At 38.7% G+C, this 141969-nt stretch overlaps 15 protein-coding genes and 3 pseudogenes across 17 annotated transcripts in view; 8 read left to right on the top strand and 10 right to left on the bottom strand.

Annotated features, from left to right (window-relative positions):
• Window positions 1–21645: 21645 nt before the first annotated feature.
• LOC143531822 (uncharacterized) lies at window positions 21646–23316 on the bottom strand. Its single transcript, XM_077027033.1, has one exon. It carries the CDS (start codon window positions 23314–23316, stop codon window positions 21646–21648), a length of 1671 nt encoding a protein of 556 aa, XP_076883148.1.
• A 1774-nt stretch (window positions 23317–25090) lies between these two features.
• On the top strand, window positions 25091–26715 carry LOC143531840 (uncharacterized). The gene is made up of 2 exons (XM_077027048.1): window positions 25091–25307; window positions 26356–26715. Exons 1-2 carry the CDS (start codon window positions 25106–25108, stop codon window positions 26667–26669), a joined length of 516 nt encoding a protein of 171 aa, XP_076883163.1. The 5' UTR covers window positions 25091–25105; the 3' UTR covers window positions 26670–26715.
• A 2478-nt stretch (window positions 26716–29193) lies between these two features.
• On the top strand, window positions 29194–30043 carry LOC143531839 (E3 ubiquitin-protein ligase RMA1H1-like). The gene has a single exon (XM_077027047.1). The coding sequence runs from the start codon at window positions 29348–29350 to the stop codon at window positions 30041–30043; it is 696 nt and encodes a 231-aa protein (XP_076883162.1). The 5' UTR covers window positions 29194–29347.
• A 21172-nt stretch (window positions 30044–51215) lies between these two features.
• On the bottom strand, window positions 51216–53882 carry LOC143531821 (uncharacterized). Its single transcript, XM_077027032.1, has one exon. It carries the CDS (start codon window positions 53880–53882, stop codon window positions 51216–51218), a length of 2667 nt encoding a protein of 888 aa, XP_076883147.1.
• A 778-nt stretch (window positions 53883–54660) lies between these two features.
• On the top strand, window positions 54661–56285 carry LOC143531838 (uncharacterized). The gene is made up of 2 exons (XM_077027046.1): window positions 54661–54877; window positions 55926–56285. The coding sequence occupies exons 1-2, from the start codon at window positions 54676–54678 to the stop codon at window positions 56237–56239; spliced, it is 516 nt and encodes a 171-aa protein (XP_076883161.1). The 5' UTR covers window positions 54661–54675; the 3' UTR covers window positions 56240–56285.
• A 2592-nt stretch (window positions 56286–58877) lies between these two features.
• LOC143531837 (E3 ubiquitin-protein ligase RMA1H1-like) lies at window positions 58878–59617 on the top strand. The gene has a single exon (XM_077027045.1). The coding sequence runs from the start codon at window positions 58918–58920 to the stop codon at window positions 59611–59613; it is 696 nt and encodes a 231-aa protein (XP_076883160.1). The 5' UTR covers window positions 58878–58917; the 3' UTR covers window positions 59614–59617.
• A 2832-nt stretch (window positions 59618–62449) lies between these two features.
• LOC143531820 (uncharacterized) lies at window positions 62450–64836 on the top strand. Its single transcript, XM_077027031.1, has 8 exons — window positions 62450–62895; window positions 63701–63746; window positions 63842–63891; window positions 63989–64030; window positions 64123–64236; window positions 64327–64405; window positions 64477–64548; window positions 64636–64836. Exons 1-8 carry the CDS (start codon window positions 62450–62452, stop codon window positions 64681–64683), a joined length of 897 nt encoding a protein of 298 aa, XP_076883146.1. The 3' UTR covers window positions 64684–64836.
• A 25-nt stretch (window positions 64837–64861) lies between these two features.
• LOC143531799 (MLO-like protein 11) lies at window positions 64862–68957 on the bottom strand (annotated as a pseudogene).
• A 384-nt stretch (window positions 68958–69341) lies between these two features.
• LOC143531798 (nuclear/nucleolar GTPase 2-like) lies at window positions 69342–72495 on the bottom strand. Its single transcript, XM_077027012.1, has 11 exons — window positions 72255–72495; window positions 71558–71691; window positions 71351–71480; window positions 71073–71230; window positions 70841–70942; window positions 70654–70758; window positions 70433–70561; window positions 70210–70350; window positions 70025–70125; window positions 69869–69926; window positions 69342–69767 (listed from the first exon to the last, which is right to left on the bottom strand). The coding sequence occupies exons 1-11, from the start codon at window positions 72493–72495 to the stop codon at window positions 69495–69497; spliced, it is 1572 nt and encodes a 523-aa protein (XP_076883127.1). The 3' UTR covers window positions 69342–69494.
• Window positions 72496–75348: 2853 nt separating this feature from the next.
• On the top strand, window positions 75349–78689 carry LOC143531819 (plant intracellular Ras-group-related LRR protein 6-like). Its single transcript, XM_077027030.1, has 20 exons — window positions 75349–75371; window positions 75415–75615; window positions 75708–75794; window positions 75883–75958; window positions 76052–76126; window positions 76198–76267; window positions 76337–76414; window positions 76508–76568; window positions 76655–76733; window positions 76816–76906; window positions 76998–77058; window positions 77144–77211; window positions 77279–77346; window positions 77427–77564; window positions 77629–77733; window positions 77817–77941; window positions 78020–78116; window positions 78194–78268; window positions 78458–78513; window positions 78617–78689. Exons 1-20 carry the CDS (start codon window positions 75349–75351, stop codon window positions 78687–78689), a joined length of 1707 nt encoding a protein of 568 aa, XP_076883145.1.
• Window positions 78690–82669: 3980 nt separating this feature from the next.
• LOC143531836 (phospholipase A1-IIdelta-like) lies at window positions 82670–84465 on the bottom strand. Its single transcript, XM_077027044.1, has 2 exons — window positions 83917–84465; window positions 82670–83573 (listed from the first exon to the last, which is right to left on the bottom strand). The coding sequence occupies exons 1-2, from the start codon at window positions 84413–84415 to the stop codon at window positions 82738–82740; spliced, it is 1335 nt and encodes a 444-aa protein (XP_076883159.1). The 5' UTR covers window positions 84416–84465; the 3' UTR covers window positions 82670–82737.
• A 1029-nt stretch (window positions 84466–85494) lies between these two features.
• Window positions 85495–86379, bottom strand: LOC143531797 (uncharacterized). Its single transcript, XM_077027011.1, has 4 exons — window positions 86236–86379; window positions 86076–86126; window positions 85943–85994; window positions 85495–85824 (listed from the first exon to the last, which is right to left on the bottom strand). Exons 1-4 carry the CDS (start codon window positions 86347–86349, stop codon window positions 85625–85627), a joined length of 417 nt encoding a protein of 138 aa, XP_076883126.1. The 5' UTR covers window positions 86350–86379; the 3' UTR covers window positions 85495–85624.
• Window positions 86380–88564: 2185 nt separating this feature from the next.
• On the top strand, window positions 88565–91930 carry LOC143531796 (anthocyanin synthase-like). Its single transcript, XM_077027010.1, has 2 exons — window positions 88565–89152; window positions 91250–91930. Exons 1-2 carry the CDS (start codon window positions 88650–88652, stop codon window positions 91812–91814), a joined length of 1068 nt encoding a protein of 355 aa, XP_076883125.1. The 5' UTR covers window positions 88565–88649; the 3' UTR covers window positions 91815–91930.
• Window positions 91931–92059: 129 nt separating this feature from the next.
• Window positions 92060–96191, bottom strand: LOC143531795 (COP1-interacting protein 7-like; annotated as a pseudogene). Its single transcript, XR_013135087.1, has 8 exons — window positions 96133–96191; window positions 95382–95555; window positions 95187–95300; window positions 94879–94930; window positions 94755–94798; window positions 94526–94681; window positions 93270–94461; window positions 92060–93199 (listed from the first exon to the last, which is right to left on the bottom strand). The product of XR_013135087.1 is annotated as a COP1-interacting protein 7-like (transcript).
• A 1713-nt stretch (window positions 96192–97904) lies between these two features.
• LOC143531835 (beta-glucosidase 18-like) lies at window positions 97905–100515 on the bottom strand. Its single transcript, XM_077027043.1, has 11 exons — window positions 100383–100515; window positions 100199–100324; window positions 99878–99953; window positions 99721–99795; window positions 99436–99523; window positions 99109–99361; window positions 98921–99030; window positions 98570–98822; window positions 98394–98496; window positions 98223–98328; window positions 97905–98111 (listed from the first exon to the last, which is right to left on the bottom strand). The coding sequence occupies exons 1-11, from the start codon at window positions 100509–100511 to the stop codon at window positions 97922–97924; spliced, it is 1509 nt and encodes a 502-aa protein (XP_076883158.1). The 5' UTR covers window positions 100512–100515; the 3' UTR covers window positions 97905–97921.
• Window positions 100516–101155: 640 nt separating this feature from the next.
• Window positions 101156–104976, bottom strand: LOC143531818 (beta-glucosidase 18-like; annotated as a pseudogene). The gene is made up of 13 exons (XR_013135088.1): window positions 104827–104976; window positions 104692–104758; window positions 103959–104017; window positions 103157–103232; window positions 103004–103078; window positions 102850–102937; window positions 102511–102763; window positions 102323–102438; window positions 101985–102237; window positions 101803–101905; window positions 101629–101734; window positions 101242–101550; window positions 101156–101177 (listed from the first exon to the last, which is right to left on the bottom strand). The product of XR_013135088.1 is annotated as a beta-glucosidase 18-like (transcript).
• Window positions 104977–135197: 30221 nt separating this feature from the next.
• On the top strand, window positions 135198–136175 carry LOC143531817 (uncharacterized). Its single transcript, XM_077027029.1, has 2 exons — window positions 135198–135528; window positions 135733–136175. The coding sequence occupies exons 1-2, from the start codon at window positions 135198–135200 to the stop codon at window positions 136173–136175; spliced, it is 774 nt and encodes a 257-aa protein (XP_076883144.1).
• Window positions 136176–138674: 2499 nt separating this feature from the next.
• Window positions 138675–141969, bottom strand: part of LOC143531834 (beta-glucosidase 18-like) — a 3353-nt gene continuing 58 nt past the window's right edge. Inside the window, exons 1-12 of the mRNA XM_077027042.1 lie at window positions 141845–141969; window positions 141685–141751; window positions 141188–141246; window positions 141029–141104; window positions 140856–140930; window positions 140252–140339; window positions 139912–140164; window positions 139710–139825; window positions 139381–139633; window positions 139177–139279; window positions 138988–139096; window positions 138675–138903 (exon numbers count right to left, since the gene is read on the bottom strand). The exon at window positions 141845–141969 is cut by the window's right edge and continues 58 nt beyond it. Of these exons, the coding sequence (XP_076883157.1) occupies window positions 138675–138903; window positions 138988–139096; window positions 139177–139279; window positions 139381–139633; window positions 139710–139825; window positions 139912–140164; window positions 140252–140339; window positions 140856–140930; window positions 141029–141104; window positions 141188–141246; window positions 141685–141751; window positions 141845–141969 (1553 nt within the window). The remainder of the gene's footprint in view (window positions 138904–138987; window positions 139097–139176; window positions 139280–139380; window positions 139634–139709; window positions 139826–139911; window positions 140165–140251; window positions 140340–140855; window positions 140931–141028; window positions 141105–141187; window positions 141247–141684; window positions 141752–141844) is intronic.

The raw sequence follows: 141969 nt of genomic DNA, 5'->3' as shown, positions 1-141969 counted from the left end.
CGTCCCTGTTTAAGGTGAGTCTTGCGGGTCCAACCGCGCAGACGTCCCTGTTCAAGGTGAGTCTTGAGGGTCCAACTGGGCTCTGCTGGGACCTACCTATAATATGATTCGCTCATGCATACTTTAGTTTAACTTAGCAATTTTCCAAGTGTTTTGAATAAGTTAACCGTTCGAGGCGCGGTAGTCAATAGGTTAGTGTTCAGTTTCCTCTATCATGATTGTGCGGGTAGGACCGTCACTTTCATTTAGTGGAATGACCAATCTTCACCTATAACTGACCAATGTGAAGGTTTGCCGTTTTGTGTTTATGCGGGTTTTGCCGCCGTCCACACGCAACGACTTCTTTTCACATTTATGCGGTGAAAACCGGCATCAGTGTTTTGAATAAGTTAAACCTTTCGACGCGCGGTTGTTAATAGGTTAATGTTCAGTTTCCTCTATCATGATTGTGCGGGTAGGACCGACACTTTCATTTAGTGGAACGACCGAACTTCACCTATAACTGACCTGGGTGAAGGTTGTCCTTATCTGTTAGAAATTTTTATCGTTTTTTGTGCTTATGCGGGTTTTGCCGCCGTCCACACGCAACGACTTACTTCCCCACTTATTTATGCGGTGAAAACCCATATAAGTGTTTTGAATAAGTTAACCGTTCGACGCGCGGTTGTCAATAGGTTAACGTTCAGTTTCCTCTATCATGATTGTGCGGGTAGGACCGTCACTTTCATTTAGTGGGATGACCAAACTTTACCCATAACTGACCTGCGTGAAGGTGTTTCTCATCTTAGATTTTTGCCGTTTTTGTGTTTATGCGGGTTTTGCCGCCGTCCACACGCAACGACCTCTTTTTACACTTATATATGCGGTGAATACCGGCATATCAGTGTGGAAAGTTCATAAGTATAAATGTAAGACCATCAGCGTCAATGTGATAAGGAGAATCATTTCCATTAGAAGTGGCTCTGGGCCTTTTCTTTACAAGTTTGGAATTGATCTACATGCAACCTGTGTAATTAAGCTCCCTACCCTGTTCTTGGGATGGGGGTGTCATCGAGCCTTTCGAGCCGACATGCACCTGGTTCGGAATATCGTTTTTTACGCAGTATGTAGTATCCAATATTGAAGCTGCAGTTTTATTCGTGTTTTCCCCAACTGGGGTTCTACCCGCATTAGCCTGCTCAGCGTTCATTACGCCACGAGGTGCGTGAGCGTCTGTGACACCCGGTAAATTCCCAATCCCTTAAACCAAGTAATCAACCTAAATATTAGGTAATTATGTTATGTGCGCCCTGCGCGAGCGCGCCATGTTAGTCAGCGCGTGCATTTGTTATGTGCGCCCTGCGCGAGCACGCCATGTTAGTCAGCGTGGGCATATTATGTGCGCCCTGCGCGAGCGCGCCATGTTAAGAACCTGCGTGGGCATATGTTATATGCGCCATGCGCGAGTGTATTGGTTTTATGTACCTTAACGTTATGTTGTCTAATGGGCTGACCATCCCGCATAATGCTAAGGCGGGTGCATCCTAAATCGTTTATGCGCGTGCGGGAGGGAACTAACCTCCCCGCATGGCGGGAACATTGAGAGCTAGTTTGTCTGAAGCTCCAAGATGGAATTGACTTCAACATAACTGATCACTATGTTGAAATACCAAGACCACCTGGAGAATCTACAAATGAAACTCAATGTCCCTAACTGCGAGAAGGTTACGTGCCTACCCGCAGCAAAGAAATGTCCTTCACGCAGAAAGCTATGCGCACCAAGTGATACGCGCAGAACACTTAGTCTATTCTCCAGACGTAAGGAGATTACTCCCGCCCAAAAGGAAACAGTAGCGTGTTTCAGAGATTTTCCACTTTTTACTGTACACTAACAAAAGTACCTGAAAAAGCACACTGTAACACGAAAAGTCAACTGTCAGCCACCCTATTCTCACCAACCCCAGACCTGCATGCCCTGACCAAATCAAATCAAAATCTTTTATCCACTACTCCACTTTTAAATAAATAATAATAATTTCCATACTTTATCATCATTACCCCTAGATATGAAAAGATTACAATCCCCTAAAGCAAGGGATTGTGTTCCCTTGAGTTTGCCTATAAATATGTAACCTAAATTATCACCCAAAACACACTTCAAAGAACTGCAAACTTGCACTAATCCTCTCCCAAGCATCCGTTGTTTTCATTTCCGATCCTGTTACTAGGTAAGCCGAGAATATAACCTTGAGATCTACTTTCCAAACCTTATATTCTCCTATTTCTTGATCTTAATATATATACTTCTTGTTATTTAATCGTATTCTAGACCTTCAATTCCGAGGCCAACACCAAGAAAACCCGAATCTCGATTTAATCCCTTAACAAGAACCACAGGTGAGTCTCACAGCCCCTATTCTCGCTGTTTTCACTGTTTTTAAACTGCTTTCGGGGCGAGGGACACGTACTTAAATAATGTTTTATCATGGTATACTTACAAGCTATGCAAGCGATTATGTGTTTAAATTATATTTCATGATGAGCAATGCGAACGGTTATCTAAGGTTTTCGATGTATGTGCGCTAGAACTCGAGTAAGTGATCACTTTACCATTGGAACTCTAAGGGTAGGGACTGCTGGTTTGATCCACCCACTCGTAGGGGTCGCACCTCTTTGCATAGACGAGTGCCTAGTATGGTCATGGGGCAGTACTATGGGTTTGAGCCCGCTCGTAGGGGTCGCGCCTCTTTGCATGGACGAGCGCCTTGTTTTCCGGCACAACGTCCGCGCGTAACCCGCGGGACGGAATTAATGATTAGCTCGTAGGGGCAGCGCCTCTTTGCATAGACGAGCACGGTTTTTCAGAAATGTCCACGCGTAAACCGCGGGACGGCATTATATTATTTAGCTCGTAGTGGCAGCGCCGCTTTGCATGGACGAGCACACTTCCAGTAATGATCGCGCGTAGCCCGCGGAACGACTTTTATCAGAAATATGTGTCAGATCTATGTTTTCATACGGATTAACAAGTATATGTTTAGACATGAAATCATAAATGTGTTTCAATATGATTTTATCAAGACTATGATGCAATGCGATTTATCAAGTTACTAAAACTTGTGAACTCACTCAGTTTATACTGATTCAAATGTTTTTACGTGTCTTTCAGGAGATAACTAGGTAGCGCATGGAGTCACACTTAGAGCACCTCACGCTGAACATCTAAAACTAGCTTTTTGGAAGATTTTAGTTCTATCCCTTCGATGCGCGTGGTCGTTCCCGCCGCGCAAGGGGATATGGCGTGGAAATCTTCAACAGTTTTTATACTTGGATGTTTTTATGTAATTTTTAAACAATGTAATGTATTTGTATTAAACTTTTCATGCGCAATGAAAATCTTTGAATGTTTGCAATGGCCCGTGCTTAATTATCAATCCCCACTCGCGCGCGCCCGGCTGTTTCCGCCGCTCAGGGCCGGGTGTGACAGATTGGTACCAGAGCCCTGGTTATAGCGAACTAGGAAAAGAAGTTTTAACCTAGACTATAACCGTTGGGGAATCACATGAAATATTTTTCAAAGAAAATATTTTCAAAAGAAACTATACACACGCTTAGGAACACGGGTCACACAGTGTCTAGTAAATAATGATAACATTATGTGCTCAGAGTACATGCGCTAAGTTTGATATATTTTCATTCTCTTTTAAAGCGAGAATGCCTCCAACTAAAGCCAAAGGAATTACCATGACACCCGAGGAACTCGCGGAAATAATCGCGCAAGCAATCGCAACACATGAGGCCAGCAAGGCCGAATCAAGTCAGGGTCGTCAGAATGAGACCCCAGAACCCGAATCAGGAGCCTTGGACAAAGGATGCTCCTACAAGACATTCATGGCCTGTAAGCCTTGGCCATTCAAGGGTACCGAAGGGGCCATTGGGCTCTACAACTGGATTGACAAGATGGAGACAGTTCTCTCCATTAGCGGATGTAGTGAGAACCAGAAGGTCCTTTACGCGACCTGCATGTTCCAAGAAGCAGCTTCGTCTTGGTGGAAGCTTCAAACGAAAACTTTGGGGCGAGAAGTTGCTCTCCACAAGACCTGGGAGGAACTGAAGGAAATGATGATGAGAAAGTTCTGCTCTCGCGCAGAAATCCAGAGTCTACAACAGGAATTCTGGAACCACACCATGGTAGGAACGGATATCGACGCCTAAAACAACCGGTTCAATGAGCTTTGCCAGTTGGTGCCAGACATGGCAAACACGGAGGAAAAGAAGATCGAGAGGTATATTTTTGGGTTACCTCCTGTTGTTAGGGTTCCGCTCAACGCCGCAGCGCCTCCAACTTTTGATGAGGCGGTAGCGCGGGCCATCACCCTTACAAGGGATACGGTCCGTGCGGGTATGTTAACTACGCGCGGAATCGAGCAGCGAACCTCTGATCCCAAGAGGAAATGGAACTCTCACCACCGAGGGTCCGACACCAAGCAGCCACCGTTCAAGAAGCAGGAGAGCGCAAGGACTTACGCGATTCAGGCCGCGGAGCCACCACGAAAAGGATACAGCGGGCCTCGCCCATGGTGCAACAAATGCAAGTATCACCACGAGGGTGAATGCGCAAGAATCGAATGCGCCAAATGTGGCAGACCAGGGCACAAGACGATGAATTGCCGTGTCAGAGAAGCTGGAGCAAGCGACAACTGCTACGCATGCGGGAAGCCAGGGCATTTTAGTCGGGATTGCCCGCAAAAGGGGAACCAAGCTCGCGGGAGAGCTTTTGTGATCGGCGCAGGCGAAGCTAAAGAAGAGCCGAATGTGGTAACCGGTACGTTTTTGCTTAACGGACATTTTGCATCTGTCTTATTTGATACTGGCGCTGACCTAAGTTTTATATCCGCTGAGTTTAAAAACTCCCTAGGCCTAGCAAGCAGTAGGCTAGACACGCCTTATACTATAGAACTAGCCAATGGTAGGCAGTTATGCGCGAATGAAAGAACTGAACAATGTATAATAGTCATGGGAGGTCACGGGTTCAATATTAATTTGTTGCCAATAGACTTGGGAAGTTTTGACATTGTGGTAGGTATGGATTGGTTAGTCGAGAACCACGCGGAAGTTATTTGCCATGAGAAGCAGGTTCGGATCCCACTGTTGAACGGAGAAACCTTGGTAATTCAAGGAGAAAGAAGGGGAGTTGCGACGAAACTGATTTCGTGCCTAAAGGCGCGTAAGTGCCTAAGGAAAGGGTGCTACGCCTTCCTGGCGCATGTCGTAGAGAAGAAAGGAGATGAGCGAAGAATTGAAGACTTACCAGTAGTGCGCGAATTTCCAGAAGTTTTTCCTGAAGATTTGCCCGGATTACCGCCGCCGCGACAAGTCGAGTTTCGTATTGATTTGGTCCCAGGAGCTGCGCCAGTAGCTCGAGCGCCTTATCGATTAGCTCCATCCGAGATGCAAGAGCTATCCAATCAGTTACAGGAACTATTGGATAAGGGTTTCATACGCCCAAGCTTTTCACCTTGGGGAGCTCCAGTACTGTTTGTTAAGAAGAAGGATGGTTCGTTCAGAATGTGTATTGACTACAGGGAACTGAACAAGCTGACAGTCAAAAATCGGTACCCCTTACCGAGGATTGACGACTTATTTGACCAGTTGCAGGGATCCAGTTATTATTCGAAGATAGATCTACGGTCAGGATACCACCAACTTAGGGTCCATGAGGAAGATGTGCCAAAAACAGCCTTCCGAACTAGATACGGCCATTATGAGTTCTTAGTGATGCCTTTCGGGCTAACTAATGCGCCGGCTGTATTCATGGATCTGATGAACCGCGTGTGCAGATCATACTTGGACAAGTTTGTGATTGTGTTTATAGATGATATTCTGATTTACTCACGGACCAAGGCCGAGCATGAGCAACACCTGAGATTGATTTTGGAATTGTTGAGGAAAGAAAAGTTGTATGCGAAGTTTTCCAAGTGCGAGTTTTGGCTTAGAGAAGTTCACTTTCTCGGTCACGTTGTAAACGAGAAAGGAATACACGTTGATCCTTCCAAAGTCAAGGCCATCGAAAACTGGGGAGCGCCAAAAACCCCAACTGAGGTGAGGCAATTCCTAGGACTAGCTGGCTACTATCGACGCTTCATTGAGAACTTCTCCAAGATAGCTCTACCTCTGACCGCGCTAACTCAGAAAGACAAGAAGTTTGTTTGGGGCGAAAATCAGGAAGCAGCGTTTCAAATGTTGAAACAAAAATTATGTAGTGCGCCAATTTTGTCCCTGCCCGAAGGGACGGACGACATCGTCGTTTACTGCGACGCTTCACATCAAGGACTCGGATGTGTCCTTATGCAGCGAGACAAAGTCATAGCATATGCCTCGCGCCAACTCAAGCCCAATGAAAAGAACTACACAACGCATGATCTGGAACTTGGAGCGGTTGTCTTCGCGCTAAAGATTTGGCGCCATTACCTCTATGGTACAAAGTGTATAATCTTTACGGATCACAAGAGCCTTCAACATATATTTGATCAAAAGGATTTAAACATGAGGCAACGAAGATGGGTGGAGTTGTTGAATGATTATGATTGTGAAATTAAGTACCACCCTGGAAAGGCGAATGTGGTAGCAGACGCGCTAAGTAGGAAGGAGCGAATAAAAACGCTACGAGTCAAGGCTCTAAGGTTGACCATTCACGCAGATCTCTCTACCCGCATCCGAAACGCTCAGCAAGAAGCCTTGAAACCAGAGTTCGTTAAAAACGAATGCCTTGGGGGTATGATTAAGAGTTTGGAACTTAAAGAGAACGGCAATCTATATTTTGCTAACCGCATATGGGTCCCTCTCAAGGGAGGACTGCGCGAGCAAGTATTAAACGAAGCTCACAAGACAAGGTACTCCGTACATCCTGGCGCAGACAAGATGAACCAAGATGTTAAAACGCTGTATTGGTGGCCCAATCTTAAAGGCGCCATCGCGACGTATGTCAGTAAATGCCTGACGTGTTCGAAGGTAAAGGCTGAATACCAGAAACCATCAGGGTTGCTTCAACAGCCAGAAATTCCCATGTGGAAGTGGGAACAAATCTCTATGGACTTCATCACCAAACTGCCAAGGACACCTGGGGGTTACGACACGATCTGGGTTATTGTGGATCGGCTAACTAAGTCAGCACACTTCCTGCCGATCAAGGAAACCGATAGGATGGAAAAGTTAGCCCGATTGTATATTCGAGAAGTAGTTTCAAAACATGGAGTCCCAGTGTCCATCATTTCTGATAGAGATAGTCGGTTCACATCAAGGTTTTGGAGATCGTTACAAGGGGCTTTAGGTACTCGTCTTGACATGAGTACGGCATATCATCCCCAAACGGATGGGCAAAGCGAGCGAACAATCCAGACATTGGAAGACATGCTACGCGCGTGCGCAATCGATTTCGGTGGTAGCTGGGATACTCATCTCCCATTGGTTGAATTTTCTTACAACAACAGTTATCACACAAGCATCAAGGCTGCGCCGTTCGAAGCTTTGTATGGGCGCAAGTGTAGATCCCCACTGTGCTGGGCTGAAGTGGGTGACAAGCAAATGACTGGTCCAGAATTGATCCAAGAAACAACAGACAAGATTTTTCAGATAAGGGATCGCCTTAAGACAGCGCGCGATAGACAGAAGAGCTACGCAGATGTGCGAAGGAAACCATTGGAGTTTCAGGTAGGGGATAGAGTACTTTTGAAAGTCTCTCCATGGAAAGGAGTCCCCCGTTTCGGCAAGCGAGGAAAGTTGAATCCGCGCTACATTGGACCATTTGAGATCCTGGAAAGGATCGGTCCGGTTGCTTATAAACTCCGTTTACCCGCCGAACTCAGTGGAGTTCATGATACGTTTCATGTGTCCAACCTCAAAAAGTGTTTATCTGACGAAACGTTGATTTTGCCGTTGGAAGAGATTCACATCGACAAACAGCTGCACTTCGTAGAAGAACCGATAGCAGTCACCGATTGGAAAGAACAAAAGTTACGCAGAAGCAGAATCAAGTTAGTAAAGGTTCAATGGAACTCGAGGCGTGGGCCTGAATTCACTTGGGAAAGAGAAGACCAGATGCGCCAGAAATACCCACACCTCTTTCAGAACATAGCTTCTGCCAGCAACGTCTCCTAAATTTCGGGACGAAATTCGCTTAACAGGGGGAGAATGTGACACCCGGTAAATTCCCAATCCCTTAAACCAAGTAATCAACCTAAATATTAGGTAATTATGTTATGTGCGCCCTGCGCGAGCGCGCCATGTTAGTCAGCGCGTGCATTTGTTATGTGCGCCCTGCGCGAGCACGCCATGTTAGTCAGCGCGGGCATATTATGTGCGCCCTGCGCGAGCGCGCCATGTTAAGAACCTGCGTGGGCATATGTTATATGCGCCATGCGCGAGTGTATTGGTTTTATGTACCTTAACGTTATGTTGTCTAATGGGCTGACCATCCCGCATGATGCTAAGGCGGGTGCATCCTAAATCGTTTATGCGCGTGCGGGAGGGAACTAACCTCCCCGCATGGCGGGAACATTGAGAGCTAGTTTGTCTGAAGCTCCAAGATGGAATTGACTTCAACATAACTGATCACTATGTTGAAATACCAAGACCACCTGGAGAATCTACAAATGAAACTCAATGTCCCTAACTGCGAGAAGGTTACGTGCCTACCCGCAGCAAAGAAATGTCCTTCACGCAGAAAGCTATGCGCACCAAGTGATACGCGCAGAACACTTAGTCTATTCTCCAGACGTAAGGAGATTACTCCCGCCCAAAAGGAAACAGTAGCGTGTTTCAGAGATTTTCCACTTTTTACTGTACACTAACAAAAGTACCTGAAAAAGCACACTGTAACACGAAAAGTCAACTGTCAGCCACCCTATTCTCACCAACCCCAGACCTGCATGCCCTGACCAAATCAAATCAAAATCTTTTATCCACTACTCCACTTTTAAATAAATAATAATAATTTCCATACTTTATCATCATTACCCCTAGATATGAAAAGATTACAATCCCCTAAAGCAAGGGATTGTGTTCCCTTGAGTTTGCCTATAAATATGTAACCTAAATTATCACCCAAAACACACTTCAAAGAACTGCAAACTTGCACTAATCCTCTCCCAAGCATCCGTTGTTTCATTTCCGATCCTGTTACTAGGTAAGCCGAGAATATAACCTTGAGATCTACTTTCCAACCCTTATATTCTCCTATTTCTTGATCTTAATATATATACTTCTTGTTATTTAATCGTATTCTAGACCTTCAATTCCGAGGCCAACACCAAGAAAACCCGAATCTCAATTTAATCCCTTAACAAGAACCACAGGTGAGTCTCACAGCCCCTATTCTCGCTGTTTTCACTGTTTTTAAACTGCTTTCGGGGCGAGGGACACGTACTTAAATAATGTTTTATCATGGTATACTTACAAGCTATGCAAGCGATTATGTGTTTAAATTATATTTCATGATGAGCAATGCGAACGGTTATCTAAGGTTTTCGATGTATGTGCGCTAGAACTCGAGTAAGTGATCACTTTACCATTGGAACTCTAAGGGTAGGGACTGCTGGTTTGATCCACCCACTCGTAGGGGTCGCACCTCTTTGCATAGACGAGTGCCTAGTATGGTCATGGGGCAGTACTATGGGTTTGAGCCCGCTCGTAGGGGTCGCGCCTCTTTGCATGGACGAGCGCCTTGTTTTCCGGCACAACGTCCGCGCGTAACCCGCGGGACGGAATTAATGATTAGCTCGTAGGGGCAGCGCCTCTTTGCATAGACGAGCACGGTTTTTCAGAAATGTCCACGCGTAAACCGCGGGACGGCATTATATTATTTAGCTCGTAGTGGCAGCGCCGCTTTGCATGGACGAGCACACTTCCAGTAATGATCGCGCGTAGCCCGCGGAACGACTTTTATCAGAAATATGTGTCAGATCTATGTTTTCATACGGATTAACAAGTATATGTTTAGACATGAAATCATAAATGTGTTTCAATATGATTTTATCAAGACTATGATGCAATGCGATTTATCAAGTTACTAAAACTTGTGAACTCACTCAGTTTATACTGATTCAAATGTTTTTACGTGTCTTTCAGGAGATAACTAGGTAGCGCATGGAGTCACACTTAGAGCACCTCACGCTGAACATCTAAAACTAGCTTTTTGGAAGATTTTAGTTCTATCCATTCGATGCGCGTGGTCGTTCCCGCCGCGCAAGGGGATATGGCGCGGAAATCTTCAACAGTTTTTATACTTGGATGTTTTTATGTAATTTTTAAACAATGTAATGTATTTGTATTAAACTTTTCATGCGCAATGAAAATCTTTGAATGTTTGCAATGGCCCGTGCTTAATTATCAATCCCCACTCGCGCGCGCCCGGCTGTTTCCGCCGCTCAGGGCCGGGTGTGACAGCGTCCCATCTCTGACAAATGCTTCGACGACGTCCTTCAAGTCTAAGCATTCCTCGGTGGTGTGGCCTCTTGTCCTGTGGAAGTCACAGAATTTGCTTTGATCAGCGTTTGGACGCTGTCGGATAATTGGAGCCTCTGGCCATGGGAGCCTCTCTGTGGCGAATATCTCGGTGACGCTTTTGGTGAGTGGCGTCCATCTAGAGTTCCGATTCGACGACTGCATATTATCCTTTCCGCCTAACCGAGGGTGCGAGCCGGATGAGGTGTCAAAGTTTATCCTTGACTGCCAAATACCTAGCTTCCTCTTTTTGTTCAGTCGGGTGGTAAGGACGTTGTTTTCTCTTGTTTTCTGGGTGTAGAGGTTTGTGCTCTGGGGAAGATCTCTTCCCAGTTGCTTTTCCATTTCCGCGAAGCGTTTAGCTGCTGTCATGATGGCATCCCATGTGGATGGCATGCCGTCTTTACCCGTTAAGGTGCGGATGAGCTCTGGATCTTTCGCGCCCTGGATGAAAGCAGCGCGAACAAGATCTTCGCTAATAGTGCCCAGACTCAGCTTCTTTGAGTTGAAGCGAGTGATGAAGTCTAGCAAAGATTCATCTTCCTCTCGGATGCAGTTGAGGATCGTCCATTGCTCTTCGGTGTACTTTCTTTGCTGACTGAAGTGTTGGCTGAACTTCTGCTGGAAGTCTGCCCAATCGTAGATGTGGTGGACCGGTAGACGGTCGAACCACGCTCTGGCTGCCTCAACCAGCGTCATTTGGAACATGTAACACCACGTGGGTTCCGTCCAATTGCTGACGGTTGCCCCCGCTATGAATCTGTTCAAATGATCGTCTGGGTCAGATATACCATCATAAGTGCCGATGTTGGACATCTGTTTGGCACTTCTCGGGGCGATTGCTTCCGCAATGTCCCTTGCAAACTTGGACGTTCCCGCATTTGCAGCAGTTGGTCTAAAGGTTTTGGAGAAGTCACGTTGGTTTCCCCCCGCGCTCCTTGGTTTGAAGGTTTCTCCGAAATTCCTTCTCGGTTGGAAGTCCGTTTCCTTACGCTTCCCTTTTGCCCTATGGCGAGGGTTTGCGTCGGTGTCGGATTCCTCCCGATCGTCATCCGAGTACTCGCACTCACTGCTCATATTGAGCTGTTGAGTGCTTCCGAATTCGTCAGCCTGTCGGAGTGAACGCAAGCGTTCATCCAACTCAGATTGGAATTCCTTCTGACGTGATTCGGCCCACGCTTTAACTTGATCGAGTGTTTGGCGGGGGAGCCTCGCCTGTTGTCTCTCCAACTGGGTATCGGTGAATCCCAGTGAAGGATTGTTTACTGCACTTGCCCCGGCTCGGGTAACCGGGGTAGTGTTCGTAAAATTTACTGCACTTGCCCCGGCTTGAGTAACCGGGGTAGTGTTCGTAAAATTTGTGTACTCACCGGTGTTCCTCCCAGTAGCTGGGGTTGTGATTACCGGGGTTTTTTGGTCACTCGCTGGCTTTGGGACCGGAGTAACGTTAACCATCTTTCCAGAAGTTTTGAAAAAACTGAAAAAGAATAAGTTCTAGCTTTTATGCACAGATGGCGCCAATGAAGAAACACTAATTGACCCCGGGCAGATTACGGATAATCTGGGGGTTAAATAGATGTTTCCCACGAGGGTTAGTTCCGGCAAAGATGGTTGTTCTTCTAATGACCTGCAAAACAGACACCGTGAGCTCGTCACTGAGAAGGGGGGGGGGTACCTCCTTGTGACCACCCTCCGGTGTGAGAATCAGACTAGATTGTTATTGAATATAAGTGTATATTAAGAGAAATAGCTAGAGAGAAGATATCAGATAATATATGAAGATATAAGATAATCATACCGTTCCAAGGTGTTGGAGTATTTATAGCCGAAGGTAGGTTTTCAAGCAGGTACAGCCGGCTGAATAGTATTCCTTTTCTACCAACTGTGGGCTACGCACGTGCCGTGCTGGTGGTTGGTGGGTAGGCAGCGGCTGATAGTGACATGGCCGGCTGTGTACTATTCCTTTTCCACCAGCTGCAGGCTATGCACGTGCCACGACAAGGGTTGGTGAGTAGGCAGCGGCTGATAGTGACATTAAGTACTAGAGCGTGCTGCTCGTCGTACTGTTGTCAGTGAGCTGTCGCAGCTTTGGTCAGATATTTTGTCCATACCTTGGCAGGTATAGTACAAAGGGTCCTCCAGTAGCGTACGGATTGGCTCATTTGGGCGGGAGAATTCCCGGCTTTGGGCGGGAGTATTCCCGGCTTGCTCATTCCCTCTTCAGGTGACATTACTGAATTATTTGAGAGTTAGTGCCTTGTGCGTGTAGCCTTGCTGTGCGGGTAGCCTTCCCTGATGGCTAGTATCCGTAGCTGCGGGAACAGGCGGAGTACGTCACCATTGGGAGGCTTTTCCTGCGGGAACAGCTTGCGTACTGCGCGTAAGGACGTCGCGTCTCTGAGCATGGTTGGTCCTGCGGATCCATTTGGTCTTTGCGCAGACGTCCCTCTTTAAGGTGTCTTGCGAGTTTAACTGCGCAGACGTCTCTCTTCGAGGTGAGTCTTGCGGGTTCAACTGCGCAGACGTCCCTGTTTAAGGTGAGTCTTGCGGGTCCAACCGCGCAGACGTCCCTGTTCAAGGTGAGTCTTGCGGGTCCAACTGGACTCTGCTGGGACCTACCTCTTCAGAGTCCACAGTAAAGTAAACAAATCCTCCCGGTGAATACGTCACGAACGAGCCGAAGCTCTTTCCGGTTACACAGTGCCATGCGAGTCCGTAACACCGATCAAACTCCTATAACATTCATAATTCAATTTCAGCATAACCTTATCGTATTCTCCACTTTGCCCCCTTATAGAACCTCACGGTTTTGTTTTGCCAACCGTCAGATGAAAACAAAACCGTGAGTTGCTCGATATGAAGGACAGAGCGGACAATATAAGTTGTTTTGCCTAGGCGAGAAATTCATCGCATCAAAACAAAACCGTGAGTTTGAGTCATATTGTCCGCTTTGTCTGGATAAACTCACGGTTAACTCATGGTTTTGTTTTGCCATTCATCGCGTAAAAACAAAACCGTGAGTTAAACCATGAGTTCATGTATCATATTGTCCGCTTTGTCCGGATAAACTTATGATTTTGTTTTGCCATTCATCACGTAAAAACAAAACCGTGAGTTCCTATATGTAAAGAGCAAAGCAAACAATATAGGTTTTGTTTTGCCTCTGACAAGAAATCGCCGCGCAAAAACAAAACCATGAGTTCCTGTATTATATTGTCTGCTTTATCCGGATAAACTCACGGTTTTGTTTTGCTATTCATTACGTAAAAACAAAACCCTGAGTTTCTGGATAAGTAGAGCAAAGCAGACAATATACCAGCTTACGGTTTACTTTTATATTACCTTTTTAATGGAACGAGCTAGAAGCGTGAGATTAGGGCGCCGAGACGTAGACGAGTCGAGGAACGATCTGGTGAGACGCAGAGCACGCTCTTGCATCGCGAACGGCATGTCGGCTGATCGCAACCGTACGTTGAGGCTGGCAGCGATTGCAGCCAGCTTTAATTCTTCGGGTGGAGATTTGAGGTCAGGTGGGGAGTGGTATTTGATTACCTGCTTCTTGGCCCACTCTCCGCCGGTGTTCTCCATGAGAGAGTTGGTTTGAAAGTTGGTCACTCGGCAGATGAAGTTGAATGTTACGGTGGGCAGTCTGAATTGGGTGAGAGAGAGAAAGAGGAGTCGTTGGAACAAAGCTTTGACCGCTATGATAGTGAAGTGAAAGGATTGTCTACGTACAACAAAGAAATTTGATAATTTAATATGTGAAATGATATGTTTATCAATTTATGATAATTTAATTTAATAGATAATATAGTGAAATTATATGTTATCAATTTATGATAATTTAATAGATAAATTTAGTCGGACAAAAAAGGTTATTTTATGATGAGAGGAAAGAATATCATTAATCATCCATCATACAATTGTTTTAATATTTTCAAATACTTGGTTAATGAGTAGATAGATTTGGACCATCTTACAGCATCTTAGTTTAAAAAGTTTCTAAACTGAAAACGGAAAGAGGATGGAAATTATCTCAATCCAATTTACTATATTAAAATCCTTGAAGTTAAAACATTAAAATGTAAATGCTATAGTGAAAAAAAATTTAAAATAACTCAGGGTAAAATTATTTAGAGTAGCAAGCCATTATTTTAAATATTTTTAATAATTTCATAGTTTATACTTTAGCATAATTGATTTGGGGATCTTAATTTTGTTAGATGTTTATTGACTTGATTTAGTAAATGGAGATTAAGTTGAACAATTTTTTCATGAAAACCAAGAATTTAAGTTAACTTTTTATAATAGTACTTGTTTAGAATATGACTGAACAATCAAATTTAAGTTGAAATATGTTTGATTCATGTTGTGTATTTTATTTTATATCACCTGCGTCATATACTTATATCGTATAGCTGTATAATATATGAAAATACTTTAATTCATCTTAATCCTACATGCCCACTAAAGAGATATACACTTATATGGTATAACACTAACAAGTGAAAATACATGCCTACTGAAGAGTAGGGTCCTAGATCTAAATCGGATTCGAGTCTAATCCTAACAAACAACCAATGCGACCAGTGGCGAAGCTTGGACTAAGACACCGGGGGGGCCGGACTCAAAATGTATACTAAAATTCACAAACGATGGGGGCCGGACTCAAATTTTTTGCCCAAAAACGCCTAAATTTACACTACGCATAAAAAATTTCGGACGAAAACGGGTAAATTTACACTACTACGCGAAAAAACCGGGGGGGAGGGGACCCCGCCCTAACTAAGCTTCGCCATCGAATGCGACATAACTGGAAAAATGCCAAGAAGGAACACACCCTTAGGCGCACACCTAGATGGATGTGTCCAAGATGTTGCGCAGAGGGAGGTACAGTCAGGATCATTATCAGTACCAGAGATGTGTGGAAAAAAACCCCAACATGATAGTACCTAAGGATGTTCAAAGTCGGGATACCCGAACTTCAGATATCCGAAACTTTCGGATAGTGGAGTTCACTATCCTTGGAGTCCGAAATTTTGGATATCTGACCAGATGGTGAACTGGATATCCGAAATATCCGAAAAAATAATAGTTATAAAAAAAATTTAAGAACTACTTTTAAAAATATTTCGGATATCCGAAATATCCGAAAAATTGTCCGAAATATCCAAAAATTTATCCGAAGTATCCAAAAATTGTCCCAAAAATCTGAAAAAGTATCAGAAATATCTTAAAAGCATCTTAAATATCCAAAAAATTATCCGAAAATTATCCAAAATATTCGAAAAATTATCCGAAATTTATTAATTATATTTATTATTTAATAATAAAAAAAATATTTCGGATATCCAAACTATCCGAAAGTTTTCAAAATCACTATCCAAATCCGAATCCGAAATTTCGGACATCCAAATTTTCGGATAATTCGGATTCGGATTTTCTGATATACTGGATACAAATATGGATTCGGATTTTATTGAACAGCCCTAGTAGTTTCTGTACAACTTTTGTTTTCTTTACATCTTTGTGGTTGTAGATCTCATCACGCAACTTCCTCGGATACAAGATTCTCGACTGGCTGTACCTGTGACAATACCTGTTTGACTATGGTTGACCTCGTGTTTCTTCACCTGCCTATCCTCCTTGTGAACATGCGTATCTTTATAATAAATTGCTTTCTATTCTTAAATCTATATTTGCAACTCTATATATAAATAATTATTTAATAGTCTATGGACATGACCATATTGGTCCAGTTTTAAAAAACAATACGAATTAAACAAATATGAAATTCTTGTGAATTAATGGTGGTTGACAAAGGTCGGGTCCATTCAACATTCAACAAATTCAATCTACGTTCGTTTACACGAGAATCGCATGGTTGCAAACAGCCGACCGTCCCGTCACTTCAGGCGCTTTTCTTGACCCTTCTTCCCCCAACTTATAACAAAACCTTGCCCTTTCTTTAAGTTTAACAAATACTTTACAACATTGTATTATTTCTAAGTGGCTGGCATATTAATAATAATAATAATAATCTAATAACCTTTTAAGCAATTAAATTTTATTGTTAACTAATAAAGTTTATAAGTTGACATAATATTTGACGAGATGCTGGGTCGGCCCAACCATTTTGGTGGCCTAAAGCGAACAAAAAATACGAGGCCTTTTTATTACAAAAAGGTTGAGTTCGTAGTTTTCAAATTTTTATTCATTCTGCTTCGCATTTAATCAACTGAATAAGTTAAAAAAATATATCAAAGTAGTTTCATTTCTCTAGACAATATATTTTGTAATGTAAGTTAGTAGAAGACAATGTTAGATTTGTTTTTAAAAGAAACCAACCAAACGTGAATATGTTGAAATACAACATGAAAACAAGTTAATTGGAGGATAATGAAAAACATCTTAAGGACAACACCAAACACATTTGGGCAGTTTGAACATGGACATTTACGATTATAACGTCCATGTCATCTTTATTTTAAAGAAAATGAGTATTATAACTAATATAATTTAATCTTCTAAACTTGAAACAGTTTTGCCCTTTGGAAACTGCAACATACGCTTAAATTGTTGAATTAAATTTTGTTCTAAAAAAATTATTAGTTGAAGTACAAGAAAAAAGGTATTGAGTTGATCTTTATTGTGAAAAGAAAAGATGAAAATATTGATTTCTTGTTTGGATTCATAAGACGCATACCTGTTTCTCTCTTATGAGTAAAATATATCAAAAAATATAAAATAGTGATCGAAATGGAGTTCGAACACTGGTCAACCACTTACCATCTAATCTATAATAAAGGTTTTAGTTTACCAACGAAGTAGAGATGTTTGTTTCTTTTAAGAACCAAACTATCGATATTTTATATTAATCACATATACATTTTTTTTAATTTGGGGCCTCAAAAATTATGGGCCCAAACTGCCCAAAGCACTGGCCTTAGTTTGTAACTCTAACGGGCCGGCCCTAACGAGATGTCACAATCCTTTCACTAAAATTCATGGAGTACACGTTCGCGGAATGCAATAACTCAAATACACTAATAATTAATGTTTTTTTTAGGTGTATGAGAATTATCGACTATTTGGGTTTCAAGTTTATTACATTGTATTGACCGAAACGAAACGATACGCATTAATGTGTAGAAAGGAACTTGATAAAGTCATCGAGAAATATCATATTAATCAGCAAATATGTTGAGACAAGATAATTGTTACACATTATCCTGATACCTAACGTAGATAACGGAGCTAACTGAGTTACCGAGTCATGCTTTGGGTATGCAAATAATATGTTAATTACATATGTGATATTTCCATTTTATCTTGCGCGACTTATCTTTTTACGGTCAAAGCAATAAATATAAATCTCCAAGCTTTGATGGCTCGATTGCGATGAAGCAGAGTAACGTGAACTTCAAATCGAGACATATAGAATTTCAAGGTTAAACTTCCATTTAGGGTTGAAGGAGTTATGAAACTTAAAACGAAAAAAAAAGGTTTAGTTTATATAATTATGCCCTCAACATTCAGCCATTTAATAATTTCCATATAGATATACATTGGTGAATGTGTGGAGTTGTTTGATAATATGCTTATTGTCGTGAAAATATCTCGGATTTATAAGATTATTTGGGGGAACAAGACGAGAATTGATCATGCATAGTCAACTTATCGCGTTGGTTGTTTAACGAAATTCTATTCATTTATGGAAGCAACCGATAACGTGAAAGCAACCACACTTTGTTTAACTTGTTTTGCCGTCACTTTAATCATAAATCATGTTCTTTAAGGGTTAAGTTTAAATAAGAAGTTTGAATTTTCTAAGAAGGCTAGGAAGGAGGGTATTTTTGTCTTAACACTTTTATATCAAAACTCACTTAGTTTAATCTCAAAACTCACTTACATTCATTTCAAAAACCCACTTACATTTTCACTCATCTTCTACATCCACTACCACTCCACCACATCCGTCACCCACCGCCACCACCTCGCCGGAAAAGTCCGAAAAAACACAATGGAAAACACTATGAAAAACACAATGTAAAAAACACAATGGAAAAAAACACAATGATAAAAACACAATAAAAAACACAATTGTATGACACAATGTAAAAAACACAATGAAAAATACTATTGTATAACACAATTTTGTAAAACACAATTTGGTAAAACACAATTTTAAAAAACCCACTAATTTTTTTTTATTTTTATATTACAATATGGTACTCATATTAAAGATAAAAAGACACTCGTTATTATGGTGAATTTGTTTTTCAATAAAAACGTAGTAAAAAAAAGTTATGGACGTTTAAAAATGATAGAGGAAATTGGCATGTGTCTTGCATGTGGAGAGAGAAAGACAACAAATGTGTTATTCATTATATGTCCTTCCCCTTATGTTCACACCTGATTTCCCCCTAAACTAATCTCAACCCTCCATGTTCAAAATCAATGGCCAAGATTACCTTTTATCCTTCATACAAAAACTATACTTTCTATTATAACCTAACCCCATGTTTTAAAACCTCAGCATTTCTTCTTTATAGTGATCATGAATAATCAGCTTGTTGTTTGCGAAATTCTCATTGTTTATGCAAGTAATTAAGTTTGGTGCCGCTAAGTGCTGATTGAGCCACTTGGCGGCATCGTGTTGACCGATGATTTTTGTTTTGTTTTGTTTTTTTTTAAGTTTCGACCTGTATTGAACGTAACGAAAATTGACATTCAGTCAATTTTGTTTTTTTTTATCTATTTTATTATTTTGTTTTAGTTATGGTATCGTGACGAGCGAGACGGTAGCCGACCAAATTCGAGTAGGCTCGCCGCGTTTTGTTTTACTTCCAGTACCGTAACGAAAAGTGACCGAATGCTGATTTTATAATTTTTTTTAGTTTCGGTACCGTAAATACATGACAAAAACCGGCCGAATTTGCTTAGGTTCACCGCCTCAACGTTTGGGATCGATAACGGTTGGGTTTTACGAATGATCGAGTTTTTGATGGTCGACGTCACACCGTTGGTCCACCCCAATTTTTATTATTTTTTGTCTTAAATCAGGTATAATAACACATATAATCGAAACCAACCGAATTCTCTTCGACTTACCGCATCAACGTATGGATTTTACTATCGTACGGATTTTACCGACTTGTCCGACACAACGCGCCAGACACTTTGATTAATTTGTTTTATTGTTATTTACTTCAACCAAAATCATTATTTAAAACTAGCCCTGGCAATTCCGGCCCAAACAATTAAAATTGGGTTAATTTGGACTTTTAACATTAGACCGTAGGCGGTTTTTGGTAACGCATTATTTTCAAGGGGGTCTAAACGGGCACATTTAAAAACGAGGGGCGCAAACAAGCCAAGTCTGAGCATCGAACTCGCCAACTCGGCTTGATTCGAGCTTATGTTTTTTTGACTCAAACTCAAGCTAATATGAGAAGAACCTTTAACGAGCCAGAGCTCGGCTTGAGCTCGCGTGTGGCGCCTTAAACAAGCCAAAACTCGCCTGGATATTTAATGCATGCAAGTCCCAAAAGAGTTAAATCAAAACTTAAAAATGCATGACTCCCCAAGCCAAAACGATCTTCCTATACAAGGCTCGAGCTTAGGCTCGATAACTAAACGAACTTTATCTGAGGCTCGGGATCAACTCAAACTCGATCTCAGTTCGTTTCGAGCTTTTTCTCAATCCTGTCTTAACTAATTTGTGCTCGAGCTCAGTTCATATATATACAGAAGAGGCTAGGCTAGGCTTGGTTTGACTTGACTCAAACTAGTTTGTGATAAACCTTAAACGAGCCAAAGCTTAGTTGGATATTTAATGCACATAAGTCCCAAAGGAGTTAAATTAAAACTTAAAAACATCAAATGTGTAAGGTTCGTTAAGGCTCGAGCTAAGGCTTTATAGCTAAATGGATTTTATTTAAGGCTCGGACTCGACTAAAACTTGATAAAGCTCCGCTGGTTTATAGCTTTTTATCATTTTTATCTCAAGTAGTCAGGTAATACTATAATCCCCTTCTCAGGATTAATCTAATAATTGTTTTGATCACACCCTAGTTTACTCTTTGATCACTTGGATCAAATTATTAATGTCAGTTTCAGTTACCTTTAATCCGTTATGATTCTTTGTTTCTCACTTATTAAGCATTGTGATTTTGAAGTTTATGTGATCAATCTTTGACGTTTATGCATACCAACTGCTTGATGAAATGTCTGAACAAAATAACTTGATTTTTGGCTGTCAATGTACTGCTATGATGCAGTTATACTTTTTTTTAGTAATTAGGAATAAAAATGAAGCTGTGTTTGCAGCATTGAAATGACTTACTCATGTGTGTTTTTGAGAGTGTCGAGGTGGTTTTGAACATTGTTACTGTTTTTATTTTAAAATTTAAGGTTGTTCTCAGAAGGTTTTAATGATTAGTATGCATGTATTCATGATGCTTGATTGCTGTTAGCCTGTTAACTAAGAAAGTTTTAATCTTGACTTTCTGCTAACATTATTAAGCTCAGTTCATGTTTTGCTAGTTTGCAGTTCAACGACATGGTAAATGTTCCATTTTCATCTGAAACTTTAGTGAGATATTTTCTGGATAACACGCTCCACAGTTTCTGATTATTATTATTATTATTATTTTTATTATTATTATTATTATTACTATTTTGTTGGTCATTTTTTTAATTTTTTAAATCAACCAGTTTTGACCCAAACCTATGTTGTTCAGAATCCATTTTGACGCGGAACAAACTGATCCAGTTTAAAATCTGCCCATTTTGACCAGAACCCATTTTGACCATAACCTATTCTGACCTGTTACCCGCCCCAGCCATTGTGCCAGGGCTTAAAACTGATTGTTTAACCCTTACAAATTGATTATCAGATATATAACATGGACGGCTAATGTCCTTAAACTTGAGATGGTGATGGCTTTTAATCTATAGTTGATTTTAGATAAGAATGGTGCATGAATTATTGATTATCAAGTAGGCAGACAAAGCAAGAACATACTAATTTTGACTTTGATATTATCTGTTGATGAATCTGGCTTCCTTTTGTGTGGCTCATCTGTTATTTTACCAAGATCTCTTGTTTTATGTAAATTGCAATTACATCATGACATCATGCGTATTACAACCTCAGAAAGATTACTCATTGCTTGTTACAGGTACCATTTCATACTCGACATGCTCCTGGAATCTCTTTGGAAACATAAACCGACCACCAAAACATTGCTGCAAGAAAACAATCACTGCTAACACCAAGCCTCCACAAACAATGACAATATCCCAAGAAGGTGAGTAGAAATCTGCTCTCGGATTTGCATAAAGATATAACCTGTCAAACTGATGACTTATATAATTCTGACCCCTGCAAAGATCATACGCATGAGGCAGTGATCGCACGAATGTAGTCCCTATATAAAACGTATGACTCAAAGCATTTCCTTTTGAAATCTGGAATATATTGAGTATTAGTTGTGGGAATAGGAACCCATCAAGTGTTAATCCAGCATAAGACCTCAATAATCCCAAGCTAGAATGTTGACTTTGACTTGAAATAGTGTAACTATTGTTGTTCCAGTTTGCTAGCAACATTACCAACCCGCTAATAATATACACAGGTAAACAGATTAAAAGCATGCGTGCCTCATGAATCCAATGATTCTTTTTTGCAATCCATGTTAACTGAAGAAGACGGGATTGCAAAATGAAAGCCACCATAGTCACTATCCTCACAATCACCTCATTCACTTCAAGCAATCCATTATTCCTAATTAGTACATTTTGCTGATTCCTAGTGCTAGAGAATGTTGCCTCATAGTTTAGAACTAGAGGAACCATATGCCCGAGAGTAAGAATCCACATCATCAAAACCGAAATGGAATCAACCATTTCAGGCCTCTTCTTCAAATGAAGTAGCTGTCTTCCTATAAACACACACATAAGTGTGTCTGAAATCAAGACCATGATGATTTCTAAATCCATTCTCCATATTGATTCTCTTGCTTCAGTCTCCGTAAGCGTGAATGAAACGATATCGAGACTCTCGAAGTACAAAGCATCAGTTTTTGCACGTAGACTCTCGATGTTTCCCTTTATTAAACTTTCCTTGCCTCGCGGGAATTGGAATTTCACCAGTATGTCACAATCAAAAGAAGAGTTTTTTATCAAGTTTCTACACCCAACCATACAAACTTGTCCCGTTTCATCATCGTGAACCCCTTCTGCAGATATTTCCACTCTATGATCATCAGTAGAGGATAGATTTAGTGAGGAAATCCCGCTTCTTGAAACGGAACTAATGTTCAACATAAAACTGATCTCAAAGCTGATGTTCACTGGACCGCTATAGGTGGGGGTTGAAATATCTGCTGCTGGGGATACCGCCTCAATTGTGTAATCGTTAAACCCCCGGCTTCCCACAAACATAGCGACTGCAAAACCAGTCGAAACCATGTTCTTATGTTTCACATACATGTCAAAGCTATGATACCCTGATTGATACCCGTCCCTTTGATACTTGTTTCCTGCGTTTTTCTTTTTCGGGCAAATCCGTCTTACTCTCTCCATTTGTGTATATTCATACTTCATCCCGTAATTCTCCCGGCTATGATCAAAGCTTTTAAACTTAACCATTTTAAACGACCCCAAATCATCTTTCAAATTGGTGCTCCAAATCTGACCCTCAGTGTTATGCGTTTTTGTGATTGACCGAACCGCTGGGAACCACAAACTCAACCTAACCGAGCAATCTCCAACACGGGCACTGCCCAGAGGATCACTTTGGTTCAAGATACGACACGCAACAATGCACATCTCATCTTTTATCCCATTCCATGTTCCTTCTCCAATTAATGATATGTCAGGTTAGAAAGATCTATCATATGGAGTAAATCTTCTGTCTTGAAATTCGACCAGAACACGAATTTTATTATCTTCCCTAGAACACTGAATCCCGTACAATGACATGAAAGCAGGCAAGTCACCACCAATATGATCTTGACCAAATAAAGAACAATTCTTGCAATTACTTGGATACTCCAACTTGTAAGTTGTGAATCTTTGCATGAAAATCGAACACGCATCTAGAGATTTCATACTAATTACCGAATCTTGCATGGTTTTAGTTACATTACACTCTTCATTAGATACCAATGTATATTTGTATTTGAACGTGGCCACTCGAGGGAATCCCAGCATTGAAATCGGGTCAAAGTAGTCAATATCATTAGGAGAAGCTAAACTCTCCAGCATTCCACTTACTAAACTGTTATTTAAGTTTATGAACCGAGTGAATTTAAGCTTAAGAACAGCATTTAGTTTAAGTTGTTTACCTTCTTTTGTTGACCAATGAGCCGATCCAACCATACAAAGCTTACTTGTAGACACTGACCAGAACCCATCTAAATCAAACACCAAAGTATGCGGATGCTCCCGTGAATAATTGGACTTGATATTAGTGAAGTTGGAAGGGGGGTCAGGATCATACATATATGATGAAAAGAAACTTAACCGGGCCTGGATTTTGAACGTGTCAACAACGTTTGTCCTGAATATGTTACGGGTGGCTTTAAAGAGTATGGACCGTTGCGATTGGGGATCTTGATCAAGAATGTTTTGACCGCCTGTGTAATGGCTCGTTACAGGTTCGAGAAACGGGAATCTGGTGAACATTTTACTAGTAGGAGTGGCTTCAGGAGCATAAGAGTTGCAGTGATCATAGTTGGAGACTGAAGCAGATGAAGATAAGGCTTTTGAAGTGAAGACAGTGAAGAAGATGAAAAAGATATGGAACAAGAGTGAAGGATTCATGGCTGCAATCAAAGATGTTTGATGGTTGACTTGGTTGATATTATCATGTGATATTTATAATAATTTGAGTTTCATTGGTCAATGTATAGCTTGCCACCTTCCAAGAAACTAAGATGATTCCTATGAAGTGAGGCTGTAATAGTCATACAACTAATTAAACATATTTAAATGAGTTGTATTAATTATTTAATTCTATTAGAAAGTCTTGCAAAGCTTTGATTACTATTATAATTTTGCATTAACCACTTGCTTTTCTAAATCTGTTTATTTTACTTCATTTTTTAATAACCGTTATCGAGGCATAACAATGATATCTGACCAACAAATCCTTATTATATAAGATCACTAGATCAGATACAAAAAATAATTGTAAAGATCTAGAGGAGTATGTTCAAAACTTTGAAATGAAAGAATAGTGAACACATGAAACACAAAGATTGTGTTGCCTAAAGCATCTTACGTCCACTGCTTGTTATTCGTGGCGTGTTTGTTTCGCTAACTTCTCGCTAATCTGTCCCATACCATCTTACATATTTTGCAATACCAATTCATATATACAGATTATCATTATATTACAATATTTGTTTGTAGTAGAGTTCCAATAACAGTACCTTTTTATCTAAACTAGTGGTCCAATAACATCTAAAGAAGAAACACCTATGATCCAGCCCAAGAAGTAGACAAAAGGTGTGCAAAGCACGTGATACCCATCCATCCACTCACTTAATCCTGTAACAGAAACCAAAACCACCACACACACACTCTCCATTTTTATATTCTTCGTCTTAATTTAATGGCTGGTGTGCTTGAAACTCTCGCAGTTCTCCGTACCTCCGGCTTTCCATTGTCTCCGATCGCCTCTTCCTCCGTCTCCGGTCGCCGGAACTCTTTGAATTTGTCGAAATCAAACATCCGGTCTGGATCGGTGAGCTTGAGGTCTAAATCAGGTCGACGTGGAACACGTATTGCGTGTCAGGCTCAAGAAGCCGTTCAAGGTTTGAATAGTCGTAATAATAATTTGTTATCGGTCTATAATTATTCAATTGATGTGCTATTAGAACTTGAAATCGGTGATGAATTTGCATAAGTAGTGTTTAATTTTCCGTGATGATTTTGACCTAATTTTATCAGGAGATTTTTCTGTACGGTTTTGTAGATGATGACGATATTGTGCTTTTAGTAGCATATTATTCGTATATGGTGAATTAATTTACTAAACCTAATTTCAAAAGCAAAATTGATTTGCATTTTAGTTATTAGAGAATTAAAATGTTGCATTTTTACTAGAGGTGCAAATCGCCAAAACCGGTTACTAACCGACGGTTAGGGATTTCACATAGAAACTGGTTAACTGAGCATAGACTAATACGGTTAATGTCGATAAGGCTAACATCAGTAAGATATTATCAGTTAACCGGTTAACTTGGTTTTAAAAAGCACGCAGTAAGCGCACCAAAGCTCAAAGTGACAAGGGGAGCTTTAGCCTTTTGTACACAGCTCACTTTTATTCTTCAGAATTTTGTGCCACGTGCCTTTTTAGGTTGTACATATAGGTAATTTATATACTAAATCCTATATAAAGCTTATTTTTAGCCAAACGTTGGGAATGGAATGGGTATATGGGATGCTAAAAACCTATGAGATATATAAAAAAAGTTATATAAAAACCTTGTGCCTCCTGTACGAAAATCGGTGCGCTTTTGCGCTTAGGTTTTAGACCCCTTTGCTTATGTGTGGTTCTCGCTATTTAACACCAATCCGGTTAATAATCGAACCAAACTGGCTACATTGGTAGCGATTTTCAACTCAAAAACCGGTTATGAACTGTAACCGGTTATTGGCAATAACTGGTTTTGACCGTTTGGCCAATAATAGATTACGGTTAGTAACCAATATTCCAAAAACCAGTTAACCGGTATTTGCACCTCTAATGTGAACGATATATGATTTGTCAATTTATCATCTCATACATCACTATCTCTTTTTATCCATACACAATTTCTCAGCTTCTAACTTTGCAATCTCCAAACTGGCAAATTGCAGTTCTTCCTGTGACTGATGCAACATGGCAGTCACTTGTGTTGGAGTCTAGTCTCCCTGTGATGGTTGAATTCTGGGCCCCATGGTGCGGGCCCTGTCGCATGATCCACCCTGTGATTGATGAACTTGCGAAGGAGTACACAGGGAAACTCAATTGTTACAAGGTTAATACTGATGAGAGTCCTGCGATTGCAAGCCGATATGGTATCAAAAGCATCCCAACTGTCATTATATTCAAAGATGGAGAGAGGAAAGATGCAGTTATTGGTGCAGTTCCCAAATCAACCTTATCTACCTGCATTGAGAAGTTCTTTTAGAGGTATTATGTGTATATATATAAATACACGTATTTAGTTTTATTATATTTTGATATCACCACTGGTACAGATGCTTCAGGCTCTAATAATATCTGTATTGTATCTTACTATCCAAATTTTTAAATGTTCCAGGTATATAGCCAAGATTGGCCAATGTTTTACTGTCGGTACGCCAAACTGTCGGTTAATCTTGTTAATTTTATATGTATTTGATTAATCTTAGTTAATCTTGTCTAAACTTAATAGCATCAGGACCAATGATTAGCAGGTGAGATAGACATCACAACGTGGATATGTAATCTATGCATGTGTGTAAATACGAGTATTTGCCATTTGGTGATACGGGCCAAATTGTCAAAAATATTATAAGAATCAATTATTAATTTGACAAACATTTATTAGGTCCATCAATCTCACAAAAGATTTTTCTCTAAATTTATTATATTAATGATTTAAGTCGACCATGTTTTGTTTCTTATTTGAATCAAGTTAACTGTGTTTTAATAATACAATACATTAAGATTTATAAATTACTATAATAAAAAAATTGTATCACAACAAATTTATATTAGCTTAACCAAAAAAAAACTGTCTGATGAATATATGGCTTTTGATTTTTTATTTTTTTTGGTTACTTTTTAGGCAAATCTGTTCAATCAAAATATACTATTCCTCATACTTTTACATCAATGAGCATAGGATTTTCAAATTGTGTGTCTAGCAGGGCAAGAAATTCTATTGGTGTACGTCAAATGTCGTGTGACTCAAAAGCCAGTGGAAGAAAATTGGCACGTCAACCACAAATTTTAGAATATTTTTATTGACTATGATGCAATATGTGTTTAAAATAATACCGATCAGTTTATAAGTACACAATCTTTCTATAACCAGATTTATGTTGAAAATTGCAAGAATCACAATACGTAGTGCATGCAAGCAATTAGAGGCCATGAGAGAGAAAAACATAAGTAGAAACACAACCATGTAATGTATCACGTTTAAAGTAATGAACACAAATAAATATTTGTGATTTTGATTTGAAAATTTCCCTAGTTTTATATGAATAGACAAATACTAATGCCATACACCTTTTTGAAAATCTCCCCATAAGCTGTGTAGCCTAAGTCCACCACCATCTTCTATTTCAGGAAAAATCTTTTGTCAAAAAACTCACTTCTAGTTAGAATCGGATTTGAATTTGAGACCTTACAGCTATCATGAATCTTTATTTTCCATTCAATGTCAGATCAATCAATGGAGTTACTTCAAATTTAATTAGGAAAATGAAAAGGGGTTTTCTAGAGACACCAAACATCTCCATATACGTCTCGTATAGGACTATGTGGGAGCCTTATACGCCCCCCTCTTATAGCACTATACGAGACGTATAGACTCCGTATAGCCTGACATACAGGGGACCCAAATGAAAAAGTAAAGTTAGTTTTGTGAAAGCTTTAACGAACATTACACCCAACACAACACAACAACTAACTAAAAACAAAAGAAACCTAATTGGATGATTGCCGGAGAAACTGGTGCTTCCAAATAGCTGTCAATGAACAACACATGTACCCACCCTCCTCTTTAAATGCATCTGATCACTATACAAATTAAATTCCCTCCTGACTGAATCCCATTTGCAACCAACATTATATCTTATGTAGGCTTCATACAAGATTCATCTTAAAACAAAACAATTCAAGGTTCGTCCTTTTTCATCCTGAGAATTTGTATATTTCATATACAAATTATGCTTCGTTAATGCTTGCTTGTTCAGATCGCTATTTGAAAGTTTGGGTCAGTTTTGATTTCAGTGTTTAGGGTTCTTGTAATTAGGGACTGTTTGGATGCCAACTTTTAGGTATTATTAGATTACTTTTCCACATCCTGTTATCTGTTCCAAAACATCAGAATCAATCAATTTTGGCAAACGCTACTGAAAGTGGAAACTTTAAGGTTTCTTTGACTTTGTGTACAAATTTTATCTATGTTTCTATATAGAAGGAAAAAAAAACAAAAACAGGCATGTTGACCAACCCCCTTGGACACCACTAGGCACCGGTGTAGCCCAGCTAGAATGTCATGTCATGCAAGAATTAGTTGGCAACACTTGTTTCTCAACTGGCCTAAACATGAATAAAAGGGCTACACCGGTGCCTTAACTTGGCTGTTGGCTGCCAAGACTCCATACCATAGGTACTCGACAATCCTTCATGGCACCTCTCTAGCCTTGTCCGCCTAGGCTGGGCTGTCGGGCACCTCTGGAGTCTTTCCAAACAAAGCAACACCATGATTAGGTGTGGCCGACTCATTTTTGCATGAAATTCCCGTATGGGCTAGACTTATTGTAGCTGATCATGATCAGTCAACTCAATAATCAGTTTCAAAACATGCATCCAAACACTCTCCAATCACTAATAAAATAAGTAAATTAATTAAGTTAATCATAGGGGTCTGAAGTCACTAATAAATTAATTAAGTTAATAATAGGAAGAGTCACCGGCTCATGATCCTTAAGTATCCCACGTAATCTTTTTATATGTTGCAGGCTATGATTGATCTATTTAAGGCACCTTGTTAATTGTGTATGTTCTTTTGTCACATACATATAACTATAACTATATATAATATATGTGTGTATTTATATTTTAAAATTTTCTTCTTGTTGTGCAGTGTTAATGGATTTCCAACGAACACCATTGTTTGATCCCTCCTCGAAATCAGTTTCTGAAACGTCAACGGGCTTTTGCGAGTGCAACATTTGTTTGGATTCAGCACGAGACCCGGTGGTGACCCTATGTGGCCACCTGTACTGTTGGGCCTGCATATACAAATGGCTCCATATCCCAACAGACAACAAGCCCAATTGCCCTGTTTGTAAAGCACACATTTCTGACTCATCATTAATTCCTCTATACGGGCGTGGCAATTCCCCACCATCAAACGGGCCCGAACCCAAATTGAAACGGGCACATCAATCAGAACTAGTCATACCCAACAGACCATCAGCGCCTGTTGGTTCGGTTTTGCATATGAACCAGCAGGTCCATCCGGTCCCTTTTCAGGCTCAGCCTCAACCGAACCCGTTTGGAAGCTATGCGTTTGGACCGGGTAACATAGTTGGGCCCGTGAGCCCAACCGGATTTTCAAATGCGATTGTGGGGATGGTTGGTGAGATGGTGTGTGGTATGATATTCAGGAGCTCTGATTCGGGTTTTTTGGGCGCTTATCCTTATGGGTCGTACCATAACTCGTATCAGGTTTCGGGTGATAACCCAAGGGTGAGAAGACAAGTGATGCAAGTTGAGAAGTCGCTAAACCGGTTGACGATTTTTCTGTTTTGTTGTTTCATGTTGTGTCTTTTATTGTTTTGAGTTTGTATAGCTTGGATTGGATTCCATGGGTTTGTGAAGGAAATACATGCATTCACATGATGAGGTTCTCTTGTAGGATTCACATTAATGTTGTGATGATAACTTTATCTGTATGGGTTTGGTTAATAGAGTAAATATAAATAAATGCCTTTTTATAAATGTTTGTGTTACCTTTTTGGTTGGTTTCAATGAGATATATAATGATTAATGATAAGCTTGTAGCAAATTCCTGGAACATATGAACTTAGTTCATCACCTAAACAAATTTTTATAGTTGAAATTACACCATTGTGTTCAAGACAAAGCTCCTAACCTTAAACCATTTTTCACTCGTATAAAACTTCTTGTCTTGATATCCTCATTTTTGGTTGCCACATCGTTATGTAGCAGTGGATTTGAGATTATTTTACCGGTGTTAATTTAAAAAATGTTTAGTGAATTGGTGTAACTTAAGTGTTAGATACATATATATAAGACCATCTTTAGCGGGAGGGGGAATGAGCATGTCCATGCTAGCGCTATTTGATTGACCGACTCACTCTCTCCTCCCTACCTTTTAAAATATTCGATGAATGGTCACTCAGAGTGCTACATACATATATAAGACCATTTTTAGCGAGAGGAGGAACGGGCTTGTCTACATCACCACTATCTTGATTGATCGGCCCCTTCTCTCGTTTTTTAAATTGTTCGGTGAATTGGTATCACTTGAGTGTTAGATATATATATATATATATATTAGACCATTTTAGCGGGAGAGGGAAATGACATTGTCCTTGTCATCACTGTCTGATTGATTGACTCCCTCTCTCCTCCCTACTTTTTAAAATTGTTTGGTGAATTGGTGTTATTCAAGTGACTATGGATCATGAATACATGAGGGTAGACCTCATACCTTCCCCCACAACAAGCATATTGCGCCTAAAGGGAAATGAAAGGTGTTAACGAAGTCATCATGTAAAAAGGGCATCACAGGAGCCAAGGATAACCCATACAACGCCTCAGAAATCATTGTCGTTTGATAGATTGGTATAACCTGAGAAAACGAGAAGAGCCTATGTGAAATAGGACAAACGCTATAATAAAGACTAAGTCTAGCACTTGCAGAAAGGAGAAGCATGGGTGATTAGTACCCCATCTCCTGTTTCAAACCACCAACGTTAATAAGTTACACCAATGCAGAGTAGTTGTAGAGACCAGTGTTAATGTAGCAAGAAAACATGTCTGCTTTGGGCAAGGCTTAAAGACCATGACCACTATAAATACCCCACTAGTTCGCCGAAGGTAACACATTCAACTTGACACACACTCTCTCTTCTACGTTGCCTGATGACTTTTTACATATAAACCATCCTTATTATCACACTAGAGGCTAATTATATGAGACCCGGTCTTACGATATCACCTTACACAATTTTCTTTATGATATAGATTTATTTATGTATTTTACTGAAATTGTAAACCTGACATAAAATTAAACTTACGTTTGAATTCAGGTTTTTTTAGCATAACTTTTCTGAGACGGGATAACCGTTCATACTGATGTTGACACTTGAGGTCTTAGAGCATTACATCATGTCCACCATATTAAGTGAGTGGTGTTTTTATAATATAGAGAGTAGTTTAGGGTATTGTGAGTAGAGGAGAGAGAAATACAGTGATTTTTCTGTAAATTTGAAAAGCTACTTGATGCTAAAATTAAAACAACATAATTTTCTTTGCTTGTAACGCAAATAATCAAATAATAAACCAATATAACTTGATAAAGTTATAAAACAATTCAAAAGAAATATAAAACTAAGTAACTAACTTGAACCGTAATCGTCTTCAACCAGGTGTGATTTGGTTGTTCGATTACGGTTGCTATTAATATTAGTAATAAACGGAAAACATAAATTAACAATAAACAGTCGATCCATAATAGTTGGAATGACAACAGTCAATTAGGCTCAGATTTTGATAACTTTAGTAAATAAGACTAAGCCTATTATACCTTAAAGTATATTTAATTTCAAAACTAAAAGTTTATTCAGGTTAACCCGAAACTTATAAATCAAACCCGAGAACCAACCTGAATTACTTCGGTTCGGGTTCAGGTTAGTCTTTCTTAGGTTTGGGTTTTTCGGGTCAGGTTAGTTCGGGTTCGGGCACGGGTTTTTTCAGGTTGGGTTTTGGGTACAAGTGACAGCCCTACCTCATAAAGAGCCTTGTTTTTTTTAGCGCCCAAATTGAATGCTTCGTGAACATTTAGATAAGCGAAAGAATTTTTTTACAAAAGCAGGTAAAGAAAAATAGTCATACAAAATAGAGAAATCTATGCGTTTATATATAATAATCACCAGGTAGCTCTTAAGTCTACTCTAGGCATACCGCCACATACAACCTTGAAACATATTTAGGCACCATTATAGTCGGTACGTTGATATTTAAGCACTTACGGAGTCTAAGGGGGGTGTTGTTGTTTGGGGGGGGGGGGGGTTGAATAAGCTTTTAAAATTGTTTTTTTACTGATTTGCTCTCAAAACAACTTTTGAAAAGCTTTAATTTGAAGCTTGGATGAGCCTTGTCAAACACATTTTACTTTTTAACAAGCAAGTTTTAAAAGCTCACCCAAACACCCACTAAATACACTGACTCCGTGACTCGTACAAATATAAAATACGCTTAGGTATCGTTGTAACCTATAAATTGATACTTGACACTTTCAGAGCCGAATGCTTCTTTACTCGGTGTATTTTTATTAAAAAGTTCAGTCCGGTTAACAATTAAGGTAATTTTCCCCGGTAAACATAAAAATACATCTCCAAATTTGAAAGAGCTCGTAAATTAATTGGGGACTATTTAAGTATTTAGCAAATAATTTTAGTTTTTTTACCATTTTAGTGTTTCACAACAAAAATCCAAATAAATAAATAATTCAGAAATCAAGTCGTAGGCTTCACCAATCACCACCCGGCCATAAACAACTCGACGGAAAATACGAACGGCCACCAACTACACCGACAATCATCCACCCACCGACATCACCCAATTCACCATTTTCAATATCAATTTCTAACATCTGCGCGCAAACTTTAGTTCAACATCAATCACACAACTCTATGACAATTAATTACAACCACAATTCCCATAAAAGTGTTTTGGTAATCAATCAGTCAATTTGACGTGTATCATCATATTAAGTAATCGGAAAACCCACAAATTCAACGACGGCACGGCGGCGTAGACTCGTCGGAGATCAACTAAACCTCTGTTTTGAACAAAAGAATAGAGTACGAGTCTGAAGAAACACTAATTAACCCCGGACAGATTACGGATAATCTGGGGGTTAAATAGATGTTTCCCACAAGGGTTAGTTCCGGCAAAGATGGTTGTTCTTCTAATAACCTGCAAAACAGACACCGTGAGCTCGTCACTGAGAAGGGGGGTACCTCCTTGTGACCACCCTCCGGCGTGAGAATCAGACTAGATTGCTCTTGAATATAAGTGTATATTAAGAGAAATAGCTAGAGAGAAGATATCAGATAATATATGAAGATATAAGATAATCATACCGTTCCAAGGTGTTGGAGTATTTATAGCCGAAGGTAGGTTTCCAAGCAGGTACAGCCGGCTGAATAGTATTCCTTTTCTACCAACTGTGGGCTACGCACGTGCCGTGCTGGTGGTTGGTGGGTAGGCAGCGGCTGATAGTGACATGGCCGGCTGTGTACTATTCCTTTTCCACCAATTGCAGGCTATGCACGTGCCACGACAAGGGTTGGTGAGTAGGCAGCGGCTGGTAGTGACATTAAGTACTAGAGCGTGCTGCTCGTCGTACTGTTGTCAGTGAGCTGTCACAGCTTTGGTCAGATCTTTTGTCCATACCTTGGCAGGTATAGTACAAAAGGTCCTCCAGTAGCGTACGGACTGGCTCATTTGGGCGGGAGAATTCCCGGCTTTGGGCGGGAGTATTCCCGGCTTGCTCATTCCCTCTTCAGGTGACATTACTGAATTATTTGAGAGTTAGTGCCTTGTGCGTGTAGCCTTGCTGTGCGGGTAGCCTTCCCTGATGGCTAGTATCCGTAGCTGCGGGAACAGGCGGAGTACGTCACCATTGGGAGGCTTTTCCTGCGGGAACAGCTTGCGTACTGCGCGTAAGGACGTCGCGTCTCTGAGCATGGTTGGTCCTGCGGATCCAGTTGGTCTTTACGCAGACGTCCCTCTTTAAGGTGTCTTGCGAGTTCAACTGCGCAGATGTCTCTCTTCGAGGTAAGTCTTGAGGGTCCAACTGCGCAGACGTCCCTGTTTAAGGTGAGTCTTGCGGGTCCAACCGCGCAGACGTCCCTGTTCAAGGTGAGTCTTGCGGGTCCAACTGGGCTCTGCTGGGACCTACCTCTTCAAGTCCCCCAAGTCCAATGTTCTTCTCATGAATTGTTAATGAGGTGAACTTTTGGACTTAAGCAAGGGGTTTTGAAAAGGGTTTAGTTTTAAGGTTTTCCATGGGGATTCTTCCCGCGGAAGTCCTAATGTCACGTGCAGAAATTCCCGACTTTTCTGCTTGATCTTTGGGTATGATGCGGGTAGGTCTGTAACCTCCTCGCAAGTCAGGAGCCTTGAGTTCCACGTGTAGATTCTCCATGAGGTTTTGGTAGTTTTAAACATAGTGATCAATTATGTTAAACAACCAATTCCATCTTGGAGCTTCAAACAATCTAGTTCTCAACGTTCCCGCTATGCGGGGATGTTATTTCCGTTTCCGCAAGCATGGCCCAGAAGATCCTTCTTGGTTTCAATTCCCTGCGGAGTGCTAAGTATGTGAAGGGTTTTGCCTTGACACTGTACCCGCACTCGTCTTATAGTTACTTCCAAGGTATTCCTGGCGTCAATTCCCTGCAGGTGCTAAGTATGTGAAGGGTTTTGCCTTGACACTGTACCCGCACCCGTCTTATAGTTACTTGGTTGCCGAGGTATTCTTGGCTTCAATTCCCTGCAGGTGCTAAGTATGTGAAGGGTTTTGCCTTGACACTGTACCCGCACCTGTCTTATAGTTACTTGGTTGCCGAGGTAAGGGGGTAAAGTCCCGCTTACTTTTGAATCTTTTTGAATCTTTTTGAAATTCGAAGAGTTGGTGAAAGGATAAGAACAGTCCAACTGTTGAAGGGACGTCAGCGTGGTCTGACGGTTTCTTCTGACAGTTTCAGGACGTGCATAAAGTTATAGCGACGTGACAGTATATGGTCATTCCAGACGCTTTTTCAGGCGCGTGGGCGCGAGTTTTCGGGCGCGTGGCCGCGAAGTTTACGGCGCGCGTCCTGTCGACAGTTGTTGCCAGCTTGCATATTCCACGTGTCATAGTTTCATTGCACCTGCGCTTTTCCGTCTCTCCCGCATTAAATTCATCGCATTCATTGCGATGAGTATATAAAGGGAGGAGAGGATGCATCTCAACTCACAGTTTCACTTCTTCTTCTAAGCGATTTCCGGCGAATACTCTAACTTTTGTCGAGCATTCTCCTGAAATCGTTCTTTCCATCTTCCAAAACATGTCTTCCATTCGTGATCCTGAGGCTATTGCCGAGGAGTCCGAAGTATACACCGAGAATCCGATGTCCGCGTCTGATAAGGATGATAAGAGTACTGCTGGCGAGTGCCAGTGTGCTCTTTCCGTCGACCTATATCAGTACATCGTCAAGAAGTTCATGCTCGAGCCTTTCGAGCCTGAGTTTCCTGAGTCTCACCAGACGGTGTATGATGCCTCCAAGGGCAAGATAGGGGTGTATGCTGCATTTTTCGTCTATGGGAATCTGAGGTTCCCATTGACGAAGTTTGTATACCGTGTTTTGGAGAAACACGGTGTACACCTAACGGAGGTGCACCCGATGGCGATCGCAAAGGTTCGCCATTTTGAATGGGTGTGCCATATTCTGGGCGTTGAGCCCCGCGTCGACCGCCTGATGACCTTCTACTCTTGGAGGTGCATCCAGGGCTGGTATACCTTAGTCAATCGGATCAAGGGTTTGAAGATCTGCGCTACCGAGCGAGTCTTCGTTCTTGGAAGCGTGAGTTTTTCTATGTCTCCGCTCGCGTCGTCCCCATTGCGATGACGTTTAAGAACGGGAGGGCGCTCCCTAGCCTTCACGCCTCCAATTACCAAGAGGCGGAATGGTTCGCCAAGATCTCCCAGATCCAGACTCCGGTTTACCGCTTTGCGGAGTCTGGGATGGTGATGATTGGGATGAGCCGGGTATGGAAGGATGCTGGGGCAGAGGCGCCACAGATTCCCATCGTCCTCGAATACGGTTTGAACTCTATCCCTTACAGTATGCTTCATATCTTTTTGCTGATTTAGGGTTTTTCTTCTAACTGCTGTTTATTTTCAGAGGGGAACAATTTGCAGTCGCTTCTGCAACCGCGTGAGAGCGGTGGTCCCGCTCGGCTGGGTACACGTGCTCTCGACGAGAACGAGTTGCCCATCTTGGAGCAAACGGCGGATCGGTTTGTGGAGGTCTACCCGCCGGGCCACGAGATTCTGAGCGCCAGGCGGCCAGGTAAGGGACTCTTTAACCCTCGCCCTCTCAATGCTCAAACCTCTGCTGGAATTCCTCTAATTTTGTCATCTGATGAGGAATCCACAGATGGTCCTTTCTTCGTGAGGAAGAAGAAAGCTGCCGGCGTGAAGGGCAAGGCGAAGGTTGCCTCCACTGCCGATCAGGGGAACCGGTCTGAGTCGGAGACCGAAAGTGAGGAGGCGGCGGGGAACCCTGGTGGTGGTGAGACAACTGTCTCGGATGTTGAGACAGCTGTCACCTCCGATCCGCCCAGTACGACAACGGTGACTGGCGTGAAAAGGCCGGCTCCCTCGGGTTCGTCCCCGCCTGTCAGAACCTTCAAGCTCAAGAAAACTCGTAAGTGTAAATTAATCTTACCCGCAATTCTTTCCGCCATTGTTTTTAATATCTTGTCTTCATGCAGGCGTGGATGCTACTGCATTCCAAAGTGATGCGGGGAGGAGCAGTTCTGGACCCATGACGGTAGGTTTGGTCAACCTACCCGAGGCGATGACCCAGGCGGCTACGCCTGTTTGCAGTATTGGTTCAGTTGCTCATTCTGTTGAGGCAACTGTTCCAACTGTAACATCATCCCCGCCGGCTGTCAGTGCGATCTTCACGGAATCCTTCACTGAGCCGGCGGTGATTGTTTCCGCGGGCTCCTCCGAAGCGGCGGCCACGGTTGTGAGTTCACCTCCGATGGTCTCTACCGCGGCGGCTTCAACCGTGCCTCCGGCACCGGCAACTACCTCGTCCCCGGCCGGTTTAGCAGGTATGTTCGGGGCTTCTAGCCAATCTCTGCCTCCTTCCCATCTGCCTGACCTCTTGGATGGTTATCCGTTAGGTTCGGGTGATGGGTTTGGCGGCTACCGGCCTGTTGTCGACCCTACAGGTGCGTAGGGTTATTTTGGCCTTTTTATATTTTTATCATCTTTTCCTAACTGCTTTTTGTTTTTGCAGTGTCGGATTCGAATGATGTGTATGTTCCATGGTGGAACATCCGCCGGGGAACAACCCTTCGGACGGCTGTGGACTGCTTCGAGTGGGCGCGTCACGCGGCCCCAAGTGGCGCGTTGGGGGAAGCCATGTCTAGCTACCAGGAGGGTAGGCTGACAAATGAGCTTCGGATTCTCCTTGCCCGGATGCAGCCGCGCGTCGAGTTGCTTTGTCGTGAAAACGACAAGTTAAAGGCTGCGCGTATCCAAGAAGTGGCTCAGGCGCGGGCTATCCGGGTGGAGAACAGGAGACTTTCCGCAATTGCTGCGGAGAAGGAAAAGGCCTTCAAGGCCCTCGAGGTTGAAGTGCAGGCCCAGCTCGAGGCCCGTTCCAAGGCTACCCAAGCTGTTAACGAACAGCTTCGGTTGGCTAAGGAAACTGCGCGGTACGCGACCGAGAAGGCCACCAAGGCTGAAGCCGTTGCTGAACCTCTGCGCACCGAAAATGAGGAGCTTAAAGCCAAACTAGAGAGGCTTCTGCAGGCTCATGATGCTTTGGCTATGGAAGACGCCAAGAAGCTCCAAGAGATCTTGGATCAGAGGGGTATGCTTGACCACACTGAGCGTAAGCTAAAGGGCGTTGAAGAGGCTGCTGCTAAGGAAGTGTTGCTTGCCAACCTTAACAAAAATGAAGCCGAACGCGCCCGTAACCAAGCTCAAGCTGCCCTCCAGGAGGCTCTGATCACCAAGGAATGGCTTCTACGAGAAGCGTTGTCGCAGGTATGCGTAGCTTCATAATATCTTTACGCTTTTCTTTGTACTTAAGGTTTTGATACTTTGTATTTTTTCTTGTTGTAGGTTGTGCATCGGATCTTCACGAACACATCTTATGACGATGCCATGAGCGCAGCCCTCAACGCTTCCCATGAGGATGGGGAAAAGGCTGGTTTCTTGCTTAGTCTGGGGTTTGTTGAGAAGGGCATCCCGCCTTCCAACTTCCCTCTTTATGACGTAGACACTGAAGCTGCCTATGACCAAGCAGTGAACCAGTATGCTGCCTTCCCACATCCGGTGGTGGAGAAGGTGAACGAAATTGCTGCTGCTGATGATGGGCTAACCATTCTCAAGACTTTCCTTGAACCGCCACAGCCAACTGATGGTGCGGGTACAAGTGGGTTTGGAGGGAGTGGTCCTGAAGTTTGAACCTTGAGATCCCTTCCCACCGTTAGGATAGATTTATATTTCTGTAGGCGGGTAGATACCCGGCCATTCTTGTAATGTTTGAATTTTTTACGAAATATAAATGTTTGTGCGGGTAGGACTGCCACTTTCACTGGATGACTTGCTTTATAAACGTTATATGAATTGCTCATGCATATTATAGGTTAATTTGGCACTTGTTTTGCCGCATAAACAATATATGATTCGCTCGTGCATACTTTAGTTTAACTTAGCAATTTTCCAAGTGTTTTGAATAAATTAACCGTTCGACGCGCGGTAGTCAATAGGTTAGTGTTCAGTTTCCTCTATCATGATTGTGCGGGTAGGACCGTCACTTTCATTTAGTGGGATGACCAATCTTCACCTATAACTGACCAGCGTGAAGGTTTGCGTTTTGTGTTTATGCGGGTTTTGCCGCCGTCCACACGCAACGACTTCTTTTCACATTTATGCGGTGAAAACCGGCATCAGTGTTTTGAATAAGTTAAACCTTTCGACGCGCGGTTGTCAATAGGTTAATGTTCAGTTTCCTCTATCATGATTGTGCGGGTAGGACCGGCACTTTCATTTAGTGGGACGACCGAACTTCACCTATAACTGACCTGGGTGAAGGTTGTCCTTATCTGTTAGAAATTTTTATCGTTTTTTGTGCTTATGCGGGTTTTGCCGCCGTCCACACGCAACGACTTACTTCCCCACTTATTTATGCGTTGAAAACCCATATCAGTGTTTTGAATAAGTTAACCGTTCGACGCGCGGTTGTCAATAGGTTAACGTTCAGTTTCCTCTATCATGATTGTGCGGGTAGGACAGTCACTTTCATTTAGTGGGATGACCAAACTTTACCCATAACTGACCTGCGTGAAGGTGTTTCTCATCTTAGATTTTTGCCGTTTTTGTGTTTATGCGGGTTTTGCCGCCGTCCACACGCAACGACCTTCTTTTTACACTTATATATGCGGTGAATACCGGCATATCAGTGTGGAAAGTTCATAAGTATAAATGTAAGACCATCAGCGTCAATGTGATAAGGAGAATCATTTCCATTAGAAGTGGCTCTGGGCCTTTTCTTTACAAGTTTGGAATTGATCTACATGCAACCTGTGTAATTAAGCTCCCTACCCTGTTCTTGGGATGGGGGTGTCATCGAGCCTTTCGAGCCGACATGCACCTGGTTCGGAATCTCGTTGTTTACGCAGTATGTAGTCTCCAATATTGAAGCTGCAGTTTTATTCGTGTTTTCCCCAACTGGGGTTCTACCCGCATTAGCCTGCTCAGCGTTCATTACGCCACGAGGTGCGTGAGCGTCCCATCTCTGACAAATGCTTCGACGACGTCCTTCAAGTCTAAGCATTCCTCGGTGGTGTGGCCTCTTGTCTTGTGGAAGTCACAGAATTTGCTTTGATCAGCGTTTGGACGCTGTCGGATAATTGGAGACTCTGGCCATGGGAGCCTCTCTGTGGCGAATATCTCGGTGACGCTTTTGGTGAGTGGCGTCCATCTGGAGTTCCGATTCGACGACTGCATATTATCCTTTCCGCCTAACCGAGGGTGCGAGCCGGATGAGGTGTCAAAGTTTATCCTTGACTGCCAAATACCTAGCTTCCTCTTTTTGTTCAGTCGGGCGGTAAGGACGTTGTTTTCTCTTGTTTTCTGGGTGTAGAGGTTTGTGCTCTGGGGAAGATCTCTTCCCAGTTGCTTATCCGTTTCCGCGAAGCGTTTAGCTGCTGTCATGATGGCATCCCATGTGGATGGCATGCCGTCTTTACCCGTTAAGGTGCGGATGAGCTCTGGATCTTTCGTGCCCTGGATGAAAGCAGCGCGAACAAGATCTTCGCTAATAGTGCCCAGACTCAGCTTCTTTGAGTTGAAGCGAGTGATGAAGTCTAGCAAAGATTCATCTTCCTCTCGGATGCAGTTGAGGATCGTCCATTGCTCTTCGGTGTACTTTCTTTGCTGACTGAAGTGTTGGCTGAACTTCTGCTGGAAGTCTGCCCAATCGTAGATGTGGTGGACCGGTAGACGGTCGAACCACGCTCTGGCTGCCCCAACCAGCGTCATTTGGAACATGTAACACCACGTGGGTTCCGTCCAATTGCTGACGGTTGCCCCCGCTATGAATCTGTTCAAATGATCGTCTGGGTCAGATATACCATCATAAGTGCCGATGTTGGACATTTGTTTGGCACTTCTCGGGGCGATTGCTTCCGCAATGTCCCTTGCAAACTTGGACGTTCCCGCATTTGCAGCAGTTGGTCTCAAGGTTTTGGAGAAGTCACGTTGGTTTCCCCCCGCGCTCCTTGGTTTGAAGGTTTCTCCGAAATTCCTTCTCGGTTGGAAGTCCGTTTCCTTACGCTTCCCTTTTGCCCTATGGCGAGGGTTTGCGTCGGTGTCGGATTCCTCCCGATCGTCGTCCGAGTACTTGCACTCACTGCTCATGTTGAGCTGTTGAGTGCTTCCGAATTCGTCAGCCTGTCGGAGTGAACGCAAGCGTTCATCCAACTAAGCTTGGAATTCCTTCTGACGTGCTTCGGCCCACGCTTTAACTAGATCGAGTGTTTGGCGGGGGAGCCTCGCCTGTTGTCTCTCCAACTGGGTATCGGTGAATCCCAGTGAAGGATTGTTTACTGCACTTGCCCCGGCTCTGGTAACCGGGGTAGTGTTCGTAAAATTTACTGCACTTGCCCCGGCTTGAGTAACCGGGGTAGTGTTTGTAAAATTTGTGTACTCACCGGTGTTCCTCCCAGTAGCTGGGGTTGTGATTACCGGGGTTTCTTGGTCACTCGCGGGCTTTGGGACCGGAGTAACGTTAACCATCTTTCCAGAAGTTTTGAAAAAACTGAAAAAGAATAAGTTCTAGCTTTTATGCACGGATGGCGCCAATGAAGAAACACTAATTGACCCCGGGCAGATTACGGATAATCTGGGGGTTATATAGATGTTTCCCACGAGGGTTAGTTCCGGCAAAGATGGTTGTTCTTCTAATGACCTGCAAAACAGACACCGTGAGCTCGTCACTGAGAAGGGGGGGGGGGTACCTCCTTGTGACCACCCTCAGGTGTGAGAATCAGACTAGATTGCTCTTGAATATAAGTGTATATTAAGAGAAATAGCTAGAGAGAAGATATCAGATAATATATGAAGATATAAGATAATCATACCGTTCCAAGGTGTTAGAGTATTTATAGCCGAATGTTGGTTTCCAAGCAGGTACAGCCGGTTGAATAGTATTCCTTTTCTACCAACTGTGGGCTACGCACGTGCCGTGCTGGTGGTTGGTGGGTAGGCAGCGGCTGATAGTGACATGGCCGGCTGTGTACTATTCCTTTTCCACCAACTGCAGGCTATGCACGTGCCACGACAAGGGTTGGTGAGTAGGCAGCGGCTGATAGTGACATTAAGTACTAGAGCGTGCTGCTCGTCGCACTGTTGTCAGTGAGCTGTCGCAGCTTTGGTAAGATATTTTGTCCATACCTTGGCAGGTATAGTACAAAGGGTCCTCCAATAGCGTACGGACTGGCTCATTTGGGCGGGAGAATTCCCGGCTTTGGGCGGGAGTATTCCCGGCTTGCTCATTCCCTCTTCAGGTGACATTACTGAATTATTTGAGAGTTAGTGTCTTGTGCGTGTAGCCTTGCTGTGCGGGTAGCCTTCCCTGATGGCTAGTATCCGTGGCTGCGGGAACAGGCGGAGTACGTCACTATTGGGAGGCTTTTCCTGCGGGAACAGCTTGCGTACTGCGCGTAAGGACGTCGCGTCTCTGAGCATGGTTGGTCCTGCGGATCCAGTTGGTCTTTGCGCAGACGTCCCTCTTTAAGGTGTCTTGCGAGTTCAACTGCGCAGACGTCTCTCTTCGAGGTGAGTCTTGCGGGTCCAACTGTGCAGACGTCCCTGTTTAAGGTGAGTCTTGCGGGTCCAACCGCGCAGACGTCCCTGTTCAAGGTGAGTCTTGCGGGTCCAACTGGGCTCTGCTGGGACCTACCTCTTCAGAGTCCACAGTAAAGTAAACAAATCCTCCCGGTGAATACGTCACGAACGAGCCGAAGCTCTTTCCGGTTACACAGTGCCATGCGAGTCCGTAACACCGATCAAACTCCTATAACATTCATAATTCAATTTCAGCATAACCTTATCGTATTCTCCACTTTGCCCCCTTATAGAACCTCACGGTTTTGTTTTGCCAACCGTCAGATGAAAACAAAACCGTGAGTTGCTCGATATGAAGGACAGAGCGGACAATATAAGTTGTTTTGCCTAGGCGAGAAATTCATCGCATCAAAACAAAACCGTGAGTTTGAGTCATATTGTCCGCTTTGTCTGGATAAACTCACGGTTAACTCATGGTTTTGTTTTGCCATTCATCGCGTAAAAACAAAACCGTGAGTTAAACCATGAGTTCATGTATCATATTGTCCGCTTTGTCCGGATAAACTTACGATTTTGTTTTGCCATTCATCACGTAAAAACAAAACCGTGAGTTCCTATATGTAAAGAGCAAAGCAAACAATATAGGTTTTGTTTTGCCTCTGACAAGAATTCGCCGCGCAAAAACAAAACCATGAGTTCCTGTATTATATTGTCTGCTTTATCCGGATAAACTCACGGTTTTGTTTTGCTATTCATTACGTAAAAACAAAACTCAGGATAAGTAGAGCAAAGCAGACAATATAACAGCTTACGGTTTACTTTTATATTACCTTTTTAATGGAACGAGCTAGAAGCGTGAGATTAGGGCGCCGAGACGTAGACGAGTCGAGGAACGATCTGGTGAGACGCAGAGCACGCTCTTGCATCGTGAACGGCATGTCGGCTGATCGCAACCGTACGTTGAGGCTGGCAGCGATTGCAGCCAGCTTTAATTCTTCGGGTGGAGATTTGAGGTCAGGTGGGGAGTGGTATTTGATTACCTGCTTCTTGGCCCACTCTCCGCCGGTGTTCTCCATGAGAGAGTTGGTTTGAAAGTTGGTCACACGGCAGATGAAGTTGAATGTTACGGTGGGCAGTCTGAATTGGGTGAGAGAGAGAAAGAGGAGTCGTTGGAACAAAGCTTTGACCGCTATGATAGTGAAGTGAAAGGATTGTCTACGTACAACAAAGAAATTTGATAATTTAATATGTGAAATGATATGTTTATCAATTTATGATAATTTAATTTAATAGATAATATAGTGAAATTATATGTTATCAATTTATGATAATTTAATAGATAAATTTAGTCGGACAAAAAAGGTTATTTTATGATGAGAGGAAAGAATATCATTAATCATCCATCATACAATTGTTTTAATATTTTCAAATACTTGGTTAATGAGTAGATAAATTTGGACCATCTTACAGCATCTTAGTTTAAAAAGTTTCTAAACTGAAAACGGAAAGAAGATGGAAATTATCTCAATCCAATTTTACTATATTAAAATCCTTGAAGTTAAAACATTAAAATGTAAATGCTATATTTAAAATAACTCAGGGTAAAATTATTTAGAGTAGCAAGCCATTATTTTAAATATTTTTAATAATTTCATAGTTTATACTTTAGCATAATTGATTTGGGGATCTTAATTTTGTTAGATGTTTATTGACTTGATTTAGTATATGGAGATTAAGTTGAACAATTTTTTCATGAAAATCAAGAATTTAAGTTAACTTTTTATAATAGTACTTGTTTAGAATATGACTGAACAATCAAATTTAAGTTGAAATATGTTTGATTCATGTTGTGTATTTTATTTTATATCACCTGCGTCATATACTTATATCGTATAGCTGTATAATATATGAAAATACTTTAATTCATCTTAATCCTACATGCCCACTAAAGAGATATACACTTATATGGTATAACTGTAACAAGTGAAAATACATGCCTACTGAAGAGTAGGGTCCTAGATCTAAATCGGATTCGAGTCTAATCCTAACAAACAACCAATGCGACCAGTGGCGAAGCTTGGACTAAGACACCGGGGGGGCCGGACTCAAAATGTATACTAAAATTCACAAACGATGGGGGCCGGACTCAAATTTTTTGCCAAAAACGCCTAAATTTACACTACGCATAAAAAATTTCGGACGAAAACGGGTAAATTTACACCACTACGCGAAAAACCCGGGGGGGGGGGGGACCCCGCCCTAACTAAGCTTCGCCATCGAATGCGACATAACTGGAAAAATGCCAAGAAGGAACACACCCTTAGGCGCACACCTAGATGGATGTGTCCAAGATGTTGCGCAGAGGGAGGTACAGTCAGGATCATTATCAGTACCAGAGATGTGTGGAAAAAAACCCCAACATGATAGTACCTAAGGATGTTCAAAGTCGGGATACCCGAACTTCAGATATCCGAAACTTTCGGATAGTGGAGTTCGCTATCCTTGGAGTCCGAAATTTTGGATATCTGACCAGATGGCGAATTGGATATCCGAAATATCCGAAAAAATAATAGTTATAAAAAAAATTTAAGAACTACTTTTAAAAATATTTTGGATATCCGAAATATCCGAAAAATTGTTCGAAATATCCAAAAATTTATCCGAAGTATCCAAAAATTGTCCCAAAAATCTGAAAAAGTATCAGAAATATCTTAAAAGCATCTTAAATATCCAAAAAATTATCCGAAAATTATCCAAAATATTCGAAAAATTATCCGAAATTTATTAATTATATTTATTATTTAATAATAAAAAAAATATTTCGGATATCCAAACTATCCGAAAGTTTTCAAAATCACTATCCAAATCCGAATCCGAAATTTCGGACATCCAAATTTTCGGATAATTCGGATTCGGATTTTCTGATATACTGGATACAAATATGGATTCGGATTTTATTGAACAGCCCTAGTAGTATCTGTACAACTTTTGTTTTCTTTACATCTTTGTGGTTGTAGATCTCATCACGCAACTTCCTCGGATACAAGATTCTCGACTGGCTGTACCTGTGACAATACCTGTTTGACTATGGTTGACCTCGTGTTTCTTCACCTGCCTATCCTCCTTGTGAACATGCGTATCTTTATAATAAATTGCTTTCTATTCTTAAATCTATATTTGCAACTCTATATATAAATAATTATTTAATAGTCTATGGACATGACCATATTGGTCCAGTTTTAAAAAACAATACGAATTAAACAAATATGAAATTCTTGTGAATTAATGGTGGTTGACAAAGGTCGGGTCCATTCAACATTCAACAAATTCAATCTACGTTCGTTTACACGAGAATCGCATGGTTGCAAACAGCCGACCGTCCCGTCACTTCAGGCGCTTTTCTTGACCCTTCTTCCCCCAACTTATAACAAAACCTTGCCCTTTCTTTAAGTTTAACAAATACTTTACAACATTGTATTATTTCTAAGTGGCTGGCATATTAATAATAATAATAATAATCTAATAACCTTTTAAGCAATTAAATTTTATTGTTAACTAATAAAGTTTATAAGTTGACATAATATTTGACGAGATGCTGGGTCGGCCCAACCATTTTGGTGGCCTAAAGCGAACAAAAAATACGAGGCCTTTTTATTACAAAAAGGTTGAGTTCGTAGTTTTCAAATTTTTATTCATTCTGCTTCGCATTTAATCAACTGAATAAGTTAAAAAAATATATCAAAGTAGTTTCATTTCTCTAGACAATATATTTTGTAATGTAAGTTAGTAGAAGACAATGTTAGATTTGTTTTTAAAAGAAACCAACCAAACGTGAATATGTTGAAATACAACATGAAAACAAGTTAATTGGAGGATAATGAAAAACATCTTAAGGACAACACCAAACACATTTGGGCAGTTTGAACATGGACATTTACGATTATAACGTCCATGTCATCTTTATTTTAAAGAAAATGAGTATTATAATTAATATAATTTAATCTTCTAAACTTGAAACAGTTTTGCCCTTTGGAAACTGCAACATACGCTTAAATTGTTGAATTAAATTTTGTTCTAAAAAAATTATTAGTTGAAGTACAAGAAAAAAGGTATTGAGTTGATCTTTATTGTGAAAAGAAAAGATGAAAATATTGATTTCTTGTTTGGATTCATAAGACGCATACCTGTTTCTCTCTTATGAGTAAAATATATCAAAAAATATAAAATAGTGATCGAAATGGAGTTCGAACACTGGTCAGTGTCTTACCATCTAATCTATAATAAAGGTTTTAGTTTACCAACAAAGTAGAGATGTTTGTTTCTTTTCAGAACCAAACTATCGATTTTTTATATTAATCACATATACATTTTTTTTAATTTGGGGCCTCAAAAATTATGGGCCCAAACTGCCCAAAGCACTGGCCTTAGTTTGTAACTCTAACGGGCCGGCCCTAACGAGATGTCACAATCCTTTCACTAAAATTCATGGAGTACACGTTCGCGGAATGCAATAACTCAAATACACTAATAATTAATGTTTTTTTTAGGTGTATGAGAATTATCGACTATTTGGGTTTCAAGTTTATTACATTGTATTGACCGAAACGAAACGATACGCATTAATGTGTAGAAAGGAACTTGATAAAGTCATCGAGAAATATCATATTAATCAGCAAATATGTTGAGACAAGATAATTGTTACACATTATCCTGATACCTAACGTAGATAACGAAGCTAACTGAGTTACCGAGTCATGCTTTGGGTATGCAAATAATATGTTAATTACATATGTGATATTTCCATTTTATCTTGCGCGACTTATCTTTTTACGGTCAGAGCAATAAATATAAATCTCCAAGCTTTGATGGCTCGATTGCGATGAAGCAGAGTAACGTGAACTTCAAATCGAGACATATAGAATTTCAAAGTTAAACTTCCATTTAGGGTTGAAGGAGTTATGAAACTTAAAACGAAAAAAAAAAGGTTTAGTTTATATAATTATGCCCTCAACATTCAGCCATTTAATAATTTCCATATAGATATACATTGGTGAATGTGTGGAGTTGTTTGATAATATGCTTATTGTCGTGAAAATATCTCGGATTTATAAGATTATTTAGGGGAACAAGACGAGAATTGATCATGCATAGTCAACTTATCGCGTTGACGAAATTCTATTCATTTATGGAAGCAACCGATAACGTGAAAGCAACCACACTTTGTTTAACTTGTTTTGCCGTCACTTTAATCATAAATCATGTTCTTTAAGGGTTAAGTTTAAATAAGAAGTTTGAATTTTCTAAGAATGCTAGGAAGGAGGGTATTTTTGTCTTAACACTTTTATATCAAAACTCACTTACATTCATTTCAAAAACCCACTTACATTTTCACTCATCTTCTACATCCACTACCACTCCACCACATCCGTCACCCACCGCCACCACCTCGCCGGAAAAGTCCGAAAAAACACAACGGAAAACACTATGAAAAACACAATGGAAAAAAACACAATGATAAAAACACAATAAAAAACACAATTGTATGACACAATGTAAAAAACACAATGAAAAATACTATTGTATAACACAATTTTGTAAAACACAATTTGGTAAAACACAATTTTAAAAAACCCACTAATTTTTTTTTATTTTTATATTACAATATGGTACTCATATTAAAGATAAAAAGACACTCGTTATTATGGTGAATTTGTTTTTCAATAAAAACGTAGTAAAAAAAAGTTATGGACGTTTAAAAATGATAGAGGAATTTGGCATGTGTCTTGCATGTGGAGAGAGAAAGACAACAAATGTGTTATTCCTTATATGTCCTTCCCCTTATGTTCACACTTGATTTCCCCCTAAACTAATCTCAATCCTCCATGTTAAAAATCAGTGAACAAGATTACTTCCTATCCTTCCTACAAAAACTATACTTTCTATTATAACCTAACCCCATGTTTTAAAACCTCAGCATTTCTTCTTTATAGTGATCATGAATAATCAGCTTGTTGTTTGCGAAATTCTCATTGTTTATGCAAGTAATTAAGTTTGGTGCCGCTAAGTGCTGATTGAGCCACTTGGCGGCATCGTGTTGACCGATGATTTTTGTTTTGTTTTGTTTTGTTTTTTTAAGTTTCGACCTGTATTGAACGTAACGAAAATTGACATTCAGTCAATTTTGTTTTTTTTATCTATTTTATTATTTTGTTTTAGTTATGGTATCGTGACGAGCGAGACGGTAGCCGACCAAATTCGAGTAGGCTCGCCGCGTTTTGTTTTACTTCCAGTACCGTAACGAAAAGTGACCGAATGCTGATTTTATAATTTTTTTTAGTTTCGGTACCGTAAATACATGACAAAAACCGGCCGAATTTGCTTAGGTTCACCGCCTCAACGTTTGGGATCGATAACGGTTGGGTTTTACGAATGATCGAGTTTTTGATGGTCTACGTCACACCGTTGGTCCACCCCAATTTTTATTATTTTTTGTCTTAAATCAGGTATAATAACACATATAATCGAAACCAACCGAATTCTCTTCGACTTACCGCATCAACGTATGGATTTTACTATCGTACGGATTTTACCGACTTGTCCGACACAACGCGCCAGACACTTTGATTAATTTGTTTTATTGTTATTTACTTCAACCAAAATCATTATTTAAAACTAGCCCTGGCAATTCCGGCCCAAACAATTAAAATTGGGTTAATTTGGACTTTTAACATTAGACCGTAGGCGGTTTTTGGTAACGCATTATTTTCAAGGGGGTCTAAACGGGCACATTTAAAAACGAGGGGCGCAAACAAGCCAAGTCTGAGCATCGAACTCGCCAACTCGGCTTGATTCGAGCTTATGTTTTTTTGACTCAAACTCAAGCTAATATGAGAAGAACCTTTAACGAGCCAGAGCTCGGCTTGAGCTCGCGTGTGGCGCCTTAAACAAGCCAAAACTCGCCTGGATATTTAATGCATGCAAGTCCCAAAAGAGTTAAATCAAAACTTAAAAATGCATGACTCCCCAAGCCAAAACGATCTTCCTATACAAGGCTCGAGCTCAGGCTCGATAACTAAACGAACTTTATCTGAGGCTCGGGATCAACTCAAACTCGATCTCAGTTCGTTTCGAGCTTTTTCTCAATCCTGTCTTAACTAATTTGTGCTCGAGCTCAGTTCATATATATACAGAAGAGGCTAGGCTAGGCTTGGTTTGACTTGACTCAAACTAGTTTGTGATAAACCTTAAACGAGCCAAAGCTTAGTTGGATATTTAATGCACATAAGTCCCAAAGGAGTTAAATTAAAACTTAAAAACATCAAATGTGTAAGGTTCGTTAAGGCTCGAGCTAAGGCTTTATAGCTAAATGGATTTTATTTAAGGCTCGGACTCGACTAAAACTTGATAAAGCTCCGCTGGTTTATAGCTTTTTATCATTTTTATCTCAAGTAGTCAGGTAATACTATAATCCCCTTCTCAGGATTAATCTAATAATTGTTTTGATCACACCCTAGTTTACTCTTTGATCACTTGGATCAAATTATTAATGTCAGTTTCAGTTACCTTTAATCCGTTATGATTCTTTGTTTCTCACTTATTAAGCATTGTGATTTTGAAGTTTATGTGATCAATCTTTGACGTTTATGCATACCAACTGCTTGATGAAATGTCTGAACAAAATAACTTGATTTTTGGCTGTCAATGTACTGCCATGATGCAGTTATACTTTTTTTTAGTAATTAGGAATAAAAATGAAGCTGTGTTTGCAGCATTGAAATGACTTACTCATGTGTGTTTTTGAGAGTGTCGAGGTGGTTTTGAACATTGTTACTGTTTTTATTTTAAAATTTAAGGTTGTTCTCAGAAGGTTTTAATGATTAGTATGCATGTATTCATGATGCTTGATTGCTGTTAGCCTGTTAACTAAGAAAGTTTTAATCTTGACTTTCTGCTAACATTATTAAGCTCAGTTCATGTTTTGCTAGTTTGCAGTTCAACGACATGGTAAATGTTCCATTTTCATCTGAAACTTTAGTGAGATATTTTCTGGATAACACGCTCCACAGTTTCTGATTATTATTATTATTATTATTTTATTATTATTTTTATTATTATTATTATTATTATTACTATTTTGTTTGGTCATTTTTTTAATTTTTTAAATCAACCAGTTTTGACCCAAACCTATGTTGTTCAGAATCCATTTTGACGCGGAACAAACTGATCCAGTTTAAAATCTGCCCATTTTGACCCGAACCCATTTTGACCATAACCTATTCTGACCTGTTACCCGCCCCAGCCATTGTGCCAGGGCTTAAAACTGATTGTTTAACCCTTACAAATTGATTATCAGATATATAACATGGACGGCTAATGTCCTTAAACTTGAGATGGTGATGGCTTTTAATCTATAGTTGATTTTAGATAAGAATGGTGCATGAATTATTGATTATCAAGTAGGCAGACAAAGCAAGAACATACTAATTTTGACTTTGATATTATCTGTTGATGAATCTGGCTTCCTTTTGTGTGGCTCATCTGTTATTTTACCAAGATCTCTTGTTTTATGTAAATTTGCAATTACATCATGACATCATGCGTATTACAACCTCAGAAAGATTACTCATTGCTTGTTACAGGTACCATTTCATACTCGACATGCTCCTGGAATCTCTTTGGAAACATAAACCGACCACCAAAACATTGCTGCAAGAAAACAATCACTGCTAACACCAAGCCTCCACAAACAATGACAATATCCCAAGAAGGTGAGTAGAAATCTGCTCTCGGATTTGCATAAAGATATAACCTGTCAAACTGATGACTTATATAATTCTGACCCCTGCAAAGATCATACGCATGAGGCAGTGATCGCACGAATGTAGTCCCTATATAAAACGTATGACTCAAAGCATTTCCTTTTGAAATCTGGAATATATTGAGTATTAGTTGTGGGAATAGGAACCAATCAAGTGTTAATCCAGCATAAGACCTCAATAATCCCAAGCTAGAATGTTGACTTTGACTTGAAATAGTGTAACTATTGTTGTTCCAGTTTGCTAGCAACATTACCAACCCGCTAATAATATACACAGGTAAACAGATTAAAAGCATGCGTGCCTCATGAATCCAATGATTCTTTTTTGCAATCCATGTTAACTGAAGAAGACGGGATTGCAAAATGAAAGCCACCATAGTCACTATCCTCACAATCACCTCATTCACTTCAAGCAATCCATTATTCCTAATTAGTACATTTTGCTGATTCCTAGTGCTAGAGAATGTTGCCTCATAGTTTAGAACTAGAGGAACCATATGCCCGAGAGTAAGAATCCACATCATCAAAACCGAAATGGAATCAACCATTTCAGGCCTCTTCTTCAAATGAAGTAGCTGTCTTCCTATAAACACACACATAAGTGTGTCTGAAATCAAGACCATGATGATTTCTAAATCCATTCTCCATATTGATTCTCTTGCTTCAGTCTCCGTAAGCGTGAATGAAACGATATCGAGACTCTCGAAGTACAAAGCATCAGTTTTTGCACGTAGACTCTCGATGTTTCCCTTTATTAAACTTTCCTTGCCTCGCGGGAATTGGAATTTCACCAGTATGTCACAATCAAAAGAAGAGTTTTTTATCAAGTTTCTACACCCAACCATACAAACTTGTCCCGTTTCATCATCGTGAACCCCTTCTGCAGATATTTCCACTCTATGATCATCAGTAGAGGATAGATTTAGTGAGGAAATCCCGCTTCTTGAAACGGAACTAATGTTCAACATAAAACTGATCTCAAAGCTGATGTTCACTGGACCGCTGTAGGTGGGGGTTGAAATATCTGCTGCTGGGGATACCGCCTCAATTGTGTAATCGTTAAATCCCCGGCTTCCCACAAACATAGCGACTGCAAAACCAGTCGAAACCATGTTCTTATGTTTCACATACATGTCAAAGCTATGATACCCTGATTGATACCCGTCCCTTTGATACTTGTTTCCTGCGTTTTTCTTTTTCGGGCAAATCCGTCTTACTCTCTCCATTTGTGTATATTCATACTTCATCCCGTAATTCTCCCGGCTATGATCAAAGCTTTTAAACTTAACCATTTTAAACGACCCCAAATCATCTTTCAAATTGGTGCTCCAAATCTGACCCTCAGTGTTATGCGTTTTTGTGATTGACCGAACCGCTGGGAACCACAAACTCAACCTAACCGAGCAATCTCCAACACGGGCACTGCCCAGAGGATCACTTTGGTTCAAGATACGACACGCAACAATGCACATCTCATCTTTTATCCCATTCCATGTTCCTTCTCCAATTAATGATATGTCAGGTTGGAAAGATCTATCATATGGAGTAAATCTTCTGTCTTGAAATTCGACCAGAACACGAATTTTATTATCTTCCCTAGAACACTGAATCCCGTACAATGACATGAAAGCAGGCAAGTCACCACCAATATGATCTTGACCAAATAAAGAACAATTCTTGCAATTACTTGGATACTCCAACTTGTAAGTTGTGAATCTTTGCATGAAAATCGAACACGCATCTAGAGATTTCATACTAATTACCGAATCTTGCATGGTTTTAGTTACATCACACTCTTCATTAGATACCAATGTATATTTGTATTTGAACGTAGCCACTCGAGGGAATCCCAGCATTGAAATCGGGTCAAAGTAGTCAATATCATTAGGAGAAGCTAAACTCTCCAGCATTCCACTTACTAAACTGTTATTTAAGTTTATGAACCGAGTGAATTTAAGCTTAAGAACAGCATTTAGTTTAAGTTGTTTACCTTCTTTTGTTGACCAATGAGCCGATCCAACCATACAAAGCTTACTTGTAGACACTGACCAGAACCCATCTAAATCAAACACCAAAGTATGCGGATGCTCCCGTGAATAATTGGACTTGATATTAGTGAAGTTGGAAGGGGGGTCAGGATCATACATATATGATGAAAAGAAACTTAACCGGGCCTGGATTTTGAACGTGTCAACAACGTTTGTCCTGAATATGTTACGGGTGGCTTTAAAGAGTATGGACCGTTGCGATTGGGGATCTTGATCAAGAATGTTTTGACCGCCTGTGTAATGGCTCGTTACAGGTTCGAGAAACGGGAATCTGGTGAACATTTTACTAGTAGGAGTGGCTTCAGGAGCATAAGAGTTGCAGTGATCATAGTTGGAGACTGAAGCAGATGAAGATAAGGCTTTTGAAGTGAAGACAGTGAAGAAGATGAAAAAGATATGGAACAAGAGTGAAGGATTCATGGCTGCAATCAAAGATGTTTGATGGTTGACTTGGTTGATATTATCATGTGATATTTATAATAATTTGAGTTTCATTGGTCAATGTATAGCTTGCCACCTTCCAAGAAACTAAGATGATTCCTATGAAGTGAGGCTGTAATAGTCATACAACTAATTAAACATATTTAAATGAGTTGTATTAATTATTTAATTCTATTAGAAAGTCTTGCAAAGCTTTGATTACTATTATAATTTTGCATTAACCACTTGCTTTTCTAAATCTGTTTATTTTACTTCATTTTTTAATAACCGTTATCGAGGCATAACAATGATATCTGACCAACAAATCCTTATTATATAAGATCACTAGATCAGATACAAAAAATAATTGTAAAGATCTAGAGGAGTATGTTCAAAACTTTGAAATGAAAGAATAGTGAACACATGAAACACAAAGATTGTGTTGCCTAAAGCATCTTACGTCCACTGCTTGTTATTCGTGGCGTGTTTGTTTCGCTAACTTCTCGCTAATCTGTCCCATACCATCTTACATATTTTGCAATACCAATTCATATATACAGATTATCATTATATTACAATATTTGTTTGTAGTAGAGTTCCAATAACAGTACCTTTTTATCTAAACTAGTGGTCCAATAACATCTAAAGAAGAAACACCTATGATCCAGCCCAAGAAGTAGACAAAAGGTGTGCAAAGCACGTGATACCCATCCATCCACTCACTTAATCCTGTAACAGAAACCAAAACCACCACACACACACTCTCCATTTTTATATTCTTCGTCTTAATTTAATGGCTGGTGTGCTTGAAACTCTCGCAGTTCTCCGTACCTCCGGCTTTCCATTGTCTCCGATCGCCTCTTCCTCCGTCTCCGGTCGCCGGAACTCTTTGAATTTGTCGAAATCAAACATCCGGTCTGGATCGGTGAGCTTGAGGTCTAAATCAGGTCGACGTGGAACACGTATTGCGTGTCAGGCTCAAGAAGCCGTTCAAGGTTTGAATAGTCGTAATAATAATTTGTTATCGGTCTATAATTATTCAATTGATGTGCTATTAGAACTTGAAATCGGTGATGAATTTGCATAAGTAGTGTTTAATTTTCCGTGATGATTTTGACCTAATTTTATCAGGAGATTTTTCTGTACGGTTTTGTAGATGATGACGATATTGTGCTTTTAGTAGCATATTATTCGTATATGGTGAATTAATTTACTAAACCTAATTTCAAAAGCAAAATTGATTTGCATTTTAGTTATTAGAGAATTAAAATGTTGCATTTTTACTAGAGGTGCAAATCGCCAAAACCGGTTACTAACCGACGGTTAGGGATTTCACATAGAAACTGGTTAACTGAGCATAGGCTAATACGGTTAATGTCGATAAGGCTAACATCAGTAAGATATTATCAGTTAACCGGTTAACTTGGTTTTAAAAAGCACGCAGTAAGCGCACCAAAGCTCAAAGTGACAAGGGGAGCTTTAGCCTTTTGTACACAGCTCACTTTTATTCTTCAGAATTTTGTGCCACGTGCCTTTTTAGGTTGTACATATAGGTAATTTATATACTAAATCCTATATAAAGCTTATTTTTAGCCAAACGTTGGGAATGGAATGGGTATATGGGATGCTAAAAACCTATGAGATATATAAAAAAAGTTATATAAAAACCTTGTGCCTCCTGTACGAAAATCGGTGCGCTTTTGCGCTTAGGTTTTAGACCCCTTTGCTTATGTGTGGTTCTCGCTATTTAACACCAATCCGGTTAATAATCGAACCAAACTGGCTACATTGGTAGCGATTTTCAACTCAAAAACCGGTTATGAACTGTAACCGGTTATTGGCAATAACTGGTTTTGACCGTTTGGCCAATAATAGATTACGGTTAGTAACCAATATTCCAAAAACCAGTTAACCGGTATTTGCACCTCTAATGTGAACGATATATGATTTGTCAATTTATCATCTCATACATCACTATCTCTTTTTATCCATACACAATTTCTCAGCTTCTAACTTTGCAATCTCCAAACTGGCAAATTGCAGTTCTTCCTGTGACTGATGCAACATGGCAGTCACTTGTGTTGGAGTCTAGTCTCCCTGTGATGGTTGAATTCTGGGCCCCATGGTGCGGGCCCTGTCGCATGATCCACCCTGTGATTGATGAACTTGCGAAGGAGTACACAGGGAAACTCAATTGTTACAAGGTTAATACTGATGAGAGTCCTGCGATTGCAAGCCGATATGGTATCAAAAGCATCCCAACTGTCATTATATTCAAAGATGGAGAGAGGAAAGATGCAGTTATTGGTGCAGTTCCCAAATCAACCTTATCTACCTGCATTGAGAAGTTCTTTTAGAGGTATTATGTGTATATATATAAATACACGTATTTAGTTTTATTATATTTTGATATCACCACTGGTACAGATGCTTCAGGCTCTAATAATATCTGTATTGTATCTTACTATCCAAATTTTTAAATGTTCCAGGTATATAGCCAAGATTGGCCAATGTTTTACTGTCGGTACGCCAAACTGTCGGTTAATCTTGTTAATTTTATATGTATTTGATTAATCTTAGTTAATCTTGTCTAAACTTAATAGCATCAGGACCAATGATTAGCAGGTGAGATAGACATCACAACGTGGATATGTAATCTATGCATGTGTGTAAATACGAGTATTTGCCATTTGGTGATACGGGCCAAATTGTCAAAAATATTATAAGAATCAATTATTAATTTGACAAACATTTATTAGGTCCATCAATCTCACAAAAGATTTTTCTCTAAATTTATTATATTAATGATTTAAGTCGACCATGTTTTGTTTCTTATTTGAATCAAGTTAACTGTGTTTTAATAATACAATACATTAAGATTTATAAATTACTATAATAAAAAAATTGTATCACAACAAATTTATATTAGCTTAACCAAAAAAAAACTGTCTGATGAATATATGGCTTTTGATTTTTTATTTTTTTTGGTTACTTTTTAGGCAAATCTGTTCAATCAAAATATACTATTCCTCATACTTTTACATCAATGAGCATAGGATTTTCAAATTGTGTGTCTAGCAGGGCAAGAAATTCTATTGGTGTACGTCAAATGTCGTGTGACTCAAAAGCCAGTGGAAGAAAATTGGCACGTCAACCACAAATTTTAGAATATTTTTATTGACTATGATGCAATATGTGTTTAAAATAATACCGATCAGTTTATAAGTACACAATCTTTCTATAACCAGATTTATGTTGAAAATTGCAAGAATCACAATACGTAGTGCATGCAAGCAATTAGAGGCCATGAGAGAGAAAAACATAAGTAGAAACACAACCATGTAATGTATCACGTTTAAAGTAATGAACACAAATAAATATTTGTGATTTTGATTTGAAAATTTCCCTAGTTTTATATGAATAGACAAATACTAATGCCATACACCTTTTTGAAAATCTCCCCATAAGCTGTGTAGCCTAAGTCCACCACCATCTTCTATTTCAGGAAAAATCTTTTGTCAAAAAACTCACTTCTAGTTAGAATCGGATTTGAATTTGAGACCTTACAGCTATCATGAATCTTTATTTTCCATTCAATGTCAGATCAATCAATGGAGTTACTTCAAATTTAATTAGGAAAATGAAAAGGGGTTTTCTAGAGACACCAAACATCTCCATATACGTCTCGTATAGGACTATGTGGGAGCCTTATACGCCCCCCTCTTATAGCACTATACGAGACGTATAGACTCCGTATAGCCTGACATACAGGGGACCCAAATGAAAAAGTAAAGTTAGTTTTGTGAAAGCTTTAACGAACATTACACCCAACACAACACAACAACTAACTAAAAACAAAAGAAACCTAATTGGATGATTGCCGGAGAAACTGGTGCTTCCAAATAGCTGTCAATGAACAACACATGTACCCACCCTCCTCTTTAAATGCATCTGATCACTATACAAATTAAATTCCCTCCTGACTGAATCCCATTTGCAACCAACATTATATCTTATGTAGGCTTCATACAAGATTCATCTTAAAACAAAACAATTCAAGGTTCGTCCTTTTTCATCCTGAGAATTTGTATATTTCATATACAAATTATGCTTCGTTAATGCTTGCTTGTTCAGATCGCTATTTGAAAGTTTGGGTCAGTTTTGATTTCAGTGTTTAGGGTTCTTGTAATTAGGGACTGTTTGGATGCCAACTTTTAGGTATTATTAGATTACTTTTCCACATCCTGTTATCTGTTCCAAAACATCAGAATCAATCAATTTTGGCAAACGCTACTGAAAGTGGAAACTTTAAGGTTTCTTTGACTTTGTGTACAAATTTTATCTATGTTTCTATATAGAAGGAAAAAAAAACAAAAACAGGCATGTTGACCAACCCCCTTGGACACCACTAGGCACCGGTGTAGCCCAGCTAGAATGTCATGTCATGCAAGAATTAGTTGGCAACACTTGTTTCTCAACTGGCCTAAACATGAATAAAAGGGCTACACCGGTGCCTTAACTTGGCTGTTGGCTGCCAAGACTCCATACCATAGGTACTCGACAATCCTTCATGGCACCTCTCTAGCCTTGTCCGCCTAGGCTGGGCTGTCGGGCACCTCTGGAGTCTTTCCAAACAAAGCAACACCATGATTAGGTGTGGCCGACTCATTTTTGCATGAAATTCCCGTATGGGCTAGACTTATTGTAGCTGATCATGATCAGTCAACTCAATAATCAGTTTCAAAACATGCATCCAAACACTCTCCAATCACTAATAAAATAAGTAAATTAATTAAGTTAATCATAGGGGTCTGAAGTCACTAATAAATTAATTAAGTTAATAATAGGAAGAGTCACCGGCTCATGATCCTTAAGTATCCCACGTAATCTTTTTATATGTTGCAGGCTATGATTGATCTATTTAAGGCACCTTGTTAATTGTGTATGTTCTTTTGTCACATACATATAACTATAACTATATATAATATATGTGTGTATTTATATTTTAAAATTTTCTTCTTGTTGTGCAGTGTTAATGGATTTCCAACGAACACCATTGTTTGATCCCTCCTCGAAATCAGTTTCTGAAACGTCAACGGGCTTTTGCGAGTGCAACATTTGTTTGGATTCAGCACGAGACCCGGTGGTGACCCTATGTGGCCACCTGTACTGTTGGGCCTGCATATACAAATGGCTCCATATCCCAACAGACAACAAGCCCAATTGCCCTGTTTGTAAAGCACACATTTCTGACTCATCATTAATTCCTCTATACGGGCGTGGCAATTCCCCACCATCAAACGGGCCCGAACCCAAATTGAAACGGGCACATCAATCAGAACTAGTCATACCCAACAGACCATCAGCGCCTGGTGGTTCGGTTTTGCATATGAACCAGCAGGTCCATCCGGTCCCTTTTCAGGCTCAGCCTCAACCGAACCCGTTTGGAAGCTATGCGTTTGGACCGGGTAACATAGTTGGGCCCGTGAGCCCAACCGGATTTTCAAATGCGATTGTGGGGATGGTTGGTGAGATGGTGTGTGGTATGATATTCAGGAGCTCTGATTCGGGTTTTTTGGGCGCTTATCCTTATGGGTCGTACCATAACTCGTATCAGGTTTCGGGTGATAACCCAAGGGTGAGAAGACAAGTGATGCAAGTTGAGAAGTCGCTAAACCGGTTGACGATTTTTCTGTTTTGTTGTTTCATGTTGTGTCTTTTATTGTTTTGAGTTTGTATAGCTTGGATTGGATTCCATGGGTTTGTGAAGGAAATACATGCATGCACATGATGAGGTTCTCTTGTAGGATTCACATTAATGTTGTGATGATAACTTTATCTGTATGGGTTTGGTTAATAGAGTAAATATAAATAAATGCCTTTTTTTAAATGTTTGTGTTACCTTTTTGGTTGGTTTCAATGAGATATATAATGATTAATGATAAGCTTGTAGCAAATTCCTGGAACATATGAACTTAGTTCATCACCTAAACAAATTTTTATAGTTGAAATTACACCATTGTGTTCAAGACAAAGCTCCTAACCTTAAACCATTTTTCACTCGTATAAAACTTCTTGTCTTGATATCCTCATTTTTGGTTGCCACATCGTTATGTAGCAGTGGATTTGAGATTATTTTACCGGTGTTAATTTAAAAAATGTTTAGTGAATTGGTGTAACTTAAGTGTTAGATACATATATATAAGACCATCTTTAGCGGGAGGGGGAATGAGCATGTCCATGCTAGCGCTATTTGATTGACCGACTCACTCTCTCCTCCCTACCTTTTAAAATATTCGATGAATGGTCACTCGAGTGCTACATACATATATAAGACCATTTTTAGCGAGAGGAGGAACGGGCTTGTCTACATCACCACTATCTTGATTGATCGGCCCCTTCTCTCGTTTTTTAAATTGTTCGGTGAATTGGTATCACTTGAGTGTTAGATATATATATATATATATTAGACCATTTTAGCGGGAGAGGGAAATGACATTGTCCTTGTCATCACTGTCTGATTGACTGACTCCCTCTCTCCTCCCTACTTTTTAAAATTGTTTGGTGAATTGGTATTATTCAAGTGACTATGGATCATGAATACATGAGGGTAGACCTCATACCTTCCCCCACAACAAGCATATTGCGCCTAAAGGGAAATGAAAGGAGTTAACGAAGTCATCATGTAAAAAGGGCATCACAGGAGCCAAGGATAACCCATACAACGCCTCAGAAATCATTGTCGTTTGATAGATTGGTATAACCTGAGAAAACGAGAAGAGCCTATGTGAAATAGGACAAACGCTATAATAAAGACTAAGTCTAGCACTTGCAGAAAGGAGAAGCATGGGTGATTAGTACCCCATCTCCTGTTTCAAACCACCAACGTTAATAAGTTACACCAATGCAGAGTAGTTGTAGAGACCAGTGTTAATGTAGCAGGAAAACATGTCTGCTTTGGGCAAGGCTTAAAGACCATGACCACTATAAATACCCCACTAGTTCGCCGAAGGTAACACATTCAACTTGACACACACTCTCTCTCCTACGTTGCCTGATGACTTTTTACATATAAACCATCCTTATTATCACACTAGAGGCTAATTATATGAGACCCGGTCTTACGATATCACCTTACACAATTTTCTTTATGATATAGATTTATTTATGTATTTTACTGAAATTGTAAACCTGACATAAAATTAAACTTACGTTTGAATTCAGGTTTTTTTAGCATAACTTTTCTGAGACGGGATAACCGTTCATACTGATGTTGACACTTGAGGTCTTAGAGCATTACACCATGTCCACCATATTAAGCGAGTGGTGTTTTTATAATATAGAGAGTAGTTTAGGGTATTGTGAGTAGAGGAGAGAGAAATACAGTGATTTTTCTGTAAATTTGAAAAGCTACTGTTCACCTCCTATAATTTTTTTAATATTTGTTGAAAGTGGCTATGAATGAATGATAGAGAAAATGTAATGATCAAAGTATGAAAAAATATTATTTAATTGAAAAGAGAGTAAACATATAGCGCTTTTTAGTGTAATTTTGGATTTGAAAATAGGAAAAGGGATGAGAATGCTCTTACTCACTCATAAACACCGCAATAAAAAAAACCTATCAGCGAGTCTTTCAAATGCCATTGGACCGAAAACTTATTGCAATGTGTTAAAAGTCTTAAAAAGGTGAGAAATTTTCATCCAAGATGATGATGATGATGATGATGATGATAACAACGGAAGGAACTAGGTCTGAGCACGGTTCGATTTGGTTCGGTTATTAGGCGAAACAAAACCGAAGTCATCGGTTTTTTGAATATACAAACCGCTCGGTTTTTGGTTTTTCGGTTCAGTCATAGTCGTTTTTTTTTCAATTCTGTATAGACATTGTAAAAAAAATCTTAAAATGAAAAAAAAATGATGATTTTAAGCTTGTAAGAATGTATTAAAGCATCACATATATATTGAATTTCAAAAAACAAAAATAGACGCGTGTTATATGGAACCATACAAATACAAAGTTGTTAGATTAGTAGAGTTTAAAATTTAACAAAGTTTAATCAAAGCACACTATTAGGGGTTGTTTGATAGCTTCTTAATAATAATTAAGCTCACCTCTTAATAGTCCATAGTCTATTACTGGTTAAGATTAAGAGGTAACCTTAAGTCTAAATGGTTAAGAGGCCACCTCTTAATGGTTACCTCTTAATCATTCAGACTTAACTCATAACCTTCGAGGGTTATGAGTCATTAAGAGTTAGCCCCTTAATGAATGCTATGAGACTATCAAGCAATCCTTAAAAGTTAGTCTCAATCTTCATTTATCATTTTATTCACGTTTAAAGTTTAGTCACAGTTTTCATTATCTTCATCACCATCAATCGGTTCGGTTCTGGTTTTCTAAAAATAAAATAGATAGCCGAACCTAACCCGAAAGTTTAGTTTTTCAAAAAAAAAAAAAAAAGAAAGAACCCTCCGGTCCCGGTAACGAAGGAGTATAAAATGAGGACTTCTTTTTGTTTTAGGTCTTCTTTTCTTTCGGTTTCACAAGCAGCTAACCGACGATGGCGAAGGACCGAGACGACGACCGCAGAGCTTCATATAAACACAACAATAATAATAAATCGAAGAGGAAATCCGAAGACACCGAATCCGATATCTCATCTGATTCCGATCAGGGAGGTAGTCGGAGGAAGAGCAGCTGGCGTCGTTCTAGGTCAAAATCACACGATCCATCTGATTCCGATTCGGAATCGGAGACAGGGAGCTCAGAGTACTCGTCGGAGGAGAGTGAGGATGAGCGACGGCGGAGGAAGAGGAAGGAAGAGAGAGAAAGAAGAAAGAGGAGAGAGAAGAAGAGGAGGAAAGAAAGAGATGATGAAGAAGATAAGTTAAAACAGAAGAGGAAGAAGAAAAAAGATAAGAAGAAGAAGAAGAAAGATAAGGTGAAGAAGGGTGCAGTTACTGATACCTGGGGCAAGTATGGGATTATTAGGGAGACTGATATGTGGTTAGTAACTTCCTTGCTTCTCTTTCATAACTTAATAATAATATTATCATTCTCTCTGTTTGATAAGTTTGCAATTTTTACTCTTTGTGGTTTTACACATGTTTTAGGCTGCTTCCTTGCCATTTTTGTATGTTTCGGACCAGTTTGCCCAGAATTTTGTCAGCATTTTCATGATTTGGCCAGAACCTCACTGGAATTGGACTCTTTTTCAATGATTTTTAGTAGCAATATCATAATCATAATTCATGAATCTATGATTCTTGACAACATTAAGTATAAAAGGTGCTTGCTACCTCAAAGTTTAACTTAAATGGGTTTCTACGAATTTTTTGACGTTTCTCCTTTTCTTCAAGCGCATTTTTATATACTCAGTGTTATAAAGCATAGATTTTTGCTATCTCCTTAGTCAACCATTGCAATCAACTTCAATGTCAGTCAGGCTATGTATCTTGTGGGATAAAGTACCCTCTTAGAAATCTGATATACACTCAGTTTTAGCCATTTAGGTAAGTTAAGCACTTTAGGTGGCTACTTCTGCTTTTGGTTTCTTTTGTAGTCATAGTTGTCAAAGGCGCGACGGGTGAGCCTTGGGTCTGGGCGCTTAAGAAGTAAGTGCCTGAGTTAAGCAAGATGCATAGCATAGACTGTTTTATAAGTTAGTAACACTACCTGCCCTGATAGAGCTTTTCAGACAACATAGCTAAATTGTTCAAACACTTAAATCATATACATTCAATTTGTTACACAGAAAGTTTATTTGACTGGGTTCTGATCTTTATTTCATGATTTTCTATATTTTTTGCAGGAACAAGCGGCCAGAGTTCACCGCATGGCTGTTAGAAGTGAAACAGGTGATTGCTATGTACATCTTTTTATTAAGAGTATGAAGGTTTTGCATATCAGCATATGCTAATTTGAAAATATTATTTTCATCTTTATTTATCAGGTGAACCTTGAAAGTCTGCCAAATTGGGAAGAAAAGCAGATGTTCAAACAGTACGTTTTCCTCTTAGTAGTCATCGTTTAAAAACTTGAATATGCTAAGTAACTATTGGAAATGCAAAAAAGAGTTCTGACTTCAGTATCTGTGCAGGTTTATGGAGGACCATAACACAGCTACATTTCCTTCTAAAAAGTAAGCAAAAGACCCATTTTTTCAATTAATTTTGGTCATTACAAGTCAAAGTTGTGCTAGGAGGTTGTTAAAGCTCACATCTTTGGTTGCAGATACTATAATCTTGATGCTTATCACCAAAGGCAAATGGAGAAGGCCATGAAAAAGGGCTCCATGAAAGCGACAAAATCGGAACGTGTTGTGTTTAACGATGAAGAGCAACGAAGGTACGCTTCTCTCTGTTTTTACTAACAAATATCATTTGGTTGCAAACTTGTGTTGCCATTTGAATAATATTGGCCATGCTCTTTTTTCAGACTAGAATTGCAGAGAGAACGAGAGAAACAGAAGGAAGCTGAAGTAGAAGCATTGAAACACTCTATGCAAAGTGGAATGGTAATTTTGAAAATCCTATTTGTCTTATTATTTGTTTAAAACCTGAACTATTTATCCTTTTGATTTTTTAGGCACAAGCAATGAAAGAACAAGCTATACTGAGAGAAGAGATGAACTATTTGTTCAAAATTGGCAATGTTGAGGTGTGTGGCAATGCAATAAGGATGAGTTTAAGATATTGATTTTATTATATTGTGTGCCGATTACTTCATCTTATTGTTGAATTACAGGCGGCTACTGCTATTCAAAGACGACTGGATCCTGATCTTCCTATGTGAACGTTCTATCTGAAGCTATTAATGGTTTTTAGGTTTTACATGCGTTAAACGAGAATAGTTTCTGGTTTTGACGGCTGGCTGCATGTTAATGAGTAACTTTTATAGTTTTGTTCTCATGATTGAATTTATATCTTGTGTGTGGCAATGCAATAAGGATGAGTTTAAGATATTGATTTCATTATTGTTTTCGGGTAGGCAATGAGAATGATCTGGTAACAGTTTCAAGCATAAAGCTTGGTGAAACTGAAGAACAAACAGAAACCGATGGTCGAAGACGAGGGGCACCAGGTGTCATGAGGTAGGTGGTTGTAGTTCAACTGCCAAATCATCGCCAGGTGTCACCTCTGTTGGAGGACTATGAAGCTCTTGGTGGCCAAAATATTCTACAGATACCACAGCTGGTTTCTTTGTGGACGGTTGAATAATCACTATATATTCCCAACTTTCTTCTCCTCTTTGCTTCTTTTCTCCAACATTGGATTGTTTCTCTTATTCTTTGTGGAATTAATGCTGCCTTGTGATTTGTACCCATCTGCAAAGTAATCTCTTTTGATATATAGAACCATAACTTCTATATAAATAAGGCAAATGAAGTTTTCATTGTTTTTTAAAAATCATACCTGAGTAACTAGGGCATACAATGGTAAAGTGCTATAGCTGCAGAGGAACTGAGCACCAAACCTAATAACAGATTTATTTAGTACAATAGGTCTACAAAGCCTAGTTTAAATATATGGCATTTCGATGGTAACCCTAAAATCAGTCTGATATACACCATCAGGTGTTGCTTTAGGAAGCAAGACTTGTATCCAAATTGCCACTGCAATAAAAGTAAAACACAATAATAAGCACATCAAAATTCAAAGCTCCCTTATGTTCAATCACATTAGTAGTGCAATCAAGAAAAAAAAAATGAAATTACCCACAACCAAAAGAAGGAAGCCAGCTCGAATGCATTCTGAAACAAGTATTAAAATGTTGGTTACAGAAAAGTTTAAATTGATAACATAAGCAATAAAAAGGAATGGATGTTTCAGTAACTGAGATATAACACAACTCACCTGAAAAAGAATAAAATGAACTAGTGACAACAATAGTTCTGGCTTTTTAAACCAAAAAAGCTCGTCTCGAGGCTTTAACCTGGCTTTTGTAAAATACCCGGTGATTGCAGCACTCTCCAGTGCCAAAGTAGCTATCACATGTTGCAGTTTTGCCCCCAAGAGTAGAACAAGAAAATATGTCTATGATGATTATACTTATTAGAATTTATATGAAAAAAACAAAAAATTGGTGCAGAACCCTAAATGCAAACAATTTTGGAAATAAGATGTACAAGCAAAGCTGGCATCATATTTACATACAAAGTTTTTCTTAGTATACGAGGAAAGTGGGCCGTGGTGATATTAGTCATGATATTTGGAAAAAAGATGAGTATAGACGCGCTTTGTGAAAACAATAAAGTTGTTTTGGAACTATTAAAATTTAAAGCTTATAGAGTTATAGGATGATCAGATATTAATTTAACAGAATTTAGTACTTACAGCAACAGGAATTAAAGCAATCCAGAAATAAAGATTAGATACTACAAAAGAGGTTTAAAATCCAATTAAAATTTTGTTTTAAGCTTCCTTGTCTTTCAATGATTTCTATGTGGCACCAGCAATAAAAAGAAGTCACCTTTCACATTAAACAGCATAAAAGCCACCACCAATCCCCAGAGCGAGCCGCTGCAAGAAATAACAGAAATTCAGCAGATTTTATCTGGAATAATAATTATAAAACCAACAAATGTACCCTAAAAGAATTTTTTTTTCCCATTTATTAATCTTATTTATTATTCTTATAGGAGCAGACCAAATGAATGAATACTGCAATAAATCCATAATATCCCTACACTTTATCAAATCTGAGAATATAATTTATTTATTTATTTTTTACCATAAGCCAACTATCATCTGAAATTCTTCTTCCATAGAGCGAATCATGTATTTGTGGAAATCATATGTTGAGGTAAGGTTGTGGTTCTGCAGAATAAGAAACACAAAAAAAGGTGAATGTCAATATAAAAGTATAAACTGTTCAAAAATGTTTTTATAAATTAGTAATTAATAAAACGAGCTTGGGGTTCATAGTACATACCATGATGAAGGCTTCACGTAACATAAAGTAATCAGCACGAACAACTGAACTCCCGAATTGCCAAAAGAAACAAACCTGGAAATTAGCACAAAAGAAAAGTATATAAGATTTATTAAATAACATTTAGCAGTTTAATAGAGATAGTGTATCTACCATCCAAGTGAAGAAGCCATTCCTAACTAAGGGACTAGACATGTTGAATTTTAAGATGGATGATTGCCTCCTCATTATCTCATTTCTTGATATTTCTGCACACAAAAATAACCTTAAAACAACTCAATTAATAACAATCGATTAACTTTACTAGAAATGACCATATCATACCACTTAGCACACCATGTCGGTCCATTTGAGCATTATCCTCCCATTTCCTCCAACTGTGAATCTGGTTGTATAATTAAAATTAGCTAGATAATCAATGAATAATAGAAAGAAAAAGAATAAAACCTTCATTATTGCCAGAAGCATGGTTAAGCAGCTATACGTTACATGTGTAATTGCCATGACAAAAATAAAACGATGCAGTTGCTCGAGTCCTTCATATGATACAAATGGCTCATGGTTCTGTAGATTTAATGTTAACATAAATCAGTAAGATAGAAGCTAGGAAAACCATAGTGATTATTTAAATAACGGGCTCACCTTTTTACAGATATTTCTATTTGATTCGCTTAAAAGCCTACGTTTACTATCCTCAATATGTGGATTGTTATCAAGCTTGCTGCATGGATGAAAACCACCATTGTAGAACTTCGAAGGGATGCAAATGTTGGATATACCATTAGAAGTGGCTGCAAGAAGGAGTGATATGAAGCCAAGAAGCATCAACTCTGCAAACAATCAACCATCAATGATCAACCTATTAATTAATATATTAGACTTGTTCAAAAAGCTCACGGCTCACCCGAAATCAGCTTGTTTAAAAACAAGCTAAACCGAGCTGATTTTGTCTGTATACTAGTCGAGCCTGAGCCAAGGTCGGCTCAGCTCTTGGCTCGTTTAAATTAAATCCCAAATTCAGGCTAAAAAGGCCATTTGGTGTAAAAAAAAGCCCTAGGAAGCCATATTAGGTTGACACATGGCAGTTTTCAAATTTTTGCTAAAAGGGTAGTTGAGTCATTTTTACGGGTGGTTATTTATGGTATTTATCATGTTATCAATATGCGTTCGTTATGGAACAAGTATATTATGTTTAATTTCGTTCATTATATCCGATTTTTAACATTTATTAGGTTTTACAACTTCTGTAGTTTATAAATTCTGCATTATATGTATATTAATTCTGTGATATTTTAACATTGATTTGGTTTCATTGTATACAATTTCTATGACTTTTGTAGTTTACAAATTCTGCATTTAAGTGTAAAATATAAAAGAATTCATTTTTTTACAATTAAATGAGCTGGATCAAGCTTTTGACGAGCCGAGCCCAAGCTCAACATTTCATCTCGTCAAGATAAATGCTTGGCTCGGTTTGTAAACAAGACGAGTCCGACCCCCCCCCCGGCTCGGCTCGATTACAGCCCTAACGATAATGGTACGCTCGATTATCTTGAGTAAGATTAATATACCAATTACCTTATTTCATTTTCTCCACAGCAGCAAGCAGTGGTTTGCGGTTCACTTTCTTTAACCACTGGCACGCAGAAGAGCATATTAACTATTATGTCATGAAGATGCTTTCATTTGAGGAGTAAGAAAGCAGGATGACCGATGAATGAACTTACCTTGACCAAATGATGAATTGATCGCTCCACTGTCAAAGAGACAATGACTAAAACTGTCAAAACTATAGCAACGGCCCATGTTGGAGTTAAAGCTAAAGATCTTGATTCGTCTTTGGCATCCTCTGAAGGCATTTAGTCTAACAAGTTATGTGCTCTCTAAGATTCAAGAACATTCGTCGATCTATCAGCATAACAAGCACATAGGATGGCTTAATAGATGAAGTGACTCCAGTCCAGTACACCCACTATAATCCAGAACAGATTCTGCAGACAAAAACTCATAGTATCCATTACTTGAATTCAAATAAACTATGAATGAAGAGCGAATGAGCGATTGTTTTTCTAGAAATGAGTAGCAGTCCCTCCACATGGAATCTTGAGGCATCTTGATATATTGATTCTGTTAAGTTAGGTAGCCGTTTCAAAAAAATTGAATATGGACAATAGTGGAGCTTTTAATATAGCGAGACAACGTTGTCATACATTTATTCTATGTTTATTCTATATGTTTTTTATGGGTGAGGCTAGAAGGAACCAACTTTATTATTACCAGGACAAGCAAGGACGAACGCTCATTTACAAGGGAATCATCACGCCCATTTGCATAGAAATACTCAACTTTAAACACCCGTATACAAGTGAAACAACTTATGTGACAGGAAAAACATGTACATTAAACGCCTGTATAGCACAGTCCCTTAATTCCACAAATCCTTCTATAATAATAATTTATAATCAAACTATTCAGGAGCATTTGTTTGTTACAGTTCAATTGAATATAAACTTGTTCTAACACATAAAACAAAATTTTAGTCAAGTATCACTCTCAAAGGTGCATAAATTGGTTACAACAGCCAGTGCATAAATAGCCCAAAAAGTAAAACAGATCATTAAAACCAGATAAAATTACCAAAAAAACCTATGCAAGAAAACCGAAACCTATGATCACACTTCATTTGCAGCATCCCCCTTTAGCTCATTCTCAGTAAACAGATCCTCTTGAAAAGGAACATCTTTTAGCTGCTGTGAGGAAACAATGTCTTCAATGCTTCTTTTTGCTGCTAAATCTTTGTCCTCGTCAACCACCACATCTTCCTTCGCCACATCAGCTTCTTCTGGTCCGTCTTGCTTTGGAGGTGGAACAAAAAAGGGTATCTTACCCCTCTGCCAATCATGTAAAACCATTTTTGCTGCAGTCATCAAATCAGGTTCACCTCCCTGTATATTCAAACATAAAACATATATCACAATACTCATTTTGAATAAAGCAAATTACTTTCACATGTTTAACCCATTGGAGAATAGAGAGAAAAAGTTACCCTTAGAAGTTTGCCTGTTAATTTGCATAACTGAACCAGAAAGTCATTCTCATCTTCCCTGTGACATAAAATCAGATAAAATTTAAATTGAATTTGCAATTCTAAAAATACTAATACTTCTTTATGAGACAAATACATCAGAAAAATAAGGCATACCACTGTTTTATCTTGTATGCTCTTTCAAGGTGTTCTTTCTTGACACGGTTCAACACTTCACCAATGTGTTCTGTGGCATCATGCAAATTCGTGACTCGAACCTGCAAATATAACACACTAAGCATAAGCAAAATCTTTGAAATGAAAGTGAATTGTTATTATGATAAAAGTTAAAATTCACATACCACGCCCTTTAAAACAATATCAGTTTCTGTATCACTGCTTCCATAAACAACACCAGGACAATCGATCAAGAATATCTTTTTTGTAAGTGTTATATATTGCCAAACTTTCGTCTCTCCAGGAATTGGAGCAACCTTACAGACCTTCATAAAAGAAAACAAAAAAATATAATCAAGTTCGGTTAAGACCTCCACGTGCTTAGAAAAAAAGAAATAATGAACTTACATTTTTCGTACGCAACGTGTTAATTACTGACGACTTTCCAACATTTGGGTACCCAACAAATCCAACCGATATAGCTTGCTTGTCACTTTTTAAGCGTGAAAATTGTCTCAACACCGATAGAAGGGAATTCTGTAAGCAATTTAACAAAAGATCATCAAACAGAAACTAAAATGGCAGAAATCATGCATATACATATGAGTAACTAATAACAATTAGCATACCTTGCCATAAGACTTAGTAATGCTGGCATGAAACGCGAGAGTAGGATATTCTTTAGACAGTACCCTAAGCCATCCTTTGGTGACCCATGGTGGGGTCAAATCACACTGCACAAATGCGAGTAAAAAATTTAATGATCATGGTTACCTTGTTAAAAAGACCTTAGTTACAGAAATAGATCACAGTTACCTTGTTTAACAGTAAAATCATGTGTTTGTGTTTGCAATGTTCTTTTAAATGCTTCTCAAGATGATAACATCTAGTACCTTGAGGATCCCTAGCATCCAACACCTGTAATCAGAAACATGTGTACCACTTATCAATTCATTCCCTCAAAAACATTATGCATATAAAGAAAAGAATCAAAGATAATTACATAAGCATTTGACTGTAACATAAAAGGAGTTGGCACACCACTAACCTGGATAACAACATCTGAAGAGTCGATGACTTTGTAAAGCTCACCCCATATACGTTTACTTTGACCCTTTTCAAACATTGTGTGGCGAACTAGATCCCTAAATCCATCCACATTTTCATCTGTCGGATCAACACCACCAATTTTTTCTTCAAATGCATCTACAAAGTTGGCACACATATTAATACAAGATTTAAACAATTAGCGATTCAGTGATTCACTAGAGACAGTTATAGCAAAAACAACAATTGAACTCTCAAAACTAGACAAAACTAAATTACCATGAAAACCATCAGCCCTCTTTACTAATGATTCATAATCAGACACCATTAGTTTTGGACGTTTCCTCTTCCCTTTTGGCCCAAATGCATCAGCAAATGACTCAGTGTCAAGAAGGTGAACTCTTGCTTGCTTCAAATTATATAAAAAAACATCAAAATTGCACTAAATATATGATCACATCCTAAAGCATCTCAAATCTGACTTACCTTCTGATGATCATTCAAAAGTGACATAGGCAACTTTCTCTCTTTTATAATCACATTATAATTATTTGATAGCCGAGTTTGCAACTCTTCTCGAAAGAACTCAAGCTCTTTCTGATTTACAACCCTAGTGTTACCTATAGTGTTAACCAGAAGAATATTTAATAAGACAATGTAAGATCAGCTTCATCTCATGTTTCAATAACTCATCCATCAGTCTTAATTAACACCGTCTACAGTCTTACAGAAAATACCCAGTCTAAAATAACTAACAGAAAATATTAGGGGTGAGCAATAACCGAACTGTTAACCGAAACCAAAAACTGGTTACAGATTTTTTTGTACCCTCGGTTAGCTGAAATTAACTGAAACAAACCATTCATATATTTCTAGCTTTTATATCTCTATTTCATGTATTTATGCCTGAAGTTCATGTATTTATGTCTCAATTTCATGTATTTATGCCTCAATTTCATGTATTAATGCCTCAATTTCATGTATTTATACCTCCACTTCATGTACTTTGATCAACCAAAATTAACGAAACCGAAAACTAGCCAAATTAACCCAATCGATTGGTTAATATAACCGAAGGAAAATATACAGTATAACATAATGAACTCATCCATCAGTCTTAACTAACTATAAACCTAACCAACACAATAATCTACAATCTAACATAAATTAAAACATCACGTACCAAACCAGCGGCGATCAGGCTGAATACGAGTAGACGGCAGCTCCTTTGACTGCAGATCATGTTTTAGAATGTTTCCTTTGGCGTCACGTTTCGGCTTTGTATTGTACATCTTAAGACGCCGCACGGTGGCGGAGGTACGGCCGCTTTTGTTTTTGTTTCCGGCGGCATTCCGGTTGACGTCTAGAGAATGCTTCGGCTTACCTGACACGTTCACAGACTTCTCTTTCGTCTTCTTCACCATTTTTACGAAGCCTGCAGTTCGGTAAGCAGCAGCTGATGGTTGTTTAGGCTTTCTACTTCTAGGGTTTTATTCTTGGGATATTATTCTGTTGTAAATTACAGAAACAGTCCCTGTACTTTTAATAGATACCTAACCTTAAAATCACTTCTTTTATAAATGAATCGAGTTAAGCTAACTTGGTTTATAAAAGAGTTGAGCTTTAGTAAATGTAATAAGCTCGCTCGTTGGCCCCCTTGTTTGTTTCATTTAAGTTAATTCTCAAGTTTTAATTTTTATAAGTTATAATTGATTTATTTATAAATGATCTCACATAATATAATTAGCGAGTGCATTAGAGGTTCCTGTAATATTAACATTTATATCAATATTAAATCTTAAGTTAAAGATGGTTGGTTCGTCAAGTCACAAGTTGGCTTGAGCTTTTTACAAACCATGTTAAAACTAAAATATCGCCTTGTTAAAAATTAACGAGCCATGCCAAACCAAACCAACTCATGTAAGCCAGAACCCATGCCGAATTGGCTTGACTCACAACAAAGCTATGTAGAAAGTAAAATAATAAAAATATATATAAATATAGATTACACAAATAGGAAAATAGGTTCATATGTACCAAGGGGGTGTTTGGCCTGACTTTTATTTATTGGCTCATGCTTATATTTTAAAGTAACATGTAGCTTATTTTTTATTATTTGATAAGTTCTTTTTAAGTGTTTGTATTAGCTTATATTCTACAAGTTAATAAGTTCTTTTTAAGTATTTATGTTAGCTTTTTTTATTTAGCTTATGTTAGTAAAATGACCAAAAAGGGCATTGTTACATATTATCACATAACTTATATTTTATATGTATCTACTTTGTTTTTATGAGTTATACCATCATTTTTTGATAAATTTATATCGAGGATGACGTAAAACTTCTACAAAAATACATTAATATTCAATAAACATTCATCGTGGTTTGGTTAGATATCATGCAATCATATCTCAATAAATCATATATTCTGCATTATGTACTTGTGTCTTCGTCTATTTCATTAATGTCACTAGATCCTCGACCGTTAATACCATTATTTGGAGTGTAAGATTCTTGTTGCGCCTTGTTAAATCCTTCATCACATGTATCTTTTCTTCTAATATAATTATGAATTGTCATTGATGCTATCACGATCTTCACTTGTGTCTATTAGGTGTAATTGACATGCATATGTTATAATAATATCTCCCATCTAGCCTTCCGTACTCCAAAAATTCGTTCAATGACATTTCTCAATGATGAATGATGATAGTTAAATATCTCTTTAGGTCCTCTAGGAGCACGACTAGCAACCGTTTTTCCACAACGAAAATCTGGTATATGATAACAAATGTTGGTTTCTTTATATGGAGCTAGATAACCTCTAGTATTTGGATATCCGATAACTTGCCTCTTATCCAAAAATCCTCCATTTGTCTCTTTACCAGTTATGCATCAATAAATTGTTATAGTAATAAGTTGCCTCTTATATTAATTACACGTCTTAATAAGTTGTTAAATCCATCATTTTTTAATTTTTTACAGTAATAAGATGCTTCAATAATTATTAATCCACAATCATTTGAGGGTAAATGAGTAACTTACACCCTTACACAAATAAGCTAAAAACCATATTCAAATAAACTTATTCAAATTAGCCTATAAAACTAATAAGCATAAACTTAAAAAAAAACAAAACCAAACTTCAAATTAAGCTTATTTTATAAAAAAAAATTACAAAAAGTTATAAGCTTTATTGAGAAAAAAAACAACTAGGCCAAACACACACCCAGTGTTTGGGCAATCTTTGATTATCAACTCTCACAATCAATGCATCATCTTCAATCGATGTTGATAATAATAATATTATTCTGATCGGAGTAGAGAAGAGATCAAGATCAATGGATCGAATGCTAAAGGCCGCCAGAGCGTCTGGCTCTCTCAATCTTTCAAATCGATCTCTCAAGTAATTAATAATTTAACCACTCTCCTTCTCCTTCGATTTCAATTACTTCTATAATAATCATATTCTATTCTATTCTGTTGAAGAAATCAGCTCAGTAATATATATATATATATATATATATAATACTCGGTTTTATTATTTAATTATTTGGAATTCACATTTTTAACACACACTGATTTATTTCCCAAGATCTATTACATTCATTTATTACCAGCTTATTTTAGCTGCTGCCGTTAGTTAGGTCATTGTAATTCTTTCAAATCTTTGATCGATTGCGTGCATGTAACCCAACTGAACGGAACAAGGCCTTGTTCACCTTCATTAAAAAATGAACTTGTTTCTGAACGAACGAACACAAACAATGCTTTATTTTTATTTGATCTGGCTAACCGAGATTGATCCGTGTGTCAGTGGTTCAGTCTAGCTACCAAGTTTGTGTTGGTGTTTTTTATAACATTCATATGTTGATTTACATATAAATTAATCTCGTAATACTTATCGGTATTTTTGTTTTATAGTCATGGTTGTAAAAATTGCGCTGATTAATTGCTAGTCGGTACTCCACCAACTAGTCGCTGATTAATCGTTATTTGGTCAAAGTTGGTCAAAATTGAAAATTTTATATGCAAAATTTGGTATATATATAATGTTATAGTAGTTAATAATTCTGATTAAATATAAATGGTAAGATTAGAAAAGTCATTAAAAATATTAAAAGCCGTTAATGAACAAACATATAAACAAATAAACAAACGCTAATGAACATTCATGAACACTAATGAAGGTACATGGCTCTGCTTGTGTTCGTTCACTTAGTTAATCGAACAAAATTCCTTGTTCAAGGGGTTCGTTTATTAAACGGACGAACGTAAATGAACCTCCCACCAAAAGCTCGGTTGGTTTACAGCCCAAATTGCATGACATGTTTTCTGTATCAGGGATGTGCCAGATGAGGTGTACAAAAGTTTGGATGCAGTTGGTGAAGGTGAAAACTGGTGGGAGGCGGTTGAGTTGCAAAAGCTGATATTAGCTCATAATGAGATTCAATTGCTAAAGGAAGACATAAGAAACTTACGTTTGTTGTCAGTGCTGAATGTTAGTCACAATAAGCTTTCTCATCTTCCCACTGCTATAGGAGAGTAAGATATTTTAAGTTGTTTAAAGCCTATTAGTTTAAATCGTTTATCTTTATTTGGTTATAGTGCATCTTATTTATTGTATTCATCGACAGGCTCAAAGCACTTAAGGCATTAGATGTTTCTAATAATTTGTTATGCGAAATACCTGAAGAAGTTGGATCCGTGACTGCTTTGATAAAGTAGGTTTCTTTTAGTTACTTTTGATTGTAAATTTGCATGAAATTATGAATACTGGTTGAATGTTTTCATGAACATGTGATTTTATAGGTTTGATTGTTCCGGTAACCAAATTAAGGATCTTCCTTTCTCTCTTGGAAACTGTGTAGATTTATCAGATCTCAAGGTTTGTTTGGCTGTTTAATGCAATAGTTTTAAGATTTGTGATTATGAATTATGATTCATGTATATTATGCTGCAAGTTGGTGGTTTCTTATAGGCAGCAAACAACCGCCTCACCAGTTTGCCAGAAGATCTATCCAATTGCTCAAAAATGTCAAAGTTGGATGTAGAGGTATCTCAAACTGTTGATTTTGATTCTTCATATTTTGTGTTCGTTTGGGCATAAAACACTTGTTCTTATAGGGAAATAAGCTGACAATGCTATCTGAGAAACTGGTTGCATCGTGGACTTTTCTCACTGAACTTAATGCAGGCAAGTCACATACTTTTCTCACTGAACTTAATAATCCTTTAATCTGTAATCATGTCTTTAATGATGCAGCAAAAAATGCACTTGGTGGCATCCCAGAGAGTATTGGAAGTCTTTCACGTCTCATTTGCCTCGACTTGCATCAAAACAGTAAGTATTTTAAGTTCCTTTTTGCCTTAAATTTTTATACTTTGATCTTATATCTATATTTTGTGATACATTTTCCATGTCATTCTGGTGCAGAAATTGCATCGATTCCATCATCAATTAAGGGTTGCACTTTATTGGCAGAATTCTATATGGGGTATTTTTCTATTCTTGTGAATAAAAGGTTAAAAACTTGTTTCTTCTGATGTTTATACTTGCATTTGACATTCTTTAAATATGTAGGAATAACTTACTGACGTCATTACCAACAGAAATTGGAGAACTTATAAATCTAGGGTCGTTTGATCTTCATTCAAACAAGGTAGAAACATCAAAGTCAATTTCTTTTTTAATCAATGAGTTATCCAGTGTTCAATGTTTTTCTTTTTGAGCCTCTGTTATAGTTAAAAGAGTATCCAGTGGAGGCATGTAAATTAAAGCTTTCAGTTTTGGATTTATCCAATAATTCATTATCTGGGCTTCCCCCTGAGATCGGTAAGGTTAGCATATTATTCATATACAAACATTATTCATTATATAAACATTATATTCAGTTATAACGTTTCCAAATGTTATTATTACCTAGGCTTGATGACAACTTTGAGGAAGCTTGTGCTCACTGGCAATCCTATACGGACTCTTAGAAGGTTTGAACAATTGAACCATGTCTCTTGTTTGTTTGCTATGTTTATGAAGGAAGCTAAATTTAACAAGTTTCATGTCTTTTATCAGCTCACTGGTGACGGGACCCACTCCTGCATTATTAAGGTTTCTTAGAAGTAGACTTCCAGCTGAAGAAGGTACGCATTGTTGATGCAAATATTTCATTTAAATGTTCGAGTGAGCTGAAATAATATTATGATGCAGAGAGTGGAACATCCGAGAGTAAAGAACAAGTCATTGCTACAGCCTCTCGGTTATCTCTTGGTTCAAAGGTTTAACCTTTCTTACTATATTGATTGAATTGATAACTGTGTTGAATTGGTAATTATATGTTACTATGTTTACTTGTTAGGAACTTTGTTTAGTAGGACATGGTTTGAGTGTTGTTCCACCACAAGTATGGGAGACAAGTGATATTACAAAACTTGATCTTTCAAACAACTCGATTGAAGAGTTGCCCATTCAACTTTCTTCTTGTGCTTCCATTGAGGTTATATTTAAAAAATATTGGTAATATTTTCATGGTCACAGTTCTAAGTTCTAACTTCTTGCAGACTTTGATTTTATCAAGAAACAAGATTAAAGAATGGCCAAGTGCAATATTGGAGTCACTTCATAAGCTTGTGTGTTTGAAGCTTGACAATAATCCACTTAGAAAGGTAAATAAATTTAGATTTTTATATTGCTGTTATTAAAGAATATTAAGCAAACAGTATGTGATTATAATATTCATCATTTTCAGATTCCATTAGATGGATTTCAAGCTGCTTCCAAGCTTCAGATTCTGGATCTAAGTGGCAATGCAGGCTGTTTACCAGAAAATCCTGCGTTTTCTTCTTTGATCCAGTTGCAGGAACTATATTTAAGGTGATTTTGTTAAACAAAAAAAAAGCTCTTTGGTCAGAATGACTTTGTAACTCATTAACCTTTACTTTTATTGAACAGGAGGATGCGGATTTCTGAGATCAGAGTGGATATATTAAGTTTGCCTAAATTAAGGATTCTTGATATGTGTCAAAATTCCCTTCAGTTGGTCCCTGGGGTAACATTCTTCCTGGTTAAAGTTGCGAGCCAGATTTGTTTAATTTAGAGTATGCTATTAATTAATATTTGTTGCAGGGTTTCAAAAATGCTACATCTCTTCAGGAGCTTCGCCTTTCAGACAACAACATCAGCACGCTTCCTCCTGAACTGGTGTGTACAGAACCTTATTTGTTTTTCAAGGTTCTTAAACCTTAATTTTTTATTTGTGCACAAAATTATATCTGGTTGTCTCATTATGAGTTATGACACTCTTTTCTGGTTTAGAGATTTACAATCTGTGCACAAAATTCGTTGGATTTTTAGCAGACGTATACTAATGTTGGAAGTTGGTTTATGCAGGGTTTACTAGAACCTACTCTTCACGTGCTGCAACTTGACGGGAATCCTTTGAGAAGGTATGATCTTATATATCTCTGCTTGATTGGTAAAATTGCCAACTTTGTACTGGTTTTGCAGCATACGAAGAACAGCTATCTTTACTTTTTACTGTTTTTGCAGTATCCGAAGGACGATTCTTGATCGTGGAACCAAAGCTATATTAATGTATTTGAAGGATAAAATACCCTACTAGCATTAAAACATATTTTTTGAAATAGATTCTAGGGGTGTGATGGTGTGTGTTGTATGTGTTTGTATTATTTCTTTTGATTTTGAATGTAATGTTAAAACTTAATGTTTGGCTGATTTTTGGTACTTATGTAATGTGAATGGTGTCTGTCTGAAGCCTTATTCTCTTGACCAGTTTATGATTTGATTAGCATATCATGTTTGCATTATTGTTACAAATTAAGATTAGCTGAAGCGGTTATGGTTAGACGCGTGAATGAACTAAGCCTATGAATTTTGGCTCTGGGTGAACGTTAAATCTTTGGTCATTTATGAAGGTGTCAAAAGACTTCCTAAATAACCGTGAATACCATAGTAGATTTGGTTCTGGTCAAAATGCTCAGCAAAATGAGGTTCGATTCTTTTTTTATATAGTTTTATTTTTTCTGGCCAACGATTGAGGACTTTGGCAGGTCGAAATGCATTCGAGTTATAATGGGATGTAAGCCAAATCGTTGGCCAGAAAAAATATATTAATGATCGTTGGTCAGAAAAAATATATTTAGGTCATTATAAAAAAAGTTTAAAGTTTTGTTCATGTCAAAACACGTAATAAGTAAAATGAGTTCGGGTCATTTAAAAAAACTGTGAACTTTGGTTCTGGTTAGAACATATTATGAGCATAATGAGTTCGAGTCATCTTTAAAAAAATTTAGGTTTTAGTTTGCGTCAAAACAATTGTATGCAAAATGAATTTGGATCATTTAAAGAAAATATCAATTTTGGCTCGGGATGGACATTAAATCTTTGGTCGTTTATGAAAGTTTCAAAAGACTTCCCAAATAACTATGAATACCATAGTAGATTTGGTTTAGGTCAACATGCCCAGTAAAATGAGTTTCGACCATTTTTTAAAAATATTTTTATTGTCTCAGGTCAACGATCACATGTCAAATGTGTTCGAGTTATCAATGGTGCACATGTACGCGCATGTTATGGACAATATGTTTCTTGTTATTAATATGTTATTTCTTTATACTAATTAGTAGCTAACATGCACCTTTTATCGATCCCTGCATTGGCTATAGCGCACACATTATATAATCATTTCGCAAACTTGAGTCTTGGGAATATTGATGTCAGGGTGTAAGTAGGAGGTTCAAGGGAACCTTCCGGACAGTAAACCCCCTGTAAAAAAATTATGTATCCGTCACTGGTTTTTTTGAATGTTTTAAGATAATTATTCCGCTACAATCCCTAAGTTTTTGATTTTAACTATGTTTATCTGTAAGTACAATCGGTGTGAAGCGCTCGGAACGGGGACCTCACACCAATGTTTTCACGTTGTTATGTCATCCCCGGTTATGTCATATAATGTCACAAGGTAGTCCTAAAACAACCTAGTTACTAGAAAAGAAAAAGATGTCACGGACGCTATAGCGCAATTAGTTTGTGTTGGTGGAGTAATTCAAAGTTCAGTTCATATGGATTTGCATGTGGGTTTATTTTATTAAATAATAAAACCTAGTCCTTGGGATGACCGGTTCTTTGATTTTGTTATCGTTATCTTTTTTCTAGTTGTTCAGTTCCTATTTATCTACGTTGTAAGTTTGGCTATTTAAAGGCTATTTGATTCAATGAATAAAACATTTGGCTTATCTCTTCTCTTTTACTTAATCACAATTCATAATTATCTCTATCACATTGTGTTATCTGATCCAACAAAGTGGTATCAGAGGTGGTTCAGCCTAAAGACTCTTGCTGGTTGAATACTCAGTTCTCAAGTTCTGGAGCATAAGGATGAAGACACTGTTAATCTCTGTGGGATTCTGTTAGCAGTGGGTTTAACGATTGAAGGAAAACAGAAAGAGAGATGATGCGAAGGCACTCTCATTGAGTCTTCATGATGAGGTATTGCTGCTGCCTCAACATCACGTTAGGCTTGGACTCTTCTCCAGACCGAATACCAGGGAGATTCGAAACCCTACAAATGAAGGTATTGCTGGGTTCTTGTCAAAAGTAATGAAAAATGTGAACCATAAGAGAGCTTATGGTGAGGATGTATCGGATCAGTTGGCGGTGGAGAAAGTATTGACAAGTCTTCCTCCTCGTTGGGACCATGTAGTCAGTGCCATAGAAGAATCAAAAGACACCCCATGTAACATCCATCTTAGGAATACCCTATTTAAATTTGAGCTAAAAATCACAATTCTATAACTTAGAGGATACACAATAAAAATTCTGGTTTTCTACACTCTTCGCGCTACGCGACGGGAAGACAATAGCATTCATCGCGCTACACAAAGTAATTCATCAAATTCAAGAAAAAAGGGGGCGTCGCGCTACGTGATGGCCAAACAAATTGGATCATCGCGCTACGCGAAGACCACATTAAGTAATCGAATCTACGTGTCCAACCACGTGTCAACACGTGGCAAGATTTTATGAATTGCGGCGTCGCGATACGCGACGGCCACCGATGAAGCTCCATCGCGCTACGTGATGGGAGCCAAATCGTGCATATAAAAGGGGAGCTACGGGTTTAAAGCCAAAGCATCCCAAAAACACCATTACTTTCACACACTTAGCATTGGGAAGCGTGCCCAATAGCCGTGACATTCCAAGACCCTGTTTTCTCGAGATTCATGCAAGAATTGGAGTTCTGACACCCTGTAGATCGATTAAGCAAGTTAGGAGCAAGGTTTTGCCAATCAAGCAATCACTCTGCCTTAGTATTAGCATTCCCGACTGAGTACTCACTAAGGTAGGATCTAAGTTTAAGTTATTTCAATCATATTATAAATAGCTTAGACTTAGTCAAGGCTATGACCTTTAACCTTGCAAAGATTTTCAAAGCATTCACAAAAGGTTTTCAATCAACATTGTCTCTGTAAGGATAATGTTACACAAAATTATATTTTGACGGGCATGTAGTAACTGTAAGGGGGATATCATTAGCAGACTATTATTGCCTAAGGTAAGTAATTCGTATAAATCCCAATCAACCGCGGGACCCGTTTACTTACCTGGAGAAGTTTACCAACGTGGTATAACCTATTAAGCCAAAGCATGTTATATCAAACGTCACACAAATACAATCATGATTTCAAACATTCACAAACCTAATCAAGGTTAAAACCAGACTTAAGGTCTGTAGTCTAATCAAGAAACACCATCATGGTATTCATTCAAAACCTATTAATTTATAGGTTATTTATCATTCACAATCAAGAAGGTTTATCAATCAGTCACACCGACGGTACAGGTGAATACGTTAAACCTTTATAAACAATCAAAACATATTTATACTCTATAAGATAGACAGGTTGTTTGTCTTATAGAGTCATTCAAATATTTACATGAGATTACGTGATCTCTAAAACGTTATAATACAAATTAGAGAATAAACAACTCAGACCGATTACACAAGTGTCTGGATCCAAACAAAACTGTTCAGCCTAAATAGTCAAAGGCTACGTGGCCGCGGGCTAACAATCATATATACTAGTTTGAGTCTCGTGTATAGCACGGGTAATTAATAAAAATACAATATTTAATAAATAATCGACATAAAATTAACAATAAACATACCAAACATTGTTAATACACCGTCGTTGTACTATAGTTTTTACAACAATTTTAAAATAAACAATAAACTATCAGACTTGTTTGTCATTAATTTAATTAGACCTTCAAAAAACTGAATGTGCAAAATGCTAACAATAAAAGTTAAAGCATTTGTATATATGACCTTCAAAAACTGAGCGACCTGAGCTCCCGGCTAGTGGTGCACTCGGCGTGTAAACACACCTAGACACAAATACACTTTACAGATTGTTGAGGTCGTCTATGTAAGAACATGATATAGCCGGTAAACTCAACCGTTCAAGCACAAAACAAGTATCAACGATCATCAAACATTTGGTACGTTACAAGTAGCTCACCAACAATTCAGCTTGACTCGTTTACACCACAAATGGTGGGTGACCATCACAACATCAAACATGTTTGCTACAAAACATATTGCTTATTGCACAACAAACTACAAATCATACCACAAAACAGAAATCAAATTACAAAATTGAACACCAACGGTTAGGACGATTTACAACTGTAACTTCTGTAACCGGAAGGACTACTTCCGGTTCCAGAACCGGAATATCTAGTTCATCTGGTTCTGGAACCGGAACGTCTTCCTCATCAGGTGGGTCCAAAACCCACTCCCCATTTGCCTTCAGAACCATACCTTTGTTCTTTTCAATCCACCATGAACCCGGTACCAAATACTCATCCTTCAAAAACTCGCTCGACTTATTAACCAACGCCAAACTCCTCGGCACCTTCAACTCGAACTCCCCGTCCGCCCCGTTCCACCCCGCCACAACATGCAGCATTCCCTGCAAGTTATGCCAGTCGCCCGGGTTCGTCGAGTTCTTTAAACTGTCCGATTTCCTCGTATCAATTTCAAACTGTACCCCGGTGTCCACGTACCCTAACAACCGGCTCGGATACAACGGAATGAGGTCTATCTTGTTTCTGATGTGTAGGATCTTGACATTGGGGAATTGGTTTAAACTGTCATTGAATGCTTTGTTGCCTACTTGTGGCGACCCGAAAACAAAAGCTGCAATGGGTACTGTGATGCCGTTTTCGGCTAGATCAAAGGCGGATACAATCGATAAACTCGCACCCAGGCTGTGCCCGGTGATGATTATACTGACTTCTTCGGTTTCGTACTTGCTCACCAACTGTCTGATAGTTGTTAAAACTTGTGTTCTCGCGCTTACTTTAGTGAAAGACGAGTTTGGATCGTCTGAAACGTAGATCGTTAACCAACCGCGCATAACTTTTGGTGTATCTTCGTCGTCGCTATCGCTGCTGCTGCTACCGGCATCGCCAGTATCAGTAGCTGTTCGAGTATAGATTTAGGTTAGAGCATATGACTAAACTAACCGATTTAAGTGAACTGAACAATTAACCGATTGTTCGGTTAAGTCATAACTGATTAACCGAAAATTGTGGTTCATTTATGATATATATATATATATATAACCGAATTAACTGAACTAATTATATATAATCTAATGTAGTTTTAATATTTTTTCTGGTTCATTTGGGTTTGATATCTAGTCAAAAAGTATAGCTCATATCAAAAGTTTTGCTTTAGCGGTTAACCAATCAAACCGAATTAACTGCCAATAACCTATTAACCGAATTGACTATATGGTTTCGGGGAACTAACCCATACTCACCCTTAGTATACGCTTTCTGTTGTAACAGTGGTCCTGCAGACTCGGCATCAGCTCCCAACACATCAATCCACTCCAAATCCCGACTAGTTCCCCTCCACACGATGTAAATCTCTCGTCGACCCAACGCTTTACTAACCTCATCGGTTGTGGTCGCTATGTACCCAATCCAGTTACTCTCCCGATCCCATGACTCACGGGACAGGGAGTGAAGGAAGAAGGCTTCGGGAACCGACATTTTAGCTGTGGCGTAGATAAAGGAGGTGACTTGGTAATCCGAAGGGGATGGCTGCAGCATGACTTTGTGGAAGAATGACTTCTTGCCATAGCGGCTGCTGCCCGCGTACTTGGAGTTCTTGTCGTTGTTGAAGGCGTCATAGGTGGCTTGGCAGAAGTCGCCGCAGCGGAGGATGAGTGTCCGGAGAGTGTTGTCTAATGGGTCAAGAAGGCCTTCCCAGTTCTTGCTTCCGAGGATCTCTAGCCATGGAGTTGTGGATTCCATTGGCTGGTGAATGATTGTCTAATTGATGGTATGCATGTATTTTTATATATTGTGGGGCAACAAGAGGACCATTTCACGTGAAAAATCTATCATCTTATCCTAAGTCGCAATCGCACAATCTCGTGTTACATGTGAACATTTTTTTATAAACTGATCGTCAAACCAATTGACGATCAGTAGAACCTTGTGCATATGGCACGCCAACATCTATATTGGATCAAAGTGATCGCCAATCGATTCGGTGATCACCCTCTTTGTGTCATGTATGCTTTGAGTGACAGGATACCCACTTTAAAAAAATTTGTAAAAGATAATTAACATTTATTTATAGGAAGGACACTTAATTCATATAACATTTAATAAACAAAAAAAGAAACAACTATTAAGACCAATAATAGTGCTAACTTTATCAAAAGTGTCACATTAACTTTATTAAGACATAATAATTTGTATGAATAAATCCAAAAGTGTATTTGTCATGTTATATGTTTTAGTCATAATTTAGCATAAAAATAGTTAAATACTTAATTTATTTTATAAAGGTGATGGATATGTTAATAATTAAATATCTAAACAAACTCTACTCGTCTTATCCATAATAATAATATTAAGAGATTTGTCCTGATGAGCTAGCTTAGTTGGCCTCTAGAAATAGGGGTGTGTACAAGTCAATCTGAATCAGTTTGGACTAACTGTGCCAAACTACACATTTGGGTTTTTCGCTTTCATGAAACTGATTGGTGTCGGTTTTATGTATGGGTTTGATTTGGTTCGCTTATGGATGTTGGTTCTAGATTACGTTTGGAGTCGAAAAAAGTTGAATTTAGGCCTTGACTTTGTATTTAAGTTTCAACTAAATCAGTTCTATTCTATGCCACCTAAAAAAGTTGAACTCGAAAAGCCCTAATAACCCGAAACACAACCCACTGGACACTAGCTGTTCACCAAACTTATATTTCCATTTGGCTCTATCTTTGGTATCACTAGCAAATGATAGATAAAACTTACAACATTGCCATCATACCCTCTAAAACAAGTGCAGGGGAAGAAAACAAGTTTCATTTGTTTCTCTCAACTAAGTGTTAATATTGCATCTAATCGATGATAAAATATAGCCCGCGTCAACCTCTATCGTATAAAACAGATTAAATTGTCAGCTCTAATAAGATAAACAAAGACTGACACGACTAGAACCTTTTGTTGCTTGGACTACAAGGGTTCCATGCTACTCTGTTCAACTGTTGACTCGGTTTGACTCTCTGATAACAACTTAAACCTAAGAATCTTTTGAAGTTGACAAACAGGTTTGACTTGCTTCTTAGGAACCTGATTTGGATTGATTATAGGCTTCCCAGAAATAAGATTTGCACCAGATGGTCCCACTTCTTCATGGACCTCAGCAGGGGCATCTGCAACCGGCATTTAATCAATTACATTTCAAAAAACATAAAGTCAACAGGTTCAATGTATGATTCAAAACCATAAGTGACACATAGGTTTATAGCTTCTTTCAAGGCTTCAACTAACCATTTTCACTTAAAACAATACATGTCCCGACAGTTTCCTCGTACTCGCCAATCTGCAAAATCCATAATCCAAAAACATGTAAAGTATAATACGTCTAACTGACTCAAAAACATGTGCATATTAAGTGATTTACCAGCTTTATTTTGTCATCAATAATAAGAATCGGGTTCAATGTGTCCAGGCCCTGCATTCAAAACAAAACAAGTCATCAATACAGAAATCTCGTGCATACAGAAACTAACTGACATGAGACATTTTAACATTTACTAATTTAGAAAGTCTAACATACGTACAGAGAGAACGTAAGGCGCATTAGGCGGAATGTGAATTTGCTCAGAAACTGCATCCAAGTCCATAATAACATATTCAGCTTCTTCACCTTCCACTTGCTCATCGGATGTCGCCATAACTTTTGAAATTTGTATACAAAAGATAGCCTTAAGTACAATAACAACGAGTCGTAAACATTTTAGCAATGAATCTCTGTATAAGTTCACATGGATTTTGACAGCAAAATTTTAAAGGGACAATTGCATATTTCCCCCTCCCTAACTTTAAAAATGGCAAATTTACCCGTTTTGATTTATTTTATTAGAAATAGTTTATATAATGACTATTATACCCTTAACGTAACTAAATTTTAAAATCGAGTATTTACCCATTTTAATTCGTTTTTTTCGTGTGTGTGTTTTTTTGCCCATTGCTTGCGGTTTTACTAAGATACATATAGGCTGTTCAAAAAGCTCGCGGCTTGGAATAAAACTAGCTAAAAAAACTTGATTTGATACAACTTGAGCCGAGCTGGCTCATTTTTTGTAACTGAGCTGAGCTTGACCAAGCTTGGCTCGGGTCATGGCTGGCCCGTTGGCTTGATCTTAGGCTCGTTTAACTTCAAGATCAAGCTCGGGGTTATCCTCCACCAGGCAGCAGCAGGAGCTCTAGGTTTTACGATTTATGGCGGTGGATCAGTCGGAGTATATTTTATTTGTTTGGCCAAAATAAAAGAATGAATAATTTCCAATGGGAGTTTGAAGAATATCAAAATCCTAGTTATTACATAATAACACAATAATAATAATAATAATGATAATAAATTAGGTTCAAGCAATTGACTAATAACACTTTGGTTCCAAGCTCAAACAGTGGATTTATTATTGGAAGCAAAATTCCAACATAACAAAACTTACCTTACCAGAAGGCGGAACTGGTTTAAGGCAAAACACCGTTCGCCGGAATTCAGCGTCGATGGGTAAAAACTTTCCCGGTCGGCAGGGTATTGGTATGGTATTAAACAGGCCTAAGCTCATTCCACCAGGCAGGCCCAGCTTGCATTTTTGTATGCCGTTGGTAACTTGGTTGTTGGTACACATCCCACACTAGAGGTGTACAAAACCGGTTTTTTTCTCCAACCGAACCGGTTTGACCCAAACAAGTTTGGTTTATAAACCGGTTTAGGAGTTAGAGAAGTCGACCTGGTTCATGTCAGTTCGGTTTAGAACCGGTTAAAACCAGTTTTAACTGGTTTTCCTCAAACCGGTTCGGTTTTAAAATTGGTTCGGTTGTTTAAAAGGAGAACCGATACAAAAAACGACGGATTGGATGAAACCGGTTTGAGTTGGTTTGCCATGAATCGGTCTCAAACCGGTTTTTTTATACACCTCTACATCCTACCAAGTCGGACATAAACAACTTGCTTTACCACTTAACCTTGTTATGAAATCTTGGTCTTATGATTGGCCCGGTCACCTAATAAAATATTTAAAATATATTTATTTCTAGATTAATATCTTTTATTAATTTGAAAAGCGGAATTTGGTGGCTTTGAAATTTGCCTTCTTTTTTTTCCCTTTTAGTGACCAAGTTATATCTCTAAGAACAACAAAGAGCATCACAATAGTGGAAGGATGAATTTGTTTGGGCAATCATCTGGATGGGTGTGGAATTGATACGACATTGTTCATACCTTTTGAAGACGAACTTACGGAGAGAGAAGAAAATATATATATATATATACATGAGTAAGAGATAGTGATGGGAATGCGGATCTACTTATCGTGCAAGAACTCCTTACCAAAAAGATCTAAAAAAAACCTTGACGACAAACAAATGCCAAACAACAACAACGATCACAAGTAAGAAAAACTTAAGCTTATCTAGTGAATATTGCAATTTCTTTTTTTTTTCTTTCCAAATTAATTGATTTTTTTTATTCAGTTTCAAAATTTGTGTTTTTTATGTTTATTTATTATTTTGAGAAATTTTTTCTCTATAATTTATAAAAAAAAAAAACAATTTTGTAAACTAAAACCAGCTTACAAACCGGTTTAAGTCGACCTTACTCCAATACAACCCACATGAACCAGTTTGGATAGAGTCAGGATTTCCTCCTAAAAAAATGAGTTGGAACCCGAATTTGCTTTTAACTCAAAGCAGATTCAACACGAACTGGTAACCCATATGCATCTTAAAAATAAAAATAAAAATAATAATAATGAATTCAGGTAACTAGATAAACAAACACAAATAATTGATTTTAGCTAGTCAACTTTCCACGTGACCATCCTCCACATGCCTCTTGAACGGGGGTTACATTACACCCCAAACCACCACTTATTCACACCCATCCCTTACCAACTTCATCACCTTCTATAAAACCACCACAATATACATCACTACAACTTACAACGTACCCGACAAACACACAACCATGGTGACTTCAACCAACACACGAGTCGAAACCTTAGCCAAAAGCGGCATCCACCAAATCCCAAAAGAATACATCCGAACACAAGACGAGCTCACAACCATCACCGACATCTTCAAGTCCGAACGAAGCCAACAATGCCCACAAGTCCCTATAATCGACTTATCCCACATCAACTCTACCGACCCAACAACGCAACAAGCGTGTCGCGATGACATCGTAAAAGTCGCTACTGAATGGGGTGTCATGCACCTTGTGAACCATGGGATCTCTAGTGACTTGATTAGTCGTGTTAAATCTGCGGGTGAGGTGTTCTTTGATCAGCCGGTGGACGAGAAGGAGAAGTATTGTAATGATATTGGTTCGGGAAAGATTCAAGGGTATGGGAGTAGGCTGGCTAATAATGCTTGTGGGCAGCTTGAATGGGAAGACTACTTCTTTCACCTTGTGTTCCCGGAGGATAAACGTGATCTCACTATTTGGCCATCCACGCCTAGCGATTACATGTAAGACAAGTGCATAGAAATTTATTATTTGTGATATAAGAAATTAATAAGAGTTTCTATTACGGTTTTTATATATTTCGTTGGGTTAGGATATACAGGAAGTATAGTTTTTGTAGGAAGGATAGAAATAACCTTGTCCATTGATTTTAAACATAAAGGGTTGAGATTAGTTTAGGTGGAAATCATGTGTGAAAATAAACGTAAGAGCATAAAAAGAATGACATATTTGTTGACTTTTTCTCTGTACATGTAAGACACATGCTAAATTCTCCCATAATTTTAAAACGTCCATCCGATGTTTTTATTGAAAAACAAATTCACCATAATAACGAGTGTCTTTTTATATTTTATATGAGTACCATATTGTTTTATAAAAATTACAAAAAATTAGTGGATTTTTTACGTATTGTGATTTACCAAAATTGTGTTTATACAAAATTGTGTTATACAATTGTATTTATCATTGTGTTTTTTTTCTCATAGTGTTTTTTTTCCATTGTGTTTTTATATTGTGCCATACAATTTTGTTTTTTATTGTGTTTTTTATATTTTGCCATATAATTGTGGTTTTTATTATGTTTTTATCATTGTGTTTTTTTTCATTGTGTTTTACATAGTGTTTTTTAAATTGTGTTTTTCATAGTGTTTTTCATTGTGTTTTTTTCGACAGCTGTTTTTCGGTGATTTTTTTCGGCGATTTTTCGGTGAATTTTTCGACGATTTTTCCGGCGAAATTTCTCGGGGATTGTTTTCGGTGACTTTCCGACGACTTTTCCGGTGAACTTTCCGACGAGGTGGTGGTGGTGGGTGACGGTTGTGGTGGCGGTGGGCGGTGGAGTGGTGGTGGTTGTAGGAGATGAGTGAAGATGTAAGTGAGTTTTATGTAACTGGGTTTTTGAAATTAATATAAGTGGGTTTTGAGATTAAAGTAAATGAGTTTTGATACTAAAGTGTTATTTTTAAAATTTAATATCAAAATTTAATATGGATATACTAAAATTTAATATCCAATTTAAAAAGAAAAAGATATTATTTATAATGGGTTAGGTTCAAATAAAAAGTTAGATTTTTCTAAGAAGGCTAGGAAGGAGGGTATTTTTGTTTCACTTTTATATCAAAACTCACTTACTTTAATCTCAAAACCCACTTAAATTAATTTCAAAAACCCAGTTACATAAAACCCACTTACATCTTCACTCATCTCCTACAGTCCTTCCTAACCTTTTTAGAAAAATCAAACTTGTTATTTGTACCTAACCCATATTTCGTTAATTCGGTTAGAGAGGGAGAAAACTCAACATCTTCAATTTCTTTTTCTTTCTTTTTTTCTTTTTTTCTTTTTATTTTTCTAAATTTATTTAATATATAATTTACTTTTTCTTTTATTACTTGTAGTATTTAACTTTTTTTCTTTAAAATCTAACTACACATATAAAAAACTGCGAATCAAGGTATTTTAATTATGGCTCGTAAATAGTAAAAAAAATATATATTATTTAGTAAAAAAATATATATTATTTTGAAAAAACTCTATGTTTAGTTAGTCTCATAATAGAGTGTCGAAAAAGATTTTTAAAAGAAAACTATGCATTTAGATTTTAATTTTAAAAATTAAATATTATAAATTATTGAAGAAAAATCCAGTTATAGATTAAAATAACTATAAAAAGAAATTTAATATTTATGAATGTTGAGTTGTCTTCCTTTGTAGACAAATTTGATGGGTTGGGTCGGCGACAAAGCCATCATGTTTCAAAAATACGTTAGAAAGTTGTGTTTTTGAGTTTAATAAATGAAATAATGGAATGGAAATAGAATTAAGGAGAGAAAAGAAGGTGAGAGAAAGCATACAATATAGTAATATAATTTTATGTTCCTAAATTCAAAGAAAATGAAAAGAAATTAAAGATTTTGGGAGGAAAGTTAGAAGAGAAGATTTTATTTTCTCTTCCTTCAATTATAAAACTTGGGAATAAAAATATTTTTCAATTTCGTACCAACATCTTTTACTTAGTTTTTTTATAAAAAGAACTAGGGAACACTGCGTTATTAGTTTCCTAATAATTTCCTTCACGAGGGACTTTTCTTGTTAAACAGCCCTGCTACAACGGAGTATGCTAGACAACTAAGAGCACTCGCCACCAAGATATTCGCGGCGTTATCTCTAGGCTTGGGACTCGAGGAGGGTCGGCTAGAAAACGAGGTAGGAGGGATGGAGGAGCTACTTCTTCAGCTAAAGATCAACTACTACCCAAAATGCCCTCAACCAGAGCTAGCACTCGGTGTTGAAGCTCACACCGACGTCAGTGCACTCACCTTCATACTCCACAACATGGTCCCTGGTCTCCAACTGTTTTATGAAGGTAAATGGATCACTGCCAAATGCGTACCAGATTCCATTATTATGCACATTGGTGACACTATTGAGATCCTAAGTAATGGCAAGTACAAAAGTATTTTGCATAGAGGGCTTGTGAATAAGGAGAAGGTCAGGATTTCTTGGGCGGTTTTCTGTGAACCGCCCAAGGAGAAGATTATTCTTAAACCGCTACCAGAAACGGTTTCTGAGGAGGAGCCACCACGCTTTCCGCCACGAACCTTCCAGCAGCATATGGAACACAAGCTGTTTAGGAAGAACAATGAGACAGTTGATCAAAAATGATATTGTGTGAACTTGTTTGGTCATTTAAAGCTCTTGTATTTGTTTCTTTGATTGTTTTGTTGCTGAGAGATAGAGTGTAAGCAAAAAAAAATACAAATAATAATTCTCAAAATAAAGTTGATAAATTTTTGAATAATGAATGCCTAATCCTGGAGTTAATATTGTTTTTTTACTGAACTCTTCTTCTACTTGATTCTCACGTTTAACACGTTAATTTCATTTGTATTTGATCCAAACCCGTTATTGTATATTACAATCAAATCTTTCAAACCCAAAATAAATCAACTCAAGAGAACAATCACACAACCTCAATGATGTATAAACATTTGTGTATCTCCATAGATGACTTTCAAGTTTCAACTCCTCCTGCCAAAAGATAGAAGCTTTTTGAAACTACTGAGAGCTTTACTTGGTGTTTCAAGACTCCTCCATTTCTTCTTGGAACTACTGCTTTCCGAACTCACCTTTGCCGGCAGTCGAGTCAACGCTTCCAACACAGGAGCTTCATACTTCATTTTGGCAATAGAGTTTTTCTTACCACCATAATAATCCTCATTAATCTTGAAAGAAACAGCTTTATTGGTTGATCCACCATTACTCTCAGAAACAGTGGTATCCTTTTGAACAACTGAAGACGCCTTAGGTAATGTTTCACTCACACTTTTTGTATGATCTGAGTACGCAGGTGTAGATGATCCAATGTGAGCAACCGCATTGCTAGTTTTCTTGATTTGAGATGCTTTTGGCACTTGCTTGGATTTGTTGTCAGCAACAGTCTTCTTTTTCAGCCCATATGAATTCTTTGCAACAATATTATTACCTGCAGGTTTAACCTTCTCGGATTTTCTTTTTTCTTTTCCAGTTCAGCTGCCTTCTGGGATAACAAGGTTCGCGGTACACCATTCTTTTTGGTGGGTGGGTTCATAGATTTATTACCGGGCTTTGGTTTAGTAGGTAACACCTTAAGATTAACTACACGTGCAGTTGACAAACGATCAATGGTGGAACTCCTAATGACCGCCTTATTTGAACTTTTTAATGTCTCGAGATGCAATTTGGGTGTTTGGTGTCTGTTGAGCTTTAGGCTTATCGTAGTTTGTAGTTGGTTGGGCTTTTGGCTTAATACTCTTTGCTGTCTGTTGGCTTTTCGGCTTATCGATCTTTATGGTCTGTTGGGCTTTTGGCTTATCGTTCTTTATGGTCTGCTGGGCTTTTGGCTTATCGTTATTTATGGTCTGCTGGGCTTTCGGCTTATCATTCTTTATGGTCTGTTGGGCTTTCGGCTTAATGTTCTTTGCAGTCTTAGCAGTAGAAGCACTTCTTTCAGCAATTCTTTTTTGACGCTGGGTTAATAATTCTTGCATCTTCTTTCTTTTTTCTTCCTCCTATGTGAAAACAATCAATAAGATCAAAACTACAATAATTTAATATAAAAAAGGTTAAAACTTTAAGCACCTTCTCTGATCTTTCCTTCACTGTTGTCGTTTTCGTTGCTGCAGGCGTCTTCTTTCTTGATCCCCTTAAAGCTTTAGACTTTGTTTCAACAGTAGAACCTTTTTTCACAAGACCTTTGTCAACCAAACCTTTAGTCTTTGACTTGTTGACTCCAGGAGAATCCATTTTAACAATCTTAGTATTCCTATTGTCTGACTCCATATCCGGAGTCCAAGCTGGCACAGTTTGGTTACCAGCCGCGTCTCTTTCAAGCACCATGTGCAGGTCGTTCGGCTCATTGACACGCGCAGCGTCAACCTTTTTCTGTGTCACATTACTCTCTGAAACCATGAAACTGTCAGGTGATTTTAACCGTGAATCAGAGTCTTTGTTTAAAGATCGATCTTGAATGGTCATATTATATTGAGCATGAACATCTTTTGTACTTTCCACAACCTCGATATGGTCTTCAAAAATGTCTCTGCTTCTCTCGGGACTTCCTTTATTTGGCGCGCTTTTCAAATACAAATACCAATCCTTTTCTTCATGTTTTATAGTGGTAGATGATATGTTGGTAAACTTGGGTTGATTTCCAGATGGAATAATATTCGGATCCTCAAACTTATGTGAAACATATTCCTCCATGGATTCTTGGTCATCTACATCTTTCATCAGAAGGTTCTGGAAGATATTCCACTGCTGTGTGACCTTTTGGCCTTTACCGTTAGCATCCGATTCGTGTTCTGATTCTTCATCTCTTGCAGAAGTAATGTAATTAACATTTCTGATAATAACTTTCTTTGCAGAACTCCTTTTATAGCTACCAGAATCACTTGAATCGCTCGAGTCAGAGCTGCCATCTTGGGTCAACTTCTCCGATCTTTTCTTGTGCGAACGTCTCCCTCGACTTCTAGAATCTTCTGGAGGCCATGGAAGATTCCCTTGATAATATGGGAAAGGGTACCCTTGATATGCAGGGTGAAACATGGGCCCACCCTGATAAGAATGCATATACTGAGGAAGAGGACTTTCATTGTGTGTTTTGGTAGCAAAGTTACCATTTTGGACATTAATCCTAAGTTCTTGACCAAGATCATCTTCCATATATGAATATTGGGAACGCGAGTACGCCTGCATTGCCGCCACCTCATCCATCCAGACTCTATCATTACTCTTAGTATGACACAATTCTATGAAACTTAAGCATGCTTCCCTGTTGTAAAAGTATGTTTTAGTCTGCTCGTGAATACGTGGAATAAAAACATGTTTTACCATACCTTAAACGTGGAGATCCAAACGCATCAGCAAAAAAACATATGAGATCTTGCAGGACATCTGTCTCGAACCCGACAACTAAAGCCCGGGCATACACCATTGCTTGCTCTCTTTGAAGTACCGCCTTTCTAGTTTCTAGAGCACGCTGAAGATGAATCCTGTTTATGATATTTTAATATTTTAGATTAAAGTTTAGAAAATACAAACAACTGTAATACAAGTATACTTTACTTGGAATCTTCTTCTTGGAGGGTATCACTTGTACTATCTTCAGGCTAAAATGAATTGAAAGTGGAAATGTATGAGCGATCGATCAATCTTTCATGGAAGTAAAAAATGCATAATGAAAATATACCTTGTAAGCAAGAGCAGATGATTTGTTGAAGTGTTCATCCAAACCGTAGATGGTTATGCGGAAAAAAAAAAAACATTTGTCATTATAAACAGTCTCAAAAGAATAGACAGGTTTTGACTTTTTTTAAGAGTCAATTTATTAAGTTTTAACTTCAAAAATCAAAATATATGAGCATGAAAGAAAATTTGATAGGCTGCGATTCTAAGGTGGTTTTTAGAAAAGTTTTTGAAAAATCATTCGTTAAATGATCAAAACTTGAGAAACAGGTGACTGTAACAAAACTGATTTTTGACTGTAAAGAATACACACTTTGTGAGTCCGATGATGCATTGGTGTTCATCGAGCCATCTATGTTCTTTATCTCGGTCTCAATCGTCACAAATCTTTCAAGAACTTCCGGCGTACTTACAAACCTCACAAATCTAATACAAAAATACATAATAAAAGATCAAAGACCCACAATTACCAACATATTTATTAAAAAAAACAACAAAAACATGAACCTTTCAAGAGTTGACTTGGTGAACCAGGAAGCAGAATCAGGTGCAGAAAGGGTTATGGAGTAACCCCCTTTTGAAGCCTCATCTTTAGCAAACTTCAAATGAGAAATAAATGGTTCCAATAATCCAGATGCAAGTTTCTCTTTGCAATCACCAGCACATATAACCAAATCACATCTTCCAAATCATAAACCAAAATCTTATGTTAAAAAGATGAGAAAAACAGGAGGCCATCTATACGCACGCCGTTTGATATCTAATCTCACACCGTGTCAAACGACTGTCCATATAGAGTCCAATGGCTGTTTTGATGAAAAATTATTAAAGTTTGGCCGTCTATTGTTAGAACGGCCATCCGGATATTGTCCAGACGGCCGGCCTGACCAATAATTGTCGAAGTTTGACCCCTAGTGGTAAGAGCAACCGTCCAAATATAATATTGTTCAAACGACCATTTTCAAAATGGTCGTATGAGTGTTTTGTCAACAGCCATGTGAAATCAGATGGGGTGGTGTAGCTACCGGAAAAACAGAGCATGAACTAGGGATGGGCTCGCTACCAGTACTGAAAATACCAATACTAAAAATCGCCAAAAATATGTACCGGTACCGAAAATGCTCAATAGGTACCAAAATGGTAAATACTGGTACCATACTGAATAGTATTGGTACTAATCTGAACCAACCCAGTTTGATACCGGTATCCGGTACCATTTGCACATCCTAGCATGAACAAATTACGGTTGCAAGGGTACCTTGTTCTGGTAGGGGTAAGCTGAAACAAAGCATAATCTAAGCGCATTCTTGAATCCATTTTGGTTCCAACTTCTTCTATCCAATGATGACTGTGGAAGCTTTTACGAGAGATTCGAAACCACCAAACATATTACTGTTGTTGGTCGTTTTTCAAGGACTATGATCAAATCAAATTTTGGTGCACCGAATGTGATGGTGACCGTTAGTAGGGAAGAGATTACTTGAGTATTACTTTTGCAACATTGTTGGAATAAGCATTGTAACCACCTCAACTGCCATTGTCACGTGTGTGTACAGATGAAGCTAAGTCCATCGTTTTCAATGTTAGCTAGGTTCTCTTTTTGTTTTTCAGTTTATTTTATCCTAAACATGTTGGTAGACAACAATTTGTTAGAATAGTTAAGGATTACACATGAATCATTTTTTCTTTTAATTGTGCTATAAAAAAAAGTTCCATTATTATATAGCTTTTTAAGTTAAAATATTAGTTTACCTTGGGAAATTGGATTGGCTACGTGGTGTGTCTCATAACCTTAAGGTTAGAGGTTCAAATACTGCATAATGCAGGGTTTTTATTTTTATTTTTATATTTATCCTTTGAAATCTAATAATAACCTTAAAAATTATTTTGTATATAAGTTTAACCAAGTGTCTTCCATTTATATGCAATTTATTTTATGCGTGAGTTTCCTTTATCGGGTATAATTATAGTTGACGGATAATTTTATGAATTATTCACACTTTTAGATTAAATATGTCGTCCACATGCATGCTTTTCATGGATGTATTCAAACTATTTAAAGTTTCATCAAAACTTAAATACGTAGTCAAAACTAATTAACATCATTGTGTCTAGCATGATCTTGCTTCATTTGCAAGTTGCAACCATGCATCTAAGCAAAAAAAAGTGTTGGTTGACAAAATGTTCAAATTATTTATTTAAATATTTATTTGGAGAAAAGCACACTTTAATAATTTAATGTATAGAATTTTATATTAATTTCATAATACTTGTTTAAAACTTTATAAAGCAAAGTATAGCCGTGATCACTACACCTTCCTTAGATTAAACTCATAACAGACAACATTTATCACCCTGAATCACCAATTTTGCGGCAAAGTAGCTATTTGTTTAAACTCAATTAAATAAATTACTAGGAACACATCAATTAACATGTAAATATTATTCCAGGTCCTAATATATAAATTCCTTTCTTTCTTTTTTTTTCACACTAAGAAACTTGAGTATCTTAAGTTGGTAAACCAAATATACCTTCCAAAGGTTGGGTCGGGTGGGCCACGTTGGCAAGGGCTCTCCACCCAATCGACTTCATGTATTTTTTATTTTTTTCAAATAATCTTGCATATCTAGCATAAAAGAATTAGATACACTGGCTATATCTTAGATCGAGCTTATACACTAGAAGTCTATAAATCACAAGTTCAAGATTTTAGAGTCATGTTCACCATGATACTTGCTGAGGGTTCGCTCCAGGACCAACATGATGAGGCTGAGTCTTTTCCATGGCTTATAAGTTCACATACAGTAACAAACCATAACAACGTGTTCTACTAATCTGATATTTAACAAACCATAACAAACCATAACAAACCATAAGTGATACAACAAACCACATATTTATTCTACTACTCGTACCATTACAACACCATATTTTGTCTAAACTAATCTGATATTTAAATTTTTTTGTCTAAATAATGAAAATGAAGGTGTAACATGAGAAGCCTAAGTCCATTTATACAATCCGTAGTGACAACTTTACTAAAACCTTAACTAACATATTCTCTGATATATTGCTGGTTCAAGAAATTTTTGTACCAACTTGCAGACAACTTGGGAATCCGATCAAGTGTTTCCCGATCAACATAGTACAACCCGAATGTGGGAAGGTACCCATGATGCCATTCAAAATCATCCATAAGTGTCCACACAAAATATCCTCTTACATCAGCACCATCACTGTCAAAATTGTGATATTTATAGGTGAGATTTTGATTTACTCAAAGATACCCAATTCGGGCTGAACCCGTTACTTGGCCCATCAACCCGTGAAAGTGATATGACAATTACCTGATTGCTTGGGCTAAAGAAAACAAGTACATTTTGTGATACTCTATGCGCTTGTCGTCTTCAAGTACATTCTGAATTTCATCTGCCGCTAACGGTTCACAATACCCTACAACTTTGAACATGTGAGGATCAACATTGACAAAATTCAAAAAGTCAACATTTTTGGCATACCATTTTCAGTGACAAACATGGGTTTATTGCCATATCTCTCCTTTAAATATTCTATCATTTCCCCGATGCCTCTTGGAACTACACGCATTACTTCGATGCCCATCTGTCAATACATCTAAACAATGACACTAACGAAAAGCCAACGTAAACAAGACCACTTTATACTTCATACATACCAGATCACCAATTGGAACACCGTCCCGTTCTCTAGTTGTATCCACAAACCCATTAATTGCACGGTTTCCAGTTAAACTACAACTAGAATTAATGCAATCTTTTGCATATGCAGTTGTGTAATGGTTGACCCCAATAAAGTCAATGCCGTCTTTCATAAAGTTACTTTCTGAACTCGAAAATCTTGGCAGGTGATTTCCAAGATACTTGCGCATCTCTGACGGGTAATCACCAAAAATTAGTGGATCCAACACCCTATTCAACAATAACAACATCAAGTTTTGTTGCCTTTTAATATAAAAAATATATATGTGTGTGTGTGTGTGTGTGTGTGTGTGTGTGTAATAACATACCAGCCAATATTGAAAGCCATACCCCTGCTAGCAGCTTCTTGATCATCATCTGTTAGAGGCTCATACATCATACAATCTACAGCAATCCCAACTAATCCACCTTGTTTTTGCTGCAAGTTCATTTATTTGGTCAACAAATATTCTTGATATAGTAAAAAAAAAAGTCAATTTTTTGGTCAGTTGGTTGCCTGATAATCTCTTCTGTATAACTTCACAGCCTTTGCATGTGCTAATAGCATGTTATGCACAACAATTAGAGGCTCAGTGTCAGAATTTCCAGCTGAGCAATTGCCAAACGGTGGTGAACAACGGGCCGGAGGATACATTCCCTTTTGGTATGCCATGTGTGTGAATAAATTTGGCTCGTTGATAGTGATCCAATGCTTTACTCGGTCACCAAAGTTCTTGAAGCATGTTTCTGCAAAGTGGACATAATCTTCCCTGCAAAGTATTAAAAATGGTCAACTTTTTGTTTATTTGGATTGAATAGATGGAATGAGTTAGTTTTTAGTTACTGCATTAACGGGCTGAGCCAAGACCCGTATCGATCTTGAAGTTCTTGAGGAATATCAAAATGGTAAATCGTTACAAATGGTGCAATTCCTGCATTAGTTGGAATTTACAGTTAGTTTATTTCTAATGCATAAAACCTGTTACACATTTATAAAAATTACATCTTTTTACATAAAGAAATTCGGGTCAACCCATTTGACTCCATTCAATCCGCACAAAAAAATGATCATTTTGACCCATAACCCAAACCCGTCCATTTTCCCACTTCTAGTTGATTTCCATATTACCTTTGAGTACAAGATCATCCAATATTTTATTATAAAACAAAATCCCATTTGGATTAGCTTCACCAAATCTTCCTCCTGGTAACTCAAGAACAATCTTGGATCAAGAAACAAGAATATAATTCTATCCACTTAAAAATTTTAATAATTGTACACATACTTGGAAGAATTCTTGCCCATGATATAGAAAATCGGTACGCGTCTACACCAAGAGACTGTATGATCTCGATATCTTTCTGCAACGGTTAATAATAAGCATAAACTGAAAACACATTGTGCGGTTTGTATAAACATTATAGCTCGATGAAATCCCATTGTACGTGCGACATAGAAAACATATACGGACACTTATTTGGAAATATCTGTAAATAAAGCTGATTCGTTTATCACTCCCAAAATAACTAAGTTGACATGGAGATCACTTATAATTTATAAAGTTTAAGTTTAAAAATATTAAGACTTAAGAGCAAAACATAGATACCAGGTACTGATGGTAGTGATCATCAGCTATGAATCCATTGCCACCATCTTCAATGTTGCCTGGTGAGAGAGCAAAAACATCCCAATTGTTGACACTTTTACCATCTTCATGATTTGCTCCTTCAATCTACAACACCACTAATCATCAGTTAACCGAAATTCAATAAAAAAAAAAAAAAAAATACTTGATAGGAGGAAGTGGAGACTCCAAACAAAAACCCATCTGGGAAATCTGATCTTGTTATAATATCACCATTAATGGATCCCTGAGCTGCTAGTAGCATCAGCAGCAGCAGCACAAAACCAACCATCATATATTGTGTCTGTCAACGGTCAAAAACAAGAGTTTTGAATATATGCATCAGTTTGTGCATTGCATATTACTTGCAGTGGTGCAGTTGGGCCAGCGAATTAAGATTATAACTATCAATGACAGTTGTCAAAAAATAACTGCTAAAAGACACTAGTTTTTAAGTTATACCCTAGCACTAAAGTGTTGTTTTTTTTTTTTGACTTATAATAAGAAACGTGGCCATTCGCTTTTTTCAGTTTTTGACTTATAATATGTTTGTAAGAAATAATATAATTATTAAATTGACATTTAGATTATAAAACATTAATCATATCTTAAAATCTTGAATCATAGACCCGTGAATATTAATTTATTATATTATTACTTTTTAAACCAATCTCTCACCAAGAATGTTGTCATGTATGTCACCGGTTATAATTAAATATTACTTTAAAAAACCAGGACAAAAATATACATTTAAATATTACATAAGTGTGAGAAAATAGCAAAATTTTGAAACTCACACATGTGAAATTTGATTTCAAGATATATAAAATACTTACAGCCAATGAAAATTTAAATATTACTTAACTAAAAAGGTAATCCATTACAAATCAAACAAGTGGCTATATTTTAGTATTACAATAGTTTAGTAAGTTTATATGTTTATATAATATTTGCAAGCATCCTGCATGTTTAGATATAATTATATAAATATAAAGTTTATATGTTTATAATAAATACAAGAACACATCATACAAGTTTCCTGCATTAAATCATTAACATAAAAATTCACACTAACAAGTAACAACACATGTTTGTTTGCCAGAAAGAATCTGTATGAGTCAGCTTTATTGTGCACCAACTCTAATATTCTGAGTCCTGGTTTTCGGGTATTGTTTCTCAAGAAATCTTGATACCATTTTGCAGACAATATAGGGATCCGATCAAGCGTCTGGCGATCAATGTAATACAATACAAATCTGATTCTATACCCAATGATCCATTCGAAATCGTCCAACAATGCCCACACAAAATAGCCCTTTACATTAGCACCATCCCTGGAAAATCCCCTTTCTAATATTAATTTGGCCGGTCAAAACAGAAATAAGTCAATTGAGTTTAAATGATACAATCACCTTATTGCTTGAGCCAAAGATGACATGTACATTTGGTGAAATTCTATTCGCTTGAAATCTTGAATCGGATCTTGAACTTGTCCTTCAGCTTGTGGTTCGGAGTATCCTGTGTATTAGGAATTTAGAGTTGACCACATTCAGAAAGTAAACAGTGAAATAACTAAATAAGCGTACCGTTTTCAGTGATAAACATTGGTTTGTTGTCATATTTACTCTTTAAATATTCTATCACTTCTCCAATGCCTCTTGGAACTACTGGCAGAACTGAAATGCCTGTCTGTCACAATATTAAACAATAAAACTAGTAAAATTTAGTAAAGAACAGAATGAATGAAAAAAAGGTTATGTGTGCATACTGGTTCACCAATTTGAACACCGTCACGTTCATTAGTTGTATCCAAAAAACCACTAATTGATCGATTGGCGGTTTCGCTACAACTAGGATAAAGGCAGTCTTTTGCATAAGTAGTTGTGTAATGGTTGACTCCAATAAAGTCAATGCTGTTTGATATAAACTTTCTTTCGGCACTCGAAAACTGTGGCAGTTGGTTTCCAAGATACTTTCGCATCTCCGAGGGATAATCACCAAATATTAGTGGATCCAGCGCCCTGTTTTATAAAAACACAAACTTTTATAAAAATCTTGATTTGACTTCATAAAGTCAAATATCCAAATGTGCATAATTATGCATACCAGCCAATCAAGAAAGTCAAACCCCTGTTAGCAGCTTCTTGATCAAGATCGCTATCTGTCAAAGACTCATACATTGTACAATCTACAACAATCCCAATTGTCCCATTTTGTTCATGCTGCACATACATTTCTAGAGTCAACGGATGGTCAAAATAAGGAAAAAAACAACTTTAAAGTCAACTGATTGCCTGATAATCTCTTCTGTATATATTCACAGCCTTTCCATGTGCCAATAACATGTTATGCATAACAATTAAAGGCTCGGTGTCAGAATTGCCAGCTGCACAATCGCCAAATGGTTGTGAACAACGAGCAGGTGGATATTTTCCTTTCTGGTAAGCCATTTGTGTATATAAATTTGGTTCATTGATAGTGATCCAATGGTTAATTCGGTCGCCAAAGTTCTTGAAACATGTTTCTGCATAATGAACATATTCTTCCCTAAAAAGAAAGCATTAAAAATGGTTAATTTTTTGTTTATTTGAAACGAACAAATGAAATTCATGAAATGAATCTTTTTTACTTACTGCACTAATGGGCTGAGCCATGACCCGTATCGGTCTTGAAGCTCTTGAGGAAAATCAAAATGGTAAATTGTTACAAATGGTTTAATTCCTGCAATTTAGTTGCAATTAGTATGCTTTAGTTTTAAGTTGAAAATTTTATATAAATATTATCCACCTCTAAGTATGAGTTCATCCAATATTTTGTTATAAAACATAATCCCATCTGGATTAACATCACCGAATCTTCCCCCTGATACAATTCAGATTTTAATTAACAAACGAAAATTTTGGTCCTTAGTGGAATTTTATTTTAAGTTACATATCTTACTTGGAAGAATTCTTGACCATGATATAGAAAAACGGTAAGCATCTACACCAAGAGATTGTATGAGCTCAATATCTGTCTGCAACGGTTGATTAATCAGATTCAATCATTTTACCGAACTGTAAGTAACGTTTTTAAATTAAATAATGAAACACTTGAATGCATTTCAACTGCCATTAGTTATAAACATTATCTAAAGATTTGCCTATTTTTGTATAACATTATGAAAGATATGTAGTCACATCATATAGAAAAGAATCTAAGTAAGGATCTTACAAGAAAGAGAAATAAGTTATAAAATAAATCTAATCATGGGCTGCTTAGAAACAGTAAGGATCTACACCAAGAGATCGTATGAGCTCAATATCTTTCTGAAATGGACGGTTAATTAATTTCAATAGTTTTACAGAACTGAAAGTAACGCTTCTAAATAAATAATGAAAATTCGAATAAATTTCAACCGCGATTAATTAAAAATATTATCTAAAGATTTGCCTATTTTTGTAAAACATTATGAAGTCACATCATATATAGGACTGAATCCAAGTAAGGATCTTACAAGAAAAAGAAATAAGTTATATAAAATGTATCTAATCATAGACTGCTTAGCAAACTTTTATCAGTATAACCTATTTATGTTTCTATATTCAATAATGTTAAACAAGAAAACAAATAAAGCAAGAAACTTTATGTTCAACAACACTAAAATTGGTATGGAGACCATCTCTCTATGATCATGATTATCCTAAATTAACCTTTTTCTTGAAGGGAATTGAAAGAAAAACAGAGGCAAAAAAATCGAGACCAGATATTGATGATAATAGTCATCGGCTACGAATCTGTTGTCACCATTTCAAATGTTGCCTACACATGAAAAAGCAAAACATAGAAACATAAAAATTAGCGTCGGCAATTCCAGACACGACTCAAAACAAGGCCCAGACACGACACGGAAAAAAAAGGTTTTGGGTCACCTGCCACCACCTGTTTTCTTAAGCAGGTCAACCCGAACACGACCCGTTTAAAAAGTGGGTCAACCCGAAACAAGACTCGTAAAAAAGTGGTTGACCTGTTAACCCGTTTAAGAGTTTTTCAAGAAGTTAATATTTTGATTTCAAAGATGAAAAGTACTAAATTTTAAAGTTAAATATTTGAGATCAAAGAAATAAATATATAACTTTATCTATTCTTCACCGCAACAATTTTATTTATTATTTCAAACTAGCAATTCATCATTCCCATTCGCTCATACTAATCTCGAGCTAAATAAATGAACCCAAGTTTGTTAATTGTGAATGAGAGATAAATACACTAAAACAATTAAAACAACACAAGTGACAAAAAGTTTCATATGATTCGCAGTAATTACTTAAACATAACACAGTTTTAAGTGAGTTGGCCCGAACACAACACGAATAAATATATGGGTCGGGTTAGGATTGAAGAACTCAACCCGCGTACCTAAAACTTGTCATTTACACCCCTAACAAAAATGGATAAAAAGAAGCCTAAATTATATAAAAATAAAGTGGTGTTACCTGGGCAAAGAGAAAATACATCCCAATTATTGAGACTTTTGCCATCTTCATCATATGCACCTTCAATCTACATTACAACACCACATCAACATAAATTCATAAAATAATTAAAAAAAAAAAAGTAAAGCATATTACTTGGTATGCTGATGTGGCAACTCCAAAGAGAAAGTCATCTGGGAAATCTGATCTTGTTATTTTTTCTCCATGAGTCAAGAGCAAGAACATGAAGCTGCATAAAATTAAAAGCAACCACTGGAGCTTATATGGAACCACAACCACAATCATATTTTAAATGTGGGCTTTCTTCGATCTGTCCAAGCTTCAGCCGGTTTTGTTTGGGGTTTTGATCCAAATTATTATTAGTTCCTGTGTCAGGCACAGACTGACCACAAAAGTACAAAATCTTTTAAGGATGTGGGCACTACTCACAAGTGTAAAATCTATCTTTTTCCAAGTTTTATTTCCGTTGCAATTAAGTTCACATTTTTAACTAGTCTTCTAAAAGTTTATATACTTTTTAGGGGTATTTTGGTATTTTCACTAACCGATTTTTCACTCACTCATCCTCACATTTAAACTTAACTTATACTGTTCCGATTATACTTTTCTGCTAAGAATTGATACTTATTTTCACGCTGAAGGATGGTTAAAGGGAGAATTCCCTTCTTGTTTCGAGGCTAACGATGATTCTGTTTGACAAAAAGTAATTTACAAAGTGTTGTCATTGGTAGAAGAAGTTATTGGGTTACCAAAGGTTGAAACTTGAATGAAGTCGATTGAAAATCATCGTATTACGTATTTTGTTTGTGTTTTCGATGGGATTAAGAGTGAAGCTGATTAGCGTGCACGATTCACGACTTGATTACAAAAGTATGATATTTTAAAAAGATGTGAGCAAAGTGTAAATATTGAAGGTTCATAACCAAATTTAGCATTGAATCCAAACTTATCATTTGTGTGTGTGAGAGAGAAAAAAAAAACAAATACATTTTTGTCTTTAAAAGATACTTTTGATAAATTTCCCCTCACAACTCGAACTTTTAACTATTCGAACTATTCCGTGAGAGTGGTGATGACATTTTATCTTCTTCTTTAGTGACTCAAACATATAAAATTGTAAAAGTAGGCTAATGGGGTGCACATAATATGTTAAAATTTGTTTTAAAATATTTTTATTTTATTTATTAACTATTTATAGTATAAACATGTGTTTTTTTAGTTTTTCCAATGTTTTGAAAGCTGGACTACACCGGCCAATTTAAAAAATTCAACAAAGAAAGCGACTTAAATTGGACTAGAAAATTGTATTTTAATGTCCCATTGGTTTTCTACACAAAACGAGTGAGTTCAAATCGATAGGAAAATTGTGTTGATTTTTTTTAAAAGCCGAGTAAAACTAGCGATGGTTTAAAGTTTCTTGAACCCGTATACCAAGTGTTTGTAGCTTATAATTAGCAATGTTTTAAAAACCAGTATTTTACACGAACCGGATTAGGCTAAAAAATGGTACAACCGGTTGAACCGCGTTATATCAGGAGGTTCAACCGGTTGAATAATTTACCTTATAAATACATTTTTAACTCTAAAAATAACCCAAAAGTAAATGATTTCATAACATAAAATAATCAAAAAGTCAATCAATATTAAAAAAATTAAACAAAAGCACTCAATTTTATAAAAAGAGTCATAAAGCTTACACGTTTGAATATTAGTTGTTGGGTTAAAAGTAATTTTGATAAAATATAGGCCGCAAATATCAAAAATTTCTTGGACATAAAACTGGTTTGCTGGTAAAAACCGGTATTTTAGAAAAAACCGCCGGTATGATGTTCTAGCAAACCGGCCAAAAATACCGGACTCAAAATACCGGCCTACCGTGCGAAATCTGGTTTAACCGGCCGGTTTAAACTGGTTTTTAAAACACTGATAATTAGAGTTAATTGCAAAAACGCAGGTTGCAATCCCGCAATGCCATTGTTGCATATATGGGCCTTGTGGTGGCACTTTTATTTCAATTTTAGTTTTCCGTTAGATCCCCGTTATTTTGTTCCGTTAAGCAAAGGGACAAATCCGTCTATTTGCCCAATATCCCTTCCCCGTCGATATTAACCCCCCAAACTTAACAATTTACAACCCTAACAAGCCGGCATCCCCTATAATCACCATCTTCAGCTCCATTATCCCCAATCGATCATCATCATCATCATCATCATCATCATCATCATCAACTCAATGGCATGGATACTCGAGTTGTTTGTGGATAACGCCGCTCTCTCAGGTGACTGTCATTTTCATAATTGTTGGTTGATTCTTGAATTAGAAGTTGTTAATCGAATAATCCGACTATTAATCGTAGCTAAATCAGTTCCATTTATCATTTTGTAGCGACGATGTGGGTTAACGCCTCCTAGACCAGTTTCAGGGTGGATTTGGTTGTGTTGATCAAGCCATACCCAAATTGGATCTACACTATCCACTTTGCTGCAGGAGGCCTTGATCAGTTATAATAGTTGCATTTAATTAGTTTCTAGTTGCTTTTAAGTATTATGAATAACTAGGTATTTGTGTATAGGTATTATAAAAACTTAATAACTACTAATTTGGTGTTTTGTATTATGTTAACTAGTATTTTGAAAACCTATGAACTAGTAACTATGCAAATATATATTTTTGGTATAAATATTAAGCTACTTTATTGTGACATCTGCCCGAATCCGACCCGACCCAGGTACCCGTTTTCTGATCCGATTCTTTTTATGATTTAAAATTTAATTATTTTCTTTTAAAACTTGACATTTAAAATATATATATTACTAATAATAATTTCCTTCCCGCCTTCTTCTCTTTCTTTCCGCCGTTCTCACCCTTTCTATCTCTTGTCGCCGTCCCGCCCCTCTGCTTAACCCTTTGAGCCTTGAACCACCCCCTTCTCTCTTTGTTTGTCCTTTGTTTCTTCCCGCCTAAGGTTGTCTGCGCAGCTCCACGAGCCAGACTCCTTACAAGGAAGCCTGCGTGAAGACCATCTGTTACTGCGATACGCGAGGCGAACTGTCCCCGCAGCGCGCTAAGGAAAATAGTTCTTCCCGCAGCGCGCTATGGATACAGTTCTTCCCGCGACGCGCTAAGGATTATAGTTCTTCCTGCGACGCGCTAAGACATATAGTTCTTCCCGTGGCACGCTTAGAATTGTAGTTCTTCCCGCGGTGCGCTAAGGTTGGTTCTGTCTGCCTTCGCGCTCACGCACTCTTGACCTTCTGTGTCTGCCTTCGCGCGCTCAGCCTTCTCGCACTAAACCCTTAAGTCTTTTCTTCTGTTTTATCCAGCCTGTTTGCTTTTGTGATGTCTTATCTTCTGTGCTGTTGACCTGACCTATCTTATGTCAGAAAAGCCACTTTTGGCGCAGCATGCGCACCAACCCCATTGGTTGATAGAAAAAGTGACTGACATTATCTTTTGAGATCTGCTTTTCCATGCTTGACCAGTACCTTTATCTGACCCTCCCATGCCTGTTTACTGTTACCTGTCAGCTTTTCCTTGTCCCCTGCAGCTGCCATATCTTTTGATATCTTTTGCTTTTGGAACCTTTTTGCTTTTGTTATCTTTTGCTTGATCCTGTTGAAGATCTTTTCCCCTTTTCTAGGGATTGTGTTCCCTAGGGTTCCCTATAAATAATAATGCTATTTTCCTAACACTACACACACAAAGCACTTAAACTCTCCTGTTCTCTCTTGCTCCTTGCCGTTGTTCTTCCTCAGCCGCCTCCCTCTCTGCCTCCGTCTTCCTTCCTGTTCTGCCCTGTTTTCCGGTAATCTATAATATATATATAATAATTTGTTAAAGATACATATTACTATGCTATCATATATTCAAGACATTAAAACAAATCATTAAAACGATAATCTTTAATTATAGGATAACTTTGCTTGTTAAGAGTTGGTTCTTGCTTTATCTTACACCGCACCGTTTATCAAGTGAGTAATCTCGTACCTAATCCCTTTTTATTTTTAATGTTTTGGGATGTTCATGTGTTCGTACAAACTTGAGTCTTAAACTTGTTTATGAACTTTAGTCGCGCAGTATCCCATGTGTTGAGGACGTTTACTTGGCTGTTTATTTGTATGTGTGTATCATTAACCGCTTTGTTCGGCCTATTCCGAAGTTTTCATGGATCCATTGGATGAACACGGGAGACCTATCGTTTACGGTTTTCTTTTGTTTACACTTGCACAGATGTTTTCTTGTTTTTGTGCTCATTTGGGAGCACGGATTGAACTATGAACTATGATCTATTTAGGCTTGATCACAATCTGATTACACCCTTGTTAAACACCAGACATACACGTGTTGCGCGCAGTAATTATTGTTATCTATTATCTATTAAACTTGATTTCTCACCAACACGCAAGTGTTTGACGTTTTATTTTAACACATGTTCAGGTTTGCTGTAGCTACATTTGGAGCTTGTGGACACGTAGGACGTTTTTACTTTTGGACCTAGATTAAAATGTATCAAGACAAGTTATTGTTGTTCGAATATTTTGCCTTATAATATAATGATTTATGTTGATTTATGTTATCTTGTGTTTACGTTGCGCGTGCGCGAATGAATATATTTATTAAATATTGACACCCAAATAGTGTCACGAGTAATGAAACAATATGTGGCGCCCCGATGTATAATCCGCCTTTGGTCGGGGTGTTACAGATTGGTATCAGAGCTCGTTGACTTTAGGATAGGTGGTTAGACGTAACGGCCTAGAATACCTAAGAGTCCCTTCTCGCGCATGAGAGAAATCTCATGTTTGCGCGCTTATTGTTAATTACTCGTTGTTTATAAATATGCTTGCGCAGACGCAGCGTATGGTTTTATGTTTTATTTCGCGATATTTCGATTTTTGCTAATTTCGATTTTTTTATTGATTTTACTTACATATTCGTTTGTTGGGATTGAAAATCCGAAAAGTCATGGTGATACATGAATAGTTGATTTTCAAATTCCATTTACGATTATGTTCTGAGGTTGGAGACGTGAAAAGTCATGGTGATACATGAATTGTCAACCTCCAATACTCATTTTCTTGTATATTTTATAGAGGATTGAAAAGTCATGGTGATACATGAATCGTCAATCTCCAATACTCGTTTACTAGTCATTTTAAATTGAGAATTCGGAAAGTCATGGTGATACATGAATTGTCGATTCTCGATTCGAATTTGTTATCTGTATTAAGTTTGCATTCAAATTCATGTTTTACTTTAACTGTTGATGGTATCTAACCCCGCGAAACCAAGCTTTATAAGATTATACTTTGCGCTAAGATATTAACAAAACTAAAACTTTTATAGAATGCCTCTGCTATCTCGCCGTCATCAGAGGAGAGAAGCCTCGCGCAGACGTTCGCTGCAACGTTCCCAGGAAATGGCTGCCGCAATAGCCCAAGCTTTGAGCCAAAACAATACCTCCGGTTACAACATTAAGTCCTTTAATGCGGGTAACCCTCCGAAATTCACAGGGCTTGAAGGAGCCACCGTGATGCTCCAATGGCTCGAGAAGATTGAAAACACTTTCCTCCATACCCAATGCCCTCCTGACAGACGAACCCTATATGCTTCCAGTGTCCTGGAATCTAGAGCGCTTACATGGTGGAATGGAGTAGCTCATGCGCGTGGCGCAGAAGCTGCTTCTAGCATGCCCTGGGAGGAATTCAAAGAAATTCTGACGCGAGAATTCTGCCCTCCCAACGAAGTTAAGCGCCTGGAGGAAGAATTTTGGAACTTGAAGCAATACAGTGGCGAAGCGCGCGAGTACGCGACGCGCTTCCATGAACTAAGCCTGCTTGTCCCTCACCTAGTTACCCCTTCCCGCCGAGCCATCGAGAAGTTTCTTGGGGGTCTTCCCATGGAAATTCAAGATTCTGTATGGGCCAGAAACCCAGTAACCCTCTCTGACGCCATCGAGTTGGCCGCTGTGCTCAGCGACAACCATGTCAGAGCAGGAACCCTGTTCCTGCGGGGATCAGAAAAGACCAAACCCACCAAGACTGTCCCAGAACCAACAGAAACCAAACTAGAACCCTCAAACCGTAACAACCTCAAGCGCAGGCGCAAAGCCTATGCGCTTACCAGCCCGCCCATTGTCCAGCAACCCACCTACCCAACACCTCCTGTAGTCCACAACTATGCCTTAACCAATCCGGCACTCCCTGCCCCGCCAACTAAGAAACCTTACACAGGAAACCACCCCTTTTGCCCAACCTGTAAACTTCACCACCCAACCCAAACCCCGTGTCGAAAATGTAACCGATGTGGCCGCGTTGGTCACTCTGCTGAGTACTGTAGAGTCCCTCCCGCCAACCCAATCGCGCAAACACCACCAACCTACCCGCAAAACCCTCAACCAACATACCCTAATCCACGACCCAGGTCGTGCTATAACTGCGGTGATCCCAGTCATTTCCGGAACGCGTGCCCGAGACTACAAGTTCAGATTACGCAAGCGAACCCAGTTAACCAAATCTCAAACCAAGTGACGCGCGGCCGAGCATTTAATATAACCGCGCACCAAGCGCAAGCGAATAATGACGTAGTTAATGGTACATTTTTGCTTAACGGACATTATGCTTCCGTACTTTTTGATACTGGCGCCGATAGAAGTTTTATTTCTCGCGCGTTTGAGCAGAAGCTTGCGCGACCGCGCGATAACTTAAAAGAAAATTTTTCAGTTGAATTGGCTAATGGCGAAACTGTTTTAATTAACTCCGTGATCAAAGATTGCACGCTTAACCTTAATGAGCATGATTTTCTAATCGACCTCATCCCCATGCCTCTTGGAAGTTTCGATGTTATCATTGGTATGGACTGGCTCTCGAATAATCGCGCCGAAGTTATTTGCGCCAAGAAGTTGATTCGCATTCCTCGAGAAAACGGTGATCTTCACATCTACGGCGAGAAACCCTCCAGTGGTCTTAAGCTTATGTCTTGCGCCGAAGCCCAAAGACTCATGCGGAAGAAGTGTATTGCATTTTTAGCCCATGTGGTTATACCCGATGAAGGAAAGAAGAAACTTTCTGAAATCCCCATCGTGCGTGACTTTCCTGAAGTCTTTCCCGATGATCTTTCTGGTTTACCTCCCGTTCGGGAAGTCGAGTTTCGTATTGATCTTGTCCCTGGTGCTTCCCCCGTAGCCAAATCTCCTTATCGTCTTGCACCCGCTGAAATGCAAGAATTGGCAAGCCAACTTCAAGAGTTGACAGCTAAAGGATTCATTCGCCCTAGCTCTTCGCCCTGGGGTGCTCCGGTGTTGTTCGTTAAAAAGAAAGATGGTACGTTTCGCATGTGTATCGATTACCGCGAGTTGAACAAGCTCACCATTAAGAACCGGTATCCCTTACCGCGTATTGACAACCTCTTCGATCAACTCCAAGGTGCCTCTTGTTTCTCCAAGATCGATCTCCGCTCTGGCTATCACCAGTTGCGCATCCGCGATGAAGATATACCCAAGACTGCTTTTCGTACTCGCTATGGCCATTTTGAATTCTTGGTCATGTCCTTCGGTTTAACCAACGCACCCGCCGTTTTCATGGATCTAATGAATCGGGTGTGTAGACCTTTCTTGGACCGATTTGTGATCGTGTTTATCGATGATGTTCTGGTGTATTCTAAGACCAAGGCCGAGCATGAGCAACATCTTCGGTTGGTGTTGCAAAAGCTTCGAACTGAGCAACTCTATGCTAAGCTTTCCAAGTGTGAATTCTGGTCTGATGAAGTACAGTTCCTTGGCCATATTGTGAACAAAATGGGTATTCATGTCGACCCATCCAAAATTGAAGCAATCAAGAACTGGATTACACCGACCACTCCTACCGAAATCCGTTCCTTTTTGGGCTTAGCTGGTTACTACCGGCGATTTATTTCGAACTTCTCAAAGATCTCATTGCCTTTAACAGCTCTGACGCACAAAGGTAAACCGTATATTTGGGGCTCGAAGCAAGAAGAAGCCTTTCTGACGCTCAAGCGTTTGTTGTGTGAAGCTCCTGTCCTTGCGCTACCTGAGGGTAATGAAGATTTTGTCGTGTATTGCGATGCATCCAACCAAGGTCTCGGTTGTGTTCTTATGCAACGAGGCAAGGTTATCGCTTACGCATCAAGGCAACTCAAGATTCATGAAAAGAATTATACAACTCACGACCTCGAACTAGGCGCAGTGGTATTTGCCTTGAAGATCTGGAGACACTACCTTTATGGTACTAAGTGTATCCTCTACACTGACCATAAAAGCCTTCAGCACATCTTTGGTCAAAAGGAACTTAACATGAGACAACGCCGATGGAACGAACTCATCAGCGATTACGATTGTGAGATCCGGTATCATCCTGGTAAGGCTAATGTGGTAGCCGATGCGCTCAGCCGCAAACCCTGCCAGCTTAACTGTATCTTGCCGCGCACGCAGCTTCACTTTGCGCCGATTCAGAACAATCTTGAATCACGCATTCGTGACGCGCAGCGCGCATCCATCAGTAATGGTAACCTTCGCGCCGAGTTAGCTTGTGGCGCGGAAGCTCATTTTGTCCCTAATCTGAGTGGAATTCTCTGCTATCTAAATCGCATCTGGATTCCCTTTGATGAGAATCTTCGCGCTGATATCCTGAGTGAAGCGCATAAATCTCGGTATTCTATTCATCCCGGCGCTGATAAAATGTACAAGGATTTGCGCATTACTTATTGGTGGCCCGGTATGAAAAAGGATATTGCTATGTTCGTAGCTAAATGCCTGACTTGTTCTAAGGTAAAAGCTGAACATCAACGCCCATCCGGTTTGCTCGAACAACCAGAAATTCCTACGTGGAAATGGGAAGGTATAGCGATGGACTTTATTACCAAGTTACCTTTGACAGCAAGCAAACATGATAGCATTTGGGTAATAGTGGATCGTTTGACTAAGTCTGCTCACTTTCTGCCCATTCGTGAAAACTACCGTGTTAAGCAACTCGCGCAGCTTTATGTCAAAGAGATTGTCTGCCGTCATGGTACTCCTTTGAGCATCATATCCGATCGCGATGGCCGTTTTATATCCCGCTTTTGGAAATCTCTCCAATCTGCGCTAGGAACTCGCTTGGACATGAGAACTGCATATCATCCTCAGACTGACGGACAGTCTGAGCGAACTATTCAAAACTCTTGAGGATATGCTCCGATCTTGTGTTCTTGATTTTGGAGGTAATTGGGATTCGCACCTGCCTTTGATCGAGTTCTCTTATAATAACAGCTATCATTCCAGTATCGGTATGGCCCCATTTGAAGCACTTTACGGTCGTAAGTGCCGCTCCCCGATTTGTTGGAGCGAAGTGGGTGAAGCTCAAATCACAGGACCCGAACTTGTTCAAGAGACAACCGATAAAATCGCCAAGATCCGTGATCATCTGCTGACTGCCAGAAGCCGACAGAAGAGTTACGCAGATCGCAGGCGAAAGCCTCTCGAATTTCAAGTTGGTGATCTTGTTCTCCTCAAAGTGTCGCCCTGGAAAGGTGTTGTCCGCTTTGGGAAGAAAGGTAAGCTTGCTCCTCGTTATGTTGGGCCATTCAAGATTCTCGCGCGTGTGGGAAAAGTTGCCTACAGACTTGACCTGCCGCCCGCGCTCAGCAATGTGCATCCAACGTTCCATGTATCCAATCTCAAGAAGTGTTTAGCCGACGAGAACCTTCACATTCCACTTGATGAAGTTCAAGTTGATGAATCCATGCATTTCGTTGAGAAGCTTGTTGAGATTATGGATCGCGAGGTTAAGCAAACCAAGCGCAGTCGCATCCCTATCGTGAAAGTTCGTTGGCAGTCCAAGCGCGGAGCCGAGTTTACATGGGAAAGGGAAGATCAAATGAAGATCAAGTACCCGCACCTGTTCTCTGCGCAGCCTACTTCGAGATAAATTTCGGGACGAAATTTCTTAAAGTAGGGGAGACTGTGACATCTGCCCGAATCCGACCCGACCCAGGTACCCGTTTTCTGATCCGATTCTTTTTATGATTTAAAATTTAATTATTTTCTTTTAAAACTTGACATTTAAAATATATATATTACTAATAATAATTTCCTTCCCGCCTTCTTCTCTTTCTTTCCGCCGTTCTCACCCTTTCTATCTCTTGTCGCCGTCCCGCCCCTCTGCTTAACCCTTTGAGCCTTGAACCCCCCCCCCCTTCTCTCTTTGTTTGTCCTTTGTTTCTTCCCGCCTAAGGTTGTCTGCGCAGCTCCACGCGCCAGACTCCTTACAAGGAAGCCTGCGTGAAGACCATCTGTTACTGCGATACGCGAGGCGAACTGTCCCCGCAGCGCGCTAAGGAAAATAGTTCTTCCCGCAGCGCGCTATGGATACAGTTCTTCCCGCGACGCGCTAAGGATTATAGTTCTTCCTGCGACGCGCTAAGACATATAGTTCTTCCCGTGGCACGCTTAGAATTGTAGTTCTTCCCGCGGTGCGCTAAGGTTGGTTCTGTCTGCCTTCGCGCTCACGCACTCTTGACCTTCTGTGTCTGCCTTCGCGCGCTCAGCCTTCTCGCGCTAAACCCTTAAGTCTTTTCTTCTGTTTTATCCAGCCTGTTTGCTTTTGTGATGTCTTATCTTCTGTGCTGTTGACCTGACCTATCTTATGTCAGAAAAGCCACTTTTGGCGCAGCATGCGCACCAACCCCATTGGTTGATAGAAAAAGTGACTGACATTATCTTTTGAGATCTGCTTTTCCATGCTTGACCAGTACCTTTATCTGACCCTCCCATGCCTGTTTACTGTTACCTGTCAGCTTTTCCTTGTCCCCTGCAGCTGCCATATCTTTTGATATCTTTTGCTTTTGGAACCTTTTTGCTTTTGTTATCTTTTGCTTGATCCTGTTGAAGATCTTTTCCCCTTTTCTAGGGATTGTGTTCCCTAGGGTTCCCTATAAATAATAATGCTATTTTCCTAACACTACACACACAAAGCACTTAAACTCTCCTGTTCTCTCTTGCTCCTTGCCGTTGTTCTTCCTCAGCCGCCTCCCTCTCTGCCTCCGTCTTCCTTCCTGTTCTGCCCTGTTTTCCGGTAATCTATAATATATATATAATAATTTGTTAAAGATACATATTACTATGCTATCATATATTCAAGACATTAAAACAAATCATTAAAACGATAATCTTTAATTATAGGATAACTTTGCTTGTTAAGAGTTGGTTCTTGCTTTATCTTACACCGCACCGTTTATCAAGTGAGTAATCTCGTACCTAATCCCTTTTTATTTTTAATGTTTTGGGATGTTCATGTGTTCGTACAAACTTGAGTCTTAAACTTGTTTATGAACTTTAGTCGCGCAGTATCCCATGTGTTGAGGACGTTTACTTGGCTGTTTATTTGTATGTGTGTATCATTAACCGCTTTGTTCGGCCTATTCTGAAGTTTTCATGGATCCATTGGATGAACACGGGAGACCTATCGTTTACGGTTTTCTTTTGTTTACACTTGCACAGATGTTTTCTTGTTTTTGTGCTCATTTGGGAGCACGGATTGAACTATGAACTATGATCTATTTAGGCTTGATCACAATCTGATTACACCCTTGTTAAACACCAGACATACACGTGTTGCGCGCAGTAATTATTGTTATCTATTATCTATTAAACTTGATTTCTCACCAACACGCAAGTGTTTGACGTTTTATTTTAACACATGTTCAGGTTTGCTGTAGCTACATTTGGAGCTTGTGGACACGTAGGACGTTTTTACTTTTGGACCTAGATTAAAATGTATCAAGACAAGTTATTGTTGTTCGAATATTTTGCCTTATAATATAATGATTTATGTTGATTTATGTTATCTTGTGTTTACGTTGCGCGTGCGCGAATGAATATATTTATTAAATATTGACACCCAAATAGTGTCACGAGTAATGAAACAATATGTGGCGCCCCGATGTATAATCCGCCTTTGGTCGGGGTGTTACAGATTGGTATCAGAGCTCGTTGACTTTAGGATAGGTGGTTAGACGTAACGGCCTAGAATACCTAAGAGTCCCTTCTCGCGCATGAGAGAAATCTCATGTTTGCGCGCTTATTGTTAATTACTCGTTGTTTATAAATATGCTTGCGCAGACGCAGCGTATGGTTTTATGTTTTATTTCGCGATATTTCGATTTTTGCTAATTTCGATTTTTTTATTGATTTTACTTACATATTCGTTTGTTGGGATTGAAAATCCGAAAAGTCATGGTGATACATGAATAGTTGATTTTCAAATTCCATTTACGATTATGTTCTGAGGTTGGAGACGTGAAAAGTCATGGTGATACATGAATTGTCAACCTCCAATACTCATTTTCTTGTATATTTTATAGAGGATTGAAAAGTCATGGTGATACATGAATCGTCAATCTCCAATACTCGTTTACTAGTCATTTTAAATTGAGAATTCGGAAAGTCATGGTGATACATGAATTGTCGATTCTCGATTCGAATTTGTTATCTGTATTAAGTTTGCATTCAAATTCATGTTTTACTTTAACTGTTGATGGTATCTAACCCCGCGAAACCAAGCTTTATAAGATTATACTTTGCGCTAAGATATTAACAAAACTAAAACTTTTATAGAATGCCTCTGCTATCTCGCCGTCATCAGAGGAGAGAAGCCTCGCGCAGACGTTCGCTGCAACGTTCCCAGGAAATGGCTGCCGCACAACCAAAAACCAGTTCAGTCTTTTCTCTAGTGGTCACTACTGCTTCAAGTGTCAACCCAGGACCTCCACCACTGCCGAAGAAAAATACTCAGCCCATAGGAGAACTTCCACCATTCGCAGGATCCTCTACACGGGTAGACTCGGTTATTTCTAACAATGATATTTTTGCTTTGATGAAACAAGTTAAAACGCACATAGAGCAGCAAGAGAAGACCAACTCAAGGCTATTCAAGGAGATTGAAGGAATCAAAAAGAAACCAAGGCAGGAGGCCACTCCAATCATGCCCAGGGTCCTTGATTTTGATTCTCCAGGATCATCTATCCTTCAGAATCCCGGATCCTTGGGGACACAATCAGCAATGATTCCATCGCAGCAGCAATCAGGATACTGGGGAGCTTTTCCTTCGGTATCCTCGGAGTTACCCGGACCAACGAGGCTAGGGTCCATCAACATGCAGCCTCGCTCAACCTTGCCTGCCGGCATATTATCATCAGGATCCCCTATGGTGTCCTCGGAAGTGCATGTTGGAGATGACATCCCTATGCAGGCACCGCCTTATCCTGGGGATACCATCAATGGAGGAATTAACCACCCAGGCTCAGGATACCAGAGACCTAACGAAGATCCTGGTAACAATTTACTTAATTCTAATTTATACACTAACCGTGGATCTGTGCAGGACAAGGGGATATCCCCCGATATAGCCAAGCAATTACAGAAAATGAAAGATATGATTTCCAATATTCCCGGGATAATCCGTCCCATAGCTGAAGTTCCGGAGGGCAGTCACAAACTTTCCAGGTTCACTTGGCCCATATGCGACGTGGAGATCCCCAGGAAATTCCAGACGCCCAACATGAAACTTTATGACGGCACTACGTATCCTGAGGAGCATGTAGCTCAATACAGAGAAAGGATGGAGGTCAACCCTATCCTCGCTGAAATCAAAGAAGCCTGTCTATGTAAAGGGTTTGGTTCAACACTAACAGGGCCAGCCCTCAAATGGTTATTAAGTATTCATTCCAATACTATAACTTCCTTTGCTCATTTAATTAACTTATTTAACAATCAATTTTCTTGTAGTAGATCTTTTGAGAAAATGACAGGTGATTTATATAGGATTGTTCAGCATAACAATGAATCCTTAAAGGATTACATAATCAGGTTTAGCAGGGAAGCTTTGGAAATCCTCAACCTTGACATGGCAGCTGCTGTTGAAGCCTTCAAGATGAGACTTAGGAAGGATTCTCCTTTCTATGACGACCTCGTCATGACTCCATGCAGGAATCTTGATGAAGTCAGAAACATGGCATTAAGATACATTCGACTGGAGGACGACAAGAAGGCTTATGGAAGCTTGGTTATCCCGAAGTATGAGTCTACCAACAGGAAGTCCGACTCTCTACAAAAGTTCTTTAGGCCGAAGCCTTATTCCAAGCAGGATAATCCCAAGATCCACACTGTGGAAGAAGACGAAGATGACGAAGAATATCCTAAAATATCCGAATATTTCTTTAACCTTGATATTGGTGGTGTGATTTGTGCCATGCAGGATTTAGGTGACAATGCTAGATGGCCTAAGAAGAATGAGAAGCTCGGATCAAACAAAGACAAGTCAAAATGGTGTGCATTCCATGAAGACTTTGGCCATCGCACTGACGATTGTGTAGCATTTCGGAAGGAGATAGGATACCTTCTCAGCAGAGGACATCTGAAAGAACTATTTGGAAGAAATAAGAACAAAAGTCAGGATCCTGTCAAGATACCTGAAAGGGCACCTTCTCCACCACCGGAGCTAAGGTGGTATCCTTCATCTCGGGAGGATCTGACATCTGCGGAACCTCGGATTCAGCAGCTAAGAAACATTCCAGAGAAAAGAAGATGGACAACAGAGAAAGACCTCTCCGTACTTCCACATTGACAACTCAAAGAATCATATCCTTCGATGAGGAGGATAGATGTGATCTTGTAGATCCCAACCATGATGGTTTGGTAATTACTTTATGTATAGCTAACTGTTTTGTGCGCAGGATACTCGTTGATGGAGGAAGCTCTGTGAACATTATCCAGATGGATGCCTTGAAGAAAATGGATATCCCGGAAACGGAAATTATCCTGAAATCCTCGGTCCTTGTCGGATTCAGTGGCAAAACCAAGAACACTTTGGGAGAAATCAAACTTCCAATATATATTGAAGGAACTAACTCCCTACAAAATTTTTGCGTTATTGACTCTCTATCTTGTTGTAATGTGATTTTAGGCAGGCCCTGGATCCACAGCATGAAGGCAGTACCCTCAACCTACCATCAGTGAGTGAAACTCCCAAGTCCTTGGGGAGTCATCAAAATTGAGAGTGATCAACAAGATGCCAAAGAATGTTATGCTTCATCAATGAAGTGGACTACAAAGCCTACTCAAGCATAGAAATTACAGAAACAACTGTGGAAGGTATTGCAAGCAAGAGAGCAGGATGTAAAGGAAGTATCTTTGGATCTTCAGGATACTGAGATCAAAGTATTATTAGGATTAAGTATTCCTAAGGATATTGAGATAGAGTTGATATCGTTCCTAAAGAAAAGAGCTTCTACCTTCATCTGGAAACATGAAGATATGACAGGTATCTCTAAATCCATAATAACTCATAAACTTGGTATAGATAAATCTTTCAGGCCAGTACATCAAAAACAAAGAAAGTTTGCTCCTGAGAGAAACGTTATCATACAAGAAGAGGTGCAGAAGCTGCTCAAGACCAAGATGATAAGAGAGGTCCAATATCCTAAATGGTTGGCCAATCTAGTTGTAGTCCAGAAGAAGAATGGAAAATGGAGAGTATGTGTTGACTTCACAGACCTGAATAAGGCCTGTCCAAAAGATCCATTGCCACTTCCACACATCAACTCAATGGTGGATGCAACCGCTGGCCATGAACTGCTAACCTTCATGGATGCATCCTCAGGATTTCAACATATTCAAATGGAGCATTCAGATCAAGAAGATACAGCCTTCATGACTCCCACAGGTATATAATGTTATACTGCAATGTCTTTTGGACTTAAAAATGCAGGTGCAACATACCAAAGGCTCGTCAACATGATGTTCAAAGACCAACTGGGGGACATGATGGAAGTCTACATAGATGACATGGTGGTAAAGTCAAAGAGGACTGAGGATCATCTCAAAGACTTAGTAACAACATTTGATATCCTGGATGAATACAACATGAAGTTAAATCCAACCAAGTGTTACTTTGGGGTCAAAGCAGGAAAATTCCTTGGATACATGGTCACTAAGAGAGGAATAGAAGCAAGCCCTGAGCAGATCAAGGCCATCCTAGATATCAAATCACCAAAAAAACGTCAAAGATGTCCAAAGACTGACCGGAAGAATTGCCGCTCTCAACAGATTCATCTCAAGATCTTCAGAGAAGTGTAAAGACTTCTATGATATACTGAGGAAGAATCAAAAATTCGAATGGGGGAGAGAAGCAAGAAAGGGCATTGGTATCCCTGAAGGAATACTTATCCTCAGCACCACTTCAATGAAGCCAGTCGGTGAACCTTTATCCCTATACTTAGCCGTTTCTAGGAGTGCAATCAGTGCCGTCTTGGTCAAGGATCATGAAGATCAACAACATCCAATATATTATGTAAGTAAAAGTCTACTAGATGCTGAATCCAGGTATTCTTATCTTGAAAAGTTAATTTTAGCACTTATAATGGCTTCCACTAAACTAAGACATTACTTTGAAACTCATGCTATACATGTAAAAACTAACTATCCTATTAAAGTTGTTTTGAGAAAACCAGAAATGTCAGGTAGGATGGCAAAATGGGCTGTGAAACTTAGTGCATACGATATTTTGTATGATCCAAGAACAGCCATCAAATCTCAGGCACTTGCCGACTTTGTGGCTGATTTTAGCCAGGATATACTTGAAGAAGTTGAAAAGGAAGTTCAACAATTGAATGTTAGGGAAGGTTGGACTTTGCATACCGATGGTGCCTCCAACATAAGAGGAACAGGTCTAGGTATTGATGTTCGGTTTATTTGTACATATTTATTTGGGTTAACGTATTTGTTTTACTCGTTTATTATAGGAACTTTGGTACTTCATACATGTTTATTGTGTTTCAGGTCACAGGTACTTAACGCGCTTAATTTGGACCTGTATGAGCATGGAATGAAGACCCGGGATGTCCAGCACGCTTACCGAGGCAGTTAAACGATGTTGCTGAGAAAAGAGGCCCATCGCGTAGCGCGATGGGTGTTGAAGGTAGGGCATTGCGCTACGCGATGCCCTATAAGTTCCTGCGTTGACTTTGGTCCATCGCGTAGCACGATGGACCAGGAGAGGAGGCCATCGCGCTACGCGATGGTCCCCAGAATCGTGAAAGTTAGGGTTTGTTTTATATTACGTTCTTGACGACCCTAGACGCCATTCTTCACCTTCCAGGCGATTTCCAGAGCAGAAGAGCAAGTCCCGATCATCCCCAATCATTTCTAAGTGTCCTATATGGCCTACCAGATCATAACCGAGGCCCGAGAGATGCCGATGCGCGGCTAGTTTCTTCGAGTCATACCCGGGATGTAGAATATTGTATCTTTCAGTTTTTCTCATGTATTTAGAATGAATTGATTGTAATGATCTTTGATTAATCTATGAGTATTGATGTTTAGTATTGCTGTGCATTCAGTCGGTTTAGGTTTTTGTCGATCAGAACGATTAGTTTACCGGTTGCTATATTAATTGCTCGTAGGGTTGTTTTGACTAGTTGAATGTGATGAAGCATACGCTTTCCCTTAGTTGAGTCACACTGGCAGGGACTGTTCGATAACCAGCGCCGTGTGTTAGTAAGCGTTGATGCCTAAGGTTTGTCTAGTTAGTCAATCGGTGTTAATAATTGATTGTTAATCTGTTAAGTTGCATGAGTTTGCTGTTAGGTTAATTGCTTGGATTCCCGGGTGTGATTTGTCTTTATTAATTGATTGAACACGTGATTACTTGCTTGCTTGTTGCAACATATAAACCATTTGCTAGTGTGATCAGCACTTTAATTGAATTACTTCATAAGTTTAGAAATTGATTTCACTTCACACTGACCACATACTCCTGGTGGATACGATACCTGACTTACCCTAGCTGCTTAGGTTTTTTCATGACTCAAACGACGGTCATCAAAATGGCGCCGTTGCCGGGGAGTTAGTGCGCTTAGTTTTTTCGTGATTAATTGATTTCTTAGTTAATTTAGATTAATTTAGTTTTTAGTTTTATTTTTATTTTTAGTTTAGTTTTATTTTCCATTTTACACGGGGTGTGTTATTTGTGCAGGTAACAGGTTTATGCACGCCCGTTATTCAGTAAGAAATTCTCCATTGATTTACGAGCCAGAAATTGAACGGTTAGCTCGGCAGAACTGAGCTCAGATCAGACAGCCAGATATGGAAGGTCAGAACCAGAACCAAAACCAAAACCAAGAACCACCACCCGAAATTAATGTTTTCCAACCCGAACCAAACCCACCGAATAATCAAAACCCACCAGATAATGACCTACCACCACCAATAAACACTAATCAACAACCCCAAAATTCAGCCCGACACTCCAGAAACCGAAACCGAAACCATGAAAGACCCGGGCCATCAGCCCGAACAATACCCCTCGTCACCGACAGACGATTATTCAAGAGTTTGACCATGTCAGTATTCACATTGAAGATGAAGAAGAGGGAGATGAGGAGGAATTTGGCCCGAGAAATGAAAATGCGGGTTTGCGTGTTGAAGAGGTTGATGAGGTTGAGGAACCAGTTAGGGTGAGAGGTAACAGGTGGTGGAACAGAAATCTTGATCGAGGTGGTATAGGCAGGTATCGGGAGGAACAGAGACAACCGATTCAGGTTAATCGGGGAGGTTTTGAGGATCCGAGGGCTAGACAAAGGAATGACAGGCCTCCGGTTCAGGGTGTTAACAGTCGGTTAGGACCGGCTATTTCAGATGGTGCATCACCGATTGTCCCACAGGTGCGTGTGCAGGGACAACCGACATTTAAATCCTGTCCGTCCTATATCAACATAGTTCCCTATTTTCACGGACTGGGATCAGAAGACCCGTATTCACACTTGTCAGATTTTTTAGCTATTTGCGGGTCTATTGGTGATGGTACTTATGATCAAGATGAGGTTTGGTTGCAGTTGTTTCAGTACTCATTAAAAGACAAAGCAAAACACTGTTCAACTCGCTACTGATGCACAGTATTGAGAGCTGGGCCGAGATGCAGCAGGTTTTCCTTAACGAGTATTATTCGCAGTCGAAGACTAACAAAGCCCGGATGGAGATTCGACATTTTGCACAGTCACCGGGTGAGTTATTTCATGAGGCATTTATTCGTTATAAGGAGATGATCAGGAAATGCCCGCACCACTAGATTGAGTTGTGGGAGTTAGTGAAATGTTTCTTTGACGGGTTAACTTACAAGGACCGAAAGTATTTGAAATCGTCATGTAATGGAATGTTATTGAACCAACTAGAAGAGGATGATTGAGATTTCCTTGAGTTTATGTATGAGGATTCCAAGTCAGAAGCAGCAGCTGAACGAAGACGAAAAGTCGGGGTCACGCGAACAGTTAAATCAGGCTCGAGCGAGTCAGACAGGATTGCAGAATTGGAACGGGAACTCGCGGGTTATCGGAAAGAGAAAAAGAAGGAGGTTGGTAAAGTCGGGGTGAAATTCCCGGTTTGTTCAGATTGTGGTGGATTGGGGCATAAGGTTGAAGATTGCCCCGGGTTCGATGATGACGAGTATACCGATGAGGAGGAAGTCAGTTACGCGTATGGGGTGTCCAAGGGCCAAGGGTTCAATTCAAACACTTATCACCCAGGCCTAAGGAATCACCCTAATTTCAAATACGGGAACGCGTCGAACCAGTCAAACCCGAACTTTCAGGGGTCCAGTCTAAACTGACAACAGAGCAGCTACCGTTAGGGTGGTTCGAACAGTCAGTATAACGGTCGAGGATATAATAGAGATGGTTACCGGAGTAACAGTTCGTCGGGTAATCAGAATCAGAACCAGCTGAATGGTAGTTCAGGAAATTCAAACGAGTCAATTCATTCGAAACTCGATGCGTTGTTGAAGCTCGTGACTGATAATCAGAAGGAAACGCAGAGACAGTTCGAGTTAAGAGACAAGTCAGCAGAAGCGATGTCAAAGCATATTGGTCATCTCGCAGCAGACGTGGCGAGATTTCAGAAGAACACGGGTCAGCTACCAAGCGATACCATAGTAAACCCGCAACATGCTAGCTCAAGCTCGAAGAAGAGTAACAGTGTGCACATCAATGCGGTAAGTCTTACCTCATTTTGAAATTACCTGTGTCGAAGTTGAGTCACCACCACAGTTTGTTGAGGCGGTGGTGAATGATGTTAATGATGAGAATGAATGTGTTGGTCAAAAGGAAACAATTTCTCAAAATGAATTGAAATCGAACTCTAATTAATCAACTTTTTGTGAAAATTGCATTTGTGAAAAGTGTTTAAATGCCAAATTGACCAACACGGATGATGAGGAGGTGGAGGATAATACCACCTCAAGTAAACTCCAAGACCCGGGAGTGCCACTTTATCAATTCAAATTGGAGATTTCAAAACTGATCGGGAACTTCTAGATCTTGGAGCATGTGTTAGTGTCATGCCAGGCAGTTTATATGATCAGTATGAGTTTGGCCCGTTAGAGAGTGTAAACACCACCGTGGCATTGGCAAATCAAACTCATACACCCCCCGGGGCATGGTCACTAATGTAATGGTTCAAGTGGACGATTTTAGCTACCCAGTTGACTTTCTGGTACTTGATTATGCTAAGGGTAATATTAAACAATTTGAAGTCATACTGGGCAGGCCGTTCCTAGCCACATCACATGCGGTAATTGATTGTGCTGAGGGATTTTTGGGCATTAAGTGTAGGAACCATGTTAAGCGGTTATTATTGTTTAAAAATGCTACTAACCCTCTTGTTGACAAATGCGTACCATCGTGCACAAATCATACAAGAGAGGGATGTTTTGTAACTGACAGGAACGACCTGAAGGGTAGCAGTGAGAAGAAAGGTTGGAATGAGAGAGGCGTTAAAATGAAAGATGGAGATAAACCGACAGCAAGGAAAGGAAGGAGAGGAAAGAAATCAGTGAGTTCTATGGTGACCTCACCGGTTTATGAAGCTACTTGAAGCATTCGAGGCATTGTTGAGCTGTAGACACGCAATTCAGCGCTGACTGGGAGGCAACCCGGGGTTTGTAAGTGTGTTCCTTTTTATTTTCTTTTCGTTGTGTCGTTGTTTGACTTTGGTCTCGAGTTATGTGCAGCATTTCTCAAGTGTGGGGAGGCTGTTGGTGAGGTGTGCATCATGAGGTTCGGTAAGCATTTGGTTAATTTCACGTCAATCCAGGTACGCATTGCAAATTCCGACTTCGGGAACGTGTTCAGGGTAATGTCGGGATGTCGAAAACCAGGTTCGAAAATGCTCGACCCCAATTCGGCAAAAACTTTCTGTTCACTGGGGACCATCGCGCTACGCAATAGCCCTGGACAGTTCACCATCGCGCTACGCGATGGTGGCTGAGACATCCCAGACGTCTGACGTCATTGCGTAGCGCGATGACGCCAGACCAGACACCATCACGCTACGCGATGGTGTCTGAACCCTTTCCATATCAATTGGGTCGCGTAGCGCGACCTTGGCTTACCTGACCCATTGCGTTACGCGATGGGTCCTCGGACCTCCGAAATTAAAAAAAACATAAATAAAATAAATAATAATAATAATAATAATATAATTAATAATAATATTTATATATTTGTATATTTGTTTGTGTTGCTTTAGGAACTTTGTGGGTGTGTTCACTATAAACTCTCACGAGACCTCACCCGTCCACCCGGGCTACCGGGCGGTTTAAAGGGCTTGTTGCATACGCAAAATGCAATCGTGATTCCTACGAAAGTGAGTTAGGTCTTTTATTATTTTTAATTAATTAACAAAATTTTTTATGAAATTGACTAACTCGGCTCGGTAATGATTTTTATAATATAATAATAATATTAACTCTCGAAAGACCTAAGTCTTATACTTGTGAATGGTTACTTATACATGTCTCGAGATTTGTGCAGATTTGGTTACACAGAATTGGTCAGTGGTGGAGACGTGTGTCACGAGTGTGTTGAGAGTTGTGGGGCCGAGTTAGCATTGCATTGTCATTATTATTATTAGGTGATTTCGGTTTTATAAACTATTTTGTAGTTGTATTTTTTATTTTTTTTGTTTAGTTGGTAGAAATGTAATTGTATATTTTGCTTTAGTTCATCACTTTTGTTCCCCAAGTTTTTAAGTGGTCAAGCTGTCAGTTCAACCCCGTCCCCCAAATGATTATTAATTGTTTTATTATTTTAACATTGAGGACAATTTCAACCTCAAGTGTGGAGATGGGGGAAAATTGAAAATTTTTAGCCCAATAGTACCTCGAAGAGTATTCAGAAACTTAACTTGTTAACTGCCACTTATTGCTATTAATACCAAGTTAGGGGTTTTTGGTCATGGTTGGTTTTTCAGCTTCTCGATAGTTTTCCCGACAAATGTTTTTAAAATGAGAAGTTGGAAAATGGAATCGTTTAGGCCGGGATAACGAGTCAAGGGGACGGGTATACATGTTTCATATCGGCAGCCCATATTTCCAGACATATTGTGAGATTGGCCCCTATACTTAATACACATATTATATAATAGATATAAAACATGTCTTACCATTTATTGCGGGAAACCGGTATGTTTTACAGAATTAGAACTTGCTTGTCACATGCTTTTCGAGATCTTAATACCACCACCTGTATGGAGATTAGGACTTTAGAAAACCCATTCTGTACATATTTTTCTTACTAAATAAATTCCTTACCCGACATTATCCCCTAAGAGCCCGTTTGGACCTTATTCCTTTTCGTTTGTTAAACTGAACATTAAACACCATTTCAGCCTTAGCCTTTATTTTATTTTTACCCATGTGATGAAATCCAGTTCGTTATCGAGTTATATATATTTCGAGTTGTACTTAGTCTGACGAGTTGTAAAGTTGTTAAGTTCTGAGTTGTAATTATCAGTCATTTCAATTAGTACTGATGCAAAAAAAAAATTGAAAAATCAGGAAAAAGACAAAAAGAAGTTATCAGTTAGTATTTCAGTTGTAAATAGCAGTTGATTATGTAATTAGTTCGTTTGTATTCGTGAGTCTGTATATTAGTTTGTTTAACTAGGTTTCATCCACCTGAGTCACTAAATAAGCCTAATCCGCACCCAAACCTAAGCCTCAGCAAAACCCTAGTCCGAGTCTTTATGCAACCGGTGGTTAATGGGTGGAGATAAGACTGACTTGGAAGCATATTAAGTTGTAACTCATATTAGGTATATTGAGGGCAGAGACATATACTGGCACATCTTTTGCTAGTCCAGATATTGAACCGAGCGGAGTGTTGATAGTGTGAGGGGTATGAACATGTATGCCATAACCAGAAACAAAGTACACTTGTCTGGGCGATTCTATAGTTTTATGGTGGCATTAACTTTATTTGTGGGTTCTCAATCTAGAAAGTGTCAGTCTAGGAAACTGGGTATGACCTTAAACCTTGCTAGCATTAATGGTGATAATTGATTAAACTATGATGGCGGTTGATGTTTGCTTTAGAGTTTTGCTTGAGGGCAAGCAAAAGATAAGTGTGGGGATGTGATGTTCAGTTTATTTGTACATATTTATTTGGGTTAACGTATTTGTTTTACTCGTTTATTTTAGGAACTTTGGTACTTCATACATGTTTATTGGTACTTAAATATTTAGAAATAGTTAAGCAATTAGCTATGTGTTTCGAAACATTTGACATAGTGCAGGTACCAAGAGAAGAGAACACTGAAGCAGATGCCTTAGCAAACTTGGCATCAGCTCTCAAGATACTAGGAGATGTCAAGATACCTATCGTGCATATCTTGACTCCAGGAACAAAGGAGAACCTCGAAGTCTTAGAAACTTCAAATTCTAAGGATAATCCAGCATCTTGGACCAATCCCATAAAACGGTATCTTCAGGATAACGAGATCCCAGAAGGAGAAAATCCCAGAGCATTCCGAATGAAGGTAACCCAGTATATTATCCTAAATAATGTATTATATAGAAAATCACTTGCAGGTCCATACTTGAGATGCTTGGAATATCAAGAAGCACAAGAAGTTCTCAAGGATATATATGAAGGTGATTGTGGAAACCACACTGGGGCAGAGCCTTAGCATCCAAGATACTAAGGACAGGCTCATTCTGGCCAACAATGAAGAGAGATGCAATGGATTTCTCCAAGAAGTGTGATGCTTTCCAAAGACATAGCTACATATTACATCAACCAGCTGAACCATTATATCCTATCATCTCCCCATGGCCATTTATGAAATGGGGAATAGATATTGTGGGAAAGCTGCCCAAGGCTCCTGGTGGAAAAGTCTTTATACTGGCCATAACAGATTACTTTTCCAAGTGGATCGAAGCAGAGGCATTTGTTCAAGTCAAAGAAAAGGATGTGATCTCGTTCATCAAATGCAACGTCTTAACAAGATTTGGTATCCCAGCAGAGATTGTTTGTGACAATGGATCACAGTTCATCAGAAGAAAAACAACCAACTTTTGTGAAAGTTGGGGAATCAAGATGGTGACTTCAAATCCAGTACATCCTCAAGCTAATGGTCAAGCAGAATCTAGTAACAAGATCGTCATCAACAATCTGAAGAAGAAATTGGGGTCCAAGAAGGGAAAATGGGCCGAGGAACTACCATTTGTTCTTTGGGCCGACAGGACCACTTTAAAAAATGCAACGAGACAGACACTTTTCTCCTTGGTATTTGGGGCCGAAGCTGTTATCCCTACCGAGATGGTGATCCCTACAGCAAGAACCAGCATCCAGGATACTGAGTCCAACAACCAAAATCTTACCGAAGACCTGGATACCATTGATGAAATCAGAGATCTGGCCAGGATCAGAATGGCGGCATACCAACAGAGAATAGCCAAGTCCTACAACAAGAATATCAAAATTCGAAGATTCCAAGTAGGAGACATAGTATTAAGAAAGGCATTTCAGAATACCACTAACCCAGCAGATGGAAAGCTAGCTCCGAAGTGGGAAGGTCCTTACCTGATAGATTCGGAGGCAGGAAAAGGGGCCTACAGGTTAATCACTATGGAAGGTGTTCCTATACCAAGAGCTTGGAATGCTATCCACCTCAAGGCGTATTTTTGTTAGTATACTTAACTGGTATGTTGGTATCTTCAAGATGAATGTATGTTTCCTTATCTTTTCTTACATTTTTTTTAACTCTGTTATCTCTAAATCAAGTTTACTGACTTAAGCATCTGAGGGGTGTTAGCCAGGCTAACACCCACCCCTCATTAAGAGCTTAGTGTTTTGAAGTTATCCTAAAGATACGTTATCTAAACAACAGTCAGAGGCTAATCACCTCCCACACGAATGTGATATCCCTGATATCCCCTAAGGTTTAAAGGTCTTCACCTTTCCAACGAACGCCAGGGGCGCACAAAAACGATATCCCGGATATCTCAAAAGGTTTAAAGGTCTTCACCTTTCCAACGATGCCTGGAGCACACGATGATTCGGGTATAGTTCGAAACAGGCTGACCAGACCAGCTGACAATTCGTCTGTTGTTGGCTATATACCAAATCCTTAAGATAAGTGGCAGACGTGTCGCACATATGGTTTATAACATTTTCATGTTATCTAAGGTTTATAACATTTTCATGTTATCTCAAGTTTTGGCATTTACATGCCCGTACGATTGGGACTTTCCCCAGTGTTATCTCAAGCTTAGACATTTGCATGTCTCTTAAGTAAAGGCCTAGTCGCCAAAACAAAGGCTTTATCGCCAGGATTATCTAACTTTGTTTTGACAGATCGAAGATCGGACAATTGTTAAATGTAAATATATGACTAAGTTATTTTAACTTAGTAAAATTCCATAAAGCATGACACCCTAAAAGATCAACAGTTGGGGACAACATATGTGAGCTAACTAGATGATCTGCATAAAGGTGCTCTTTACACTTAGTTTTATTACTCGATTTATATTTCAAAGTATAATCTTTTAGTTTGATTGTGATAACTCACACAAGGCATTATAATATATTGTCTTTAAGATACTTTCAAATCCTAATAAGTCTTTTGATTATGTTTGCTGAAAACATAAAAGTATTTCATATTCAGGATATATGATCCTCAAGATATCTTGACAAAATGTCTTAGAGATATATTTTCTAAAACTATAAATATTCAGGAACATATTTTCAAGATACGTTATCCTCGAAGTAACTTGTTTCGGAAAATTAAAACAATATTCCAACCAAAATTTACAAGTTACTGAACACAATACTTAAAGCCAAAAGATTATATTATTACTAATCATAAGTGCAGGAAATTAAAATGCAACACCCGGGTTTCGTCTTGAAAAGCCAAGATCCCTCCACCCGAATATTGCCATATGTTCAAAAGTCAATATAACATGGGCTTCGTCTTGGAAAGTCAAGATCCCTTCACCCATGTATCCTATTATCCTAAGCTTACTTGTTCAAGACAGGAATATAAAAATTGTTCAAACAACCATTACAACCCAACATCAAACCATATACACATAAACCTTAAAAAATTGGGCTCAAGCTTTTTCTTTACCGCCATTACTGCCCAATTGCACCTCATCACCAACTGCCTTCGCCGCTCCCTTGGTCGCCACATCCACTGCCTCCTCCGCTCCACTCGGACCAGCCTCCTCTACCCCTTCCCCATTCAGCTCAGCTAAGACCCTTTCCTAACCAGCTACATCCCAAAAGGGAGTGTCCAAACCAGCTTCCTTCGCTTCTTTAGCCATCCGGAGCCGGAATTGGAATACGGAAACAGCAGCAGACTTTTTCGCCCCCTCCATAGCCTCGTAAACATTTACCAAGCACTCAAGCTCTTGATGAACCAACTCCTTCTTGGCCAGTGACAGCTCCAGTTTCGCGTCTTCCAGCTCTTTGGTCTTCTTATCAAGAAGACTGGTCTTTGTGACTCCTATCTTCATCAGTTCGGAGATGCGAGTGTTGGCTTCATGGAGTTCAAGACTCATGGAAGCAAACCGGGAGGAAATATACTCGAGGCCCTACAAGGATAAAGGATCCTCAGTATAAATTATCCTAAAGATATATGAGATCATGACAGACTGAAAAAATACATGCTGAGTCTTATTCATAACATCATGGAAGTCAACGTCATGCACAGGGATGGATTCACTGGTCTCTTGGCCCTTTCGCTTCTTAAAGCCCTTTGCGCGACTGCCTTCAGGTCGGGGGATAGAGCTGAGGACATCTTCCTTCTTGATGGTGCTTCGGGTGGATACCATGTTGTCAATATCTTCAAGAGCAAAAGCAGAAGCAGACTTGCCTACAAATACACATGTTAGTATCTCTGATCCTTAAAATCATACTAACATCTTGAATGTTTCTTACCAGACATAACGAAATTCAAGGACGGAGATGGTTCTTGAAAGCTTGACTGGAAATGAAACGTCCTCTCTTCCTCGTCAATGAGAAAGAAAAAGGCAAGCTTATCCTCGGTTTCTCCGGTAGGAGGGGCAATCTCAAAGAACTTCAAAGCTGCAGAAAACAGAAATATCAGTCACAAAGATGTCAATGTATATCTTCAAGATAAAGTATCCTACTTTTGGAAACCCAGAGATAAGGAATATTATCAGACTGTGGGAGAGAATCTCTCCTAAGAAAAATGAATTGTCTCTTCCATTGGTCATTGTTCTGGTGTTTTTTAGAACAAGCGGGGTTCAGCCAGATTTGGTTTTAAAAAGGTATCTTGAAGATCCATGGCTGCGAAGATTGTATACGGACGCAAGCTCAGATTGGGTAAGATCGAGGGCATGGTCAGCAATTAATCTCTCTAAAACAAACAAGGTCCTCCAAACCATGGGCATAGTTTGGGCATAACTGAGACTTGTTTTGGAAAAGAACTCACTGGTAAAGGCAGGAAATGGGTAAGAAAAACCGATTTTGAACGACAAAAACGGGAAGCAAATCCAGGTTTTTGAAACAAAATCGGAAGATAAAGCGGCATCAAAAGGCCGGAAGATGGTTCCAGAAGGAAAGCAACCCCGAGACCGAAGGCTCGCAATGTCGGTGTTTCCAAAAATACATATCTCGTTCGCAGGATTTGAGAGGAGATCCTGACACACGAAATCCTCGATACCGGAAGGAGAAAGTTTTGGACTCATGGTTTCGTTAAGATAAGGAGAAGAAAGGACTTACCTGGATAGAGGAGAAGATGAGATATATATCACTTATCTGGGTAGTTATATGGACGGCCTAGGGTTTGGTGAGTCATGAGAGCGGCGGACGCGTGCATTAAAGATCCACCACACAAAATTTAAAATTCAAATTTCAAAAATTTTACAGCTGTAATACATATCTACAACCGATAAAATTCCGGGACAATTGTTGGGGCACGGATTTTCAGTATCCTCAACAAACATTATATTCAAAGCGAAACTAGGATGCGGTATCCTCTAAGGTAACAGGTACCCTAATTATGTTATATAACTAACGCATAGTCTGCTGCTTTCCTTATTTACCAGGTCAAAGGTAGTTGCCATGATCTCCCAAAGACTTGCACTTTCAGTTGATAGATCGTGGCATAAAAGGAAACGTGTTGATTGAGAGATTAACGACTAATTAGATTTAGTCTAAGAGTTTCCTAAATTATAGGCAATAGTTGTTAGACTTTGTTTATTATAAATAGAGCTCTAAACAAATGATCAAACACACACTTTAGCACTCGAGAACTTACTAGTACTCGCATTCTTTGTAATCACGATCAAGTTTGAGCTCCACAATTGTAATCACCTTTATTATTAATAAACTGGTGGTGATAGTTTTCACCGCCCAGGGTTTTTTGCTTGTTATCCTAAGGATAACGGGTTTTTTCCTTGCAACAAATCTCTGTGTTCATACTATCTTTACAAGCACCTAGTCCTGATTTACTAAATTAGTTACAAATCACTGTTGTTAATTTTTGACCAAAACATAAGTGTCTGTATATTTGTATGTATCTATCTATGCATCTATGTATGTATCTGTATAATCTATGATAAGTACTAGATAATGGTCTGTTATGTTTGTGTTTATATACATGCATATGTGTATATATATATGTGTGTGTGTGTGTGTGTTAAATAATAAAGTGTTTGGGCATAATGGTTTGTTATGTATGTGGTTATATGTATGCATATATGTATGCATTTGTGTGTTTGAATATATGCATGCAGCTGTGTGTATATGTATGTATATATGTATGTATATGTGTGTGCGTGCTTGTATACAGGTATGTATCTATGTATGTGTCGTATGCATTTGAGTATATTAGGCTGCATTTGAGTACATGTGTATACAATTTGACTTAATAAAGTTAAACGTTGTGTTTCAATTGGTTAATGTTGTGCAAAGTCATAGTTTGACTTAGGAAAGTCAAGCGTTGTGTTCCATTTAGTTAATGTTGTGCAGGGGTGAAGGTTAGTGAGGGTCGGGGCCCTTTTGTTTTTTTGCGCAGTGGTGTAATTTACCTGTTTTCGTCAAAAATTTTCTACATGGTGTAAATTTACCTGTTTTCAACTTAAAATTTGAGTCCGGCTCCTGCATTTATGAACTTTTTAACACATTTTAAGTCTGCGCCGCCCCCCGACGAACTCATCCAAGCTTCGCCACAGATGTTGTGCAAAGTCATAGTTTGACTTAGGAAAGTCAAACGTTGTGTTTCAATTGGTTAATGTTGTGCAAAGTCATAGTTTTACTTAGGAAAGTCAAACCTTATGTTTCAATTGGTTAATCGTATACATAATCAAGATTAGTGGTTAAACATTGCGTCTGAATTAGAGTCAACAGGTCATAGATAGTCAACCAGAAAAAGTTAACATTCAGTTAGTTTAAGCTGTTGGAGGGAAAATATTTTATAGACCGAGGGTCGAAATTGCATGTATTTAAAACCACAGGATTGCAATTGTAAGGGGAGAACAGTCTTTTCACAGAAAACAAAATATTGAGTTCATGGCGGGGTCCCGATTGCAAAATTAGTGTCACCATAGGGTCAACATCTGCAAAAATGGCACCACGGAGTTGAAACCTGTGTTTGAAGGTCCACTACAAAGACCATAATTGCAATTAACACTTATTTATAGTATAAGAGAAAATGCTAAAGTTAAACCGATGAAGTGTTTGAGGGCTTAATTGATAATTCAATCCCCGGTTCAACTTGCAAAATAATATTTCTTTTATTGTTTTTTTAAAGACTACCACAGGCAAAGCCTCTCACCAACTATTCCTAGCTAGAAAACGAATTTAATACATTTACTAGAAAACAAAATCGAAGCCAGTTAATGGAAACCGTATAATATCTCTTGTTAACAGGCAACCGTATAATATCCCTTGATTACAGGGATATCAATATTCCTCCATTATATTCTTTCTCCCTTGATTTTAGCACTTAATTTATGCATTACCTTTTTGAAATTCATTGTATTTAGAGACCATGTAATCCTCTCATTTTGATCAATTCAATATTCACAATTGTCTCTGCTCCTTTGATTCATAATAGAAAATAGTATGGTATCAGTGCATTGATCAAGAAAGATCCCTAAACCAAACCTAAACACAAAAAACAAAACAAAAAAACAAAAAACCCCTCCAAAGCCATGGCTGGCGGTGCAGACAAGGAAGAGAGAAGCAATGATACTGTAATGAACCATGACTCGCCATACTATCTTCACCCTTCCGACTATCCTAGACAAATACACGTGAATGACGTGTTGACTGACGGAAACTATATCGATTGGAAGCAAGAAATGCAGAATTTTTTGTTTGCCAAGAACAAGATTGGCTTCATGGATGGCTCGATCCAGAAACCAAAAGAAGGTTCATCCGACCATATGGCTTGGATGAGGTGTGACGCGATGATAAAAGGCTGGCTAAATACAGCCATGGAACAAGAAATCCAAACGAGTGTTAAGTATGCTTACACTGCTCGTGAGATGTAGGCTGACTTGAAAGAACGGTTCGAAAAAGAAAGTGCTCCTCGAGCATATGAACTGAAACAATCACTGGCAAACATTAAGCAAGATGGGGTTTCCGTTTCGACCTACTACACCAAGCTGCGTGTTCTATGGGATGAGATCCAGATTGTGTTGCCGACTCCGACATGAGGTTGTAATGGTTGCAACTGTGGAATAGGCAAGAAGCTCGCCGATACAAAAGATAAGGAGAAACTATTTGATTTTTTGTTGGGGTTGGATGCTGATTTTGGAACGATCTGCACCCAAATTTTGGCAATGCAGCCGATTCCATCTTTGAATGCCGCTTTTCATCTTGTCAAGGAGGATGAGCAGCAAAAGGCAATTACCGGACCTAAGAGGGCCGTTACTGAATCCGCCGCATTTCAAACTCACGTTTCCGCAAGAAGAGACCAAGCTAGCAAACCAAAGTCAAAGGAGGCAAAACCTAACCCTAGTGAATTGTTTGAAGGATGTACTTTTTATGGAAAAGATGGCCATAAAAAGGAAGGGTGTTTCAAAATAATCGGTTATCCCGATTGGTGGCCCGGAAAGGTTAAACAAGAAAAGCCGAAGCCTAAAGCGGTCTGTGTAGAAATGGAAGCAAGCCGATACCGGGAATGACACCCGCAAAATACCAACAGTTTGTGGAGTTCTTTGGAAACAAGACTAATACGAATAAAGAAGAAAACGTGCATGAGGCTAATATGGCAGGTACCGTAGGTAAGGAAGGTAAACGGGTCATTGATTCTGGTGCTACCGAACATATAACTTGTGACGACACCATGCTTAAAAATAAAACTAAAAGAAACTATGACCCATCCGTTACTATACCAAATGGTGACGCTATACCCGTGGAAGGTAGAGGGGATTTTACTTTGCCCAACGGGATGACGGTTAAAGAAGTTCTTTATGTTCCAAATTTCAAATGCAACTTATTATCTGTTAGTAGACTTTCACAAGATCTACAATGTGCCATAACATTTTTTCCTGAATTTTGTGTTATGCAGGGCTTACGTTCGAGGATATTGATTGGATTGGGTGATTGCAAAGATGGTCTTTACAAGGTGGGAATGACGAGGAGCAAGAGACAAGCTATGATGACTACTCTTAGCACATGGCATAAAAGATTGGGTCACCCGTCAAATTTCCATTACTCCACTTTGAATCAACTGCCTGTTTCCCGTCTGGTAACTTCTTTAGGACCCAAGTCTCGCTTTCTTCAAGTGCTTGGATTTCTTTTTTCATGGCTTCTATCCATCGTGGGTCTTGAACCGCCTGCTTATAATGTTTTGGCTCATTACCCGAAGTAATAGCCGATAAAAAAAACTTTATGCTTGTTAGTAAACCTTTTATAAGAAATAAAATGTTCTAAAGGGTGTACCGTTGATGACTCTTGATCTGGAGTTGTTAAACAAAGTTGGCACATTCATCAGCTCGATGTGAACAACGCTTTCCTGCATGGGGACCTTCATGAAGATGTTTACATGAAGATACCTCAAGGTTTCGCTAAAGCTGGAGATGACCGAGTTTGTAAACTGAAGAAATCACTCTATGGCCTTAAACAAGCATCAAGAAATTGGTACCAAAAGTTCACTAACTCGTTGCTAGGCATTGGGTTCAAGCAAACGGGGGCTGATCACTCTCTATTTGTTTTTAAAAAGTATGGTATTTTTATTGCTGCGTTAATCTATGTTGATGATGTCATTATTGTTGGCAACAACTTGGGTAAAATACAAGCAATCAAAGCCTTTCTCAATAGCAAGTTTAGCATTAAGGATCTCGGTGTCTTGAAATATTTCCTTGGGATCGAAGTGGCTCGAACCAAAGAAGGAATGGTGCTAAGTCAAGGCAAGTATACACTTGATATCCTAGAAGAAACAGGTATGACAGGGTGTCGGCCAAGCCCATTTCCAATGGAACAAAATTTAAAGTTGGACACAATATGTGATGAAGAACCACGTGTCGATGCTCACTAATATCAAAGATTAATTTGCAAACTTCTCTACTTACAAGCCACGAGACCCGACATCGCTTATGATGTCAATGTCCTAAGCCAATTCGTGAGTGACCCAAGACACGGTCATTTGGAAGCAGCTAACCGCATTCTTCGATATTTAAAGACAACTCCTGGACAAGGAATTCTGATTGCCAAAGAAGGTGGACTTAACCTTACAACTTACTGTGATTCTGATTGCTTGGTCTGCCCTCTCACAAGAAGATCTAAGACTGGTTATTTGTTGCTTTTAGGTGGAGTACTGGTCTCTTGGCGGTCCAAGAAACAAGTCGTAGTTTCACGTTCATCGGCCGAAGCAGAATACCGGGCAATGGCACACGCGGTTAGTGAAACCTTATGGATGCGATGGCTCCTTACTATACTTGAAGCCCAACCTACTGGACCAACTTCATTATTCTGTGATAATCAAGCAGCCCGTCACATCGCCAACAATCCAGTTTTCCACGAACGAACTAAAGACGTCGAGATGGACTGTTATTTTGTTCGAGAACGGGTTGATTCAAAAGAGATATGTCCAATGAAGATTGACACTAAAACTCAAATTGCCGACATTCTAACAAAACCGTTGGGAACGCAACAATTTCGTGCACTACTCGACAAATTGAGCATTCGAGATCTTCATGCTCCAATTTGGGAGGGAGTAATGGAAACCGTATAATATCACTTGATTACAGGCAACCGTATAACATCCCTTGATTACAAGGATATCAATATTCCTCCATTATATTCTTTCTCCCTTGATTTTAACACTTAATTTATGCATTACCTTTTTGAAATTCATTGTATTTAGAGACCATGTGATCCTTTCATTTTGATCAATTCAATATTCACAATTGTCTCTGCTCATTTGATTCATAATAGAAAATACTACCAATAAAACTTTATACATTTTAATACGCAAGATCCAGAATCGTACGTATCCCATTGACCCACCAACCATTGATTAAAACAGATAATGAAAGTGACGAATAAACATCACTATCTGGCCAACCCCATGCTAATAATTACTCTTAATACACCTCACCAATAATATGTTCTTGGAATAGTTTAATTACAAAATAATATTTATATATCAAAAGAATTACAAGTTTCGTGCACAAAATCTTTTATATAACATCCTTTCCAAATAATCTATTGCCTCTTAATGCATTCTTGTCAATAACAACACTATCATTTGTTAGAAAGTTCTTGTACCATTTTGCAGAAAGCTTTGGTATCCGTGTTAGCGTTTGTCGATCCACATAGTATAACCCGAACCTCACGTTGTAACCTTCTAGCCATTCATAACTATCCAACAAGGACCACACGAAATATCCCCTGACATCCGCGCCTTCTCTGTTATATTAAATAACATTTTTCAAATAAACGATAATGTACTATTCAAAGTAAAATTGACTAAATCAAGATTGTGGGGTGAACCTTATAGACTTGGCTAAAGAAGCAAGATATGAAGTGTGGAATTCAATCCGCTTAACATCATTCACTAGCTCGCTAACCCGTTGCTCCTGCAAGTCTGGTGAAGAATACCCTACAAAAGAAATAAAAATATAAAAAACTAATACCAACCAATATTGTCTGCTTAAACATATACTGTTATGAGACACTTACCATTTTCAGTAATAAACATGGGTTTATTATTGTACCTAGTCTTGATAACGCTAACAATCTCTTCCATGCCTCTAGGCACAACAAATAAATATTCTAACCCCGTCTGCTTGTGCAACAAAGAGGCAACATTGTTACCATCAGCTAAAGAGATAAACCAAATGTTGTTGGACTAAATTAATTAAGCCAAAATTGACGATTTCTTACACGTTCACCAATTAGCAAGCCGTCACACTCTACAACCATCTCCAAGAAACCTTCAATTGCACGACTCCCGGTTGCAGAGCAACTAGAATTTGTACAATCCTTGGTGTAAATAGCCGAGTAATGGTTGATGCCAATAAAATCAATACTGTTATTCATAAAACTCTTTTCTTCAAGCGAGAAACTTGGTAAGTTGCTTCCAAGATATTTGCGCATTTCTTCAGGGTAGTCTCCAAATACTGCAGGATCTAGTTGCCTGTTTGATGGTATGAATTTGAACAAATATTATAACTTGCAAACACTTTATATTCAATAACCTTAACCTAAATTACCATGCCACATTGAAAGCAAACGCCCTTTTGGCAGCTTCACGATCAAGTTCACTATCCGTTAGTGGTTCAAACATGTAACAATGTGCAACGAGCCCGATTAATCCACCTTGTTTTGGCTGCAAAAACAAATCCAAAAGGTAAAGGTGACAACTAAAGTCGAATGAACAATTCAATAAAATTTAACAAAATTCATGACAATTGCCTGGAACTCTTCATGATATAGTTTGGCGGCCCTGCCATGGGCCAACAACATGTTGTGCATAGCCACGAGTGGCTCGACATCAGAATTTCCATTCACACAATTGCCAAAAGGCTCTGAACAACGAGACGGTGGAAAAGTTCCAAATTCGTAAGCCAAATATACGTACATGTTGGGCTCGTTAATAGTGACCCAATACTTTACTCGGTCTCCAAACGACTTGAAACAAACTTCTGCCAGATATAGGAAATCTTCCCTGCCATACATAAAGCAATATAAGCTAAGAAGTAAGAATCATCTGAAGATTTGAAGTGACCATAAGGATATGACATTTTAGGCATACTGCATTTCAGGGTTAAGCCAAGACCCGTATCTATCTTCAAGTTCTTGAGGGAGATCATTATGGTTAATGGTCACAAACGGTTTGATTCCTGTGTCATGTTAGTCGGAGATTCATGAATCATGCCACAATATACAAAACTAGGGGTGTGCATAAAACCAAAATAACCCACTCTGTAACCGAAATAACTTAAATGAAATAACCGAAGCCAGCCCAAAACCGATAGTTTGGTTTTATGTTCTTAAAAAAAAGGAATTTTTGGTTTGTTTTTGGTTTTGCATGTACCAAAAACCAGCCTAACTGTAAAAAGCGAATCGACTTATAATTGAACTGACACGGTGAAAAAAAACAACTTTTTTAGTTGGATTTATAGATTATAATTTTTACTTTTGAATGTTAAGTAATTTATAAATAATTAATAAATGGTGTAGCCCAAAAATTTACACTGCCAAATGTGTAATAACTAATAATTTAGGCTCAAATTCATTATTTTGGGCATTTTGTTCGGTCAAAAAATTTCAAGCCCAAAGGCAAAACCAAACCAAACCTATTATGAAAACCAAAACTGAACGGTTTTCGAAAACCAAAATTATGAAGCTCATAGCACCTTTGAGGATAAGATTGTCAATGATGTTATTATAGAACATGATGCCAGCAGGGTTAACTTCACCAAACCTTCCTCCTAGTCAACCACATGCAATTGAAATATACAAAAATTAGGTAAAAGTTGAAAACTTATGAGATGTCACATATCAAGGATGGTAAGATTAGATAGAATACGTGGAAGAATTCTAGCCCATGAAATTGAAAACCTGTATGAATCTATTCCAAGAAAGTCCATCAACTCAATGTCTTCCTGTGTTAAAAATCATAATGCAAATAAGGAAACTGTATTTTATGTAATAATTATATTTATAAAAACTTAAGAAGTAGTTGAACCAAAAACCGATTGTAATGATCATCTGCAATGTCCCCATTCTCTCCATTTTCTGCACAGCCTGGGAACAATAACTGAAAATCAAATTAAATTCTTGGTAGGTTATTATTATTATTATTATTATTATTATTATTATTATTATTATTATTATTATTGTCATTATTATTATTATTATTATAGATAAATATCGGTGGCCAGTGCCGCAACTCCACCACTATGCAAATTATTTCCTTTTTTTAGTTTCGATACCGAAACAAACGTAATCAGAATAGAGCAGATCAAATTCGCGTCGACTTGCCGCCGCAACGCTCAGTTTCGCAACCGACCAGAGTTGGAATGAGCGTAACTGACAACAAAGAAATTCATAGCGACTCGCTACCACAACAGTTGGATTTTACCGCAAATACCAACCGAATGCACGTTAATATATCGGCGCAACGCGACGGTACAAAACTAGTTGCTATTATTATTAATCAACAAATATTAATAAATTAATAACCTGTGGAATGACAAAATACATCCCAGTTGCTTAAAGATTTACCATCTTGAAGATAAGCTCCTTCAACCTGAAAGAATTCATGTTTTTGATTTTTGAATGATGAGTGTTTAAGAAGTAATATGAACAAGAATATGAAAGACACAGATGTGATAATATTGACTTGGTAAGCAGAAGTAGCGGCTCCGAAGAGAAACCCGGGTGGGAAATCGGATCTTTTGATGTGGGTGCCTTCGGGTTTGAGTCCTGGGTCGCCATTGATGGAGGCATGGAGAAGTGAAGAAGAAG

This window comes from Bidens hawaiensis, unplaced genomic scaffold (genome assembly GCF_021521415.1).
Source record: "Bidens hawaiensis isolate Kalapana, Puna unplaced genomic scaffold, B.hawaiensis_p1.1 tig00009253_1, whole genome shotgun sequence".
Lineage (NCBI taxonomy): Eukaryota > Viridiplantae > Streptophyta > Magnoliopsida > Asterales > Asteraceae > Bidens > Bidens hawaiensis.
The sequence above is the reverse complement of the archived record's forward strand: the minus strand, read 5'-3'. Positions and strand labels throughout refer to the sequence as shown.

Bases quoted from the DNA above. Each gene is read 5' to 3' on its own strand.
- LOC143531822 (XM_077027033.1), bottom strand. From the start codon at position 23,316: ATGTGCATTGTTGCGTGTCGTATCTTGAACCAAAGTGATCCTCTGGGC.
- LOC143531840 (XM_077027048.1), top strand. From the start codon at position 25,106: ATGGCTGGTGTGCTTGAAACTCTCGCAGTTCTCCGTACCTCCGGCTTT. The intron at 25,308-26,355 runs GTTTGAATAGTC...GGCAAATTGCAG, and splicing joins GGCTCAAGAAGCCGTTCAAG to TTCTTCCTGTGACTGATGCA.
- LOC143531839 (XM_077027047.1), top strand. From the start codon at position 29,348: ATGGATTTCCAACGAACACCATTGTTTGATCCCTCCTCGAAATCAGTT.
- LOC143531821 (XM_077027032.1), bottom strand. From the start codon at position 53,882: ATGAATCCTTCACTCTTGTTCCATATCTTTTTCATCTTCTTCACTGTC.
- LOC143531838 (XM_077027046.1), top strand. From the start codon at position 54,676: ATGGCTGGTGTGCTTGAAACTCTCGCAGTTCTCCGTACCTCCGGCTTT. The intron at 54,878-55,925 runs GTTTGAATAGTC...GGCAAATTGCAG, and splicing joins GGCTCAAGAAGCCGTTCAAG to TTCTTCCTGTGACTGATGCA.
- LOC143531837 (XM_077027045.1), top strand. From the start codon at position 58,918: ATGGATTTCCAACGAACACCATTGTTTGATCCCTCCTCGAAATCAGTT.
- LOC143531820 (XM_077027031.1), top strand. From the start codon at position 62,450: ATGGCGAAGGACCGAGACGACGACCGCAGAGCTTCATATAAACACAAC. The intron at 62,896-63,700 runs GTTAGTAACTTC...TATTTTTTGCAG, and splicing joins ATTAGGGAGACTGATATGTG to GAACAAGCGGCCAGAGTTCA. The intron at 64,549-64,635 runs GTGTGTGGCAAT...GTTGAATTACAG, and splicing joins TCAAAATTGGCAATGTTGAG to GCGGCTACTGCTATTCAAAG.
- LOC143531798 (XM_077027012.1), bottom strand. From the start codon at position 72,495: ATGGTGAAGAAGACGAAAGAGAAGTCTGTGAACGTGTCAGGTAAGCCG. The intron at 71,692-72,254 runs GTACGTGATGTT...TTAACACTATAG, and splicing joins GCCTGATCGCCGCTGGTTTG to GTAACACTAGGGTTGTAAAT. The intron at 70,126-70,209 runs GTATGTGAATTT...TTATATTTGCAG, and splicing joins ATATTGTTTTAAAGGGCGTG to GTTCGAGTCACGAATTTGCA.
- LOC143531819 (XM_077027030.1), top strand. From the start codon at position 75,349: ATGAACCTCCCACCAAAAGCTCG. The intron at 76,569-76,654 runs GTATTTTTCTAT...TTAAATATGTAG, and splicing joins TTGGCAGAATTCTATATGGG to GAATAACTTACTGACGTCAT. The intron at 77,347-77,426 runs GTTTAACCTTTC...TTTACTTGTTAG, and splicing joins GGTTATCTCTTGGTTCAAAG to GAACTTTGTTTAGTAGGACA.
- LOC143531836 (XM_077027044.1), bottom strand. From the start codon at position 84,415: ATGGAATCCACAACTCCATGGCTAGAGATCCTCGGAAGCAAGAACTGG. The intron at 83,574-83,916 runs GTGAGTATGGGT...ATACTCGAACAG, and splicing joins ACAGAAAGCGTATACTAAGG to CTACTGATACTGGCGATGCC.
- LOC143531797 (XM_077027011.1), bottom strand. From the start codon at position 86,349: ATGGCGACATCCGATGAGCAAGTGGAAGGTGAAGAAGCTGAATATGTT. The intron at 86,127-86,235 runs GTACGTATGTTA...TTTTGAATGCAG, and splicing joins ATGCGCCTTACGTTCTCTCT to GGCCTGGACACATTGAACCC. The intron at 85,995-86,075 runs GTAAATCACTTA...TGGATTTTGCAG, and splicing joins TTGATGACAAAATAAAGCTG to ATTGGCGAGTACGAGGAAAC.
- LOC143531796 (XM_077027010.1), top strand. From the start codon at position 88,650: ATGGTGACTTCAACCAACACACGAGTCGAAACCTTAGCCAAAAGCGGC. The intron at 89,153-91,249 runs GTAAGACAAGTG...CTTGTTAAACAG, and splicing joins TCCACGCCTAGCGATTACAT to CCCTGCTACAACGGAGTATG.
- LOC143531835 (XM_077027043.1), bottom strand. From the start codon at position 100,511: ATGATGGTTGGTTTTGTGCTGCTGCTGCTGATGCTACTAGCAGCTCAG. The intron at 98,497-98,569 runs GTATGTATGAAG...ATGTATTGACAG, and splicing joins GTGTTCCAATTGGTGATCTG to ATGGGCATCGAAGTAATGCG. The intron at 98,112-98,222 runs GTAATTGTCATA...CAATTTTGACAG, and splicing joins TCTTTAGCCCAAGCAATCAG to TGATGGTGCTGATGTAAGAG.
- LOC143531817 (XM_077027029.1), top strand. From the start codon at position 135,198: ATGGCTGGCGGTGCAGACAAGGAAGAGAGAAGCAATGATACTGTAATG. The intron at 135,529-135,732 runs GTGAGATGTAGG...ACTGTGGAATAG, and splicing joins TAAGTATGCTTACACTGCTC to GCAAGAAGCTCGCCGATACA.